This window comes from Cynocephalus volans, chromosome 7 (genome assembly GCF_027409185.1).
Source record: "Cynocephalus volans isolate mCynVol1 chromosome 7, mCynVol1.pri, whole genome shotgun sequence".
Taxonomy (NCBI): Eukaryota; Metazoa; Chordata; class Mammalia; order Dermoptera; family Cynocephalidae; genus Cynocephalus; species Cynocephalus volans.
The window spans coordinates 132,690,129-132,833,234 of record NC_084466.1 but is presented as its reverse complement, the minus strand read 5'-3'; the positions used below and the strand labels follow the sequence as shown (position 1 = coordinate 132,833,234).

General features: G+C 44.2%; 3 protein-coding genes and 1 non-coding gene across 8 annotated transcripts; 2 read left to right on the top strand and 2 right to left on the bottom strand.

Annotated features, from left to right (window-relative positions):
• Positions 1 to 20,633: 20,633 nt before the first annotated feature.
• LOC134382869 (small nucleolar RNA SNORA5) lies at positions 20,634 to 20,741 on the bottom strand. Its single transcript, XR_010024131.1, has one exon. It is a non-coding gene; the product is annotated as a small nucleolar RNA SNORA5 (small nucleolar RNA).
• A 7,592-nt stretch (positions 20,742 to 28,333) lies between these two features.
• On the top strand, positions 28,334 to 125,572 carry FBXW4 (F-box and WD repeat domain containing 4). Of its 2 annotated transcripts, none has more exons than XM_063101852.1 (9): positions 28,334 to 29,070; positions 44,976 to 45,071; positions 54,567 to 54,752; positions 55,200 to 55,332; positions 60,287 to 60,381; positions 98,587 to 98,652; positions 108,044 to 108,184; positions 109,052 to 109,193; positions 124,829 to 125,572. In XM_063101852.1, the coding sequence occupies exons 1-9, from the start codon at positions 28,370 to 28,372 to the stop codon at positions 124,931 to 124,933; spliced, it is 1,665 nt and encodes a 554-aa protein (XP_062957922.1). In that variant the 5' UTR covers positions 28,334 to 28,369; the 3' UTR covers positions 124,934 to 125,572. The 2 variants fall into 2 exon arrangements, with proteins under 2 accessions (XP_062957922.1, XP_062957921.1); XM_063101851.1 differs by lacking the exon at positions 124,829 to 125,572 and adding an exon at positions 109,361 to 117,119.
• DPCD (deleted in primary ciliary dyskinesia homolog (mouse)) lies at positions 110,811 to 129,437 on the bottom strand. 2 transcript variants are annotated; one of them, XM_063101854.1, is made up of 6 exons: positions 129,337 to 129,437; positions 124,689 to 124,769; positions 118,818 to 118,942; positions 118,332 to 118,465; positions 111,511 to 111,613; positions 110,811 to 111,089 (listed from the first exon to the last, which is right to left on the bottom strand). In XM_063101854.1, exons 1-6 carry the CDS (start codon positions 129,398 to 129,400, stop codon positions 110,985 to 110,987), a joined length of 612 nt encoding a protein of 203 aa, XP_062957924.1. In that variant the 5' UTR covers positions 129,401 to 129,437; the 3' UTR covers positions 110,811 to 110,984. The 2 variants fall into 2 exon arrangements, with proteins under 2 accessions (XP_062957924.1, XP_062957925.1); XM_063101855.1 differs by lacking the exon at positions 124,689 to 124,769.
• Positions 129,438 to 129,510: 73 nt separating this feature from the next.
• On the top strand, positions 129,511 to 138,289 carry POLL (DNA polymerase lambda). Of its 3 annotated transcripts, none has more exons than XM_063102128.1 (9): positions 129,511 to 129,547; positions 130,365 to 130,529; positions 131,484 to 131,778; positions 131,967 to 132,129; positions 132,521 to 132,838; positions 133,625 to 133,798; positions 134,394 to 134,522; positions 136,765 to 136,933; positions 137,362 to 138,289. In XM_063102128.1, the coding sequence occupies exons 2-9, from the start codon at positions 130,415 to 130,417 to the stop codon at positions 137,724 to 137,726; spliced, it is 1,728 nt and encodes a 575-aa protein (XP_062958198.1). In that variant the 5' UTR covers positions 129,511 to 129,547; positions 130,365 to 130,414; the 3' UTR covers positions 137,727 to 138,289. The 3 variants fall into 3 exon arrangements, with proteins under 3 accessions (XP_062958198.1, XP_062958199.1, XP_062958197.1); XM_063102129.1 differs by lacking the exon at positions 129,511 to 129,547 and adding an exon at positions 129,613 to 130,000; XM_063102127.1 differs by lacking the exon at positions 129,511 to 129,547 and having other exon boundaries at positions 130,021 to 130,529.
• The last annotated feature ends 4,817 nt before the right edge of the window (positions 138,290 to 143,106 follow it).

The following is a 143,106-nucleotide window of genomic DNA, read 5'->3' as shown; positions in this document are numbered from 1 at the left end:
GGAGCCAGGATCTGAATCTGAGTCTGCCCCCGTGCATCCTCTCCCTTGTATGAAGTAAGATTTTTACATGCAGTGTCTATTCTCCCTCTGCCTTGGGAACAGTTACCCTAGACATTAATTCTCCTATCATTTATGGCCTCTGTGCAGTATCCCCTGTTGGTGGTTATTTAGGAGATGAGAAACCTCAAGTGAGGACTGGAAAAGGCCTTTTTAAGGCCTGACTGAGAGCTAGACATCCGAACCTGTCTCCAGGGACCAAGGGCTAGACCCCAAAGAGGCTGCCCCTGGGATGAGGGGTTCCCCTGGGAATTAGTGATCCTGCAGCCCCAGATGCAGATGCTAATAGTAACAATGACCATCTGTAGGGCACAGGTATAGATGCCAGGCAATTTATAGACATTATTTCAATGAGCTGTCACAATGAGTCTACAAACTCGGTGCAGTGATTTATTCAAAGCTAGTGTTATTAGGATTCAAACTCAGGCCTGTCCGATGCTGGAAGCTGTAGTATTTCTACCTTGTTCTTTGCTTTTCTATAGAAATGTAACAGTCACTAAGACTGACAGCCTCTATTATGTGCCAGGCACTCTACTGGGTTCTTACATATATTATTATCTCATTGAATCTGTGCATAATAACAGAAGGATATTATGATTTCGCTTTTACAAATGGAGAAGCTGAGGTGAGGTTCAGAAAAGTTCAGTAACTTACCAAAGATTACACAGTCTGTAAGAAGGAGAAACGATATTCACACCCCAATTTATTCACTCCTAAACTCATGCCTTGTTTGCTGCCCCATGCCAGGGAACTAAGTTTTTTGATCTGGATTGAGAATTTGGACCAGAACTGGGTTCAGCCTGGCAGGCACTTGTTTAGGGTACAGGTAAGAGCTCAGATCTGTCTGAAATTTCTCTAGGGCCCCAGGTTCTTCTTGCTTTGACACCCACTATGGGGTGAGCCAGAGCAAAGTCCTGAGAGGAGGCAGCTGTTCCTCTTTCTGCAAATGGGGTCACAAGAAAACTCTGTGATGTTTCCATTGTTGTGCTTTAGTCCCCCCATCCTGTGCATCTAGGTCCTGTTGAGCCTTTGGCTGTCTTGATTTTGTTTCAAAGAAAAATACCCCATGCCACAGACTCAGAGAGATGGAAAGGACTTTGATGGAGTTATTAGTATAACCTTCCATCTGATGCTTCTCTGTGTCCCAGTTTCTTTCTCTGTCTCTGAAGGTTTCACAATGTTTTGGGTAGGAGAAATAAAATAATGGGGGTGGTAACATAAGAACTGGAGTAAATAGTTTATAGTTCTGAATACTTTAGATCAGCAGTTCTCAAAGTGTGGTCTAGGGACCACTGTGAGTCCCCAAGGTCCTTTGAAGGGTCTGCAAGGTCAAAACTATTTTCAAAATAATACTGTTATTTGCCCTTTTTACGCTCATTCTCTAACAAGTATGTGGTGTTTTCCAGAATCTACAGAATATGTGATATTGTAACAGATTGAATGAAGAAGTAAATGTGAGAAGCACATCTTCTTTGAAGTCAGAAATTAAATATATTTGCAAAATTCAAAACAATTCTATTCTTACCAAGTCTTTTGGAAAATATCACTCTGTATAATAAAAAATATTATTTATGTCATTTGTAATGGGTTTATTATTTTTGAAAATGAATTATCTTCAAAAGTTCTCAGTTTTAATTTCTAACATGATAAATATTGATGGACATTACTCACATAAAAGCTCTCTGGGGTCCCCAGTACTTTTGAAGAGTGTGAAAGGGCCCTGAGACCAAAAAGTTTGAGAACTGCTGTTTTAGATCATTATTAGCATCACATTGACATCAGGCCTAACTGTGAGTGGTACAAAAGAATTTCTAGAATCACAGTTCTGACTACCTGGAGTTTCTAGTGAGAAGAGCCAGTAACAACTATGTCCTTTCACCCCAGCAGAACCCAGAAGCAATGGCATGAAAATTGGAACCAAAATCCAGCTAAGTAAGCCCTACAATATCAATGATAGCAGAGTGTAAATGCATTTGTGGAAATGATTAGAGATAGAATACTTTTAGTACTTTTTTTCAACCTTATAGAGATATACTTGAGGTGCACTGTCTTGGACATATTTAAAGTGTGCAATGTGATCAGTTTTAACATATGTCTACACCTGCAAAACCATCCCAACAATCAAGATTACAAGCATTTCCATTACCCCCTAAAGTTTCTTTGTGCCCCTTTGTAATCCTCTGATCTTTCTATCACTAAAGATTAACTTGCACTTATATAATTTTACATACATGAAATCATGCAGTAATTACTTCTTTTTTTTTTTTGCTTTGCATGATTTTATTTTGCTCTACATTTTTTTTCTTTTGCTTGGCATGATGTTTTTGAGATTCATTCATGTTATTGTGTTGGGGGTGAGATTTGAACCCCAGTTCTGCCACTTATTAAAGTGGGTGACTTTGGGGAAATTGCTTAACCTGTTTGTGCCTCAGAGAGAAAACAATAAATATTCCTACCTTGCATATTTGTGAAGATAAAACGAGTCAATGTAAGTAAATAAAACATGGAGTTCAGTTCTTGGTACTTAGTGAGTGTTTGATAAAAAGTAGTTATTTTTGAATATATGCTTAGAGTAGGAATTAAGGAGGGTAACTAGTACATCATGGGGATGGGGGGAATCTTGTTTAGACTAATTTGACTCAGAGCTCAGGTTTAACTATTTCTTAAACATTTCTCACTTGCACACCCGAAGTCTCCACACATGCCAACCTAACCAGGAAATTTTTCTTCAGTGAAGGCTGGGGACATGGAAATTTGTAGCTCTGAAAGCCCTGCCAATTTGGAGTTACCCTATTGGAAAAAAACAAAATCCCACTAGGCTGCTTTGAAAATGGAAAAGGTGTATTCCTACTTCACCCTTGTTGATTTCAAGTCCAACTGGCCGGGCTTGCTCCAACTTGGAATGAAAACTCCTTGCCTGGGGATGGGGTGGACTTCAGAAAGTTCCTGGCCAGAGGAAGTCAGAGAGTGAGGTTTTCTGTGTGACTCCTTGCAGCTGAGCCTAGGCTGGGACAGACATGGTGGAGCTGAGTAGTTTTTCAGGGAATCTGAGTAGGATCCCGTGCGTCTCAGCCTTTCCAAGTGCCAAGGGCCATGGGGACCTGTTACGATCATGTTGTGTTTGCTACTGGCAACTGCAGCTTCTTGTATCTTCATGTTGCTGGGAGGTAACTGCTTCTTCCTAAGCCTGAAGACACAGACTGAGAGGAAAAAAAACAAAGAGGACATGAGAGAAGAGAGGTGGGAGGGTGAGAGAGGGCTGAATTGATCGCTGTCTGTTCAGGTCTAGCTGGAAAACACAATGAAGTGAAAGGGCTTCTTGGTTGGTGCGCTTCTCTTCATTTTTTTCCCAGGGTTTGAAGTGGGGAGGGAGGGATGGGAAAAAGAAAGGAAGAGAAGGATTGGCACGGCCTGAGCAGAAGTGGCATGAAGCCCTCAGGGTTAGGACGGGAAAGTCACTTGGGGATTCTGGGACCCCCTTGGGTCAGCCTCTTACTGACCAATCCCTTCCTTCCACAAGAGACTGTGACGGAGGATGATGCAGCCAATAATGCATTTTGAAGGAAGAAAAACCAAGTAGCTGAAGCCTGCCCATCCCTGCCCTAGAAAAAAACACCATACAATTTTCCTTCCAGTGGGTATTGATGTTGGTTTTATTTTTTTCCAGCATAAGGTATTTGCCAACTTTTATTGGTTCTTACTTTGTGCCAAGCACTATCCTAAGTGCTTTACATGTGTTATCTCAATTAATCCTTACAACAACCTGGTGAGGTGTGGGTTCTATTATTATTCCCATTTTACAGATAACAAAACAAAGGCTTAGAAAGGTTAAGTAAAGAACCCAAGTCATACAACTAGTAAGCGACAAAACAGACTTCTACCCCAGGTCTGTCTGGTCTCTGAGCCTGCATTCTTAAGTGCTGTACTGTGCTTATATTTAGATACAGTTTCTTAAATAGCTCATGGTTTACTATTACTGGGAGTCAGGGCGTAGAGGGAAGGGTGTTGGAGCTGGGGAGGAGGGATATGGAGGATAATTGCCTATGAAAGCGACTACAATACAAGGCGTTATGGGCCATACTAGTGAGTTGAAATAGATGCTTGAAATAAAGACCAAAGAAGAGAATGATTATTTCCAGAGGCCTGAGATAATGGGATAAAGGAAGTCTTTTTACTCTTTTTTAAAATTTAATATGTGACTTTAAAAGGTTAAAAGCTCAAGCTATAGAGCTTACTGCCTGGCATTGAACCCAGCTCTGCCTCTTAGGAGCTCTGTGACCTTGGTCAAGTTACTTACCCTTTCTAAGATTCAAGTTCCTCATCTATAAAGTGAGGATATATTATTCATCCAGCAAATGTTTATGGTGAGCTATTCTATGTCAGTCACTGTTGCAGGCAACAGAGATTTATTGAACAAGTCAGACAGGTCCCTGCACTCACAGAACTCACATCCCAGTGGGGATATTACTTGCACCTATCTCATGGGGCTAATGTGTCTGGAACAGTCTCCCCAAGCTCTTCGCTCCTATCCTTTTTTTCCCTCAGCTTGGGCTCCATTTCCTTAGAGAAGTCTCCTCTGATATGTCAATTTCCACAGGACCATGGACCTACCCCTTATACCATCTGGCACCACTGTCACTTGATTCTTTGACCAATGTCTGTAAACTCCTCGAGGACAGGCACAAAGTCTGATTCTTTGTTTTGATTTGAGCTCACTATGACTGGCTTTCATTAAATACTTGTTGAATAGGCAAATGAGATGGTGCATGTAAAGGACTTGGCGTGGCCTTGGCACAGTCAGTACTCAATGAACTGCTGTCTCCTATTATTACCTGACATTTATGCTTCCTGACTTGATAACTGCAATACGCCCTGTCTGCACTCCTGCGCTTACCTGCCTTTGACATCTAGTATTGTCAGGTAATGGACTGGGCCGGTTTCCTGCTTAACTGCCCTTGCTCCTTTCTTCCTTTTTGGCAGATCCTGGATTTTGTGCACTTGTTCTCCCTCTCCTCCAGACTAGTAAGTGGTAGAATTGGGATTCGAATCCAAGCAGTAAGTTCCACAGCCTGAGCTTCTAACCTTTTAAAAAGTCACATGCATCTGACAAGGAGTTAATATCTAGACTATATACAGAACTTGCTTAACTTAATGATAAAAAACAAACAACCCAATTAAGAAATGGGCAAAGGACTTGAATAGATATTTTTCCAAAGAAGATGTACAAATGGCCAATAAGCACATAAAAAGATGCTCAACATCACTAATTATTAGGGAACCGTAAATCAAAACCACAGTGAGATAACACCTCACACCCATTAGGATGGCTACTATCAAAAAGCCAAAAAATAACAAGTGCTGGAGAAAATGTGGAGAAATCAGAACACTTGTGCACTGTTGGTGGAAATATAAAATGGAGTAGCTGCCATGGAAAACAGTATGGTGGTTCCTCAAAAAACTAAAAACAGAATTATCATATGACTTAGCAATTTTACTTCTGAGTATATGCACAAATTGAAAGCAGTCTGAACAGCTATTTGTACACCCATCGTTATAGCACCATTATTAGCAATAGTTAAAAGATGAAAGCAAACCAAGTGTTCATGCACAGATGAATGGATAAATAAAATGTGGTACAGTGTATACATACAATGGAATGTTATTCAGCATTTAAAAGGCAGGAGATTTTGATACATGCTACAACATCACGGTCTAAGACTTTTTCTGCCTAATTCTGCTTCCTGCCTCTTTTATCTTTCACAGGCATTACCCCCCCTCCAAAGCTGCTTGTACACCTCACTGTGTCTCACAGTCATTTCCCAGAGGATCCAACTGACACAGAGTTGAAGATCAGTAAAGATTTCTTTTGAGAGATTTGTCCAGGCAGTCTGAAAATAGAAGGCCTACTTTCTCCTTCTTGTCATTACATATCTTTCTGAACATATTCCTAATATCTTGAATGACATTTCAGTAGAGACTCAACTATTTAGCAATTGTTAAATATTCACTATTTAACACTATTCATGCTAGCAGGGTGCTGATGGCCTTACATTCCTTATTTCATTTAATCCTCAGGGAAGTTTTGTGAGATGGGTATAACCATCCTTATTTACCATGAGGAAACAGAGTCTTGAAATCTTAGATGATATATCCAAGGTTACATCAGCAGAGAGCGGCAGGTATTTTATTCAGATCTCATGTCACCCCCTCAGGGAGCCCCACCTTCCAGTCTAGAACACCTCCCCCACCTCCACTATTCTCTAGTCCTCCACCCCACTTTATTTTTCACCATAGCATTTACCGCTCACTGAAATTAGTTTTGTTTTGGGTGGCTGGCCAGTACAGGGATCGAATGCTGGATCTTGGTGTTATCAGCACCGTGCTCTACCAACTGAGCTAACTGGCCAGCCTGTTCTGAAATTACAGTTTCATGTGTTGATGGGGTCTCCCTCTCTGAAAGGGAAACTTTTGAGGGCAGCAGTCCTACCTTAGTGATTACTCTGTCCCCAGAACCTAGAAAAGTATCTGGCAAACAGTCATTGAATGGATGCTTAAAGGAAACTAAGGCATATTTAAAGCATGTTTATATTCGTTGTTTGAAATAATAATATGTTACATTTGAGTAACACTCTACAGTTTACAAAACTTTTCACTGTCATCTCATTTGGTCCTCACAGAAATCCTTGAGGTAGGTTTGATGTGGTTACTCATTCTTCAGGGTCTTTTCACACTTGCTGGGCCTTCTGCCTGGATTATTTCTCCCAGTTCTTTGCCCATATCACTCTATGCCTCCTTCTATGTCAGTTCCTTAGAAGAGGTTGGAGCTGGTCTGGCAGCCCAGGTTAGGAACCCTGTTACACGCTTTCTTCACACTTTGTAATTCTCTTTGTTGCCCTTATCACAATGGTAGTTAAATAATTATGTAATGTTTTTATGACTGGCTCCCCGACTATCTGATGCTCCATGAGGGCAGGGCCCTGTCATGCCTGTATACCTCATATACCACTGTGCCTGACCCACAGTGGGTGCTCATTATATGTATATGTACACATATGTATATTCATGTATATGTATAAAATGAGTTATTTTCACTTAGCAGAGGAGGAAGCCAAAACCTATTGTCTAAGCTGCTGCCTTGAAAACTGTTTTGTTTGTTATCCATAGTAAGAACCTTATTGCTCATCGTGACCCCGGGACACACACATACACACACTTACCTACCCTTATTGTGGACTAAGCACTCATGTTTTCTATCCTACTCAACTTATTTCATTAAAATTTTTTTAGTTCCAACCCATTTCATTGATTTCACGGCCAACTAATATCTGAACAAGCTTGGGCTTTGTGACTTCTTCAAGCCACGTAACTAGTATAGCGGTGGAATCCAGTATTTTCCTGCCTACTACGCTCTGGTGGGTTTCTTGCCCCAAGGCAAAACTATCACAAAAGCTTTGTGTCAGTTATTGTCTCAGCCACAGTTAAGGCAAGGCCGGTATTTCCATCTGCAGGCATTTCAACTTGGTTCATCCAGATACCTTGGCTCTCTGCAATGCAGCTGTCCAGAAGTTTCCTCCTAGAAGCTCCAAAGGGAAAGATTTAGCCTAACGGGTGGCACACCCAGACTTGCTGGAATTCTCATCCGGATTACACCAAACATTAACATATGGACAAAGGCACATGGCGTATTAAATGATTTACTGGGGTCAGAGATCAAGTCAATGGCAGGCCTAAAATTAACCTGCCACACATCCTCAGAGTCTGTCAGGCAAAGTCACAAGGAAGACTCAACTAGGCCTGGCCCAGCAGCCTGGACCTAGTCAGCCGTCAGCCAGTTAATCTACAACGGCACCTTCTTTTCCTACCAGACGGAGGCTTTGACTTGAACTCCTGGGAGACCTGCCTTCTTGGAATCCAGATTTCTCTGCTTCAGAGTCTAATTTAGCTGGTGTTGGACGCAGAAGCCTAGAGAAAGCCGAAACTTGTTTATTTGTTCTTTTATTCCTGGATTTATAATTTGACCTAATATACTGTATGTCTGTACATGTGTTGATCTCAAAAAATGTTTGAGCTTGCCTGCTTCTTGGGCCATGTTGGCAGGCAGCTGTTAAAGCCATCAGTGATGTTTGCTTCCAGTTACAAAAGAAAACATTCTCTATTTGGGATTATGTTGTTGTTTTTTTTCTTTTCTGATTTAAAAGGGGGAATATGTTTCCCAGTAGAGATGTGGGTTTGCCCCTATCCCTTCCTACGGCTAAGAGTGACTAAGAAAACTTTTCAGCACACCTGGCTCATCATCTTTCTAATATTCATATTCTTTTTCTCTCCCTGTGGAAGTATTCATAGGGGCTTTGGTTCGAAATTATTTGAGCAACTGGGCAGGTTTCTCGCCCTTCCCTGGGGATACCAGTTTATGGTTCAACATCCTCCTCAAACTCTGGTGTGTTTTTAGCTAAGAAAGAGCCAAGTTGTGTCCCATTATCAGGTGCACTGACAAAATAACTGCTGATGGGAACAAGAAAACATGAGTAATTCCAACCTATGCCCAGGACCTTTGAAGGAATGCACAAACCCTGACCGTGCTTTGGTGCTTTGGGGAGACCATCTGGGGAAAACTTCATTTCCCAAAATGTATATGGATTTGAGAGTTCCTCTGTCTGGGAAGTAGGAAAAGCCATATGGCAAATGTGGAGCTTACATATGCAAATATTTGTTTCAGAGAAAATGATTTAAACAAGAATTGTCCTGGTAAGTATGCTGTTGAAGGCATGACCTGTGCACTGGGGAGGAGGGGCGGTAAAGGAGATGAAGAGCAGAGAAGCCAGACATTAGCTGGGAATCAGGCCACAAAGGCAGGAGGACTTGCTGTAGGTTAGAGGTGCCTTTGGAGATGTTAGACCAAAGTTCAAGAACCAGCTGGAAGCAAGGGAGGCAGGAAGGTTTGAAAATGAGGAATGGAAGCCTCTGAGGAAAATGTGGCTGTCTAAATGAAAGAGTCTTATAGAAAAAAAAAAGACTTGACAAATAGTACCTATGAGGAAACCAGAAACAATTGGAACCACTCAAAGAACCATTTTGACTCAAGATAGAAGATGAGATCTGGTCTACTGCATGGAAAGGTCTCAACAACTCCAGGATTTATTCCTAAAGGACATAGTCAAGTTGAAACGGCTAATTACCAAGATAAGGTGTTCACTTGAATGTACGAGTCTAAGAAATAAGACTTATAAATGGTATCTTTTTTCAAATTCAAATTCCAATTGCTCATTGCTGGTATATAGGAAAGCAATCAATTTTTTTTTTTTTTTTAAAGATGACCGGTAAGGGGATCTTAACCCTTGGCTTGGTGTTGTCAGCACCACGCTCAGCCAGTGAGCGAACCGGCCATCCGTATATGGGATCCGAACCCGGGGCCTTGGTGTTATCAGCACCGCACTCTCCCGAGTGAGCCACGGGCCGGCCCCTTTGTTAGATTTATACCTAATTTTTTTTTTTTTTTTTTATGTTATTGTAAATGGTATTGTTTTTCAAATTTCAATTGTTCATTGCTGGCCTTTAGGAAAGCATAAGAAACAAGACATTTCTTTTCTTAAAGGCCATTATGAGCTTGTACCCAAATCCCCTCTTAGTGAAGGAAAGCGGGAGCAAGATGGGTCAGTAATCACAGATGTCCTCCTCCCCATCTTTCCCTTCTTTCTCACTCTGTAAATATTTGTTTATTTCATTTGACTGAGTTGATGCTATGCTAAAGAACAGCCAGGGAGGAGGGGTACTGTTGAGAAATAAGGGATAATGTCTAAGTCCCAACGTTAAGATCTTTGGAGGAGAGATGTTTGAACTCAGTGTTTGAGACAGAATGGTGGGCGTGGGAAAATTAGGGGGAACAGCATAGTGAATACGGGAGAGAGGGCTTTACCAAATGAGGGGAGGAAGTTAGAGACTTGGTAAAGATGAAGGTATATTATGCCTGGGCTTACAGATAACAATCTACTAACATATATGTGAATAGAGATCAAACTCCCATTTTTGGCCTAGAATAATTAGAGTATAATTAAGTCCTTGCTATCTTAACGTTTATGCTAATGCTGATGAGATTGCAGATGTGACAGTCTCTGTGCAACTTAGGGTTTGTTGCTGACATGAGGCTTCTCGTTGTGAGAAAGTAGGGCTTTCAGTAGAAACTGGACTGAGAAAAAATAAGATTTGATACCCCACCCTTTTGCCACCCAGTGCCTGGCAAGTTACCTGGGAAGTAGTTCTTAATAAATGTATATTGAATGAATCTGGAAGCAACTCTGCAAAGTTGACCTTAGTGCCCAAGTGCCAGGGTTGGGGCATGGTGAGGTGGAGGTAGGAGGTAACAGAGATGAGTCAAAGTAACTGTTATCAACAGAATCTAGGGTGACAGCTATGTCAAGATTCATTCGGTTTCAGGAGTTTTCACTGGGACAAAGGGTAGACCTCCACTATGGACAAAAAGCTGTTGCTTACTCAGTGACCAGGGTAGCTGAGAGAGGCGGCTCTACCTTGGATTACAGGTAAACTGTCTGTGGATTCATCCCTTCCCTAATCTGAAGAATGTCTTCTGAGCTGTCAGGATGAAATGTGTAGCTGGGAGGTTTGCTGGCATGCTGGTGATCCAGGTGGTGAGAGGATGCCCCTTAGAATCTCTTCTAATCAGGATCACCTATGATTCTTTTGTATTGTGGACAGCCCTACTCCAAGATGCCTTGAGCTGTGGTCAGAGCTGTGCCCTTTGCTAGAGGAACTGTAGTTCATGGAGGGGAACACCTCTTGGGAGCCAGAGCCAAGGCCTTGGAGAAGAAGTCCCTGAGCCTTGAGGGGTGGGGGTGGAAGGTCACCTAAGCAGTAACAAGGCAGTGGGGAACCATTTCTAAGAGGATTGCTGTGGGTTACAATTAATTAAGGTAGAAGAGAAAAGACACCTTCCCACCAAAGGCCCAGGTTTCATCCTGGACCCCAAGGAAATAATTTATACCAAATATTCACCTGTAGCTTATCCCCAAGAATTGGCATATCATGTATACTTCTTTCATGCCTCCATAAACACCAAAGAGGTTTCTTTCAGTGGTTACTATGCCTAAGAACACCAACATTTTCTTCTCAGGCAAGGACCTTGATTTCAACAATTATATTACTTTATAGAAGAAAAAACGCTCATTAACAGTTAAATATGGGAGATTTTATGATGTGAGGCCAAGAGCATGAGCTTTGCAACCAGTAGATTCAAGTTTGATTTCCAGTTCTGCCATACATTAGTCTTGTGACTTTGGACAAATCACTTGATCTCTTTGAGTCTCCAAGAAATAGGGATGATAATGCTAATAATAATAATAATAACATTAAAAATATCCATTCTGTTAACTTATAGGCTACTGTTGTAAGCTAAGAACGGCTATACATTATTACTGGGACAAAATTGATATTAGGGAATCTTGAAAATTACTCTAGGAGAGAGTCAACTTAGGAGTGACTTGGACCTATTGATACAGGCAGGTCATGAAGCACAGGGGGCATAAAAAGGGTCACTCACAAATATTTATTTAGCGCCTACCATGTATAAAACATTCTTGAAGAAGGAGAAAAGTGTCATAAGCGAAAGAAGTATTAGATATGGTTTTGATCCTTTGACAGTCTCCCTGGAGAAGACAAATATACATTCCCACATTTGTCTATAGTATAGACAAATTTTGTTCTCACCTGTTCTCTTTCTGAAAAAGTCTGCTCTTAACTGAATCCTACCCATCTATCAAAGGAGAAGACTTCCAGAACAGGTGGGAGTAAAGTCTCAGAGGCCAGGGCAAGCAAGATCTTTGTGTTACCTATCAAACACTCACTATACACTCTGCATTGTGCTAACTTCTTTTACATACTGGTGTCTAATTTAACAAATACACAATAATACAGTGAATTAGGCTTTGTTAAACCTATTTTACAGATGAGAAAACTGAGGTTCAGCAAGATTAAGTATTTTGCCCTCAAGGTCACCTGTTAAAGCAATGGCAGACCCAGGATTCAAATCCAGATAGTCTGACTCCAACTCCAAAGGTCTTTCCATAATATTCCTGCTTGTTTGGGATATAGGAAATAGGTCAGTTTGAATGGAATGGAAGGTTTCATTCTGTGGCAATAGAATAAACAGAGGTCAGGGGAAACCAGAATATTGAGTGCTAGGCAAAGGGATCTGGACTGACCAGGAAGCCCATGGGTGGCTAAAGGTCTCTGAGTCACAGAGTGACATAATTAAAGTTTGTCCAGGATTTCCAAGTCTAAGGCTCTGTGGGGGCATGGGCTATACCAATTAGTAATTATGCAGTTTGGGAGGAAGAAAGCTACCACCTGGTCATTTATTCCTGGATGTTTCCTCCTCTTGATCTTATTTTTCAGTTTATTTTCTCAATTGTGCTACTCTTGGGTACTTCTAAATACTTTTGCAACTTCCAGAAGAATATTTAATGGCATAGAAAACTGTTCAAGCTATACTAAGCTACTGTTGAGACCATTTTTTAATCTTTAAAAATATATAGCCACTTCACTTCCATTAGGATGGCTACTGTTAAACAAACAAACAGAAAACAAGTGTTGACATGGAGATGGAGAAATTTGAACCCTTGCATATTGCTGGCAGTAATGTAAAATGGTGTACCAGCTATGGAAAATAGCATGGTAGTTTTTCAGAAAATTAAACATGTAGTTACTATATGATTCAGCAATTCCACTTCTCGGTATATACACAAAAGAACTGAAAGCAGGGACTTGAACAGCTATTTGTACACTGATGTTCAAAACAGCATTCTTCACAATAACCAAAAGGTAAAAACAACCCAACTGTCCATTGACAAATAAATGGATAAACAAAATGTGGTATACACATATAATGGAGTGTCAATCAACCTTTAAAAGGAATAAAATACAGATACATGCTACCACATGGATGAACCTTGAAGACATTATGCTAAATGAAATAAGCCAGACACAAAAGGACAAATATTGTATGATTCCACTTAAATGACATACCTAGAATAGTCAAATACATAGATACAGAAAGTACAACAGTGATTATCAGGGGAAGGGGGAGGGGGAATAGGAAGTTATTGTTTAATGGACATAGAATTTTAGTTTGGGAAGATGAAAAAATTCTAGAGATGAATAGTGGTGATAGTTGTACAACAATGTGAATGTACTTAATGCCACTGAACTCTCCACTTAAAAATGGTTAGAATGTAAATTTTATGTTATCTATGCTTTACCACAATAAAAAAAATTATGGTATATATAATACACTGAAAACTATAAAACATTGATGAAAGATATTGAAGAAGACTCAAATAAATGGAAAGTATCCTATGTTTATAGATTGGAAGAATTAATATTGTTAAAATGTTAATACTACCCAAAGTAATCTACATATTTAATGTAATCCCTATCAAAAGCCATATGACATTTTTCACAGAAATAGAAAAAACAATCCTAAAATTTGTATGAAATCTCAAAAGACCCTAAATAGCCAAAGCAATCTTGAACAAAAAGAACAAAGACAGAAGCATCACACTACCTGACTTCAAAATCTACTACAAAGTTATAGTAATCAAAACAGCATGGTATCAGCACAAAAACAGACACTTAGACCAATGGATAGAACAGAGAGCCCACAAATAAATCCGTACATTTTGGTCAATTTGTTTTTGACATAGATGCTAAGAACACACAATGGTGAAGAACAATCTCTTCAATATGGGGTGCTGGAAAAACTGGATATCTATATGCAGAAGAATGAAATCAGACCCTCATCTCACAATATACAAAAGTCAACTCAAAATGGATTAAATACTTAAACATAAGACCTGAAACTGTAAAACTACTAGAAGAAAACAGAGGGGAAAAGCTCCATGACATTGGTCTGGGCAATGATTTTTTGGATATGACCCCAAAAGCACAGGTAACAGAAGCACAAATAGATAAATGGATTACATCAAACTGAAAAGCTTCTGTAGAGCAAAGGAAACAATCAACAGAATGATGAGACGACCTATGGATTGGGATAATATATTTGCAAACTATACATCTGATAAGGGATTAATATCCAAAATATATAAAGAACTCACATAACTCAATAGTAAGAAAACAAATAACCCAATCAAAAATGGGCAAAAGAACCTGAATAGACATTTCTTAACAGAAGACATACAAATGGCCAACAGGTAAATAAATGAAAAAATGCTCAACATTGCTAATCATCAGGGGAATGCAAATTAAAATCACAATGAGATATCACTTCACACACATCAGAATGGCCATTATCAAAAAAACAAAAGATAACAAGTATTATTGAGGATATGGAAAAGGGAACCATTGTACACTGCCAGTGGGAATGTAAATTAGTATAGCCATTATGGAAAACAGTCTGGAGATTCCTCAAAAATTTAAAAATAGAACTACAATATGGTTCAGCAATCCCGCTACTGGATAATCCAAAGGATGTAAAATCAGTATGTCAAAGAGACATCTGCACCCCCATGTTCATTGCAGCACTATTCACAATAGCCAAGATATGGAATCAACCTAAGTGTCCATCAGCAAATGAATGGATAAAGAAAACATGGTATATATACACAATGAGGTACTACTCAGCCTTAAAAAAAGAAGGAAATCCTGTCATTTACAACAACATGGGTGAACCTGGAGGACACTGTTAAGTGAAATAAGCCAGGCAAAGAAAGACAAATAACCTGTGATCTCATTTATGTGTGGAATCTAAAAAAGTGTAACTTAAAAATGGAGAGTAAAATGGTAGTTACCAGAGGCTGAGGGGTAGAGGGACTGGGAAAATGTTGGTCAAAAGACACAAAATTTCAGTTAGACAGGAGGAATAAGTTCAAGAGATCTATTGTACATTGTGGTGACTACAGTTAATAATATACTGTAGACCTGAAAATTGCTAAGACAGTAAATTTTAAGTGTTTTCTATACAAAAAAAAAAGTATGTGAGGTGAGGCATATGTTAAACAGCTTGATTTAGTCATTCTATAATGTGGACATGTATCAAAACATCATGTTGTACATCATAAATATATACAATTTTTATTTGTCAATTTAAAAATAAAAGTATATATACAAAAGATTATATGTAAAGCTGGGTAGTAGATTATAGGTGATTTTTTTTTTAGTTATCTATTATTTGGTTATTTTTAGTTACCTATCATTTGGTTTTTAAAAATAATTTTTAATTAATTTAATTTAATTATTTAATTATTACTTTTTTTGAATTTAAAAATTATTTTTAAATTCAAGAGAATTATATAAATACATTTTCTTTGTAAAAAAGTAAAACATTACGATAAAATTAAAGTCCCCTTAGAACACCTCCTGCAGTCCTGTATGTCCCAATATGTACGTATACTTATACCCGAACCCACTAAAATTATAAAGGATATAATTTATAGGATATAATACAATAAATATACAGGATATAACATTATTTTTCAATTTTTGTTTCAGTCAACACTATTTCTTAGACATGTTTCCACGTCACTGCTTTCCAGTTTTATGTCCTCTTTTTAATTATTACACTCTTTTCAATTATTACATATTATTCCATAGATAGATACATTATCATTTATTTAGCCAGTTCCCCACTGATGGACATTTAGTTGTTTGCAGTTTTTTGCTATTATAAATAATGCTACATGAACACCATTTATGTTTTTTACATTTATTCTAATAAAGTGTGTTACATTTATAAAGAGAAAAAGCATTTAAAATATTAAAAGTATTTTTGATTTAAGCTGGAACAAAGGCAGTGACTTGTTGGTATTAATTCAGCGTGTGCTCCCCTCACACACATAATGCCTTAACACTGCTGATGTGTCAGGAACTAGGTGATAACACTGGGCCTTCGTCTATTATTTTTTTCTCCCAGAATTCACAGCAGTGTAAATCCATCAACTCCCCAACTTGCAGAATCCATATCAGACCTGGAAAGACCAATGTCTGTAACAGATAAGGGACTGAATCCCACTCCCTCTAAAACCTCAAATCAAAGGAACTGAGACCTGGAGAGAGATTTTTTCAACCCACACAGGGGACAGCAGGTGATAAGACAGATATCTGAACATCCACTGCACATCAGAATTCTTAGCTAGAATTTATATGACTTGATCCCTTGGATGTGCTCCTGTTACTACCTGACCTTCAACTCTTAACCTTATGCTTGGGATGCTGGAGAGGGAATTAATGAGGAAATCAGTAAATTCCCAGCATCTTCTACTTGATGCGATGTCATCCTTAACCAAAGGTGCAACTGAGTGTAAAATAAGTAAAGTTCTTGCTTTTGCTAAAATGAGTTACAACACAAAGGCTCTCCAGTTAAAAAAAGAAAGAGAAAAAGAAAAAAGTAAAAGAAAACACTCCCCTCCCTTCAGTCTCCCCTCAGGCCTCTAATCTCATCTGTGAAAAAGAACTGTACTTTACTGTCCACAAAACAGTCTATTTTCAAAGTGAGAGGAGAATGACCCTGTGAGGAAAGCCATCAGTAACTGCAGTTCACGAATTCCTGCTTGTTTATAGAAAGCAGTGGCTGAGGATAGACACTTTGAAACCACCTGTGAAAGAATTAAAGACCGAGGGGGGCAAAACCCCCATCACAAACAGAATCTCACTGATCAAGTGTGAAAGAAAAGGAAGAAAGAAAAAGCCAAGTAGATCTTTGCAGGCAACCACTAGATGGACATAGAATTCAAAAACATTCTTTAGTGAGATCAAGGATGGCAGGCTTTGAAGCCTGAAGGGCTGGCGTGTCTCAGAAACGGCCTGGCGGTGGTGAGCCCCACACCGAAGCGCCCACAGTTTTGCACTTGCTGGAGTAAAGCATTTAAATCGGAACAATGTCAAATTTCACAGCTATCTTATGTCCAGTGACCTTACGGGACCCCAAGTCAAAGACAGATAAAAAAATGATTGTTCCCGACAAGTTCTGAAAGCAAAGAAGTCAAATAGGCAATGTTTCAAAAGGAAAACACCCACAAACTATCGCATGCAGGGCGCTAGCAAAAAGTGCTTATTTATTTATTCATCTATTTTTTTCTTTTTCAAGGACTCACAGGGTGTCTCATTCCTTATAGAACACACACAAAGATAAAGTTCCATCATGACAGTTCATTAATTTAGGAGGATAATGTTACTGTGGGAAAAGAGGAGGTAATAATGATTTTGAATTATTTAATCAATTTGAAACAGGTTTTACTGTTGTTTAAAGAAAATGAATCATAACTATAGTGTATGACAAAAAATGTATACATTACATGAAAGAACAATTTATGAAGACAAAGGTGAGATCTCAAACTTCTGTTGTGTTTTTCAATGACACTTCACATCCCCTAGCTATGCCTAAGTGAATCATCTTTGCTTAACGGCTTTTTGCCTTTTTTAAAAGAAATGAACATTATAGATGTAGCTAAAATTCCCCCTCACCTCTACCCCAATCTCATTTCCCACCCTTCTTCCCAGAGGCAGCCACAATCGTGAGTTTGAGGTGTATAATTCTGTTCTATGTTTTGTGCTTTTATGTATACATATATATGATCCTTAAAGAATTATTATAGTTTTGTGTTAAATTTTTTCATAAATGGTATCATACTGTATATATTGCCCTGAATCTATTTTGCTTATTTCAGTCAACTTTATGTTTTTGCCACCTATCCACTTATGTGTCATTCCTCTTTTAAACTTAATGTTTTCAAGGGAGAAACCAAGGAGGAAAAAGTTTATTCACACAAGAACAGTTATATGAACTATATGTTTCCATCTGTCTGATTGGGAGACTAAAATCAGGAGGACTTCTTGGAAGAAGCAAGGACCTGAATTTGGTTTTTGAAAGAGAGTGAAAAAATGCTGAGTGACAGAGAATGTCATGGGGCATTTCAGAGACATTCCTTAAAATAATTTCCTAAACTAAAAATTATGACGTTTGCTGTATTATCTTTCCTTCACTATTTAGAATATAGGTTCTATGGCTTTTTTAACATTTAGGCTAGAGGAAGGTTTTATCTGTGAAAGATACACTTAAAAAGGGATGCTAGACTAATCAAGATTTACTAAAACAGAACCATCACCTGAAAAGTTCTATAAAGCACTATCATTTAAACCCAAAGGGTGGACACACAAACCAATTACAAATGAAAGAGACTTTGATCAATGGAGTCACTGGTGTGTGCTAAATAAAACGCATTCAGAATGTATTTGTAGTGTGAGATAAAGATATGAAGGTCACTTAGTGAGTGCTACTTATGTTAGTAGTTTTAATTTTACCTTGTCAGTGACCCTGTGTACAAAACTTGAGAAAGCAAGACTTTGATTTGTTCAGGTTTCTTTAAGGAGGGGCCACAGAATCCTTGAAGCATGATTTGTAAAAGATGGATAAGATATTCTACCCAAAATTCAACATCACCTTTAATCTTGCCCTCTCCTTCTCTAATCCCTAGGTAATGTTTTGTGCTTCTTTTGCAGAAAAGCAATTTTGTTAATCACTTTAGCACCAATTCTTGCATCCCTGGCAATACTCAGAACTGCTTCCATCCAAGTCTTTGATGTGGGAAAGAAACACACACACACACTCTTTCGCATGTAATCTGAAAACAATTCACCTCTTGCCAATGAATGCACAGCACTCCACTTTAATAGAGAGCAAGTTCTGTGGAGGTTTCTAATCCTTTCTGCCAAAGAAGAGAAGAGAGAGAATCACTCAGGTAGCCCAACCTCATTCAGGAGTTAAAATCACTTGGAATGTTTTGTAGTGTGTTTGGGGCTTTTTAAAAATATCACTTGCTGAAGATTACTGCGCTCAGGGGAAATCAAAACAACTCAAGATCAAAAATAAAATAAAATAAAAAATAAAAATAAAAAAAAGATTCTTCATCCCCAACTCAAACAAGATATTCTTCTCAAGTCAGATAACTCTTGATCTAACTGTAATACAAAAAATCTGCTTTAATCCCTCAAAGCAACGGTGTTATAGATAAGTAGTGGTAACTGAGGTGGCTTAAATTCCAGAAATGTACAAAAGACTTGGTTGGAAACAAAACTAAAAATGAAAAAAGCTCAATCAGCATTGCTGTAACTTGAAGAGGTAAATTTAGGGCAGTAAAAATGCAAAGAATGACCCCTAGAAAAGAAATAGCCATAAAAGTCCAGAAGTTTCTTAATGGTCTCATAGGTTGTCTACAACATGTGTCTGTATGTGTGGATGTTTGGGCGTGGGTGGGTATCAGAGTTTTAAGAAATTGAAATTGTTTTACTGATTTCTAGATATGACTGAGTTCATTTTAAATTTTATTGTTTCACTGTGATATTACAACATTCTGAAGCTTTATTCCACAAATGATTTTCTTTCTCTTTTTATAATTTTTAGTTGAGTTCCAGTATTTTCTCCATGTTTAGCCCTTTTTCCTTACATACTATTGCTTATGTAAATGCAGTGGGATGAACTTTATTCTTTTTCCTTCTGTCAATAATGATCATATTTTCACAATCTGGGTATTAATTTTGGTCTACCTTCTGACATCCCAGTTAACGCATTGCAAATTCCCACTCTCCCTTCTCCACTGTAGTTCTCTATTGCAAATGGCAATTTCATTCATCATGGACTGTTCCATTTACTCAAAACACGCTTGAATAATGCCCTTTCACTTTTTAGAGAATCCCCTCTCTTAGAGATAAAACTTATTTTTTGATAGGTAATACATGCAAATAGTTAATAACTGAAAATTCAAAAGGTATAAAATGGTATATAGTGAAAGGAAACTGTCCCCCATCTACCTAATTCCCCTTCTTAGAGGCAAAAATTTATACTAGGTTTTTGTGTATCTTTCCAGATATTAGGTGTACACAAGACAAAGCACACAAATATAGTCCCTCTCTTCCACAAATGGCAACATATCATACATGCTGTTCTGCATTTTGCTTTTGTTCACTTAATGCATATTAGAAATCCTTCTATAATGATATGTAAGATCTTCCTCATTCTTTTTCACAGCTGCTTATTATTCTATTTTATGGATGTTCCATCATATATTTATAGAGTTTGGGAGACATTTGTTCTAAACACTTCTATTCTCTGTCAGTGGCTTGTTTCTTCTCAGATTGTTTCTATGATTCTACCTTGGGTAAAGTCAAATAAGTGATTTCAAATGTAACATGGAAGGCTCTTGAAATAATTTTAAACTTTTAAAAAAAATGTTTTGAAACTTTAAAAAATTACCAAAAGTGATATGGCTTTACAGTTTTTTAAAAACTCAGCATTGTGGGGGATGTATGACGTAAAGACCTGCAATTACTTCCTCTCAGTCTCCTCATAGATCCTACCTGGATTGTGTCATGATGTAATTGCTTAAACACTTAAAATTCCATTTTTCATTTACTTCCTATGTGGACTAACATAGGACACTGAATTGAGAATTTCCTTCTAATAACTGATATTAATTTTAATTCTCTGAACCCTACAAAATATTATTAAATATTTTTGCTTTGCACACTTTTTTTTTAAGTGAACATTTGTTTTGGCACAATGTCCACAGTCAAACTTATCCCCAGGTCTCAGGGTAGGCAATCTGGGGCTCATGAGCTGCAAGGCTTGCTGTGGCAGTACACACCTTTAATTAAACAAGTCAACATACTATCTCATATGTGACTAAAGTCTCAACTCAGGAAATTGGAATTTCTGGTTGACCTCGACTCTTTTGTAAGAGTTAGGCAAGCTGTGGGGCCTAACCATTGTGGTTCCTCTGCTATTGATGAGTGGTCCAAGAGATGGAGATCTTGAGAAATCAGAGATTAAACCTCCTGAGTTGTGTCACACATACCCTAAGTGTGGTCATGTGTAAGCAGTGCATGGGCACCTGGGCAAAAGTTCCTCTCTACTTTTTGGTGGCTTCATAGCACTTGGAGGTCCACTCCTTTACCAAGTGTGAATTTGAAATCAACTCTGCTTTGCCAGGGCTGATATCTATATGATTATTGTTTGATTTTATTATCAGACTTACTTCAGTTTAAGCTTTTTAATTGGTCCACTTCACTCCTAATCTGTAAACTTCTATTGCAGATATGAAGTTTAGCATTTCTTTTCTCACTCTTTTACTAAGAAACTCTTGTAGTGGAAAGCCTTTCCTCTGTTCTGATGGAGAGCTGTTGTTGACCTGAAGCAACAGAGTTGGTGGTCTAGTGGCCATTGTCCTGTGTTAGGAGCAGGTGGTCTCGCTAAGCTCCATGTGTTTGGAAACTTCTCTGACCAGTGCTTGCACTGCTAAAGGAAGAAGAGCTCAAGCTTCACTCCTTGTTTCCAGGTCAATCTACTGAACCTGGGTAAATCCCCAGGGGCTAGCTTGGACTCCTCTTGCTTTTCTCTCCATGGTGGATTTTAAACATAGATTTTTTTTTCTCATTCATCTATTTGAATTTGAAACAGCTGCTATAAGAAAGGGGAAAAGCACATTAAATAGAATATGTAATTTTTTTAGAAGCAGTGACAGTTTCTCAAAGGCTAACAGTTAAATTTTGGTCCAAAGGCCATAACTGCTCTTTACTAAGTATGTGTATGTGTGTGTGTATATAGCATAGCTAAAGTAATAAACAAAATATTAAACAAGACTTATCCTTATTCCATTCACAAACTTGTGTTTATATTTAACAATGGAACACAACCCACCATCTGTTGAAGATAGCGTAATCGAATGATACTTCAGACAAGTTCTTCTTTGTGTTTTTCCTATTTTTAACGGGACCTGAAACCGAGGACAAGATAAATAAATGATATCCTGTACTTTCATTCAGCGTAATGAATGTCTTAAATTAAAAAAACAAAACTTACTTGAAGTTAGGTATTATTAAGTAGTATTAATAATAATTATAGAATCAGAAATAAGAATTTAATATTTAGCCTGGCATTTGTCTTCCAGAAAAGCTAAAGATGCTTAAGAGCAAGTTATTCTCACTGTTTTCTTGGAAAAGAACTTATATCATTATTATTATTATTATTATTACTATTTGGCAGCTGGCCAGTATGGGGATCTGAATCCTTGACCTTGGTTGTTATAACACCCCACTCTAACCAACTGAGTTAACCAGCCAGCCTAGAACTTGTAGGATTATATTTGTACATATTCTATCTTAGCATGACTGACTGATTTATTTATCCTTTTTAAAAGAGCCAGAATCTGAAAGCAAGGTAAGAAATCCCCGGTGATCATGAAAATTTCACAAGATTTTGTGGTACCTTTCATGTTCAAGTTTTATATATTCCATCATCTGTTCCCAAATGACTCAGTCTTTGACTGTCAGAAATAAGAAAAATCACAAAGTCTGATGCCATATGGCAAAACTGGAATTTATCTTAGATCCTAAATGCTGATGGTATGCTCTACATTTTGAACATCACCTACTGACACAAAGACTATTGCAGACTAATAATAACATTACTTAACTGGCAAATCTCCAGGAAATTTTTTTTTTCCCCACAAAGTAATTTTTTGTATCTCTATCCTGTCCACCCCCTTACTTGCTGTTCTGTTCATTATAGACATATGGACCTTAACTTTTGTATACATGTATGTATTTACATAATATATATATTTAAGTACATACACATATACATCATATAAAAATTAGTGATTGGAAATGTCTGCTTTCTCACAGTTGTAAACGGACGGTGTCTTGGAATGTTATTTTCTGTTGGAAAATAAATCTTTTTAGTACAGCTCTTAATTATCACATCTTACATTAGTATAATGCATTTGTTACAATCAATGAACTGATCATATTTCCTTACTTTTTACCTAATGTCCTTTTTCTTTTCTGGTCCAGGATCCCATCCAGGATACCACATTACATTTAGTTGTCCTGTCTCCTTTGGCTCCACTTGGTTGTGACAGTTTCTCGGACTTTTTTTTTGATGATCTTGACATTTTTGAGGAGTACTACATTTGTAGAATGTCCTCAATTAGGATTTGTGTGATGTTTTTCTCATTATCAGACTGGGATTATGAGTTTTGGGGAGGAAGACCACAGAGGTAAAGTGCCATTTTCATCACATTATACCTAGGGTATCTACTATGAACACAACTTATCACTGTTGATGTTGACCTTGATTACCTGGCTGAAGTAGTGATTGACAGGCTTCTCGCTGTAAAGTTACGGCTCCCCCCGCCGCCCTATGTTGCACTCTTTGGAAGGAAGTCACTATGTGTAGCCCTCACTTAAGGAGTGGGGAGTCATGCTCCACCTTCTTGAAGTGAAGTATCTACATAAATTATTTGGAATTCTTTTGCATGGGAGATCTGTAAAATGAACTTTTAAAATATTAAAATCAACTAGCTTAATTAAATTAAATTATTTCTTACATTTAGGTGTAAATACTTTTTAGGATTTTCCTTTAAAAAAAATGATTATGTAATAAATGCTCATTGCAGAAAACTTAGAAAATGCAGAAAAGTATAAAGTGTCAGCAAATAAACCTACCCATAATTCCACCTCTCATAAATAACCATTTGTAGCGTTTTGTCGTTTTCTTTCCAGTCTTTTTTTCTTCTACATAAAGTAACTATTTTTAAATAGCACTTGCTTGAGACTGTTTTACATGAAATAAAAATATTTTATCTTTGAATATGGCAAAGACCTAAGTTCATATTAAAACAGAGCAGATCTTGGTGGTATTTTTAACAGGATTTCAGAATACAAACTCCCAACCTGATAGATAATTTCTGAAAACAATATGTTAGACTTTATCCCTCTATTTATGAGAAGCTCAAATGTTTACAAATATAGCATTCACTGTGAGGCCTCTTATTTCTTCTCCTTTCTGATACTCTAAACTTGTTATTTATTTTGCAATTACATGATACACATTTTAAATGGAATAAATAAAGTTTGAAGAAACTTGGAGGGCTAGTTAAAAACTCTGGCAATGATCTAGGCTTCAAATCTCAAACTTCCTTGTCACATGGTGTGCTTGGACACATGACAACTTTGTTTTTCTTTTTGAAAGACTTTATTAAATTTGTAAAGGTGATACATGATTCTTATTTTTAAAAAAAATCAAACAGTACAGAAAGGTACAAAGTAAAATCCCCAAATTCTATCACCTATAAATAACCATTATTAACATCACTCCATAAAATCTCCCTCTGCATATATACAGAGATAAATTTACAAAAGTCTCATATATGAGGGTACTTTAAAAAATTTGTGGAAAAATAGAATAAAAAGATAATACAAATCCTTCAATGAACTTTTTGAAGTGCCCTCATACATACCATACAGTTACTAAATTTAATACAAGAAAATGAAGCTGAAACAAAATGATGGAATTTCCAAACTTTAGTTATATGTTCTTTTGCAAGATATATTAGTTCCTATGAATCTCTTCAAAGTTTTGTCCAAAGATTATGAAAAGCATTAAGAGGTTGATTAACTCTTAAAAAGTAATTGAGACAAGGAACTACTTTAGTTGCTCAGAAGCAATGTTTTGGCTGGTAGGTTAACAGTTAACTCAGTTGGTTACAGTGTGGTGTTACAACACCAAGGTCAAGGGTTTGGATCCCCTTACCAGCCAGCCACCAAGAAAAAAACAAATAAACAAACAAAAAACCCTCCAGCAGCTTTTATTTGGATACCAGAACTACTTGATGCTCAGAGGTAAGGTATAATATTAGGTGTGTCTTTATTACTTGTAAGGGATCTTAGAACACCCTGAATTCAATGCTTTATTCCATTTTCTGCTGTCTATGGCAAAGGCATGGCTTAAAGCACAAGCTTTGGGATCAGACTGTCTGGATTTGATACCCTCTCTGCCACTTAGTAAAGATGTGACAACAAGCCTCAGTTTCATCTTCTGCAAAGAACTGATCAATAGTATCTGCTTTATGTGGCTGTTGAAAGGAGTGAGTAAGACAATACATGGAAATCTCTTATGATAGTGGTTGAAACACAAGTGTTCAATAAATATAAGCTATTATTACTATAGAGAAATAATGATGAGCATCTGAGCCAATGTATGATATTGAAAACTGTCACTCATGAACTGATCTCTCTCATTCATCACAGAATAATTTCCCTGTTAAGTTTGCCTACTCCTAAACTTAAAGACTGGAGCCTTAAGCTTTTAACCAATGGGTATGTGGTCACAAGTGTACTGGATGTGGGAAAAGGCTCCTTTCTGAGATTCTGTCACCTATAAGAACTGACAGAAAACAAAATTCTAGCCTTTTTACAATCTTAAACATATATTATGTACTACTTATAACAATTACGACTATGCATATTACTTACACGGACATACTAACACAAAGAACTTTATACTGTATCTGTACTTTAAAACCCTCTTTAAAAGTAAACTAATATTAGCATTTCTAAATACCAAGTATAAAATTCATATTGAGTCTTAAGTTTCAATATTTTATGAATTCCATGTTTTTGGTGTTCTAAGTTAAAAGCAGTCCAATGTTTTCACCTTGCTTGTTAAGCTGAAAATTAAAAGTTTAAATAAAATGCTTTATAAAAACAAAAGTAAATTTTATCCCCTACTTTATTTCAATATGATACCTGGATGTGAACTACAAGGGAGTTGATAACTTTTCTTAAAGATGTTCTGAAGTCCACTGTGCTCTACCTTCCTCTTTTCTGACTATTAGTATATTTATTTTCTTTGATAGTAAAATGCTATTAAGGTCCTACATGAAGATACGCATTTACTTTTGTTACAAAACTATCTTTTCAGTCACAGTTGATTTTTTAACACCCTGTCCAAAAAAATGAATTTTAATAGTGATTTTCATGATGCCTGTTTTAAAAGTTTGGTTTATATCCCGAATTGGATTTTCTGTTGTAGGGCTGGGGAAGGGAAGGTTGATGAAAAATTCTAGCTGCTTCTCTGAGCTAAGGCTTGTTATGTTTTTGTTTTAAATGACTGGGAATTTAGGGACAAACATCATTGCCACATAGCAGAATATATGTCAAATTTCCATTTTGGCTTTGCCTTTCTTCTTGCCTAGTGAGTACTTTGGCTTCTTTTGAAATCATTAAACCATAAACTTTAGTATAAGCAGTTCACCTGATCTCAGTTTGGGTGTGAAAGAGGATGATTTGATGTTTTTAAATGATGGTTTAATTTCTCCACTTATGAAGGTGACATGGGGTAAAGGGAAAATTGCACTTGTGCAACTGTGGATTTTAATCCTGATGATTTACACTGGGTTAATTAAATAATTTTTTATGACTTCAAGTCGGATGAACTACTCAGCTTTACTATGCATAAAGGGTTAAAAAAGTCAAACAGTAAGAAATTACAAATGTGTCTAACACAAATCTGAACCAAAATGCAGGAACCACATCTCTGTATTCTTTTCAGAGTGACTCACAGTACACAAATGTAGCAAGATTAATAAATGTTGAATTGATGATAACATCACCTCAATTTGCAGTGTTCCTACCTCAGTAATTTTCTAACAGTATGATACTGGTGATTAAGTAAATTTCCTTATAATGATCTCTAAGAGATGATCTAAATTATTCTTTGGTTGTACTGAAATGTATCAAATATTGATTTTAATAAACACTGCCTGGAGTTTGGAAATAGTATTCTATACTTAAAGCCTTTGTTGTACTTTTTCTTTTTTTGGAGGGGAGATGGGAGGGTATTTTTTGTAACAGGATTTGACCTGTAAGTATTATTGAGAATTTTCTTAGAGAAGTTCAAAGCATTTTACAGGGATCATCTCATCTATCCCTCAAAAGTAAGGCAGAGGCATTATCTCCACTACAGACTGAGAACACTAAAAGGCCAAGATAGGTGGGGGTGTTTGTTGTTGTTTTGCTAAGATCAAAAAGTAATTCTAGGGCAAAGCCAGATTCTGGTCTGACCTTGTTACATGATGCTTCTGCAGCACCATAATACAATGTAGTTGCTTTTCTAGGTCTCTCCCTGGCTATGCTAGGTGTAGATTTTTAATTTTCAGAGTTGATTTCTCATTCATCCCTGCTCCCTGAAAATGGGTATTAAGATGTAGATAAATCCAAAAGAAAAACCCCAAATCCTTCCTATCTGAATTTGGGGTACAGAATACACAGACAGGCATAAACATCTTCCTCCCCTCCTCCAAATCTTACTGCCTAGTTGAGTGCTGTCTAACAGAAAAATAAAGCAAACCACAAATAAAAGTCATATGCATAATTTAAAATTTTCTAATAGTTACATTAAAATAGGTTGTATTCAGTCCATTCAAAATATTCAGTTGTATTCAAAATATTATCACTTCAACATGTAATCAATTATAAAATTATTGAGATGTTTCACATTATTTTTCTTGTATAAGTCTTCAAAATCTGGTGTGTACTTCACACTTTACAGCACACTTCAGTGTGAACTAGCTACATTTCAAATGCTCAATAGCCACGTGTGACTGGGGGGACAGTGTTGGATAGCACAGGTCTAGGCCTCAGTAGGTCTCCCTTCAGACTGGTGCCATTTGAATCGAATGGGTGGTGTGGGGAAGGGATCCTGGGTGACACTGGAGAATCAACTTGCACCGGGATGGGGACTAAAAAGAGGCCCTAGCTTTGCCATTTCCTCATGCGTGACTGTTTTGTGAGTTAGGGACTCAGGATCTGGAAGACTGCAACCTCCCAAAATACCAGGGTACTTCAAAAAGTTCATGGAAAGACCGGGATTATCTTTTAGTTCTATTTTTCCCACGAAATTATGAAGTACCCTCCTATGTCTAATATGCAAGCTCACTGCCAAACCGTAGTTCATACCCCACGTGAGGTCTGGGGCTATGGAACCTGTCACCTTTTAGGGCTGCAGTTTCATGGGGTCCTGGGGAAATGAGGAATCACCTGAGGAAGAGGAAGCCTCCTGGAGGGACAAGGTCACCCAAGTAGGCGCTTCTTGAGGGCAGGAGCTCTAAATAGACGATTCTTGAAGGCGGTGGCTCCTCTGTGGCCTTAGGCGGGGACCACTGAGTAGCCTCAAGAGGGGCCCTTTAGTGGCCTCACAACACGATTGATGGCTGAATACGTGTGCTTACACCTAACGCTCCCGGAGGCCCAGGGCATGAGGATGGGGTCTGCGCCCCGTACCCGGCCCACACCCCAAAGTGGCTCCAAGGCTGCAGGTGTGAGGGGCGGGCCCAGGCCTCGCCCCGCGCCGCCCCATGTGACCCGGTCCGACATGGTGTCACCTCCTCCCGGGTTGGCGGCGGCGGCGGCGGCTCGGGCTCGGCTCCGTGTCGGGCCGGCCCCGCGGCCGCTCATGGGCAGCCTGGGCCGCTCGGGCCCCCCCGGGAACGGCGGGCCCGGCGAGGGCGAGGGCGGGGACGAGAGGAAACTTCAAAATGGGAGGGTCCCCAGGGGGAAGCGAAGGAAAGGGAAGTGGAAAAGGAAAGCGGGCGCAGGGCAAGGCGGAAGAGGAAGCGGGACGGAAGGGAAGCCGGGGTCGCAGAAGGCGAAGGAGGCAGCGGAGCCGGGGGCTGAGGCGGGGGCGAGGGCAGGCCCGGGGGAGGAAGGAGAGGGAGGCGGAAGCGTGGACGAAGGGGCGAGAGGCATCGTAAAGGGTGCTAAGGGGAGCGCGGGGGCCAAGAAGGAGGCACAAGGAGGAGATGGTGGGAAGGAGGAGGAATGGAGGGTCAGGACTGGGCGGCGGGAGGACGCCAAGCCAGGGAGGGCACAGGGACGAAGGGCTCAGGCTTGGGGCGGCATCGCCGGTACAAGTGCAGCCATGGAGGCGGCGGTGGCTGAGGAAGAGGCGGCCGCCCGGCCGGCTGCGGGGCCTGCGCTTTGGCGCCTGCCGGAGGAGCTGCTGCTGCTCATCTGCTCCTACCTGGACATGCGGGCCCTCGGCCGCCTGGCCCAGGTGTGCCGCTGGCTGCGGCGCTTCACCAGCTGCGACCTGCTCTGGCGCCGGATTGCCCGGGCCTCGCTCAACTCCGGCTTCACGCGGCTCGGCACCGACCTGTAAGCGCCCGCTAGCCGCGCCCGCTCCCCGCCCCTGGCCGGCCTGCATCCTGGGAAAGGGCGGGGCGCCGCGGCCTGGTCGGTCCTCGGCTGTGTCGCATCCCGAATTCCGAGGCCCAGACCTGGCCTCCGCCGAGACCCTTGCCCGAGCACCCTCGGGGATCCCAGTGCCTTTCCTTTCTAAGGCCCCCATCTGAGGAAGCTTCCCGAGAGCATCCCTCGGTCAGCACCCTCCCCCGTTGGTGGCTCCTCACAATTAGCCATCTTAAGCACTCCCTTCAGCTTTTAATTGCGCCTTTTCGCAGACCTTTGACTGCCCGGGTTCCTTCATGCTGTGGACGACTGCTCCAGTCCAGGTCTAAGACACAGGTCCACTAAGGGGTCTATCAGAACGTTTTTGTGGACATTCAGCCTTCCCACCCTCTTCTAAAGGTTGTTAGGCTTCAGGGCTCAAATAAAATTGAATATGGTGAAAAGGGCTCAGATCCCAAATAAGGCCCTTGGTCCCAGTGTCGGTCATAGTCTATTACTTGATAGAGGCACGAAAAAGGGTACCTCTTGAGGCAGGAGGCTAGATTAGGTCTAGGTTGTGTACAAGACATGGTATTGCAATTTGGCCTGTTTTTATATGGTCTGAAACGTGTGAATAAAGAACTTTCCTGAACCACTTAAACTGTTAAATAGGAAGGAAAAAATTGTATGGAATTGGGGGAGTAAAAGCTTTCAGATTACACCCTAGTCCATCCAGTTGTTTTTATTAGAAGGTAGTTTTTTTTATGTAGGATCCGAACCCGCGGCCTCGGCGCTGCACCCTCCCGAGTGAGCCACCGGGCCGGCCCTAAAAGGTAGTTCTAATACAGTATAACAACATTAAAGAAATTTTTTTTAAGACAAAGAGCCATGATACCATCACCTCTAGACAACTGTTTTCATTTTTTAAAATTTTCAGTTGCACACTTTCCCCCACCTCATAGTTGCTGTCTTAATTGGTCCTAACAGAATAGGTGCATAATAAATGTTTGGGGGCTATACCATAATGAGATTGTAAAAAATCTCTTAATATTAAACATGTTGTGTTCAGTTTTTTGCTGTTACAACAATTAAATGAATAATGTATTTTTGGGTAACAGCTTTATTGAGATATGTCACATACCATACCATACATATATGTCTTTTTGAGTTCCTTAGGATAAAATTTTAGGATGAGCATTATGGTCAAGGTAATGGTTTACAAAGGTGTTATAGCAAGTTAAAGTGGCACCAGCAAAGAGTGATTGAACCAATATCTTGTGAGAATTTTAAAAATCTTTGCTAGTTTAGTATAATCTCACAGTTGTGTTATTTTACATCTCTTCTTACTGGCCAGGATAAATATTTTTCCATTTGTTTGTTTCGCCTGTGAGATTGTTCGTACTCTGCCTTTTTATTATTGGGATTTTGATGTTTTTCTTATAAATTTTGAATCCCTGTGGGCCCTAGATGTTGGACTCTAGTCTGTCATCTTTGATACAAATATTTTTCCCAGTTAATTATTTTCACTTTACTGTTTTTATCCTATAAAAGTTTTACACTTTAATCTATTAGAATTTGCCAGTCTTTTGTGATTTTTTTTCTCTTTTTTTCCTAAAGCTGAGAAATTTATAATTCCTCCACAGACTTGATAAGTCTTCTCTTCAGTTTCCTACTGATTTTCTTATAATTTGACTTATTAATCGTTAGCACTTTCTTCCATATCACTTTTGTTTTGGTACAAGACGTGAATTCAACTTACCATTTTTTTTTTTTTCCCCTAAATGGCTACCTAGTTATCACTACACCTTTTGTTAAATAATACTTCTCTTTCCCTTTGTTTAGGACAACTTACTTTGCCATATATTAAGTTTATATATATATACACATATAGATGTATGTATGTATGTATTGGATCTATATCTGAACTCTTCATTTGTTCTCTGGTGTATTTTTCCATTTCCATACTATTTTAAATATTGTTGCTTTTTGGTAGTCTAATATCTTTTAGGGTTAGATTATCCTAGTTGGATTTATGTGTGCATGTAATGTCTTCACTTCTACTTAACTCCCCATCAAAAAAAATTCTGTGCCTTTTCAAGGATTTTTGTGGTTTTCACTATAAAGTTCTCACATATCTGTTGTTACACTTATTCCTATGTATTTCTAAATGTGTTATACATTTTGTTTTTATTGCAAATGCAATCTCTTTTTCAGTATGTTTTCCAGCTGGGTATTATTGATGTTCAAGATTACTATAATCTTTTGTAAATTTTGAATCTGATCATTTTGCTTAACTCTTTTTTATTCTAGTATGATTTTGTTGATGATAATGATTCCTAGGGATTTTCTGGATGTGCAGTCTTGTCACTTGCAAAAATAGCATTTTTTTTCTCTTCCTTTCCTATAAATAACTCTTTCAAAGAATATTATCAGTTAACCTATAAGAGAAGGTTAAAATGACTAGAACCCAAGCCAGCCAAGGCAAAGTTGGGCTTTCTGTCTGTCCTTATAGAGACTGAATGACCAAAAGAATTTGTTTATTTTTCTTTTCCAATGCTCCCAAAGAGAGATAGTGGGAATCAGTCTACGTTCTATAGCAGTAATAACAACAAAATGAAAACTATAGCGTAAAGTGCTTTGAGACTGCCAAATGATGTTATGGCTTTATTGTTTATTAGATACACGTGGTTTGATTTCTTTCCTTTGTCCTAGGGTGAGGTGACTCTGGCCTTCTAGGAAAGTTGTTTCACCACAGCACTTGATAAAGAGCAGGGACACTGCTCAGGTTTTCTGGGTTGAGGGGAGAAGTTATGCATGTTACAGCAGGTGGAGAGAGTGTCTACCAGCGTAGTCTGTTTCTGGACAGCTACAGAAACTTAATAAGCCACTAAGAAAGGTGATTGTCATCCCTGGAGGGAGAAGGCATGCACCCCAGTCCTCTTAGGGTGTCAGGGAGCCTGGACCCAAACTACAGCAAGAATATGGCTGCTTGGATAGTGGCAGAGCTGTTGATCATGCTTTGGGCTAATTAACTGCAGACTAGATAAGTTTTGATAAACACAATACAAAACTTGGTTTTATCAGGAGCTACATACCTCACTGGCCCTGAGTTGTATCATCTGTAAGGAATGGGAATAACATTGCCCACTAAAATGAGGCTTAAATGTATAGTGCTAGCTAGCACAATGTCAAGCACATAGTAGGCACTTAATAAGTTGTAAAATGGGACCTTTTAATTTTTTGGCTTCTCTTCTAGTCAGTTTGTATATGGTAAAAATGGGAATGGTTTGACTTGGAGGTACTGCCTAAAGACAGGAGTGAGGAACCCTCTCTTTCCCTCTCTGCTGAGTTTCTCTCACCTGCTCTGAATGTTTTTGGAAACATGACAGCAGAACTATGAGCTTAGGGCTTGTGCTCACTGCTGAAGAGCCTCTGGATTCTCAGAAACACAAACTGCTAAGGTTTACTGACCTTCCGGGCCCAGGGCAAGCCCTGTTCAGTCTGGCTGTTCCTAACTGATCATAGCTTTGTTGAGTAAGATGAACTGCTTTGGTTCCTTGTGATTTGTTAATGGTCTTATACTTGTGCTTGAAGGCATTTCGGCCACTTTAAAACCACAAACAAATAATTTGCTTCCCTTTAGGCCTCTTGCTCAAACAGTGAACACTAGTAGGTATCTTGAGCTTTTTTTTTTTTAAAGGGGACACAAAGATAGTTTGAGTCAGTCATCTGATTTAAACAGTTTTGTTTGAAGGCTTTAAGAAGCCTGGGGGAATAGAAATATCTTGAATATAATAGTAAAAATCAGGGAATTGTTTCATATAGGAATCTTCCCTAGGGAGTAGGGGGAAAAACCAACCTAGTTCAGGCTATACAAGAACAAAACAGTGAAATTCAGCTGTCAGTTTATAATGTATGCTGAATGACAAAGTAGAAAGTATAATGGAAAAGAAAAGTGGTGCTGTCTTCAAATTCTGATACTGAAAATTAACGAGAGCAGCGAATAGAAAGAAAAAAGTATTCTGTGCATGTAAACCTATTTTTTAAAATATTTTTGTCAGTCATGTTAAAGCTTACTTGATTCCCTTCCTCCCAAATTAAGTGCTACATATTTTCAAACAGGAATTTTATTTTAAATATCCTTTAAGCGGTACCTGGGTGCTTTCTTGCATTTGCCTGTGATAGATTTGCCTGGAATTAACAATAGGTGTTTAGGGCGTGAGGCTCGAGGTGTTTGCCCTGGCCTGTACATTCATTCCTCTGGCGGGGTCCTGTAGCCTTGGAGCTCTTTGAGGCTGGGGGACTGGGATATCTATTTCAGTGATGATTAACATCCAGAGTGGTGAGATAGACACAGATAAGCAAAGTGTGTTTGTTTGTTTTAAGATGATTGTGCCTAAGAGCATTTTTTTGGCCCAGAAAGCATAGTTTCCTATCCTAACTCTGAATGGAGAAGGCATTGCTGACTGGTTACATTTAAGGCATAAACTGATTTTCAGAAAACATTTAGCAACTTAAAGTAGCATAGGCTTTCTCATTTACCTGTCTTACCTAGGGAGAAGAGTCACTTAACTTGTTCTCCAATTCATTGAAAGGTTTCATATATGGATGTGCTTATTGTCTTCAGCCGTATTGTGGAAAGGCCTTAGTTTAATGATTTGTGTGAGTTAATGAGTTTAGTTTACATGTTCAATATAAATAAAGCAATACACCTATAAAAACAGGAAATAGTCTAGTATGGTCATTACCTCCAAATGCAAACTGGAAGAATGGAAGAGGCCTTCTCTTCGAACACTGCGAGAATATAGAAGCTGCTTATATCCTTTCCAGTCTTGTAAACTTGAATGGTAAGGGATGAATCTCGTAACTTTAAAGGCAGAAACATGGAGGAACCCAAGATCTTCACAGTCTGCATGATGAGAAATCTGCAATATGAATTCATACTGGAATGAGACCTCTGAAAATATTTCAATACTCCCTACTTTCCATTTTCTGTGTCTAGAACCTTCATCTTAAGTAAAGATTGCACTTGGGCTGCTGTGCAGCTGACAGTGATGTTACCGAGGAAGCATACAGATTTTGACATAGAAAAGAGTCACCTTTGTGTGACAACTTAACCTTAACTCTGGGTTGATTCTGCTATTGGATTAGTTTCTGGTCCTGACTCATAAACATGGAGCAGGGAGAAATTCAGGTAGACTCTTCTTGAGGCCAGGCTCCAGTATATTTTGAGAATTAAAATGAGATCAGCTGTTTGAAAGAAGGACAAAACTGAGTTTTGAATTTTCAGTGACAGTTGGCCTCACCCCACACCCCCCTTGATCTACAGAGACTAATTTTTGCTAAGCTTCAGAATTTATCTCAGGTGTGTCAACCATCAGAAGAAGTTGAGAATCCAAAGACTTGGTTTACTGTTGAAGAAAGACCTTTCTATTCAGCAGTCTTGCTCAGATTTAAACAGGATTCATATGGAACTCTGGTGGTAATCAATAGAAGCGAGATAGTTGTGCTGATTAAGAACATGTTTATGAATAATGAATCATGTGAATACTGGATTTTCATACACTAAGATTGTGTCTGAAACTATCTGGAGAAAGAATTTACCTGTTTGACTCTAGAAGACTGGCTGCCTGTCTCAACTTTGAGTCAGTTCTTCATTTTATTCAAACTGTCCACATTGCCCTCCCTGGAAGTCTGGGCCACCCAATGGGCCCCTGTGCCTGCCCCTCGTTAGACCACAATTAATTGCCAGCACATTCTTTCTTCTTCTTCTTTTTGGTATTTGACATGAGCTCAAGTTGCTGAGAAAGGTGACAACTGTGAAATGAAGACAGGGCTTGGAGACACCTTAAAAAATACATGCAAAGGCCAGTAAATGACAAGAGCAGACTGCCAGGCTCTTTCAAAACATCACCATGTCTGTTGACTTTCCATTCCTTGTCCGCAGCACAAAATTGGAGGTCAAAGAATCATAGGAGTTAGAGATGGAAAAGACATTTGGGGTCAGCCAGTTCATCCCTCCTCCTTCTCTTGCCCCTGATTCCAAATCATTCCTTACATTATATTTTCTCTCCCAGCTCTTGTACAGTTTTCACGGTCTTCACTCAACCCTAGCTGTCCCCTTGGGGAATGATGCTGGAGGTTCTGTCCAGTTTCTCCTTGGCAAAGAAAGATATTGCCTGTGCCCCCAGTTGACATTCATGAACTTCTTTGTTGGTGGTCTTAGCTGAGAAGCTGAAGGCTAACTGGGTGTCTCTTTGTTGCCCAGTTATGGTGCTTTTCTAGACAGAGTTGAGAAGCGTTTGGTGTATGATGATGTTGGCAAGGAATAAAGGGCTGGGGTTCATGGTAGCCATTGTTGGATTTGTTCCTAGACTTTTGTTTTTCAAGTCTGTTGACCAGAAAGGGGATTTGTGTGTGTATGAGGTTATGTGGTATTGGGACAGATGGGCAGAGATAAGTAAATTACATTGAATAGGAGTTTGATAAGAACGTAAGAACCCTAAATTGGAAATTGGTAGATTAAACAAAAAAGCAAACAAATAAAAAATGCTAGTCCTGTGAAGTAGTAAAGGATTGTTTCAAGAAATACATATTAAGGAAGAAATAGAGTATGGCTTACTATATAGAAACTTCACCTTAGGGTGAAATTGAGGAGAACAGATGAGCTGGAGGCAAGTATTTTGGTTTAGGGGACACTTGATTTTGTGGTCTCCCATTGCTTTAAGAAAGGAGAGAAAGAGAAGTCTTATGCTTACTGGCTGTGTGGTTTAGAAGGGGGAATGGTCATTTTTAGAGGCAGCTTTGGAGGTATAACCCCAGCTCCCCCGCCTTGTTCCAGCAGCTGTTGGGAACAGTCCGAAGGGGGTATTATATTTCTTCTGGTAACTTTGCCAAGAATGAGAGGAAATCCACAATCTGTGGGGTTTTTTTGGGGGATGGGGTGGCAGGTGATGAGACAGGGAAATTAAATTGTTTTATAGTAAATATGTTGAGATGCTTTTCCTGGAAAGCTGTTTCACCAAAAGAAATGATATTTCCCTAGCTCACTAACTCTGTAATGAGTTCGTTCTCTTTAGAGAAAGGGAAATAATCTTTGAGTACCTCTTTTTCTTTATTCTCTAGTTATAGCTTTTACTTCCCATGTTTCTTTGAATTTTCTTTTAGAAAGTCCATACTGAAAAGGTGAGTCAAGATTCAAATACGGGTGGTGTATGTGTTTAAAGGGGGACATCCTCCAGAAGTGAGTTGCTAAGGGAGAATCTCTCATTCATCCCTTATCTTGGCTGCAGTTTGACTTTATCAGAGTGGCATAGAAACTGGAGATGTAAAAACTTTCTGGATGGCATCTGGTTCATGTTCTTTCCATCCCTTCATCCAGGCTGGGAAGACACCAGGGATTTTGAAGTCTTGCCACTTGGGTTGAAAACCCATTTTAGTGACTTATATGGAACACATTTCAAGATTTAAAATAATAATAATAATAAAAACCCCAACTGTAGGAAGCACAGCAGTGTAATTATTCCTCATCTTTCAGATGGGTAGTCTAGGGAAAAGTCATTTTGAAAGTATGAGAACAAAATCCACCTCTGAGTCTGCTAGTGCCTAATTCATGACTCACTTAGAGGAAGGCCTGTTCAGAAAAAAATAGTGGTATCTTTCTTGCTGTTGTTTATTCTCAGAAAGTGCTAGATCAGGCTTCCCAAAGATGTATTGTGGGATTCTTGAAAAACTAGTTCTATGATCAAATGAGTATGGGAAATGTAGTGTATCACATCCCCTCACTTGGGGATCACAGTGCCATTGGCAAATTAAAGGTACTGAGAAGTCCTGTGATAGAGGGACTGGTTTAATTTTGTTTCAGCCAGCATTGTCCAAATGTTTTGAACATGAAATTCTATTTTTCCCTGCTTAATATCTCTTAACATCTTGTAGAACGCACACACTGGTCAAGTGCCCTGCAAATACAGAATTTGACCAATGGCCGGAGGAAATAGATGTGAACACAACCTGACTCTAATCCTAAACACACATGTAAAGGACCAGGTTTATACCCAGTGTTTCTGAAACTGCTTTGGACAGCTTTGACATGTGGGTGCCAGTTAAGATACTTTATCTGCTCAGATTCCTTCCCTGAGCCCCTCTCTAGCATAAGAATTTAGAGGCTTTGGTTGAATTCTTGAAGATTTGGTGTATTACACAGTTTCAGAAAGGGCCTTTGATTGTTGAAAGTGTGACTTGTGAAAGGGAGAACGATGGTTTTGAGAACTCTTCCTTAAGCAGTGTCTATCAAAATACAGTACCTATTGCCAGGACCGTCATTCTCACTTTTTGTGGTTAAGACATACTTTTGTATGATGTCAGAGTTTTTGATAGTACATTAAAGAATTAAAGGTGAATGTCCTTTTTAAAAAAGAAAGATTCAGAAAATCAAAAAACATGTCCATGATTATTTATCTCTGGTGTGTTACTGTTTGAATAGAACTATTTACTGCCCTGACCTTGTTCTCATATCCTTTGAGGTAAAGTTCATATGTGTTCCTCTGAACATTGAATTTTCCTGTCATTTGTAGCAGATTATATCATGGACTACATTGTGGCTTCGTGCGTAACAGTAATCCCTGTAAAAGTATGAATCGTTAGTTGTGTGAAAATACATTCTATAAAGTGTTTAAAATTTGGCACATTTACTCAGGGTTCCTGGAATACCACTGGTCTGCAGAATGCTGATTGAAAGCCACTTTTAGAAGCACTAAGAGGTTTAAGACTTGATCCTGTGGAATTTTTGAATAAATTGGATAAACAAGATGTATAGCTGTGGAAAACTAGCAATGCCTGGGTTTATGGGAGGTTCGGTCTAAGAGCTCAGATGACATGGAGATGAATGTTTGGAAGAGTCAGGGAAGTAGAGGCTTCAGTTGGATCTTGAAGAATGCGTAAATTGACTAGTCCACAGAAGAGAGAAGCAAGCATTTGTCAGGGACAAAGGTAGGCAGGTGCTGGCAATATAGGTGAAAGTATGGGTATAGGAATGAATGTAGAAGAAATAGGCTTGGCTGGAGTCCAGTTGCATAGTGTGGAGAATGGAAGGTGAGCTTGAATAGGTAAAGTGGGTTGACATTTGGGGGCCTTGTGGTTCAGCTCAGTTAGCTCTAGGCCTTCCTTGTGCATAGTCCTGTCCTCATGCTGGCCTATTCCCTACAATCTCACTTAACCCTGGGTATTGGGGCTATTCTGTGTTCCTGGCCAGAAGAGTAAGCGATTTAACACTGTATAATGATTTTTCATGAGTTTTTTTGGACCCTTAATTAGAGACTTCTGCTGCTGGCTGCTGGAGGATTTAGTCTAATGCAAGTATAAATGAAGAATTAGAAGTTTCTTATCTTGGGCTGCTTAAATACTTGTACACTAAAGCCAAATTCAGTATTGATGGAAGAACTGGTGGGTATAGGCAATATGGGGGAAACTCTGCTTTCTGGAGAGGAAGAAGATCAGAGAAATCAAGAGACAGTATTAAGTTAAAATTCTAAGCCCCCAAGCATCATTTTTTACAGCCATGTCCCCCGCTCCTTGGTCCAGTGTCCCTTGACATGGCCTTGTTCTACATTTGTGGACAGATACCCTCCTTTCCTGAGTTCTCAAGTCAGCAGGAAGTTATGCTTATGGAAATCATGCCAGTCATGCAGTTAGGCAGCATCAGTGGCATCAAGGGGAATCAAACTTCAAGATGGGGCACGGAGGGAAATTGATCTGTATTCCAGGGTTTTTCTCATCTTAGACATTAAGTTGGTTTAAGACCTCTCTGATGTACCCATACTTCCCCCTCTTGGCCCTCAGCCATTTTTCTTCAAACTAGGTTTATTTATTTGCTTTTGGTTTTGGGGTGTGAGCAAGGAGATGGGAAATGAATGCGCATTCTAGATAACTGCTTAGATTAATTTCTGTCCTTTTGGATTCACTTGCCAACATTTTAAGCGGCCAGATAACTTACCATGGGTACGTGTTGTGTTGTTTTTGTTTAAAATAGGTCATGTGCCCAGGAATGCAGTCAAACTCTAATGGTGACTAAGTGCCGGAAAGCTGAGAGGGAGGGGGCCAAGTGGAAAAATGAGCCTGAGGCAAGAGAAGGAGGGCTGGGAAAATGGCAGTTCAGCCAGGCCCTTCCTCCATGCATTAATAGCCATGAGAGATTTATTTACAGGGCACTAATCATTCTTTTGAGGGGAGCACCCTCACTTTACATTAATAACTGGGTGGGAGAAATGGCAGGCCTGAGACCATTTTAAGGGTGGGAGAAAGGATTCTTATGGAATTCCAAGTGGTATCTGCTCCTGTCTTCTCAGGCACTTTTATTCTGCTGCCTTGTTCTGTGGACCCCCTTTGACTTGACAGTGACAGGTTCTCACAGGGAGTGAGGAATACCTGCTTTCAGAGAAAGGGGATTTTTTTTTTTTTAATTCCTCATGATTTTTCAGGTGCTGAAGCCAGTAAAAATATAGATACAATTTGGCCACCAGCTGGGGAAACTGTAGCCATCAAAGATAATTGGACAAAATGGATGAAAAAGATGAGTTAAGTTGCTTTTAACAAAGTAGTAGTTTGTCAAGTCAAAGCCAAATGGAATAGTTTCAAAAAATTTCGATGTTTGATTTGAAGGACCACAGCCAAGTATTTTGATTATGGTGTTCACCTTCAGAGAGGATGCCTGCACCTGCCGTTTGGTAGCAGCTTCTAAAGTTCAACTTTGAAAGTTTCTTGCCGCTGTGATCAAGCCCTCAGGGGAGTGCTTTGACCCTTAGTAAAGTGTCACTAAATGGCGGTTAAGTGACCAGGGAGATGAGAGAAATATTGTCCTTATCCCAATTCAGGAAATATGTCAGTTCTTTCCCCGTTGCTTGCTTTCTGCAGTAATCCAGAATATTCCATTTTTAGTTTCACCTCTACCCATTTAGACCTAACTCAAGAGGAGAGGTGTGACTACAAACAATTTCTTCTTTTATATCTGGGAGGGATTTACAGATAAGAGTTGGCAGGGAAATCTATTCTTTTTAATTTAGAGTTCAGCTTTTTTGGTCCATCCTGTTAGCTGTTATTTACTGTACTCTATTTTCTATCCCTCTGGAGGTTGCTCATTAGTAATGTGAAACCAGGAGCCTCATTCACCCAATAGAAGAATTCAGTAAAAGATTTTAGCCTTAACGTGTAATGGTTTTAGCCAAACCCTAACCATTCAGCCTGAAAAGATGACAGATGTTTGATATTGGAGGAGCAATTTTTTATAGTTATAACTGAGTTAATTAGATGAAAAAGAAATGATTATTGCATTTGCTTTAGTAATGACACTATTAGTAGATATTAACTACTACATATATTTATATTTATTTAAAAATTAATTTTTTTGTATTGACTTATAACTTAGGCTGTATTTTGTCTTAGGTGTCATCTTTAAAACACCCCAATAGTGTGAAATATTATTCTCACTTTATAGGTGAGGAAATAGACAATTAGAGAAGTTAGTTACCTGGGGATGTATAATTAGTAGGAGGCAGAACTGGGATATAAATCCCACTTTCCTGAGTCTGCCTTCTGTGCTTTTTCTATAACTTTATTTAATCTACTAGAAAGATATAACTATCAACAATTATGTGATATATTTTTTAAAATTCTCACTTCCAAACCACCATTTATCTTCTGACCTGTTATTTATGGAGACATTTTATATAGTGTCTCCCCACCTCTACCTTTATAAATTTGATTTAGTTTTTAAATTACCATTACTTGCTATAGTTGTTTCCAAAATGTTTTGCAGTCCTCACATTTGTCATTTCTGTGGCAATGCAATATATTCCATTGCATTAGTATACCATTCTCCCCCACAGACAGACATTTGGTCTGTTTCCATATTTTAGCACTAATATATAGTTGTAGCTATAAATATCTTTCTAAAAATATGGTTTTTGTTTTGAATTTTTTTGTACGATATAGTGTTCAAAGTGGGGATAGCTAGATCAGAAGCTATCATACAGTGCTGTCAGAAGCTATCATTTATCTTTTGTCTTAACAGAGAGAATTCTTTTTTGAAAGTATGTACCAGTTGGACATACTACCAGCAATGTGTAACCAAACCCAAACCCTTTTGTCAAACCAAAAGCTAGTGTTGGGTTTTTCCACTTAATAGATGTCAGGTACTACTTTAATAATTTTTTTAGGCACATGTCTGTAAACCATGTTGTGGGATGTTTCCCCTAGTGTTTTATTGTGTGAACACTGTGTGACTCTTTTTATCCTCTGTTGGACATGGATGACAGAGTATTGGAGACAGGGTGTTATCTTGATAGATTTTTATCAGTTCCCTAAAAGTTTTAGAGATAAAACTTTTATGGTGTTAATTTTTCCCTTCTCTGTTGCTTTTATTTTAATCTCTTTTTTCCTCCATGTAGTATTTCAAATTTAATAGAATCAAACTCGACTGCTTTATAATTGATAGATTTCTATTGTTTCTGTAATCAAGAAATTATCTCAGCTCTTTATTGGAATATGTATAGATTCTTTTTTTTTAGTTAAACTGTTTTAAATTCACCTACATTTTTTGGAATTTATTATATTGTGGTATGAGATGGCAATCTAAATCGGTTTTTTGCTCTATTGATATCCATTTATGATTATTATTTTATGATGATTAAAAAAAGCATTTATGATTATTTAAATGAGTATTTTCTCTTTACCAAAATATTACAGTATAGAAAACTACACAAAGAAGAAAATAAAAACACTCAAAGTTGGCTATCCACAGTTAACTATTACTGTTTTAGAGAACTTCCTTCCAGTGTTCTTTCTAGGCACGTATTTTCTTTTTCCCTCTCTCACTTCCTTCTAATAAAGTCAGGAACATGCTATACAAACCCAACAGCACTAATTAAGTAGTGTTTTCTTTTCTTAGTTTAAAATTTTACTTTGTGATATATTGAATTCATATCAGTTTGGGTCATTTCTGTCTTTCTTTTTTAAAATCAAAGACAGTTTGCATATTGTGTATATTCATTGTCTTCTAATTGCACAAAAGTCTGGAAACTGATTAAATGTCAGTATATAGGAGAAGGATTAACTAAATTATGATAGAGTCACACAATGAGAATTCTGTGCAGCTGTTAGAGGATGAGATTGATCTAAATTAATTAATATGGAATGATTTCCAAGATATACATAGACACACACACACACACACACACACACACTTTTTTTTTTTTAAGCTTGCCAGTGGCCAGCCAGTACAGGGATCTGAACCCTTGACCTTCATGTTTCAAGGCTGAGCTCTAACCATGTTTTTAAAAATTAATTAATTAATTTCTTTGGCAGCTATCTGGTATGGGGATCTGAACCCTTGACCCAAGTATATTGTTAAGTGAAGAAAGCAATGACTAGAATAGTATGCTACTATTTTTTTAATTAAGAGGGGCTATATATAGGAATACACACACACCAATATGTATGCATTTACAGTGTATATATAGTGGCCTCCAGGGAGGGAGTGTCTTGGTTAGGGGTTAGGCGAAGGACTCACTTTTGTGTTGTTAACCTTTCATACTACCTTTGTTTTTTTAATCTGTGCATTTATTACTTTATTAACCAAAAATGATAATATAAATAAATAAGGCTAGGAGGCAGAGTATTACTTATTACAAATGGATTAAATATTTCTCTTTCTGCCTGCCAAAACCATCCTTTTCTAACCTGTGTCCGTTTTTCTCTTGAAAGTGGGACTTACTTGCTTGGCTTTTAGTAAAGGGTGGTAAAAGTGAAGGTGTAAGTAGAGGCTGGAAGAAACTTGTGTCTTTTCAGCCAATGAATGTCTAGACAGACCTAGCAGTTATTACTCTGTGTTCCAAGCAGTGTTCTTTGTGTATGTATGTGTGTGTATATATGTTGTCCAATGGAGCAAGCCAAGGGGAGATGTGGGAGCTTGAAAAGGAATTTTCACATTCTTGCCCTTGATTTCAAAATTCTATCCAAAGGAGGGGTTTTGAGCTCTTCTCCCTATCCCCTACCAATCTTCCCCCAAACTATGCCTTTCCTACTGCTGGTGTGCTCCCTTACCGCTTAACTGATGTTACCTCCCCCATCCAGAAAGTTGACACTCCTCTTCCAACATTTTTTAAATGAAAAATTTAAAACATATAGAAGAGTTGAATGCATTGTACAGTAAACACCACAAGTCTGCAATTCACATTTGGCTGTATTTGCTTTATCATGCATTTCAAAGTATTTTACAGATATCAATACACTTTACCCTTAAACACTTCAGCATGCATACATATTATTGACTAGAATATATTAGTTTATGAGGTTTTTTTTTTTTTTTTTGGTGGCTGGCTGGTACAAGGATTGAACACTGGACCTTGGTGTTATCAGCACCTTGCTCTAAACAATTGAGCTAACTGGCCAGCCCAAGTTTACAGTTTTCAGGGGTTTTTTTTCTTTTTTTTTTTTTTTTGGTGGCTGGCCGTATGGTGTTCTGAACCCTTTGATCTTGGTTTTATAACACTGTGCTCTAACTAACTGAGCCAACTGGAAAACCTGCACGCAGGGTTTTTTTTAAAGGAAAAATTTATGTACATTGTATTTATATTTAAGTAAAATTTATATTTGAGTGAAATGCTCAAATGTTAAGTGTATCATTTGATGCATTTTTGACAAATGCTTACACACTTGTATAACCCAACCCACTTTGAGATTTAGATATAGAACATTACCCCAGAAAGAACATTACCCACCTGTTCCTTCCCAGTCAGTCCCCCTCCCCACCCCTAGGGTAATCATTGTTCAGATTTTTTTTTTTTTTACCATAGATTAGTTATCCCTCTTCTCAAACTTCATGTAAATGAAATCATACAATGTGAACTCTCTTGTGTAAGGTTTCTATCATTCAGCATAATGTTTTTGTGTTTCATTTGCATTACTGTGTGTATCAGTACTTTTTTCCTTTTTATTGCTGAGTAGTATTCAATTGTGTGAACATAACATAGTGTGTTTATCCATTCTCCTGTAGATGGATGCTTGGGCTGTTTACAGTTTTTGGCTATTATGACTAAAATTACTATGAACATTCTTGTGTCTTTTTTTTTGTGGACATACATTTTTATTTCTCTTGGGTAATTTCTAAATCACAGAGTAGGTGTATGTTTAGATTTATAATAAATTGTCAGACCTTTTCCCAAAATGGTTGTACCATTTTGCTTTCCTGTTAACAATGTAGGAGAGTTTCTTATTGGTCTTCAAAAAATATATGAAGATATACAGGGAGGATTTCTTCATCTGATTAAAAGCCCTTGATAAGGTATACATTTTTTTGAATATTTTCTCCTGGACTGTGGCTTGCGTATCATTTTGTTGAACAGAAGTTTTTAATTTTGATAGTCTAATTTACTGGATTTTTGTTTTGTTATTGCTTTCCGTGTCCAAAGAAACCTTTGCCTGCTCCCCTAGCCAGAGAGATGTTTTCATATATTTTCTTCTAACAGCTTTATAGTTTTAGATTTTATATTTAGGTTTCTGATCTGTTTTTGAATGACTTTTCCTGTATGATGTGAGATAGGGGTCAAAGCTCTTTATTTCCCCATATATATATATCCAGTAGTTCCAGCACTGTCATCGTTCTCCACTGGCATCTTTGGACATTTTTCATAGTGTAAAGGATGGGCTTTTCTCATTTGCTTTCTTGTTTATCCAAATATGGAGAGAAAAAAGTTACTTCTTCCTGGTACTTGATCTCTTTACTTATGCTGTATTTATTTATATTCTGGATGTTCCTGAACTCTGACTCAGTAAGCCCATGGAATTTTCTCTGGTTGGCAGTGAGTTATAGTGACTGGATTATCTGTTGTATCTGGATATAGGATGACCAGTGTCCCAGTGAAGGAACGGGTGAAGGTATCACAGAACTGGAGGCTGGGGCGTTGCCGAGAGAGGATTCTGCTGAAGTGGAGATGCAGGCAAGTAGCCTCTTGACTCTATTAAAGCTACCTATGACAGAAAAGCACAATGGAAAGTGAAAAATCTGGTCCTAGCTAGAGCATAACTGGGGATTTCTTGAGTGAGATGGAACTGGTGATCTTTTAAATACCAGAAAGGGGGCATCAGAGGGACAACTTTTTTTCACATTTAAGAAAAGGATTACAAGAAATGAACAGTGTTTTAACAAATTCCATATTATTTATGATTATGAAAAATAAGTAATTGTAGAAATTTGAAAAAAATAGAAAAGTCTGAAGAAGAAAATAGAATATAATTCCACCACTCAGAGGTAATACCTCTGTTAACTTACTTCATCACAGTAAATAAATGAAGCCAATGTCTTAACCCATCTAGTTTTACAAATATTTTTCTTTGGCCGCTCCGCCGGGATGGCAGAATAGATGGTCCCTAGTGTCACTCTCTCCCACAAATCAACCGATTTAAACTATAAAAACATAACATCAAATGCATACAGAAGGCGGAGACGTCCAGCGGGGGAGGCAGAAGCTCTACAGAGACCACATGCCCTGCGGGGCCGCCATCACAGGATCGGGCAGATAGGCTTCACCGCCGCCACCTGGCTCCATTCCCAGCCCAGCCCAGTGTGCACAGAGTGGGGAGACGTCAGGCAGGGGAGGCGGAGGCTCCGCAGAAACCACACACCCTGTGGGGCTGCAAATGCGTGATCCAGCAGGTAGGCTTCACCGCAGGCATCCAGCTCCATTCCCAGCCTGGCTTAGTGTGCTTGGAGCAGGGAGACGTCCGGCAGGGGAGGCGGGAACTACACGGGGACCACACCACTGCTGCATGATCCAGCAGCCCGGCCCAATGCGTGAGGAGCACAGAGACGTCCAGCAGGGGAGACAGAAGCAGATAGAAGCTCCGTAGAGTCCACACACCCTGTGGGGAGGCCGCCACCACGTGATCCAACAGCAGGTAGGCTTCACTGCTGCCACCACCTGGCTCCATCCCAAGCCCGGCCTAGCGCATGGAGCAGGGAGAAGTCCAGCACGGGAGGTGGAAGCTCAGCAGAGACCACACACCCTGCGGTACCGCCCCGTGATCCAGCAGCCCAGCGGAGTCCAAGCTGACCAGAGAGGTGGCTCCCCAGAGAGGCCCAAGACCCAAGGCACCCACACACGCAAGGCACTAGTGGCCAACTGAGCAGTCAGAGGTAGCCATACCAAATTGGCAACCACAGCAACATCTTAGTCAATAGTGTCAAACCTGTGGACTGTGAAACCCCCTGCCACAATGAGTAAACATCAAAGAAAAGATACCAGAAACATGAAAAATCAAGAAAGTACACCACCAAAGGATAATAACTCTCAAGCTCTCGATCCTATAGAACAAGAAGCCCTTGAAATGACAGACAAGGAATTTCAAGTGATAATTCTAAGGAAACTGAATGAGATACAAGAAAACTAAGCTAGACATCATGATGAGACGAGGAAAAGTATACAGGACCTGAAAGAAGAAATGTACAAGGAAATCAATGCCCTGAAAAAAAATGTAGCAGAACTTGCCGAACTGAAAAAGTTATTCAGCGAAATAAAAAACACAATGGAGAGTTTAACCAGCAGGCTTGCGGAAGTTGAAGAGAGAACCTCTGAACTTGAAGATGGGCTGTTTGAAATAACACAAGCAGACAAAAAAAAAGAAAAAAGAATCAAAGGCATTGAAGAAAATCTGAGAGAGATATCAGACAACCTTAAGCACTCAAATATCTGAGTCATGGGTATTCCAGAAGGGGAGGAAAAAGGAGATTGCATTGAAAACATATTCAACAAAATAGTGGCAGAAAACTTCCCAGGTATAGGAAAAATCACAGATCTTCAGATCCAGGAAGCTCAATGATCTCCAAACGTATTCAACCCAAAAAGGTCTTCTCCAAGACATGTTATAGTCAAATTGGCAAAGTTCAAAGACAAAGAGAGAATCTTAAAAGCTGCAAGAGAGAAGCGTCAAATCACCTATAAGGGAGCCCCAATCAGGCTAACATCAGACTTTTCATCACAAACCCTAAAAACCAGAAAGGAATGGGATGATATATTCAAAATACTAAAAGACAGAGATTGCCAGCCAAGAATACTCTACCCTGCAAGGCTATCCTTCCAAAATGAAGGGCAAATAGTATATTTCTCAGACAAACAAAAACTGCGGGAGTTCACCACCACACGACCACCCTTACAAGAAATTCTCAAGGGAGTACTGGGTTTGGCTCCTGAAAAATAACTACCACTGCCATAAAAACCCAAGAAAAATCAAAACCCACTAGTATAATAAAAATGGCATTCATGAAGAGAAAACAGACAAAAAGGCTATCTACAACCCAAGGAACCAACAAACACAGAAAACAAACAGTAAATCAGAAAGCAAGGAACAAAAGACACCTAAGACAACCAAACAATAATCAATAAAATGCTAGGAATAAATCAACACTTTTCAATAACAACTCTTAATGTAAAAGGCTTAAATTCCCCAATCAAAAGACACAGACTAGCTGACTGGATTAAAAAGGAGGACCCAACTATATGCTGCCTTCAAGAGACCCACCTCACCCATAAAGACTCACATAGACTAAGAGTGAAAGGATGGAGAAATATTTACCATGCAAACAGAAAAGAAAAACGAGCTGGAGTAGCTATTCTTATATCTGATAAAATAGACTTTAAACTAAAAACCATAAAAAGAGACAATGAGGGACACTACGTAATGATAAAAGGATTGATCCATCAAGAAGACATAACAATCATAAATATATACGCACCCAATGTTGGAGCAGCCAGATTTATAAAACAAACTCTATTAGACCTAAAGAAGGAAATAGACACTAATACCATAATAGCAGGGGACCTGAACACCCCACTGTCAATATTGGACAGATCATCTAGGCAAAGAATCAGTAGAGAAACACAAGATCTAAACAATACTCTAGACCAATTGGACTTGGCAGATATCTACAGAACATTCCATCCAACAACCTCAGAATATTCATTCTTCTCATCAGCACATGGATCATTCTCCAGGATAGATCACATATTAAGTCACAAATCAAGTCTCAACAAATTCAAAAAAATTGGAATTATCCCATGTATTTTCTCAGACCACAATGGATTAAAATTAGAAATCAATAACAAATGAAATTCTGGAAACTATACAAACACATGGAAATTAAACAGCATTCTACTTAATGACATATAGGTCCAAGAAGAAATCAAGCAGGAAATCAAAAAATTTATTGAAACTAATGAAAATAATGATACATCATACCAAAACCTGTGGGATACTGCAAAAGCAGTATTGAGGGGGAAATTTATTGCATTAAATGCTCACCTCAGAAGAATGGAAAGATGGCAAGTGAACAACCTAACACTTCACCTTAAAGAACTAGAAAAACAAGAACAATCCAAACCTAAAGTTAGCAGACGGAAAGAAATCATTAAGATCAGAGCAGAACTTAATGAAATTGAAACCCAAAAAGCAATACAAAAGATCAATGAATCAAAAAGTTGGTTTTTTGAAAAGATAAATAAAATTGACAAACCATTAGCATGGCTAACAAAAAAAAAGAAGAAGATTCAAATAACAAAAATTAGAAATGAAAAAGGTGATATTACAACTGATTCATCTGAAATACAAGGAATCATTCGAGACTACTATAAACAACTATATGCCAACAAATTTGAAAATCTGGAGGAAATGGATACATTTCTGGACACACACATGCTCCCAAAACTGAGCCATGAAGACATAGAAAATCTGAACAGACCAATAACAATAAAGGAGATTGAAGCTGTTATCAGAAGGCTCCCAACAAAGAAAAGCCCAGGAGCAGATGGATTCACAGCAGAATTTTACCAAACATTCAAAGAGGAATTGACACCTATTCTTTACAAACTATTCCAAAAGATTGAAACGGACGCAAATCTCCCAAACTCATTCTATGAAGCAAACATCATCCTGATACCAAAACCAGGTAAAGATATAACCCAAAAAGAAAACTACAGGCCGATATCCTTGATGAATATAGATGCAAAAATCCTCAATAAAATACTAGCAAACAGAATACAGCAACACATATGTAAAATTATTCACCACGATCAAGTGGGATTCATCCCAGAGATGCAAAGTTGGTTCAACATACGCAAATCAATAAATGTGATACACCATATTAATAAAATCAAACACAAGGATCATATGATCATCTCTATAGATGCTGAAAAAGCATTTGATAGAATTCAACACTCATTCATGATAAAGACCCTCTATAAGTTAGGTATAGATGGAAAGTATCTCAACATAATTAAAGCCATATATGATAAACCCACTGCCAATATCATCCTGAATGGGGAAAAGCTGAAAGTTTTTCCTTTAAGAACAGGAACTAGACAAGGATGCCCACTCTCACCACTCCTATTCAACATAGTGTTGAAGTACTAGCCAGAGCAATCAGAGAAATGAAGGAAATAAAGGGCATCCAGATTGGAAAAGGTGAAGTCAAACTGTCCCTGTTTGCAGATGACATGATCCTATATATTGAACAGCCTAAAGCCTCTACAAAAAAACTCTTGGAGTTGATAAATGATTTCAGCACAGTAGCAGGATACAAAATCAACACACAAAAATCAGTAGCATTTCTATTCTCCAATAGTGAACATGCAGAAAGAGAAATCAAGAAAGCCTGCCCATTTACAATAGCCACCAAAAAAAAAAAAAATTACTTAGGAATTGAGTTAACCAAGGATGTGAAAAATCTCTATAATGAGAACAACAAACCACTGCTGAGAGAAATTAGAGAGGATACAAGAAGATGGAAAGATATCCCATGCTCTTGGATTGGAAGAATTAACATAGTGAAAATGTACATATTACCCAAAGTGATATACAAATTCAATGCAATCCCCATCAAAATTCCAAAGACATTTTTCTCAGAAATGGAAAGAACTATCCAGACATTTATATGGAATAACAAAAGACCACGCATAGCTAAAGCAACGCTGAGCAAAAGAAATAAAGCTGGAGGCATAACACTACCTGACTTTAAACTATACTACAAAGCTATAATAACCAAAACAGTATGGTACTGGCATAAAAACAGACACACTGACCAATGGAATAGAATAGAGAATCCAGAAATCAACCCACACACCTACAGCCATCTGATCTTTGACAAAGGCACCAAGCCTATACACTGGGGAAGAGACTGCCTCTTTAGCAAATGGTGCTGGGAGAACTGGATATCAATATGCAGGAGAATGAAACTGGACCCATACCTTTCACCATACACTAAAGTCAACTCAAAGTGGATTAAAGAATTAAATATACACCCTGAAACAATAAAACTTCTTAAAACATAGGAGAAACACTTCAGGAAGTAGGACTGGACCCAGACTTCATGAATACGACCCCAAAAGCACGGGCAACCAAAGGAAAAATAAACAAATGGGATTATATCAAACTAAAGAGCTTCTGCACAGCAAAAGAAACAACAGAGTTAAAAGACAACCAACAGAGGGGGAGAAAATATTTGCAAAATATACATCTGACAAAGGATTAATATCCAGAATATACAAGGAACTCAAACAACTTTACAAGAAAAAAACAGGCAACCCAATTAAGAAATGGGCAAAGAGCTAAGTAGGCATTTCTCTAAGGAAGGTATACGAATTGCCAACAGACATATGAAAAAATGCTCAACATCACTCAGCATCCGGGAAATGCAAATCAAAACCACATTGAGATACCATCTAACCCCAGTTAGGATGGCTAAAATCCAAAAGACTATGAACGATAAATGCTGGCGAGGCTGCGGAGAAAAAGGAACTCTCATACATTGTTGGTGGGACTGCAAAATGGTGCACCCTCTATGGAAAATGGTATGGAGGTTCCTTAAACAATTGCCAATAGATCTACCATACGACCCAGCCATCCCACTGTTGGGAATATACCCAGAGGAATGGAAATCATCAAGTCGAAGGTATACCTGTTCCCCAATGTTCATCGCAGCACTCTTTACAATAGCCATGAGTTGGAACCAGCCCAAATGCCCATCATCAGATGAGTGGATACGGAAAATGTGGTACATCTACACAATGGAATACTACTCAGCTATAAAAACGAATGAAATACTGCCATTTGCAACAACATGGATGGACCTTGAGAGAATTATATTAAGTGAAACAAGTCAGGCACAGAAAGAGAAATACCACATGTTCTCACTTATTGGAGGGAGCTAAAAATTAATATATAAATTCACACACACACATACACACATACACACACAAACCGGGGGGGGGGGGAGGAAGAAGATATAACAACCACAATTATTTGAAGTTGATACAACAAACAGAAAGGACATTGTTGGGGGGGAGGGGGGGAGGGAGAAGGGAGGGAGGTTTTGGTGATGGGGAGCATTAATCAGCTACAATGTATATCGACAAAATAAAATTTAAAGAAAAAAAAAAGAAAAAAAGAAAATAAAGTGAGCTCTTTCTGAGATAAAAAAAAAAAAAAAAAAAAAAAAATATACATCTGACAAAGGATTAATATCCAGAATATACAAGGAACTCAAACAACTTTACAAGAAAAAAACAGGCAACCCAATTAAGAAATGGGCAAAGAGCTAAGTAGGCATTTCTCTAAGGAAGGTATACGAATTGCCAACAGACATATGAAAAAATGCTCAACATCACTCAGCATCCGGGAAATGCAAATCAAAACCACACTGAGATATCATCTCACCCCAGTTAGGATGGCTAAAATCCAAAAGACTCTGAATGATAAATGCTGGTGAGGTTGCGGAGAAAAAGGAACTCTCATACATTGTTGGTGGGACTGCAAAATGGTGCACCCTCTATGGAAAATGGTATGGAGGTTCCTCAAACAATTGCAGATAGATCTACCATGTGACCCAGCTATCCCACTGCTGGGAATATACCCAGAGGAATGGAAATCATCAAGTCGAAGGTATACCTGTTCCCCAATGTTCATCGCAGCACTCTTTACAATAGCCAAGAATTGGAACCAGCCCAAATGTCCATCATTGGATGAGTGGATATGGAAAATGTGGGATATCTACACAATGGAATACTACTCAGCTATAAAAAAGAATGAAATACTGCCATTTGCAACAACATGGATGGACCTAAAGAGAATTATATTAAGTGAAACAAGTCAGGCACAGAAAGAGAAATGCCACATTCTCACTTATTGGTGGGAGATAAAAATAAATAAATAAATACACACAGACACACACACAGACACACACACAGACACACACACACACACACACAAAAAAAAAAAACCAGGGGGGAGAAGACATAACAATTACAATTCCTTGAAGTTGACAAGCATACAGAAAGGACATTGTTGGGTGGGAGGGGGGAGAGGGAGGAGGGAGGGAGGTTTCAGTAATGGGCCACAATAATCAACCACATTGTATATCGACAAAATAAAATTTAAAAAGATATATATTTTTCTTTAAGTCTTGTACTCAAGGGAGTTAATTCTTCACTCTTGGCTTCCTTTAGCCTCTCCTCTACTTTATTAAAAGGCAAAATAGGATCTAATGTTTTAGATATATATGTTACAGGAGGGAGAGCTTAGAAAACATGCCAGAAAAGTTAGATAATGGCTGTGGCACTGCTAATGCCATGAATTTTATGCTTCAATGATGCTAAATTATTTCATAGTTATTATTTGACTCCTTACCAAAAAAGTGCTCTGTGTTGATTGGCTGCAATGGATAGGGAATATCATGATTCCTCATTCCAGGATGACACCCATACCTGTGCTGATAGACACAGGCAGGCTTCTTCATCTGATGAATGTTTCTCTTTTGCTTGTGTCCAGTTTCCACTGGTTTCACTGACTATGAATGATGTGGTGCTGGCAGTGGTGATGGTGATGGTAGAAAAAGTACAAGAGAGAAAGATGGATTTTTTATGATGAGGGACGTTACCCTCTTCTTCCTTTTGCCTTTTAATACCAGAGTTTATTTCTCTGTCAAGGTTTTCTCCCTGATGTTTCAAGCAGTTTGGTAAATAAACACATGGAACAGTTACCAGGCTGCCCCGGGATTCTCCACTGTTCACCTGGCATGAACCTGGTTTCTTGTCCTAGGCAAATGGCTGTTTACCAGATGGCTCTAAACACATGAATTCCAACTGCCTCTGTTTGCTGCCGACTTGAGTGTGCCACACACTCATGCAAGGGGATGTTGAAGAGGAATGTGCACAATGAGTGAGAATGCAGGCATCTATACACAGTCTACACATGTTCCAATAATATATGCACACACTTGTAAAAACCTCATGAGCAGTTACTACAAAGTCCAAGCTGCATTTAATGGCCCGTCAAGTCAATTTGCAGAACTTTTCCACATTCCCATGACGCTTGCATTAAAGAGTCTGGGGAAGAAACACAGCCTAGTTTGCTCAAGCAGGCTTGGCATTGGGAGATGGAGTCTCTGTACATGGGGATGAATCAGCTGTCCTTAAGCTTTTGTTGGGATCTGGCTGCTCCAGGACTCCTACATAGAGTAGGACAGGTGGGATTGTCAACCTTGGGAAAGGCAAGAGGATTAATCCCCACCAGGGAGCCTAGTGTCTGGCAGAGTCTTCTTTCTTCCTAAGGCTCACTCCATGCCATGAGTCTGGCCTGCGGCTTCTAACCTTTCCTCCTCCTGCAAGATTGTAGAGGGAATCTTTAACTATTTGTGGATTTCTATTATCAGTTGTCTGTGAGAGCTGACTCTCTAGCTCCTGAACTGTAGCAGACTGCTCTGGAGCTGTTTTACCATTTCCACACTTAGCCTCTAACAGTACAGAAATGTAGACATCCTTGTGAGGATCTAGATATTTAATCAGTGAATTAGCATCTTTTCATAAATGGCTTTATTCCTTTCACTTATAAATGGCTCCTTTGCTCCAGTAGAACAAGAGAATGGGGCTTCCCAGGGCTCACTCTTCTCTGCTCCCTCATATTCTAACTGATCTATTGAGAAAGAGGTGTGAATGGGAGACTTGGAACCTTGAAACTTATCATTTACACTTCAAATCAATGAGAATGCAGAATGAAAGTTACTTCACCTGGCTGGAGGATTTCTTTGTGTCCTTCTCCACCCCTTAACCATTGAATTTTGAAAGATTCACCTACCTACAAGAGTCCAGGTAGCCAGTAATTCCAATATTAAGCATTCTCCAATTAAAAGTGATATTTAGTTGGTCTTTTAATTCTGACTCTCTTTTAGAAAATTCAGAGAAGATGAGGTCACTACAAAGCTTAATTGCTCTAGTTTTCTGAGGGTAGTCGAGGTGTAGGTAATTTTGAAGGAGGGGATTAAGGTATAGACTGTTAGCCTTGCAGGCTATCCTTGCTAAGTTGGGGATTGATCAGCCTCTTCAAAGATTGGAGTTGGGTTTTCATGCTGTATCTTGATGATCCTTAAATTTTCTTTTCCATCTCTTTAGTCAGATGCCCTGGATGCAGCTAGAGGATGACTCTTTGTACATATCACAGGCTAATTTCATCCTAGCCTACCAGTTCCGCCCAGATGGTGCCAGCTTGAACCGTCGGCCCCTGGGGGTCTTTGCTGGGCATGATGAGGATGTTTGCCACTTCGTGCTGGCCAACTCACATATTATCAGTGCAGGAGGGTAAGTGCTGTAGGTTTCTCCTTCCACCCTCTTTTTTCGTGTTCTTCAGGGACCTTCTGCCTGCCTTTGACTTTTCTGTCTCAACTCCAAAGGATGAGGAGGGAGACGAGAAGAAGGGGTAGTGGTTTTTTTCCATTTAAAGTGGAGAGATTTACCAAAAGCAGTTAATAGGGTTAGCTGGAGAAGGAAAACAGGAAGAGCCTTTAATAAAAAGTGAAGCTGTTTTTGATACTCTCCAGGGGAAAATTTATTTTGTCTCAGTTCTGTTCAGCTCCAAGTATGCCGAAGAGGTAAAGAGATCTAGAAGCTCAGCTCTTTATTGGGCTGAATTGTCTAAAATTTAGCAAACATGGATGTCATTGGAGACTTGGGCTTTTTCTGTAGACTTGTCTTCTTCCCATAGAGAGTAATTGGTTCTTGGGGGTGTGCTTCTTCTTTCTCTTCTAGAGATGGGAAGATTGGCATTCATAAGGTTCATAGCACCTTCACTGCCAAGTACTCAGCTCATGAACAGGAGGTGAACTGTGTGGATTGTAAAGGGGGCATCATTGTGAGTGGCTCCAGAGACAGGACGGCCAAGGTGAGATGGTCTCCCCCTTATATACTGTTATTCTTTCCTGTCTATAGGGAGTGGGGTGGGAGAGGGTGGATAGGACCTTGAGTCCCAGGATTGGCTGAGAGCATTGGGTGGGGGTTGGGGGGGGAAATGGCACAATAAAGGACTCACTTATGTGCCTCTGGCATTCAGCTTGCCATGTCAGTCTGTATTCCTGCCAGCTGGACTGGCAAAGAAGTGGACAGTGGCTGGGAAGCTTGCCACTCACTTGAAATGTGGCGTGAACTCAAAAACAGAAGGCCTGGCCAGCTTTTCCTCCCTGAGCTGAGTTTCCTCAAGTTTGTGGGTTGAGTTCTGACCCCAATATTTTATTTTAAAATCTGCCTCCTTTTGCTTGCTCTCTATTTAAAGAGGTTAATTTTTCACCACCTTGTTTATAAGCAGTCAGGTTGATAATTAAAATGTGTTTTTACTGCTTCTCTGGAGAGTGATGTGGTCAGTAAGCAATAGAGATGATGAGAGAAGGGCGTTGTTTGTTGTGTTATTGCCAAATTGCCTGGTCCACAGACATCCACCAAGGCATAAAAGAATGAAGCTGATAAATAGTGTGACCCTTGCTTTATGGACTCAGCTTGTTCATGCCTGGGTCAAATAGGCTCCACCCATGAGATGGAGAAGAAATTCTTTCTCCATGCTTGTGTCCAGCAGCCCTAGCCAGGGCATACGTAGGCCTGGTCCTTTGGGGCTGCTGTGGGAACTTTGCTGACAATTCAGTTGGTGGTGCAGCAGGCCCAGTAGTGTCTTGCTTTCCTATTTCCAGCATCTGGAGGCTCCATAGTGCCAACCGGAGCAAAATGCTTGTTGGTGTCAGCATATGGACCTCTAAGACACATAGGAAGAAAGGATTCAGGAGAGAAAAGTTAGTCTTTACTCAGAACTTTTCTGACTCCATGTACTTTCTGGTGATACTCCTTCATGTAGAAATGTTGCTAATTTATGTAAAAAATAGGACTAAATATGTTCCCTTCTACTTATGGATGTCTCTCTTCCCTTTGCTGTTTTCTGCTTTACACTTTTTATTCTATCAGAGAGAATGCCCACCCGTGCTAGGAAGCCTGAGAAAAGTCCAGCAAATTTTTTGAACCAAGATGGAAACTGAATTTCCTGTCACTTGCTTCCCATTTCCCTACCTCACACTTACTTCAGGTTTCTGATTGGTCACTGCCTTTGTACTATTCCTAGCAAAGATACTGGCCTTAACTTGCTGTATTGCTCAAAAGTCAATTTGCATAGAAAGCTTTGGTGGGTGTGTGACCTAGATATTCCTGTCTCATTCTGGCATCTTCCTGTTGTGACTTCAGTCTTCCCCTTGTTCCTCCTTTTTAGTGACATCTCTTTCTTTTATCCCTTTCTCTGTGGTCTGACACCCAGAGCAGTATAAAACTAAGCTTTATGACCACAGATCAGGGGTATCGACTGCTTACAGTTGAAGAATAACAGTAATTTTACTTGAGGTATTGGGTGAGTTTCATGTTTAAGTACAGATTCATCCCTATTTAGTGGCTTAGATTTTTTTTTTTTTTAAGATTTAAGATAGATAACTTTTTATTTCTAAAGTTGTTGTCACAGTTCACCCTCTTTTTTTTGATGATTTCTTTTAGGTAAGTGCCAGAACTCTCCTCTCTGGTTCTTCTTCAACTCCTGAAAACTGTTCTGCTGTTTTGAGGCTGCCTGATGATCTCCCTGCCAACTCATCTTTTCTGGCTTTCTGGTTGCAATCTTGGATTTCCCTTCTTTCTGTTATTGTCTTTGCATCCAAATACCATCATCTTCCTGGCCCATTTCCACATTTCTCACAGTTTGTCTTTTATAACCAACTCTCCATTTCTTTTGGGGGGCATCTGCAATTCTACAGCTGCTACCACATGCTTCTAATACACCTGAACCTGCGTAAGAACTTACAGTGATGTTTGCCTGTAAACACCTTTAGCCAGTTTTTTTGGGAGTTCCCTAAATGTGCACTGTTTTAAGAAAGAGATTTACTTTATGGCGTGAAGGGAACCAAAACGTTCTCTTTGCAAGACTTCTGAGCTAGGATCTTCCCGAGAGCCCTCTTCTGTTCCCTCCCCCCCAACCCCAGTTTCAGATTTACTGTGATTTGGCTTGGATTGCCTCTCTGGGCTTTAGTGGGGCTGGCCTCATCCTGAGATGTGAACGGATGGTAGCTTATGTTCTTGGTGGACCTGGGATGGTACTGACCATTCTTCCATTTCCTCCTTTATTGCTCTGTTTTTTTATTCATTCTTACAAGTACCTACAGTAGCACTTGGGCTCTTCAAAGGTGAGGAAGATACAGCCTCTATCCTTAAGACATATGTGCACCTGGCTATGAAGCTGATCAGAAGTAGCCAGGAGTGTGAAGTATAAGGCTCTAGGGAGAGGGCCAGAAAGTTCAGAGGATGGAGAGATCACATTTGGCTTGGAAGGGTAGACTTTACTAAGGAGAGAATATTTGAGCTGGTTGTTTTTTATTCCTTTTAGTCATTTTTTAAAGCATAGGTTTATTTGTTTTATAAAAATATGGAATGTACCCAGGCACTGTGCTAAGCACTTTATATTTATTCATATTCTCATTTTATCCTTTAGGGTAAATTTTTGCCCGCATAGTTTTACTTTCAATGTATTTTGGATACCCAGTATACACTCTTTATCTACTTTATTTTATAAGGTTTTCCATTATATTATTGACTATTCATGTAGTTTTTAATGGCTTACCATAACTTACCATTTTTCCTTTTGGTGGATGTTTCTATACAGTTTTTTCCTGTAGCAATAAGAACCTTTATTATGGAATGCCTAATACCTGCCAAATACTCTAATTATGCCAGGTGCTTTACAGTTATCTTCACTTTTTCACACTACAACCCTGAGAGAGAGGCATTATTTCCCATTTGATGTATGAGGAAACTAAAGCTAAGGAGTTATGAAACATCCCTAAGGTCAAAGAGAATAAGTAACAACTAGGATTCAAACCCAGATTGGTTAGACTCCAAAGCCTATGCATGCTTTTTTTTTTGCAACTGAAGGCTGTAGGGGATATTTTACCATTTAGGCTTTTCTTTGTTTTATGATTATTTTCTTAGGATAGATTGTCAGCAGTAGAATTACTGAGTCAAAACCTTTGGTCATTTTAAGGGTCTTGATACATATCACCAATCTGCTTTTTAAAAGGACTGTGTAAATGTCCACTTCCACTGAGTCTTTTCCAGGGATGAGTCTGTTTTGAATCTGGCCATCAAGGGTAAAATAAGAGCATATCGTTGCCAACTACTGTCCCTCAGGTACCAGGATACTCATGTATCTGGAGGATAGTGTGTTGCTGGGGCAGGCCAGGAGGGCTACTTTCCCAAGATCATGCTCAGAATTGGCTGCATGCTTCCTGAGCCAGTCCTGGAGATCAGGAACCTTGTTCTGTGGTTTGCAAAATCTAGGAATCCACCAGCTCTTTTCATGGAGGGCACTAGTGAATTCAGGCCAAGGTTGTCCCCATAGATTTTGTAATCAGAGTCCTTAGTGTCTCCCCACCTCCCAAGCAAGAACCTGCCTCCCAAGGAATTTACATCAGGAATAAGGCAAAGCTCTCTTCCAAACCGGGCCTGTCTAAAAGAGGGCATTAGAAGTGTATCTAGTTACTGCCAAAGGGGGCTGACTCTAGAGCCCAAGGAGTGAGCCAGAATCATGACACTCCAGGAAAAGTTGTGGTATGTACTTTTGTTTTCTGCCATTTTCAGGATCTTCTTTTTAAATTTATTTTCTTTTCCCTGTACTGGGAAAAGTTACTCACACAGTAACCCCAACCCCCTCTCTCATCACACACACAAAAACTCTAAGAAACACTTTCTCCTTTTTTAGGGAAGAGATATCATGTGACCCTAAAGGCAGGACCACCCCCACTCCATCATCTACCCTTTAAACTCAAGGAATGTTTCCTTAAAGTTCTTCCATCTAAGGTCCTGCCTGAGTTTTGTGTGTTCCCCTTATAGCACTTCAGGGACCTTGAGAGGTCATTGATCCATCTGGCTGCCTAGGGATCCCTCCATGGCTGCTCTCTAGGGACAGCTCTCTACATCTGAGGTTTCCTTTCTGTTTGGTTAGAAGCTTACGTCCCTGTGTGTGTCATGTGGGGTAGGGTAAGATGAGGGGGGAGCCTTGTGCTTAATGGGAGATTTCTAAATGCACTGCTGAGAGGGCTCGGTGAGTGTTGATTAGAGTTAAGCCCAGAGTGGCTGCTAATGTACATTCCTGACTGATAGGGACCAGATAATGTGCTCCAAGCAATATTTTTAACCTGTAGGAGATATGGAGGCTTAAAAGAGTTAAGCTTTTCTGCTTCTTTTGGTGACACTAGGTGCTAAATTCCCTGCTGACATGAATAGGATTGGACCCTGGGCATTATCAACAAACAAACAACAACACACCACCTTCCTGCTTTGAAGTCTCTTTTCTGCCATTCTTTCCTTCCCTTGCATCTTTCTTATTACTCCTTTCTCTAATTCTATTGCTGTACCCCCACACTGTACCTTGGTCTTCCTCTTCCTCCTTTCCCAAAGTAAAATCTTGGTGAGAGATAGGAGAAAGGAAAATCCACAAACATAGGGCGTGCTAGAGAGGCAAGCCCTATCTACCCACTTCTCAGTCAAGGAATGTGAAACTTCTGACTCCTGTTATAAAATTGGCTGGTTAAGTAAGAACTCTTGAGTAGAAGTAAAAGAGGGTGGTTAGGACTGGGAGCTAGGGTCTAGCTGGGTGGTAGGTGAGCCAGAAGCTAGAGGCCCCTGCTGATACCCTGAGTTCTATGTATGCAGGACAGAAAGGATTCTCCATTTCCCCATCCCCTAGGAACACCCAACCTCTTGTACCTTTGCTCCCCTCTAATCCCAGTCAATGCCAATGAGAGCATCTCCTCTCCTGTTTCTAGGTATGGCCTTTGGCCTCAGGCCGGCTGGGGCAGTGCTTACACACCATCCAGACTGAAGACCGAGTCTGGTCCATTGCTATCAGCCCATTACTCAGGTAAGGGAGATGTTTTTAGATATAGTTTTGTCCAGTATAATAATGCTTTTATTTTACTAGGTGAGGTCAGCTAGAAAATATTCCACCTGTATATTCTAGATTGCTTTGAGCCACTCTCTTAGAGATTTTAAAATCCTGCAGAGACTTAAGGTTTTTAGGCATTTAATATGTGCATGGGGTTGAGATCTAGGGGCTAATTTCCTAAGCATCTAACCCGAGAAATGTTAAGGAAAAGATACTATATTAAAATGTAACTAAGAGTCCAGCTGTTACCAGGGGCATCCCATCTGGAGCAGATGCTCTCTGGGGTTGAACCTAAAGCAGAGGCCTCTCCACTTCCCTGGGAGGTGACAGCACCAGCCAGCCTCCTCTCACAACTCACATCTCTCACTTGTTCCCCTTCGAAAATGTCCTCTGGAGTATCCCTTACAGACTTGAGTCAGACTTGAGGAGAGTCTTGAGGCCTGTATCCAACTGGGCCTCATCTAAAGACACTGGATGAGTAGTGGAGACATTGACTATTGTAGCAAAATCGTGAAATTTTTGATGATAGCTTTACACTAACCTTTGGCCTGACTTGTATTTTTCTAGCTTTGCCTGTGCACAAGTGGGCTTTGCGCACTACTGCTTTCTAGGCCCTCTTGAACTGAGGCAGAGCCTCTCTCCTCTCTAGCAGGGTACACGGACTCTCCTATATCTGTTCTATCATAATGTTTATACCTCAGGGCTTTTCCACTTCCTTCTCCCTCACTCCCCACCCAAATGGAAACGGGAAAGCTGTAGGGCTGCTACCCTCCAATGCTGGCTTTAAGTCAGCCACTTGTTTTATGAGAGAGTTGATCCCCCTTTTGCTTCACCCCTTTCAGCCTCTTTCTCCTCACCCCACGGAGTCTGCACCCCTCCTCCTGCTCCCTTCCACAGTTCCCTTTCAAATTTTTTTCTCCCTAAGAATTAGAGCCGATTAGCCACGTCATTAATTCTTCAATTTGACGGCTGATATAGCAGGACCTGAAACACATTGCTGACCCTAGAGAATGGAGACCCCGTTCTTTAGCATATTGACGATGGAAGAAGTTAATTAAAATTCCACAGAGCAGAGGTGTCGGCTAACCTATAAACCTGTCGCTGTTCAGAACAAATCATTCTAGCAATCCTAGGAAAGAGGGAAGGAAAGACCAGCAGGGAGTGGAGAGACTAAGTGCGTGGGAGTGGAGGGTGGAAAATGGAGCCATTGAGCTTTGTCTCCTCCTTAGTTTCTTCCTAATGCTGCCCTTTTGAAAACCAATTAGCTAGGCTTGGGGGGATGTGGGCTAGATATGTGTAAGGATTGAAGGAAGGTGGGACAGCCTGTGGGAAGTGACAGGTGTGATGGTGACTCTGTCTTAGTGGTTTGTTGTGGACTTCTGCTGGCTTCAGGAGACTGGGCTGGGGTTGGTGGTAGAGGGAAGCTTTTTAGAGCTGGAAATGGTCCATATGGACCATGCTTCTGGCATATGGACCATGCTTCCGGCATATGGACCATACTTCCAGCATATGGACCAAGGCCAAAGAGCACAGGCAGGCTCTCCTTCACACCCCATCCCTGCATTCGTCTACTCCAGCCACTTCCTCTGGAATGTGTTAGGCTACCTCTTAACAGAGTGGAGCACAGCACCTATTGAAGATGTTGTCAATAAAAGAGGTTGAAAACAGAGTCTGCCCTCATCATTAAGAAGCATTTGAGATCATAGTAAAATGAGTTTGGGGTTTTGGACCACAGCTTGAGAGACTGGCTTTGGGGAAGGACCTGGCTTTCTAGTATTACTACAGCTCCATGACTGCCACTACTCTAGCAGCTGACATTTATTAGTCCTTTGCTCTGTGCCAGACCCACAGTTACACTGCTCTTCTGCTGTCTTTGTGACGTGGAGACTCAGTAGGAATCTCTCGTCCTCTTCTTTTCCCCCTGTAATGTCTCTGTCCTTAGTGGCTGCCTTCTGTTCCCCTTCCTGCCACCATAACTGTTGAGTGTGGTTGTCAGTGTCACTAATGTGCGGTGACGCTGGACCCCTCATGAAGAACATGAGGGGATGTGGGCAGTAGCTGTCCTCTAGGGCAGGTCCTCCTGGTTTACCTGACAATATCTCACCCCTTGTTGCTCCCTTATATGTTTAGAAGGAACCTGGACAGTTAGGAGATGTAGCACAGCTCTTTTCTCAATTAATCTTTCTTCTTTTTAAAATAATGTCAGATCTATCCATCTTATTTATCTTTGATGCTGGGGCTTTTCTACCTCCTTTTCTTCTGTGTATACTCAGGCACTTAGAGTAGGAAACATGAAACCTCAAGCCCCAGGCTTAAATTTGTGGTGTTCATGACTGAGAGAAAGCAGGTATTCTGTGCTGTGTCCAAATATGCCCTTTCCTTCCTTCCATGACTTTAAGTTCTTCATTCATGAATGGTCATGGAGTATGATGTTTAATACCAGTTATGTGCTTAGAGCCATATTTGGATACTCAAAAAACAGGGAAAACCAGTAGGCTCGAAAGGGAAGTGGCAGGAAGGACCTTTCCCTCTGGCTCCTGTGTACCCCCTACCCATCTTCTTATCTTGACATCAACAATCCTGCTTTTAAGATTCATGACTTACAAATGAAGCTCTCCTCCTGTAGAGGAGTTCCCCACTGGAGCTGTTGGATGAGTGAAAAGACAGGTTGAGATGGCACAGGAAAGGCATGCACCTAAGTGTAACTGTGGGCAGGAAGGCGTTCAGCCCAGCTGGTCTCAGAGGTATAGCTCCCTGATGTCACACTGAATTCTGAGCCCTTTCCCAGCATTAACACAGAAAAGCAGATTTAAAAAAAATACATAGTATGTTTTATTGCCATTTAAAAATTATTTCCAGCTGAATGAAGTTGGAAAATACTCAAGAGCAAGGAAATGCAGTACTGTTAAAGACTTACCTTCATTCCCTTCTACTTTCTGTCTCTTCCTTCCTCATTCCCTTCTCACCTCACTCTCTATGTATTTACTGAATACTTGCTATGTTGCAGCTTCCCCAAGGATCTTATTCAGGGGTGGGATAAGATAGGTACATAACTGTAATGGTTGCCAGACTATACTAAGTGCCTTAAACTAGGCTGTCTCTGATTGGGGGTTTGGGGTGGGGGGGGGAAGTGGGAGTGTCATTCTCTTCCAGGCAGAGGGAGAAATTGAGGCCCAGGGAAGATCAGTGCAGGGCCACATGTGGGATGGGGCGGAAGAGGCAGCAGTTTGTGCTCAGGTCTATAGCCTATTATCATGTCCTGTGTACTGAGGGAGGGCCACAAGGTAGGCTTCTAGGTCATTTCCAGGCCTTATTCATCAGCATCTGGGATGGTAGCTGTGGCTCTTGAAAGGTTCTGTGGGGACCTAGGAGTGTTCTCTTACTGGAGGCCAGAGTTGAGATAGGGAGGGCTGGGGGAAGGCAGCATATGATAGAGGCCTGGGCTCACTCAGGCGGCTGTGAATGCTTGTGCCATTCTGGGAGTGCGAATGCATATGGAGCTTCAGTTTTCAGGTCCTCTCCAAGCCAGCAATGATGAAATGAGTATGTAGACCTTCCTGCCCTGTTTGCCTGGATAGGGAAAGGAGAGGAGCCCACCACTCCTCCCTCCTCTGCAGATGCTATATTTTTTGCCCTCCAAGAAAAAGAAGGTGCTCAACAAAACTCTTTCTCCATCTCTGAACAACACTTGCTATCGTGTGAGTGAGTGTGGTCAGGAAGGCTTCCCAGGACACTTGGGTTTTAATCCCTTCTCTCCTGCCTCTGTCATTAGGGAAATATATGAGTGGTATAGGTGTAGAAACTTGACTTAGCTGTGTTATTAAATACACAATATAATTTTGTGTAACTTTGCTCGCTGTGTTTGTTTTTGGGGGTATTAGTCCAAGTCTGCACGAAGTGTACCAATTCAAATTTGTAAAGTGAGTTGTGGCCTCTGGGGGTTTTGATGCAGGAGCTGCCCCTTCTTGCTTCATTTCCTCCAAAGGTGAGGGAGAGTCTGGAAGGAAAGCAGTCACTGTGTACTGTTTGGTAAGGGGGTCGGTTTCTGGGAGAGCAGGGTGTTTGTTCCCAGTGGCTACTGGGTTTACTGTGTGTTGTGTGTATGGTAGACGCATATTCACCAGTCTGTTGAAATACATCTTTCTTTAGTGAGAGGTAATTGCATCTGGAGTTTTCTCTGACAGAGAGGTTTGAAAAATTGGAAAAAAGAGGCAGCCAACTTTCAACTTGGATTCTTTTGGTTCCCAGCGGTGCAGCAATCCTTTGGCCCTGGGCTTCATAATTCACTCATGCTTTTAGGGGAAGAAGAATCAAAAGTAAAGATTGTGCCTCTGAGTTTTTCCTTTTTCTGGTTGGCAATAGATATCTGGGTGTGAAGGGGATCAATAACCTTGATAACCTGAAGAAAGACTCAGATGGATGACTTTGTAGAGCTTCACATTGTGTCTGCTCCTCCTCATGGTGTAGACCATGGCTGACTTGGGAATCTCTCTGTTCTCCCTTCCCAGGGTCAGGGGCACAGTTCGGGAAGCCTTCTCAGGGGTCTGTCTAGGAGAAGGAAATCTGAAGAGCTAGGCAAAGAGTGGCTCAGTGTCTTCCTTTGCCACACTGCAGAGAATAGGAGGGAGCTTCCTACACGTGGTGCCCCTGCATGAAAGAATCAGAGGCAAAAAGACACCATGGTTGGGCCAGGGACTAGCATGGCTGGAAGGGGCGTCATGACACCTGGAGAAAGATGGAAGCTCTGGGTAATGCTAGGTGGGCCTAGCATTACCTAGCAATTTTAGCTCAAAATGAGCTAAAATTGGAAAGGGATCAGTGTGAGGATGCCATTGAATTAGAGTCAGGTCCTGGTAAATTTCAGTGCAGTGCCCTCCATCCTAGAGTTCATTGCCGGTACAAATCCAAGCCTCTCAGGTGATCATATCCATCAGGAGCAAAGACCAAATACCACAGGGGTGGGTTTCAATTCTTCAAGACCCTGGATTTCTGCCATTACTCAGGGCAGGATGGGCACAGGGAGGCTCATGTGCTGAGCTGCTGGCCTGAGACCAGCACCCTCCCAGCCCTGGCTGGCCCAGAACCCATTTGTGAGAGCGCCTCTTTCCCTGGCCAGCATGGTTGGCTCACTTGTTAAGAACCAACTTAAATAAAACATTACAAATAGAAACAGAGATTGCTGCAGAAAGCCAGATGCTGTGGATACAGAGTTGATGCATGAGGTCTCTGCCCCCTCAGATGCATTTCCATTCCTCAGTCTCAGTATTTAAATTCTTTTTTTCTCTGTCTCTGTCTCTCTTTCTTTCTCCTTTCCTTCCTCCTCTACTCCCTCCTCCCTCTCTCTCTACTCCTCAATCTCTTTCTCTCTCCAGATAGTGCTTAAGCATTACTGTGTTCTAGTCACTAGGGAGGCAGCAGTGAACTAGGTGGCATATCCTGATGGGAGAGATGAACAAGTGGAAAGGGTAGTACAGTGTGGTAAGAGAGGGCTGGAGAGAGCCATGGGAGCACACTGGAGGGATCAGGCTTCTTCTTCTTCCTCCCACTATTTCTTCTCCTCACTCATCAGGGAGAGAAAAGGGAATTTTCCTGCCTTAGCTGCTGCTGACTTTCCTGGGTTGTGTGTGCAATGTGCCTGTGTTTTTCCACCTTTGATCATTGTTCTGCCGACAGATAATTTAGCAATCACATCCCAAGGTGGAAGCATGGAGTTAATGTTAAAATTAGTTGGTTTTTTTTTTTTTTTTTTTTTTTTTTTACTCTTTAAACTTCAGTGGGTGATGAGGCAGAGAGGAAGGCGGGAGGGTGAAGGGGAGCCATAAATTCTGTGGCTGGTGTAGCTGTTCTCTGAGCAGCCGGGAAGCCTCTGATGTCTCCACAGCACTTTCATTAACATTTAAATTAAGGGTTTGTTTTCCAGTCAGTTTTATAGGCAGAGACCTTTCATGGCCTGTCACATGCAGCACCTGCCCCCCTCCTCAAGCAAGTGTGTAATTGTAGCCACTGCTCTATCCTAACTCTGGATTGTAGCCGGAGGTTCAAAGGGAATTCCTGGAGATGGAGCTTTGGAGGTATGAGATGTAACAGTCAGGATGTGGGTGTTACTCCTCAAATGAAGGTGCTGTGTAGGAGCTCTTTCTCCTCTTATCTGACCTGTGCTTTTCTCTGCCCTTCAAGGAACACACACTTCAATCTGACTCTGACCCCTACCACCCTTCCCACCCTTCCTTCCCTTGGGCCATGGGGCATGTGGGAAAGGGTGCAGTCCATCCTAGTGGCTTCTCATATCATGTTAAGGCCTGGGACAGTTTTTATGCTTATCTATCTCCTTTTGATTATTGTTTTTTTAGCCTCATGAATACTTCCTTCTACTCCATTCACTTTTGGAGAAGTAACAAATAAAAGAGATTGCCATCTGAGAAGAATTTATAATATAATAGGGTCCTTGGGTCCTAAAGTGCATATACACGCCATACACCATACTTGTAGGTGGCTAGCTCTAAGCGTGCCGGTGTTTGAAATAGCTTGCTGATTTAGGAGATTATTTGAGGAAACTGTTCTCCCAGGTCTTGGCATTAAGAGGAAGCTACCCAGGCCGAGCCCGTGGCACACTCGGGAGAGTGCAGCGCTGGGAGCGCAGCGACGCTCCCCGCCGCAGGTTCGGATCCTATATAGGAATGGCCGGTGCACTCACTGGCTGAGTGCTGGTCGCGAAAAAGACAAAAAAAAAAAAAAAAAAAAAAAAGAGGAAGCTACCCTATACCTTCAAGGAGTGAACTTGTTTCCAGGCTTCCTATCATACAGGAATATCTGACAGTACTTGGGGATGTTTTGAAAAGACATCCCTGCTCTGGTCTCTCTCCTCATCAGCAGCCTGTTGATCTGTAGATGACAAGAATGTGTGCCAAACACACATGAAGTATCTCATTAGTTCACAACTTCTGAGGGCTTAGTTCACCTACTGCTGGTCTCTAGTGAGATTTCTTGTATAGGCAATGATGAGGGGGGCATTAGGACCTTTTTCTCTTTCAGTTCAGAGACTGAGAATTTTCCTTCTCTTCGAGCCTTGACTTCGTTACCTAGCTATCACATCTTTCCTCCTTCCTTCACTGAGCCATTCAAACCATCCATGACTTATCTACAGGGGTGAAGATGGCTGAATGTCTTGTCCTTTGTGCCAGGTAACCTTGTCAACAGGTGGATACCCTCATGCCCTGGGGTCCTGCTCATGGGGAGTGAGGGAGGTGCCAGGGTGACCCCTCTCTGCAGGTGCTGCTCAGGCTCAGATTGCAGGCTGGTGTCCAGGCCCTGCCTGGTGGTGATTAATCTGGGACACGGGCTGGCTGAGGCCCAGCCAGGGCAGCTTTGGTCCCTCACTGTGAAGACCTTTGGCTCAGAGACTGAACTGATCTCTGTAGCTTGCTTCGGCTTGGGGTTTGATCTGTCAAGGCTAAAGAGGAACCTGATGGTAAAGCGGAAACTTCTAGCCCTGTCTGACTTATGGCACTGATCCATTCCAGTGGCCTTGTCATGATAATTCTTGTATATTTAAGAAGATTTCCCCACCTGTTAGCTGTAACACTCAGATCAGTCAAAAGAGGGATCTTCATGAAAGCTCTGTGCTTTTTTGAGCCACTGGAGCTTACCCTTGTAAGTAAACTGGGGCTAGGGTGGAGTTTGTAGTGGGAATGAGTGAAAAAGGCAAAAATGGGGGTGTGGCTGAATCAGTATGTTTGTGTTGGGGGATCATGTCAGAGGTAGAAGAATCACTCCATAGGTGGCTCTCAGGCCATGTGAGGCAGATGTCAGTATCTCAGTCTGGAGTCAAGTCTTAAGTTCCTTGCTTTGCTTTTCCTTTCGAACCAATTTGTTTTTGAAAATGCTCCCTCTCTCCCTCCCCTCTTCCATTTGCCAGAGTCCTGGGTTCCTGGGACCTCCAGGTTGTAATCCATGATGGCAATTATACTGCTTCCTTTCTCTGAGTTCAGGACAGACACACATGGCTCTACTTGGTCATGGGCTTAAGGCCCAAGAAAGGGAATTTTGCTGCCCATGACAGTTTCTCTGTATCAGTGAGTCTCAGTGAGTTTCACCATTGTAGTAGTTCCATTTGGCAGTTAGGAGCTTGGTACCCAAGAGCTAGAACATTTTCCTCACACCATCAAGAAAGAGAATAGGCATCCATTTGTACCACCAGCAGTGGAATATTTTGACACTATTGATATGGGAAACTGGCTGTAAAGATGCTATGAATCATAAAGGTTTGCTTTGATTCTGAATTTTGCTGTGCTGACTAGAATTCCTGTGTATGATGACTATAAAAGATACATTTATGCTTCAGCAAACCAACAAATATATTTGGCTCTTCCTTCAGACCAGTACTAAAAGAGCTCTAACTGGATTGGATATCTGCTAATCCCTGTGCCTCTCTAGCAGTTTCTAGAACAGGTCTCTTTAGAAGTTTCAGATTGTGAGCTTTTGGGAGCAGGGGTTTTATTTCCTGTCTTGTATAAGAGTTTGTACCTGTATGCTGTGCTGCAGAAGAAACTCCTTTGCCTCTGGGGTGCCCTATTAAGCTAATTACCCAAGATCCTTGCCTCCTTTCTAAGCTTACTCCTTTCTCTGGCTAGGACATTTTCATAGGGGATAGTGCATAACTTGGTTCGTGGTACCCTGCCAGATAGGCTTGGCTCAGGCCTGAGGTGCTGACAAGGGCAGGAGGAGTCGGGAGGAGGGAGGTGAATACGTGCCTGCAGAAGCTGTGGTAATTGTAAAGGGAATATTAGTCCAGGAGTTGCTGGCCCAGGAAATTGCTTTCTGCAGAAGCTTTCCTTTTTCATAGTTTGCAATGCAAATTAAAAACATGAATGGGCACAAAAAAGTATAGGGGGGACAGGTGGGGTGCCAGTTGGGATGTGATAACATCACAAATCTTCAGCAAGGTCTTAATTTGCAGAAGAGAATTTCAAGTAACAACAGAGAATCTTTTAGGAGATTAAAATAATGTATATCATATTTTGCTGTGGCCCTCCCCTACCATCTTATCCATGTACTCATGTTCAGACCTGTCTCTGGCCGTGCTCAGCTTGCCCTGCTGCCTCCTCCTCTGCTTCTTCCTGCAGCAAAGCCATAATTTGGCTTTTAGAACAATGGCCATGATGGTCATGGCGTAGTATTTTGAGTTTCACAGCAGGCTGGAAAATAGACCCATCTAAAGTCGGTGTGCTTTAGAAAATGTGTACACTTGTCCTGTGGACTGGAGCCTCCATGTTCAGACTGAAGGGCATGTATCTTGAAGGCAGGAGCTTTTAGGAGGTGTTAAAGCCAAGGCTCTTTATCTTATGCTTTCTCTGATCCTCTTGACATCAGTGGGTAGGCTTGATGAAGCAGAATGCGAAGCCACCAGGCCTTTTTCCTCTCTTGATTTGCCATGCTTCATTTGCCCCATCTAGAGAGGTGTGACTTTCTGTTTCCAGGATGGAGACACTTGTCTATGTTGCTTCTGGGTGCTTTGGTGAGGCTGGAGGTGAGGATAGGCAGGGTATGGCCACCACTTTCATTATGCTGGCATAGCAAGTGATCAGCAGGTGGGAAGCTTCAGACTGGCTTCTTTCTAGCTGCTGAGCTAGACAGGAAAACAAAAAAGGAGGTTAGAAGGCAGTGTGGAGGGAGAGCTTTTTGAGTATAAACATGCCCAAGTAGTAGAGACCACTGTGTAATTGTGGGGCTTCTTTTCCTCTCTTATGTGGGGCTTCATTACTCATGTTATGTGTATTGGGAGAAGGAAAAGCTGAGATGTATGGGGTAAAGTGAAATGTACCCCTTTTGCCTGTGGCCACTAAGAGTGTCCCTCCCTCCCTTCATTACTGATTGAGGAATTTTGAAAGAGAAATTAGCTCGAATCTTGCCCAGGGTCAGTCCTGTAGTGCTTGGTCAGAACTCTGGAGTCTCAGGAGCGCAGTGTCCCTGTAGGATGCCGTCCAGACTTAATCAGCCATTGCTCAGCACATGCTCCTCACCCCACCCTTGCTGCACCATGGCCTAGGGGCTACAGAGGGACTAGTCAGAGCACATGACCCACTGTCTCACTTTCTCCTGAGGACTTGACTCTTGCATGATGTTGTTCTTTCTCCTGTTATTTTCTGCCTTGCTGCAGCTGAAGCAATCATCCTGGCCAAGCCTGGGTCTCTTTCCTCCTGTGCCTAAATGGGAGGAGACCAAATGAGTGATTGGGGTGGGGTCCTATGGTACATGATCCAAGAGAGGGGTCAGCTGGGCATGATGGTGAGATTTATAACATTTGGCAAAGAGAGAGGGACAAATGGGTTAATGCATTTGAAGCATTCTCCTTTCCCTGCCAGTTTGACTCTGACTACTACCCAGGTGGTTGAGAATTTTTTAAAAAATTAATAGAAAAAAATACAGATTGTCTGGAGGATTCTCCCACTTGTTATAAGTCTGTGGCCAGGAAAATTCTTCTTTGCAGGCTGATAAGGATGGGTCCAAGAATAAGGAGAGGAAAAGTTAAAGTTTTAAAATTGCATTAGTGAGTATCAAAATAAAAACATGAAAATCTTTTGACACATAAATTTCACTTCTAGGGATTTATCCTAAGGCAATAACCAGACAAGTATTGCAAGATATATGTACAAAGACTTAACAATAAAAGACAAATATTCATTACTAGGGGTCTGGTTATACAGTACATTCACTCAATAGAATACTATGTAGCCATTAAAAGGATGATATAGCTGTGTATTTATTGACCCCAGAAGATGTCATAACATTGTTCAATGGAAAATGGTCACAAAATAGTATGATAGTTTATTTGAATATCTCCTCAGGGTTATTTCTTATATGGTGGATTTCTGCTGACATTTATTTTCTATTACTTTTTTGTATTTTAATTTTTTATGAGTTTATTTGATAATTTGAAAAAATATAAATTACATTTAAATGTCTATTTTGATATTAGGTTTTGGGGAAATAAAATAATTTAATCAGGCTCCCATCACCTCAGGGCTGGCTGGGGGTGGTTCAGTAAACAAATTGTGTGTGTGTGTGGGTGGAGTTGGTATGCATGCGCGGTGCCGCAGTTTTGCTGGCAACTGCCTCGGGTGGATGCCACTCTGCCCAACCACGCTTTCCAACCTATGGCTTCCAAGGACCTGTTTGCCAGTTACCTAGCTCATAGACCTGCATGTGGAGGGTCTGGGGACGCAGCTTGGCATGTGAAGGGTCTGTGAATGGGCTTGAGGGGTCTGTGAGCTCCAGCCCCAGCCCTAGCACCACAATTGGCCCAGTCAGCAGGATTACGGGCAGGTAAAAGAGCTCGAATTGTGGCGTAGTTGGCAGGATTCCGACATTTGCCATAGGGCAGCATTAGGCAACTATGGAGAGAATATCTCCTTTTTTTCTTACCTAATTATTTAAATTAATGATGTATTGACTTACATTTACTATTTCATTTTATTATTTTTGTTTGGTTTTGCAGCTGGCTTTATTTTTAAATTTTAAACAGCTTTGTTGAAGTATGATTTACATACCATAAAATTCACCTATTTTAAATGTACAATTCCTTGATTTTTAGCAAATTTCCAGAGTTGTGCAACCATGACCACAATGTAGCTATAGAACATTTCCATCACCCCCAAACGATCCTTTCTTACATTTACTTTTGCAACATTAAACATGTTTTCATGGTTGGGACCTTTTTTGGGGAAAGAAATAAGTAAAAATACTGGAATTAAAAAAAAAGAAAATATGAACTCAGAAACATTTCTCTTTATAATGTATATCTCTGAGTGCCTGTCTTACAGATGCATTGAATGCTGCTGTGTGCAAGATCACATGGGGAGGATGAGGCACAGGAGATAATTTTTACCATCCAGGAGCTTATAGTACAGTTGGGGAAACAATGCATGCACTCAAACAACAGTTTATTCCAGTATATATGCAGTGTGAGTTCTATCAACTGTTGGCGTTAGTGACAGGAAATTGGAGGAAAGCAGTAGCCTTCTTGTCAAATCAGGGTGACGTGGAATTTGAAGTGAAACTTACATAATGTCCCTATTTAAACTGCAGAAGGGAACTTCAGGCAAAGGGACTGGTGTGAGCAAAGGTGTAAAAAGGGATGAGGAAACACAAGTTATGTTTGGGGGTTCAGAGTAGACAAGTTTGGCTGGCTGGAGGGGGAGTTTGGTGCCCAGTTTTAGAGGGTTTTGAAGCATAGAGTTTGACTTTAACCTGAGGAAAATAGGGAGCCGTGGCTGGTTTTTGACCAGGTTAAAGCAATTTAAAGAATGTTTTGGTGGCATAGTGCATAGGATACTTTGAGGGGGAGAGACTGAGGTAGTTTGGATACTTTTCCATGATTACACTTTGTTAGCACTCCTAGGGACAGTGGGAAGATGGCCTTGGATTCTGGAGAACCATGTAGGAAAAAATCAGTAGGCAGTTACGACTGCATGTGGAGGAGAGAGGGAAGAGAGCAGGATGGGTACCTTTATGAGCCTGATGATGGAGGGGGCCCTGGTTTTGAGAAGACTGAGTTGTTTTCTATGGGATAGTCAGGTGGCAATGGCCAGAGGCAGCCATGATTGGTGGCCTGGAGCTCAGATATGGGGTTGAGACGTGGAAGGCATTGGCATGGAGACAACAGTTGAAATAATGTGAGGGATTAGCACCAAAGGAAAACTCAGAGAGAAATAAAAAGAGTAGGACAGGAGAAGCAGAGAGGCAAAGGTACAATCCAAGAGGAAAGAGGAAAACTAGGAGCCAAGAGAAGAGTGGAGCACCAGCCAGAATGAGTATTTTGGGGGCAATTTACATAAATTAATTTATCACAGCCTTGGTTGTTATGCCTCCTCACTATTGTAATTGATAAATGCTGAAGATAAGGTGACAGTGCATAGCCTTGATGTGCATGCGTGGAGATTTGCAAGCATTTATTCTCCTTGCTTGATTTAAACATTTTGTTTTCAAACTGTAACAAACTTGCTTTTTCTCAAGTTCTTTCCTCTGGCTCTTGTTCTGTTCTCTATTGTTCTACCCTATGGTAATTAATTTCTTTCCTTGAGGGTTGCCTACTTTGGCTTTGGTAACTTTTTCCCCCTCAGCTCACAAAACCACTCATTATCAGAAGGATTTGGAGCGTCAGCAACTGAGCTAGAGATGCTAAGTAAGAAAGTGAGGGAATATCATGAATCCCAGTTGTTTAATCCATGTATAGTGCTATCCAGGGTAAAGCAAGAGAGAATGACTTAGGAGTGAGAAAAAAGCCACTGGCTGCATTGCCATTTGGGGAGATTTGGCATTAGAGCCAGAGGGGCTGCCCAGGTTCTGGGCTTGCTGGGGCAGCTATGCCTGTCTGAAAACCTTTTCTTTAGAGAGAATTAAATAAAAACTTCTGATTTTGGGGGGTAATAATTCCACAGGGTTTGTCATTTGTGTTTGAAGCTAGTGGTGAGGAGGGCGGAGTGAGGAGAAGCGAGGGGGTGGAGATGGGAAGCAAAGAAGGAATCAGAGAGAGAAATTTTATTGACGGAGAGTTTTCTGGGTTTATGGGAGGGAATCTCTCCCCTCCTCCTCATTCGGATTTGAAAGGGCCGGTGAATCTTTGATTAGGTGCAGGTCAAAAGAATTTACACATTGTGACCTTAATAACTAGAGGTGATTGGCAGGCGGGCTGTGGGGAGGGGGCTGCAGGCCCCTTTCATCTCACTTAGCACAGAGGGGAGACAATGGGCTAGCCGATTTTCCTTGTTGTCCCTTGTTTGAAAAGGTCTGGTGTCTCTACTAGGTACCTGTGACATGGGGGTCTTGATTGGGGTCTCATAAAGGCCTGTCAGTATGTCCAAAGGCCAAGAGTACAAAAGCAAGCAGTGGGTGGGGGTCTCAGCTGACCACTGAAGAAGGGAGGGGAGGGCCTGGGAGGCAGTGGAGGGAGAAGCAACCCCCGATGGGAGCCCTTATAGAGGGAGGGGAGGAGGGGGGCAGAGAAGGGCCATTTTTGTCCCTAACTCATCAAGCACATCTGCAGAATTGTCCAAGCTGCTGCCTCCCAGTTTCAAAAGAAAAAAATGATCGTTTGATAAACCGTCCCTGATTCACCACTTTCTCACAAGGGTGGGAGACCCAGCCCTGACCTCTGTATGATTTCACGTCAGGACCAGGCTTTCTTTCCCCACCCCCAAATTGCTAGAGAAACTTTGAAATGTATCCTGTGGCTTTCTCTCTCCCTTCTTTCACTGCCTGTGCCCCCCCCCCCCAATTTCCCACCCTCTCCACCCCACTGGCCTCTGTTTTCTCCCTGGGCGCTCCAGAGTGTAGGCTAGTAATTAGTCCCCTCTTTCTGGGGCACAATGAAGCCAGGGTGTTTGGCGGGCCCCTTCCCACCGCTCACAGAGTTGGGGGCCTGGGGGAAAGGGCCAGGTGGCATGTGCAGTGTGTTCCAGGCCTGTACAATCACTGGGGGCTCAGGGACTGGTGTGCTCCTGCTTCTCGAAGGAATGTGCAGAGGCGCATGCATTAATGGTCCCCACACAATGCTTGCATTTTTTTCCAGGCAGAGGCATCTTCCCCTTGAAAAGGCTGCCGAACCCGGAGCTCAGGCGGGAGCTTTTGCCACCGCAGTGGCATTATTTCCCACCCTGCGCTTAGTCGCTTGGAGCTAACATGGGAGACCAACAAGCCGCGTCTCCTGAGAGCCTGATCTTTGTATCTGATGTGTGCTCCCCCTCTGCCTTGTCAGTTTTGTGTGTTCACGGAGTGTTGATTTTAATGTGGGTCTGTGTTGGTCTGGGAGGCCAGGCTGGGGGGCCTCAGGTCTTTGTCTTGCAGGGCCTCTTCTTCTTGGAGGGTCTTCGGCCCTAGAGGCTGGTGGCAGATTTCAGAGGTAGAGTGAGATGCCAACTCTGGCTGGCAAAGGATTCCGCTATCCCTGCGTCTGTCACAGACCACCGTGGGGTGCCTAGAAAACAAGAGCACCTTGGGATGCTCAAGCACACACTCGCTTGGCACCCAACCACCCCCTGAGGGGGGCAGTTAGTTCTACTCTGTAGGGCTGCCAGCTTGACGTGAGTTAAGCCCCCCTTGTGACTGACTCTGGCAGGAGCACAGATTGTGAGCCTCAGGGAGGCAGGGCAGGGGCTTGTTTACAGGGGTTTGGAGGAGGTGGGGCTGGCAGGAGGGGCACTGGGAGAGCACAAGTCAGCTGCAGAGACTACTTAGCAACTATAAAGGTCAGGAGGAAATAGGACCAGACAGAAAAGAGGCAAAGGGTCTTGCAGAGCTTCAGGAAAATCACATATGCTCATCTTTGGCAGTTGAGGGGAGAGTCCATAGAAGTTAGGGGCTGACTGGGAGGCATTTTCCCCAATGAGGAGACCCGGGCACAGTCATAGAAACTGGAGGACAGGCTCTGTACCCTGTCTGAGCCCTGAGTCTTGCTAAAAGAGAAGATGCACTTGTGTGACTTGAGGATGGGGGACTCTGGGGAACCTTAGCCTGGGTGTGGCCAGTTCTGCTTCTCAAGAGAGTGAAACCTCTGAGTACCTGGGAGTCAGGGAGTCAGGGAGTCAGTGGATGAGGGCCTGCCCAACCTTCCCCAACCATGGCTAGGCCATAGTTGTGGTCCTGGGGGTGGGGGCCTTCATCTGAGGAATCAGGTTTTTAGAAAGGGGCTGTGTCCTCACTTTCCATATAGATCAGAAGGCAGAGATGTGGGCTGGCCACTGAGTTGAGGTTGCCCTGAGGAGGCATCCTGCCAAAGTTCACTGAGCACAGTGGCTCCTCTGTGCTGCTGTTGGCACCCTTCAGACTGTCTCGAGAATTGGTGCCAGTCACACTGTCAGTCCTGACAAAGGGAAAGAAGCCAGAGCTCCAAGGCCTTTGAGGGTCCTAAGTCCCAAAGGGGCCCACCAGTAAGAAGTTCCTGCTTTGGGTCACTCTGTTTCAGAGAACATTTCTTTCGTTGAGGAATAGGCAATACCCATCCCCTCATTTTTTCTTTCACTATTGTTCTTTTTCATTAATTTTTCTAAGTGCCATTTCTCTCTTCCCTTTTCTTCCATGTTGCAGACAGTTCATAAAAAGCCTGGGAGAGACAGCATATGTGTATAGTTGTGAGTGTGTGTGTGTGTGTGTGTGTGTGTGTGTGTGTGTGTGTGTGTGTGTGTGTGTGTGTGTGTGTGTGTGTGTGTGTGTGTGTGTGTGTGTGTGTGTGTGTGTGTGTGTGTGTGTGTGTGTGTGTGTGTGTGTGTGTGTGTGTGTGTGTGTGTGTGTGTGTGTCAGGGAAGGTCAGGCTGACTATTACCACCCGCAGGCTCTCCTGCCAGGACCTGACCAGGAAGGCATCAACACATCATAACCTTTAGAGGCAAACTTGATGGAGGAGAGACATGAGAACATGGAAACAAATTAGATATATCTATAGTGGGTGTTCAACTGGAGAAAATGAGCATTTCTTACTAATTGGAGTGCAGGGCATTTCATTATTAAGCTTCATTACAAGGGGAAGAGTGCAGCAATCCTCTTTGGGGATTCCCTGGGCTGTTTTTTCCTTTTAGAAGTATAATTGTATTTAGGGTGGAAGAAAAAGCAAGAATTGCTCTTAGTAACTTTGCAGAGCACCCAGGGATTTAAAGCAGTTTGGAGCAAGGTAGAGGAGAGGGAGAGATGGACCTGTAAGAGGGTGCTTAGAGGCCTCATTCCATGATGATAAAAAGTAGGTGGGAAAAGCTGTGGTGGGGGTGGGAAGCTCACTTCTGAAACCAAGATTGAGGAATTTGAAAAGACAGGAACAATGTTGGTCAAAACCTGACTTCCTGGGAGACTTGATATTTGACTATTTTAACTTTTGTATGAAAAGGACAAAATGGTAGAATGCAGATGCAGTGTGAAGGTCTAACAAAACTATTGTTGCCCAAAGTACACCAGGTCCTTCTCTTTACAGGCCAGGGAGGAGACGCGTTGGGTGTGGCCTTTAACTGGGCCTGGCTGAATGCATATGAGCTTCCATACAGGCAGGGATGGCCTGGTCCTAACTGTGGAAGATGATCTGCGTCAGATAATGAGCTTGACTTTACAGCTCTGACTCCTTTTCCTGCTACTGCTGCTGCTACTGCTGCTGCCACCCCAGGGCTCATGTCCAGAATATAATCAGTACCCCAAAAACTCTGATCCAGTGTGCCTGCTCAAAGAAGTGACTTGTCTAAGGTTCTGTCTAGTCAGATTATCTGGTGTTCAGTGTTCTCAGGAAGGCTGAGAAAAGGTATCATTTTGTAATGGGAGAGTTTGTACCCAAAAGCAGTTGTACAAAATCTCAGTCATTTCAACAGTGCTTGTTGTGACTTCATCACAGGCCCAGAGTTTTTGCTTTTTTCCCACCCAAACCATTCTGGGCCTTTACCACAAGTCTATGCTTAGTTCAACCTCTCTGAGTCACCTGGGACTTAAATATAACTTAAATACACAAAATATCTTCCTGTGGTTGGTAGAACTCATCCCTAATGTAGGCCTAATCCCTTTCTTCAGTGGACAGGGACCTCCCTGGTGATTGGGTAGGAGCCAACTCATTTCTAGCTCCTTCTTTTCCTCTTTTTTCCCTTTCCTCTCCCACAAAGAGGGAAAAAATCCTCCGTGCACTTTCTACTTCCTACTTCCCCAAAGAAAAGGAAAAGAGATGATCAGAGGAAGCAGTTAGCACCTCATGAAAATTAACCAAGAGATAGCCAGTGCTGTTACTTAATTTACAGGCACAGGTCCTATAGCCTTCTCCTTGCAGCTCTGTGCGTATGCATGTCTGTCATCCACCTCTGAGCCTGTGCATGTTAGTCTCTGGTGTTCTCCCACCAAGCTAGAGCAGCCTCTCTAGAGATGAGCCACATGCAGTCCTCCGCTTTCATCTTTACCACTTTGTGTTGGTGGCACTGCTTCTTCTGGGTCAGAGTCATCTCCAGAAGATGCCTTGAAGTGAGTGTGTGCCTGTACATGGATTCTACTGTTTCCTTTTTTATGGAGCATGGAGAAGGAGCTATGTATTTACTTATTGAGTTCTTGGCGATTACTATTTCCTGAAGTTCTTTTATTCTTCTCTAGGTTAACTTTTACCCCTTCTTCTCCTTGGGGCTCCCTTCCCTGTGAATTCTCCTTCTCTTGGTGGCGGAATGCATAGAAATGTTGTTTCTGGAAGAAGTCATGTGCCTTTGAGCAAGTCATAAGGGGAGATTGTGGTTGTGTGGGAGGATGTAGAACCTGAGCATAGAAGAGGACAGGCGGCGCTATGAAGCTGTCAGAGAGCCCAGCATTGCTGGCGGCACCTGCCCTGCAGATTCTGAGCAGGTTATCATCAGGATGTAAACTCCTTGACTTTTCCACAGATGGTTAGGAGCATATTGGGAGGGGAATGGGAAGTTAGTTTTCTCTAGAAACTTTATACTTGAAGGTACCTTGAGTCAGCAGCTAGTATTGTCCAACACCTGGCATGGTTACTATGTAGAAGTGAAAGCCTGAAGTGAGGTGGGTCACTCATCCTGTAAATCAGGAACCCACACCACTGTTCAGTGTATTTTCACAATTGTGCCGTTTCTTTTCATGCTTCTGAAAAGTTTGTGTCTCATCCCAAGTGGCTTAGTGGGAAGGAAAGGAAGCTTCCAATCAAATGACCTTTCTGGTGTCTTGCTGTTTTTGCAAAGATAAAAACTAATAGTTTTATAGTTTGTGATTTCAGAAATGCATGGCAAAAACATGCCACCAGAAAAAAATCTATTCCAAAGCAAGTGCTGCTATGAGTGGGTTGAATTAAACTTGAGGAATTGGAAGGGATGGCAGGCAGTTGCTTAGGGAAGGGATTCCCAGGCCCAGCAACTCCTTGAATATCTGTGTGAAAACCTTTCCTACTTCAAATACCCAGTAAGAATAGTTTCTCCCTCATCCTCTCTAAGGTGGTAGTCCCCAAGGAAGGTACAGAGAGCAACCCAAGGCCCGGGGGAGAGGAGCTGACCCAGGCAGAATGACCTGTAGGTGAGAGCTCCATTTGTAGTAATGAGGGGGACAGAAAAGGTAACCATTGGAATCTCTTCCTCACATTGTAGGAGTCCCTGCCTGAGCCCTGAGCCAGGAGGACATGATCTTGGGAATAAGTGGGCTCTGGCAGGCCCTGGGTGTGAGGCTTCCATTTGGAAAGCCATGCATACCCATGACTAGCAATACTGCATGGGTATGTATGGACTTGAGGTCCCAAAATTTTGTGTTAGGGCTGACCGAAGCCATGCTTGTGCCCCATCCCTAACCACCACCACCGCACCAGGAGATAGAAGACTTCCCACCAGGCCTCTTGGACTAACTCTGGCTCTACCAGAAGTTTAAATCTCAGAAGAGGGATGATATGCATTAGGTGCTGTGGGATCACTGTTGGCTATTTATGATCTAAGTCCTCAATTTGAAATTAATTGGACTGTAGAAACAACTTCCTTTTATTATTTTTAAAACCAACTAAATACTCCAAAATCAAATTTTAAAACCCCCAAACCTTTCATCTTTCTCACTCTCCCTGTGGCTTTATTTGCTGGGTAGTGAAAAGTGTTTTCCCCAGCCTCCTTTAGGTGGCCATGCTGAACAAAGTGAGAAACCCAGGGAAGAAGGAAGCTGGTGCCAAAAGGGCTGGCCACTGCCCCTCCCAGCTCTGCGTCCTCTAGCTTGCCCCAGCCGCCTAAAAGCCTGGGCCACAGCCCAAGCAAGCAAAGGCGCCTTGACCAGCAACAAGCCCCATCTTTGTTGCGCCTGTGGGGGAAATGCTTTCTGAGAACCACCTGTGCCTCCCAGCCTCCTGCCTAGCCCGGGCCTCCTGGCACAGGGGCCCCTGCATTCCAGCCAGAAGGCTGATGGTAGGGAGTGAATGGCAGGAGATGGCTAGGGGCTGTAGTCAGCTTCAGGGGGTCCAATTCTAGTCTTCCTCTTTAAGGTGCCTCATTGGCTCAAGATCTCCTGAGGCCCTGGCCAGGTTAAATTTGTTCTGTCTGTCATCAGCATTGACAGTGGCTTTTTGATGTGGTCCACAGTATAGAGACAGGGAACTCGAGGTCTCACTTACCCCAGTTCTTGGTTCTTCAGGAGGGAAACTATACAGGCTTCCTTTACTAGGCCACTTCCTTGATCAAGAATCCCAACTGACACTATTGCCTCGCCAGTGATAACGATGATAATGATGAGACTGACTGGCACTTTATGGAGTGCCAACTAAATGCCAAGTGCTATGCCAAACACTTTATATTTCATTTGATCCTCCCAGATAGGTACTGTCAGCATCCTCAGTTTATAGGTAAGGAATCTGAGGCCTAAGCGAGGTTCATTAACATGCCCAGGGTCACATCTCTTATAACTGATATACCCAGCAGTTTGAGCTCTGGCATCTGCTTCATGATTTTTAACTGCTGTGCTATCCCATTGCTAAGCTCTCTAATTTGGGATTAGAACTTGTTGATTATCTTGAATTGTTTCTAGTTTTAAAAGGAAAAAAAAAAAAATTCAAGACTTGATTCTCTGGCTGGACTTTAAGCTGCCTAAGGGCAAACCTATAGGAATTTTGTTTTTCTTGAACACCCCAGCACCTAGTACAGGGCTAGCTTGGAGAGCCTCAGATGCTTGTTAAAGGAATGAAACCCCTGTCTTTGACTGCTTCTAGCTCAGGAGTTGCCCAGATAAGGCCTTGTTCTCTGAGTGGGGTGGTAGTCCCGGATCAGGGAACCATTTGTCTCAGGGTGGCAGCCTCTGAATGTGTCTGAGGAAATGGATGGGGGATGATGAGGGAGAGACAGTGTCCTGTACAGATGGGACACAAGGTGGATGCAGAAACAACAGGAAGATGGAAAGACAGAATCTAGTGCATATGTGACTAGGAATCCAAGCCAGTTGTTCGAGCAACCCGGTTCATGAATGTATCTCCATGAGCCTCCTGTCTTGCAGGCCTGCTGTCTCCTGCAGGGTGTTGGACTGTGCTGCCCCCAGAAGGAAGGAGGTTGTTCCATGAGTGGCCAGGGTATAAAGTCGGTCTGGTTTCACATCTCTGAACTGTGGGGGTTGGGACTAGCTACCCTTTACTTTGTAGATTCTTCTATAGAGAATAACTTTGAAACTCAGGGCTCTCGGTGGGGGTGAGGGTGGGAACAGTAGTTCATCATATGCAGCCCAGGCCAGTGAAGGAGTAGGGTGAGGGTAGCACATCATGGTGCAGTTGGTTTCATTTTCTAGATCTCAATGTTGGATGAAAGACAAAAAGTTTGGCCTGACCACCACCTACAACCATATGCCAAACCACTGCAACTACCCATGGCCATAATTGCCCCTGAATATACTTCATCTAGGCTCTCAGACACTCCACTGTGTGTGGTGAAGTTTTTGGTGGCAAATGGGGGTGTGATCCCATTTCACTTGGTAGGATTGGAGGGCAGCCTGGGAGGCAGGGCTATAGAGAAGTGACCTGTGCTATGGGTTCTGGTGGGTCATAACGTTTTTAATGGAGTAACCGTGGAGATTATCTGGTTCTGGGGTTTCCAGACAGGGATCTGAAGGTCTGTGTCAAAGGCGGGAAGGTCAAAGTCACATAGGTGAGGCTTGTCCCACTCCTCCCGAACCTCTGCTAAACTGGTACAGCTTCCCTGGTACTTATTTTATCAGTCTATTGTAGATGCTAGCTCACAAAGTGCTCTGTTGTTTTTTTAAAAAGTTGAAAAACATTGTTCCAGTGTAACTGTTTCCCATTTTACAGACAATAAATTTGAGGCCCCAGGAGGCTACAGGCTTGCTCAAGGTTAGGCAGCTTGTGAAGAGCTGAGCTGACACTAAACGCTAGCCTGTGGAGTCCCAGCTCTGTGCCCTTTCCAGTATGCCACAGTCCTGCTTGCCTTGGGCTTGCCCTAGCCTGGGTCCTGGGCATTTTCAATTGGCAGTTATTCCGAGTCTTCATTCTCTACCCAGGCACAGCTCATTTGTTTTCCAGCTCTTGTTTCTCTGTCCTGGGTCTGGGGTTGGGGCTGTCTTCTAGGGCTGGTGCTGGAGCCCACGTTCCTGCCTTTTCACACCTCAGCACTGACCCCAGATAAGCCATGCGCTGCTCCCACCCTGCACCTCCCTATCCTTGAAGCCATGTCTAAGTGGAGGACTCTCTTTCCTCTGCTTGGTACTGGGCAGTAGGCTGCTGGTGGCAAGAGTTAAGTGTCACAGGAGTCTCCGGTGTCTCCTAGGAGAATCTATTTCCATGAAGCTTTCTGACGCTGGGGCGTCTGTGAAGGCCCAAAACATGATGTGAGCTCCAGCCGCAGACCCTCTGGGGAGAGCCGAGCAGATACAGCACTGTGACCACTCTGCTGCATGGTCACCTACCCTGTCCCACCCTGGTTCAGGCTCCATCTATCATCCTTTCCCTAACCTTTCCCTCATAAATGTAGGGCTGTGATGCTAAATACAAGTCACCTGTCTTGAGTGCCTCCACTTCCCAGAAAGCTATCTGGGGTACCGACCCTAATTAGAAGACACAGATTGGGGTGGTGACAACATAGGTAATGGATGGCAGCACCTTCTTTCCCTCATCAAGTCCCCAGTCCTAGGGCCCCCACCAGCCCTGATCTGGCTTACCATGGGGCCCAATTGAGAGGCCTCTTTTGTTTGGCTTGCACAGAGCAGCCCCAGATCACCATTCCCACATGCCAAAGTTTCCCCGCCATTCACTGGGAAGGCTGAAAAGCCCTCAGCTAATTGCGTTGGGCTGAAAATTACCACTTCCCTGTGTTCCCCTGCTGCTGAGGACATTTGTGTCACTGCTGTATTTAGGGGGAACAAAAGCCCCCTGTGGGGAGAGCCCAGGTACGAATGTGGGATGGGGGGAATAATTGCTGTCTCTCCAGGTGAAAGCCTCTGTTAAACTTCAGTAAGTCAATTAGGCTTGTGGGGGAGGGCAGAGACCCCCACAATAAACTGTTCCTACCAAGCAATTAAAATCATTTTAGCTTTGAGGAGAAAGACTGCTTATTAGAAATTTTGTGGGCTCCCCTTCCTCTCCTCCCCATCCCCCACCTGGGGATGAAACAACAAAACGCCTTCCTCAATAGAAATGTTTCTCCTCCTTCTACTCATTTTGTGGCCTGAAAGCACTTACCATGGGAGGGCAGAGGGAGGGACAGAGACAGGCCGAAGGGAGAGTCACAGGGGCGCAACACCTGGGCTGGTGCAAAATCACAGCTGCCCAGTGAGGTTGGGTGGGCACAGCGTGTCCACAGGGTGTGTGTGAAATATGCTTGTGTGGGACATGCGCGTACCCATGGGCCGCTATCTGCTCTTCAGCATCAGTGGAGACACTAAGCAGTGTGTATGTATGTGTGAGCATCTTGGGTGTCCCCGTACCAAAGGGAGCAAACACAAGGCTCTGTGTGTGTGTGCACGCACACGCGCACTTACATGTACCTTTTCAGCAAAGGATGGCAAGGCCAAGACAACCCAGCAGGGCATGCACCTCTTCCCAAGGCTGTGACTGGGCCCATGTTCTTTCTCCTCCCAGGAGCCAAATACCAGCATCTGGGAGCTGAGCCACAGCATAGCTTTCTGCCTTGCACAGTCAGCAACTCAGGGCTGAATGGCCAGCAGCCACTGACTGGCCATGGGTTAGGAGTGGTTTGTGGGGAGTACAGGGTGGACATGCTAATCTCCACAGTCTTGTCCCCTGTGGTGCTCGGGTTGGGGTGAGGTGTGGAGACTCAGCAGGAAAATCAGTGGCCTGGTATCTAGCTTGGCTGATATGGCTTATGGGGGTCTCCAATTACAAAGTCCTGCTCTCCCCGGATTCTGAGAATTGGGAAAAATGAGGTGATCTTACTTTATTTTATCTGGGGAGGACAGCAGGGAGGGAGGTAGACTTGTGCATCAACAGTCTATAGTTTGGTAACTTATAGGGCCATATGTATGTGTGTGCCCAGAGATTACAGGTACATAGGCACTAGACCCTATCCTGCCCTAAATCTTGGCACGTCGGGGGAGAGCCTGGTGGCGCTGATGGTGGGCATGGCATGGAGTCAGGCACTGCCCTGGCCCTAGTACTTCCCTGTGGCTCATGATGTGTTTGGCCTTTATTCCAATGTTCCAAAAAGGTGAAATTTAACATAGAGGGGTAGACTTTTCCCAGAAATCAAATACGCCAAGTTATTTGCCTACCAAGTGGCCTTAGGAGGTAGAATTGGTGTTTGCAGGCTGGCAGTGGGGAGGTGAGGGCTGTTGACAAAGTTCTGAACAGGAGTGTGGTGGTGAGATTTCATTAAGCACTGGGGCTGGTTGGAATTTGGAGGTCTTGCAGGGGTGGCGTGGCCTGGAGAGGAGCAAGAAGGGGCTGCTCACTGTGCCAGCCTCTACATGGCAGCTACCTGTAGGAGATGGGTCTTCAGAGGAACCTTAAGAACAAATACTTGTCATATTTTGCTTCAGTTTTTTAATGTGTGTATGTAAGTGTGTATATATACACACACGCACATACCACCTAACACATACACACATGCATCTATTTATGTACTATGTAGTGATATATTTATAGAGTTTTTATTTGACATATGATATCATTATTTTTATTCTCCAGAATGTGATTTTCTACAAATGGGCTTTGGTTTTCTCATACCTAGTTTCTCACTTAGGACTTAAAATGTCTTTCTGATCTGGGGCCAGGTTCATTAAAAAAAGAGTCAGGGGGTTTGGGGGACTACTTTAGGGGTGTGTTTTGTTTTATTTTTGTTTTTTAAGAAAAAACAAAATTTTATGTGCATTGTGTGAGTTTTCTGCTTGGTTCCTCTTGCATTTCGTGTGTGTGTTTATGTCACTTAGAGGGATTCAGAAGTAGAATACTTGAGGCTGTTCGTATAGTCAGATTTATTTTTTCCTTGTATTTTGGGTCATTAGTATTAGGTCAGGGTGGGGAAGAGGTTGCAAGGAATGAGTTGCTTGGGGTTACAAAGATCACAGTCAGTTGGTTTTAAATGTGTACGTGTACTTTTTAACTTTCATTCTAAAAAATTTTAAACATACACAAAGAGAAAATAGTAAAATTAACCCCTATGTTTTCCATCACCATCTTATTTTGTGCATGCCTTTAATTCAAGTCACATGCATACCTGGCACATATCTTTAAATTGTCTATCTCTTAGATGTCTGGCACTGTAGTTGTTGAAAATTGAAGGGTCTGGGAGTGAACCAAACTCTGTCCCATCAAAGTGAGCTCTGTGCTTTCCAGTAGCATTTTCAGTCTTATCAGTCTATTAAAAGGGATCCAAGGGGCCAAATCTCTGAAGATCAGGGCTTTGTCCTTTGGAAAGTATACTCCCATCCCTCAAGCAGCTCCTTGTTATCTGCTATTGTCCAGACTGCCTCTCCACTCTCTACTGGGAATGGGAGGATTGATATCTTTTGGCACTCTTCTGGGCCTCGGTCTAAGAGAACACCTCATCTCCTTTCTGAAGTCCCAGGCCAGCCTGTGCTGCTCTGTTTTGGGTGCTCACCTAGCAGACCCATCAGCTATTGATTTCATGGTTAAAGCTGTCTGTTTTTAGTTAGGCCTCAAGGTGTCCACTAGAAGCCTTTTGCTCATCTCTGTATTAGTGCTCTGTATTAGTCAGGACAAATCTGTTGTAAATGACAGAAACCAAATTCAAATTAACATAAGTAGGTCTGACCATTTAGCTCAGTTGGTTAGTGTGTGGTGCTAATAACATCAAAGTCCAGCGTTTGATCCCTGTACTGGCCATCTGCCGAAAAAACCCCAAAACCAAAACAAATTAGCATAAACAAAAATGGGAATATTTGGCTCATGAAATCCAAGAGAAAAGCTGAACAACCAAGCCAAAGGAAGAACTCAAATACAGCAGTCTTCAGGAATAGCTGGACGCAGAGGCCACAGTGCTGCCAGGACTTATGCTTCTGGGGTGCTCATCTGTTTCTTCCTAGATCTCATCTCTTTCATTTCCTCTAGCTGACCAGCTTATTCCACAAGGCTGCCAACAGCTCCCAAGTTTGGCAACTCATTTCTTAAGTCATAGAGAGCAACTGGCTTCCAAAAATCTCAGAGCAGAGACTCACTTGCGCAGCTTGAGTCAGCTGCCCACCCCTTGATCAATTAACTGTGGCCAGGGAGAGAGAGTTATGTAAGAATGTGGCATATCTCTTAGGAATTACATGTATGGAGGGAGAGTGTAGGCCAAATTACTCCATGATGTGCAGTCCCAAAGTGTCTGCGCTCAGAGACCTTAGCTACCAGCTGTCAAACAAAGTAAGAGTCTGGAAGGAACTGTCATACTACAGCCTTTATCCTCCTCTTCCTAACTTCATTACTAGTCAGCCAATTAGGGATTCCTCCTTTGTAAGATGTTGATGGTGCTCTTAGAAAAATCTGCCATCTGCCCTCTTCCAATGTACATACACAGGGGGAAGAACCTGGCTGCAAACATATGAGGTTGGATGAATGTGCAGTGGCCTAGCGCCCTTCTCAGTGGGGCAGAGAGACGGGAGCCAAGTCTAGACCTGGGCTGGCCTGCTCCAGAGGAAAATGACTAGCAGGCTACGTGATTTAGAATTAGACTCCAGGAATACAGCTTACCTCCCAGAACAGGACAGAAAACAGGGACTCTTGCCTTTCCCCTCCCTAGTGCTATTGTCAAGAGGGCAGGAAGTCTTGGGGGAGAAACAAAGTTCAAGGTCAAGATTCTGGATGCTGCTAACTAATCTGAAATAAGGATGTTCTTCAAGGAAATTCACCTTCCCGAAAAGTTGTGTGATGGAAGTCTTGCAGAAAAGGACTGCTTCTGCTACCTTTAGTCTTATGATTTTTCTGCTTCCCCTGTGATGATGAAGCTTCAGTCTATGTGGCCAGTGTGAAGACTGGGGACCTTGTTGTCTCCCATCACAGAGAAGGAGTTAGTACATGCATATTGGTTGGATTTGTACACAAGGGTTTGCTTCTGGCACTCCTCTACAAGTGGAGCTCTCCTCTGCAAATGGAGCACTCCTTTCTTGAGGAATAGGATCGACCTACTGTGTACGTACCATACAGTATGTTCTTATTGTCATAGATTCTACTTCTATAGCCTTGCCGTGCATAATTTATGATGCAAAGCAGGTCCTGCTGACCTGTCAACCTCCATGAGACCCCCTCCCCTTTCATGTGTCTCCCCCACCCCCAGCCACCTGTAATAGCCTTCAAGGTAAGGGTGGGAAAATGCCTCAGCAATCAGACCAGGTTGAGGAGTATACTGCTTCACCTCCCCTCCCACTCCCTCTGTCTTGATGGAAGGGAAGTGGTTCAATGATGAAGACTATGGGGTGAATCCGTAGGCTGACACTTATACCCTCTGCCTCCCTTTTTCCAGCTTGCTGGATGTCACTGTGGGACTCTTTTTCATTGGCTGGTCATCAGGGCCTCTATTATTTTAAGCCCTATTTTAGTTTTAAGGCCTCTGGGTGAAGGAGGCCATGCAGTCATGTGGGGGATAGTGTGGAAGGGTTCTTCTGTCCTTTGTTTCCTCCAAGAGAATCTTTTTCTAGAAGCTCTTGATTGTTATGTGAAAATGGATGCCCCAGGTCAGTGCTTATGGAATATTGAGAATGCAAATAAGAACTGGCTAATTTCTGAGGGACTTCATTGGCTCTGGGCCTAAAAGTTACACTGGGTCAGGGATGTAGAGCCTTGGGATCATAGGTCACACAGATTGATCTTTGACCTGTCCTCATCTCTCTTCTCTATTGGCCTTATAAACAATGCTCTTAACCAAATCTGGATCAAGTCTGGGTCTCAAGGTCCCTTTGTGGTTTGTTAATGTGGGCATGTTTAGAAAGAATTAAATTTTAAAATAAACTTTCTGAGTTTGTGTCTGGCTTATCTGTGCAGCTCACCAGTCAAGCTCAGCTTTCCTCTCTGTTTGTGGAGCCACAGTTGACCCTTACAGTTCTCATCATCCTCCCATTCCATGTCCCTATTCAAATGCCAGCCATTTATGTTTATCAGCAAACCTGAAAAAACACCAGAGCTTTTCTGGCTTCAGTCTTCCCAGTAATCACCAGATTGTGTGGGCCACCCATGCCTAGGAGAAGATGTTCGTGGCCTAGTGGCCCAGGCTTTTGGCTGACCACTACCATGATGCCAAAGTGGACCTGCCTAAGAGGACTGAAGTTAGAAATGTATTTTGTGCTTCTGTGCTACAGGCTTAGCTAGCCATAGCAGTAGCACTCATTTTGAATACCAGTATGTACAGGGCACAGTTGTGGGGTAAGCCATGGTCTCAGCTTTCAATGTGCTCACAGTGGAGTTGAGAGACCGTGATTGAAGAGGCTTTTTCTTTACCTCCTTACAGAAAGTGGTCATGAAGCAGAAGTGTGGGGGGAAGCACTGTCAGAGCAGCAGTGGAGCTGTGCATTTCTCACATGCAACTGTTCCCAGGCCTTCACCACTCAGAAGCCATCTAGGCAAGGAGTTACTGTCAGATCCAGGACACAGCCAAGAGACTGTGTGGTTCATGTGATATTCAGAATCACATAAATTCAGTGTGCCACCAATATGTGAGCCATCTTTCAGGCAACTTCAAGAGGAATATTTTTATTGCAATCCCCTTTTTAATTTCTGTTTCTGTTTCATAGATAATATATGAATATGTTCTAATTATAAAAAATTCAAGCAGTGTAAAATTCATAGAATATAAAGTAAAAATCTCCTTCCTGTGGTCCCTCTCCCATCCTATTCCTTTTTTGTAGGAAGTCTGGTATGTGTCACTCCAGATCTTTTCATTCGTAGCAAATAGTAGACATCATATAATTTCATAAATATGTATACATGTACAAATATATAATTTTGCTTTGTCTTAGGCTCACTTTTTGCATTTGTTCTGCAACTTGAATTCCTCTTCTCCTGGTATGGCTCAGAGGTTCTTTCGTGTCAGAACACCTAGCTCTACTGCATTCTTTCCAGCTGCTGCATTCTAGTTCAGAGAAGTATAGATACACCATCGTTTATAATCATCCTTCTGTTGATGGACACTTAGGTTGTTTCCAGTGTTTGGCTATTATAAGCAGTCCTTTGGGAAACATCTGTGTACTTGCCTATTTGTGCATATAGTCAGGTATTTTTCTAGGAAAGATACTTAGAAAGAACATGCTGGATTGAGAAGAAAGTGCACTTAAAAATTTCTAGACGCTGCCAAATTGCCCGCCAGTTAGACTGTGTCAGATTATACTCGTATACCTACGGTGTGTACAGTTACCTATTTCCTTTTACACTTATTGCTACTGGGTAATAATCAGTTTTTTGAAAAATTTTGCCACTCTGATGGGTAAAAAAAAATCTTATTTGGGAAGTACAGAGTACTGGTTAAGAGATGGACTTTGCAGCCTCACTGGATGAGGTCAACTCATGAGTGCCCCTCCGACTAGCTGTGTGATCTTGGTGAGTTACTTAAACTTTCTTTTTTTTTTTTATTTTGTGGGAAAATTTTTAAAAATTGAAACATAATTGATTGTACTAATCCTCAATTTTCTCATCTGTGAAAGGGGGATAGTATTGGTAGCACATACTTCATAGTGACTATTAAAAAACTTCTTTATTATGGAAAATTTCAAAATATACAAAAGTAGAATAATTACAAACTCTTGGCTGATCTTGCTTCATCGGTACTCCCCCCACACTTTCTCTTTCCATATTATTTTGAAGCAAATATCTGACATATAATTTCATCCATGTATATTTCAGTATGTACTCAAAAAGGTAATGGTGCTTTTAAAATGTAATTATAATACCATTATCATACCTAGAAAAATATTATCAAATATATAGGAATGTTTTGAGGGTTAAATGAACAGTACCTGGAATGAAGTAAAAACTGTACAAGTGTTTGTAATTATTTTTGTTGTTTTTTAAATTTACAGTTCTTTGATTACTAGAGGTTTAACGTTATTTCATTATTATTATTTTTTGGGGGGTAGCTGGCTGGTAAGGGGATCTGAACCCTTGACCTTAGTGTTACAACAGTGGGGTCTAACCTTTCAGCTTGTTATGTATGATGTCTTCTGTTTTGTAGAAGTTTTGTTATTTGTAGATTAATTCTGCCATCTTTATCTTTATGGCTTTAGAGTTTTGTTTTTGTCTTAAGAATGTCTTTCAAAGATTATAAAACTGTTTTCCTGTATTTTCTTCTTATACTTTTATGGTTTTTCATGTAGTTTTAAAAATTATTATCTCCTTAATCCATTTGGAATTGATGTCTGCTTGGAGGCAGGGCTCTAATTTGTGTAGCTGATGGTCTGTATACCATTTATTGATTAGTTCATTCTTTATCCACTCTCGTTAAAGGCCACACTTTAGGATCTACTGATTCTCTGTGAATATATGGGTGTGGCTTTGGATACTTCATTCTGATCCATTGATCTGTTTGTCTGTTCTAGCATGAATATCATAATATAGCTCTATAGTATGTTTTGATATGGTAGAGTAACTTCTTTCTCATTGTTCTTTTTTAGATATTTCTGGATTATTCTTGTGAATTTCCTCTTCCTGATGAATTTTAGAAACAAATGATTAAGTAAAAAATCTGTTTGGATAGGACTGTGTTGCATTTATAGATTAAAAAGGGGAGGACTGACAGTTTTATAATCTTGAGACCTTCCTTCCAGGAACATATATTTCTCCACTTATTCAGCAATTCTGTCCTTTAGTAAAGTTTTATATTTTTTTCATATGGATGTTTTCTGGTTTTTTGTTTGTTCTCTCTCTCTCTCTCTCATTAGGTTCATTCTTAGATATTGTACAGTTTTAAAGCCTTTTTGTGAGTGGATTTTTAATTGCATTTTCAATTGGTTATTGCTGGTATATAGTAATAGCTAACATCTGTGGGTTTTTGCTACGTGCCATATACTGTTCTAAGCATCTTATCCCATCTAATTTTTACAACATACCTATGCCTAAGTATTATTTCTATTTAACAAATGAAGAAACTGGGTTTAAGAGAGGTTAAATAACTGTTCAAGATCACATGGTTACTGGAGGCAGAGCCAGGAGTTCGTGTCTATACTCCTTTCTGCTGTTGTTTGCAGCATGCTAACTACCTCATCCAACCCTGGTGTTAGTTGTCATAGTTTTTCAGTTGAGTCTTTTGGATTTTCTATGTAGACAATTATATTGTCTGCAAATAATGACCATGTATATAGCTCATCTTTTTTCATGCCTCTTGTTGGGCATCTAGTTTTGTGAACATTATATCATCATTTCTCAGAAAGTCTGACCCTGTTAGTTTTTCTATTAGCACTGTATCATATTGCCATTTCTTTCTTTTAGGAGCATTCGGAGGAGTTGTTTGTGTTTGGGGGCCATGCAGATGGGAAGTATAGTTTAGAAACTGCTCTTTCTGCAGCTCCCAACACATCTTATTAAATTCAATAGATTGAATGAACGTCCGTTATTCCATTGTACTGTTTTTGTTTTTGTTTTTTATTTCTTTAATTTTTTCCCCTCCCTGTGGATTCTCTTTCCATTGCTCAAGTTTTCCAAGTTTCTGATTCTTGAGTGGAGTGAGTATATTTGGGAAGAGCAGCCTCTACTTCAAGCCTCCTCTTGTCTTGCCTGGGCCAGTTCTTATAATCATGGTCAGGCTGACCTTTTACCATTAGTTAAAATGGAAATAACCATTTTGTGTCCTACTTTCTTGGCCCTTGTTTGTTGGAATTGCAGTAGGGGTTGGGGAGGGTGTAAGCAGTAGAAGCTCTAGCTTCTGGACACTTTATACAGAGCCTGATCTTATAGGTGCCTACTTGTATCATCTTGTTCTCATGTGCTTTGGCTGAGAGAGATCTGGGGTGTGTGTGAGAAAAAGTGTGGTGTATGTAACTGTAAAGGTATTCCAGACCTCTGCTAGCTGTGGAATTCAGGAGTCAGTCTTGATCCCTACTGGCCAGTGCTTGGTTGGGAGAAAGAGGCCAGTGAGGAGCACCTCCCATCCAATTTGGCCTTGGGTTACTAGCCAGTCCCAACACTTCAGCCCAAGGTGTGCCAGGGCCACTATTGCTGACACTGGCTCTAGCAGACAGCTCACTATCAGGTCCCCCTGATCTTGGCCATGAGTCATGGAAAGGAGTGTCTAGTTATGTTGTGTTTTCTCTTATAAAATGTAAATAATGTTTTTCCGTTTCAAATGTAGCAAACAGTCATTTAAAAAGATTTGGAAAATAAAGAAAATTTAAAAGAAGAAAAAATTGTTTATCACTCTACTGCCCAAACACAATCACATTTAGCATTTTAGTATGTTTTCTTCCACTCTTTCATTTTCTATGCACAGTCTGGTTTTTAAATAGTTGTCATAATACTGTTTATACTCTTATTTTTTTCTCATATAATAATTCTTTGGGAACATCATTTTAAAAGAGTGTGAATATTCCATCAAGTAGATGGACCATAATTTATTTAACATGTTTTTGGTCTTGACTCCTTGAAGGCAAGGGATGTTCTCCTTTCCCTGTTAACTCATTGTGGTTTAGTCATCCATGAAGGTGGCCAAACTTCTGAATTTATATTTCTGTCTGCACCATCTCTTTGAGGTAATGGTATGCCAGTTGCTGTGTGAAATGGAACTTCTCTTTATTTGCCTTAAGCTTTACTCTTTCAAGCTTCAAATAGGCCTCTTGGTCTTATTATCCTTTAGTTTGATGAACAAGATTGTATTTACCTTCCCCTCCCTGGTCTTACAGCTTTAGTTCTAGGAACTCCTCCCTTCTTTTCTACACCGATGCTACTGTGGATGGTGGGCCCCACAAGCATGCTCCTGTCCCCCCATCACAGTTGTGATTCGCAGTCTTCTAGTTCTGTGCACATCATTCAGGTAGATGTTTCCCCAGCTGCAAGGTGTAATGTGTGCTGTAGGGAGAACAAGATTTGTCTCCTTTTTCCTCTTCCCAGACACATCTCTTTCTCTATCCCTCTGCTGACCCAGGGTGTCCTGCTGGCTGGATCTTAGGAACTGGCTCCCTCACACTTTCACCTGCCCCCTGCCTGTGTCTTTTCCTTTCCTGACTTCTGTTGACCTCCTGTTCCCACTCCACTTGTCCCTCCCTCACAGCGCTGTCACTGCAGCTACTGCCCCTCGCTCCCCTCACCGAGTGAGTTTGTGTGACCTTCGCACTGTATTCATGCTTCGGGACTTACTGGTTGTAATGATGTCAGTGGCGGAGGTTAGCAGATGGCAGCAGCAGCAATGAGACCTGACATGTTCTAATGACTCCCTCCTTCCCAGCCTGGCTGGCTGAGCCAATGTAGGGGCAGGGGTTTCCTTGAGGTATTTAAGGAGGGGTCCAAGGAAATCGGGGGGCCCCCAGGTGCCGATGAAGCCTGTGACCTTTGCTGCTATAATATCAGTGTTTCACAAGCAGGGCGGTTCGGGAGCCCACTTGCAGCCCATCAAAAATTGATTTAATTGCAATTTTTCCTCCAATTAGGAGCACTGGAGCCTGACTAATTGGAGTAATAGAGAGTAATAAGGCTCAGATAAAAAGCCTTCCTCGGCTGCCTTTGTATCTCGTGTCAGTGCCTGTCAGAGGTCAGAGAGCTTGCATATTCTATTAGGCAGCCTGGCCTTCATTTGTACAAATTAGTTTACCCAACAGTAATTAAAATGCCAATGCGGGTTGAAGAGAACTGAATACACTTGATGGGCATGTTGGTGAATGATGTGACAGCTCTGGTGGCCTCCCTTGCCAAAGTGTGTCAGCCTGGGCTCAGAGGCTGCTGGGGCCTGGGCCAGCTGGGCGGCTCAAGGCCAGCCACGGGGCACAGCTGCTGAGCACACCACTTCTGCTGTCCTGCCTCAGAGCTACTCAGTCTCTTTTTTCTTCTTTCAGGTTGAGCCATTCATTCACTCATTCAATAAGCATTTAAGTTTTCAATACATGTTAGGCATGATACTAGGTGCTGAGAGCAAATAAGACTAACTCTTGAAATGTAGCCAAGATGAGAGTTTATAGGGTGAGGGGTGATGTCATAACTTGGTTCTGGAATCAGGACTGACTGGGTTTCAGTTTCAGTTCTACTAGTTGCTACCTGTGTGAGCTACAGCAAGTTACGTTACCTTTCTGAGTCTCAGTTTCCTCATCTGTAAAAGAGGGAAAGTGGTACCGACTGCATTGTGTTATAAGGATTAGGTGGGATGCTTTTGAAACACTTGCACCTGGCACATAGTAAGTGCTCAATAAATTACTAGTGTTATTAAAAGGGCCTAAACTAATATAGAAGCAGCAAGAATCTACCTTCCTCTCAGCCTGCCCATGCCCAACTAATTTTCCTTCTCACCTTCCTCTTCTCCTTTCTATGTCTTATTATTTTCTGTTCTTCAACTTGAGTACAGAACCCCTCATTCTCCTGGTGTGTTCTCAGATGTGAGGGCTCCTGTGTCTACTTCTTGGGCTTGATGATGGGCTCTGTGACACCGGGTTTGCCTGAGCTAGGACTAAGGGGCAAGTAAGGTAGGTTGAGGGTCTGGGCAAGGTCTGGGACAGGATGAGAAATTGTAGAAGGCTGGCATCTGGTAAGGGCTTTCTGGTCCAAAAAGAATGGAGTTTATGGAGTCAGAATGACTTTTAGACCCTCTAGCTAAGAGAGAAAGTGTGTGTGTACTTGTGTGAGTGTGCATGAGCATGAGAGAGTGCGTATGTGTGTGTGTGTTTGGACATTAATTTTTAGGTACTGTTGGTACTTCTCATCTATTATCTGGTTGTAGTGCTTATGAGGGACTTCTCATCCCCCTAACAATGTATGACTGTGTCATGTGTCATTCAGGTGAGTCTTTGGTGATCTGAGAATTGTTCCTTTCAGAAGCACAGGGACCACCTTTCCAGCCCACATGACTAGCTTCCACAGCTGTGTTGGCTGTGGGCTCTGGAAAGTCCTTTCAGTTAAGTTGCACAGGTTTGTGTGAGTGCCTCCTCTGGGCCAGGCACTGTGCTAGGCACTGGAGGACACAGGAGCCACCAGCTGGTTCATAATCTCACAGGGGAGATGGGAAGATACACCAAAAAATGCCATTTGTCCCATGAGTATGCTAGGGACTCAAAGGAAGGATGGTCAACCTATCTGGGGAGCCACCAGCTTCTGCCTCTGCCCGTTCAACTTGGTTTTGACATCCTTGTTCCTGGGATATCCCTGAGGAAAGAGGTGGGATTGAGGGCAAAAGCTATTTGAATTTTCTTTCTTTTCTCATGGGAGCTGATTTTTCAGTAATTTCAAACCCTAAATTAAGGTTATGGTAAAAGCTTTCTAATGAGGACAATTCTTTGAGTATTCCCCTAGGAGGAGCCATAGAAGGAATGGTACATACTTTCATTTGGTTGTTCTCCAAGTATTTATTGATAAACTTTGACATGCTTAGCATCAAACCCAGCATGGTGAGGGATGTAGGATCTGGATGAAGAATCAGGCTGATACAGGTGCAGCAGGAGGTCAGCACATGGCACGATTTTGGGGATAACTCGACCAACAGTTAGGTCAGAGAACTGAGGATGGTGGAGCTGCCTGTGATGCTCAAATCCCATCCACTGACCACTTTTCAAAGCACTCTTATGTGGCGAGTCTAGAAGGAGGGGTCTGAGTGTGTGAACAACAGGTCCTATGTGTGGCTGTCATTTAATTTTTTTTCCCTTTCTGTACAATGGGAATAATAATTTCTGTTTTGTGGACTCATTGTGGGATGTGACCTATCCTTTGAGTGTTCCAGAGTGGTGACTTCCTTCTCTTCCTCTGCTCCATGTGTCTGTCGTACACTCTGGGGAGACTGCATTTGGGCACACTCTTTTAAATCTTCTCATTTTGAATGTGGCTGTTCTGTAGTTTTGCCTTATTCTTCCTAAGGACAGTGGGAACTGGGGACTGGAATGGGGGGCAAGTATGGCTGCAAATAGTGGGGAGTAGTTTGAGGTATGCAGACTGTGTCTGCAGCCAGCCCCCATGGTTTGGATGTGAATCCTGGTGAGTGCTCCTCCAGCAAGACCTGGCTTAAAATCTGCTTGACTGTTGCTCAGATGGTTTTTTACTGAGTGTTAAATTTGATTAAACTCTTAGGTCCTTGTAAGTGCCAGGAAGACACCCTGTTTTCCCTCCCTCTCTTCCTCCCTGCTTCAAAGTAGTTAGTTAGGCAAGGGAAAAGGGCAGCTTGTGGAAAGAAACATTTATAGGTGTTATGTCCAGGCGATTAAGAAAGCCCTTCATAGGGTATGAAGGTGAGGAGCTTTCCTCGTGGTGGCAGATGGTCAGGGCCAGGCATGGGTAGGCTGGAACAGAGGAGGGTAGGAGTCCCTGGGAAGGGTGTTTACGTCCCCCACCCCCACCACACCCTCACCATCCCTGCTGGGAGGTCAGAGCTGTGGAAGTGGCAGGGATTAAAGTTCCAGTTTCCTCCCCTCTCTCTCTATTGACTTACCTTGATGCTAATTTAGGCCTGTGGCCAGTCAGAAGCCTGCCACAGGCCTCCTTAAGAGATGTCTGTTTGTCTGTGCTGGCGCCCTTCACCTGGCCCCCACTCCTCAAAAATATGGAGAGCCCAATTACCTGCTCGAATGATTTCCAAGTGGCTATTATGTTTCCAATCCAAGGTAATTGGCTTTGCCAGTTATTAATGGATTACCCTAAAGAGAAAAATGATGGGGGGAGGGAGATGAGGGCAATACCTCCTGACTTTGTAGTTTGATTCTTCACTGTCCAGTGGCTATTTCCCAGGCTGGGAGTAACTTGAGGCATGCCAGAAGTAGCTGTTTTGGCACTACCACTCAGTAGTTTAGTGGCTGCTTGCAATCCCATGTGTCAAGAGAAAGCTGGGATGATGGGGCATGTCCCTGGAGGAAGTCTTAGCTTGAGGCATGAGAGCCCCAGGGTGGCTCATATGGCTTTTTTTTATCAGCTTGGGGTTGAAAAGCAGACACCTGCACTCCAATTTTGATTGTAAAACAGTGGCTTGGCCAATGCCTGCTCTAATATCTCCCCATCAGCAACTGGCAGGCCAACTACCCATTCTAGCCAAAGCCACTGGCTTCTTCAGAGTCCTCTCTGTGGATATCCATCTCCCAACTGACACGCTTGGGATCAGAGAGCCACAGGTGCTGGGCAGGGCCAGGACAGATGGGCCGCACATTTTTAATATGTCATTAATATGTCCAGTCTCCTTTACCCCCAGGCAAGACATGTAGGGACATGGCCAATCCCTGCCCCAGGGCTCCTGTGTGACACAGCTGCTTTCAACTTTCCTGCTTGCTATGTAGGATTGCAAGCCTAGGTTTCCTGAAGGCTTTCCCTCTCCACCCTGCCAGATCCTCTAACAAAGGAGCTATCTGGCTCATGAGTTCAAGTTCTAGTCCTAGCACTACAGCCAACCTGGCTCATTGCACTGATCCTTCACACTAGGCTTGTGCTTCCACTTAAAATGAAGCTATGCAGGTTATATATGTTGACTTTTTTATATGTTGAAGAGATACTCTGGCAAATATGATCAGTGTGCTGCTTCCTGCCTACCTCTTGGCAGTGTCTGTCATTTCCTTAGAGGATTCTGCCTATTAGCAGAATACTAGCATATAGTGTCATATAACCTTCCATGGGACTTGCTCGCCTTTCATATTTTTCCTTTTCTCAGTTTGGTACCTTTACACTTACCCAGTGCTTGTGCCACATTACCAGATTCCCCCAACTCTTAAAATCTTTAGTAATGCCCCCCCAGCCACTCCTACCTCTGACCTGGGCATCACATGATCTTCCAGCCCCTAACGACCTAGTCCCAGGAGACCTTTTCTGTGCCATGGCATTGTGCTCTCAAGGTTCATACAGCTGAAGTCCATCAGGTTTGCTCTCCTTTGGACTCAGAGTTGCACATCTAGAAATGTGTTTTCTTGGTGGGCAGAGACCATGCAATCCAATCTGAGCAGCCGGCGTTGAGCCTGTGGGTCCTCTGGCCAGTGAGCTCTGGGAGGCTACAGCCCTCGCCAAATTGTCTTCCTACAACTCTTTTGATGGCTCTCTTGGCTGCTTCTCTCATTCTGGCTTAACCCCATGATCCCTGGAGAATGAGCATGGTATTTCCAATTGTGTAGCCACTTCCGTCACAAGTTCTGACAAGTCAGATCTAACTCTGCTCTTCTTTTGTTTGGCAGCTCTTTTGTAACAGGGACGGCTTGTTGTGGGCACTTCTCACCCCTGAGAATCTGGGACCTCAACAGGTAAGAGATTTCCTGAGCCTACTGTGGCTTCAAGTGGAGGTAGGGGCAGAGCAGCTGGGGAGACAAAGGAAAGAACTAGCTGAGCCAAACCCCTGCCTTGGTTGGCCCAGTGGTCAAGGAGAAGGCTGGGAAGGACCCTTGTTCCACAACCCACAGTGAGCCTCTGCTGCGGAGCCTTCTCACATGGAATCATTTGGGGTTAGCTTGAGGAGACTATTGATGTAATTTATAATAGGTAATAATTTCACGTAGAATTTATAACAACAACAATTTGGATTTATGGTACTCTTTCTCTGAGAAATGCCTGACTGTGGAAAGGAATAGCCAGTCAGGATTCCACTCCTGAGCCTGAGGAAGAGCCCAGCTTTCTCCGCATTCACACTGGCAGTGGCAGGGAGGGGTTCGGGGTGGCACAGAATCAGGGTTTGGTCAACAAGAAAGAATGTGAGGAGGAATGGCTGGATGGGTGACCTACAGTCGTTGGTCTCACACTGGTTTTAGGACCAGTCTCACCTGAAAGTTTCTCTAATTCATCTGGTTTTATCCCCCTTGAAATTGTGTGTTCATACATGAGTAGTGAACAGACCAGGTGTGGTCTGATGAGTGGCAGGTGCTATCACCTCCCTCGTTCTAGATCTACTTTTGTTAATGTGGCCAGTGGTCACATCACACTGTTGCCAGCCCAGCTAAAACTTCCCAAAGCTTCTTTGTTCTTCAGCCCCTGGGATGCTGGAATTCTTACAGGCTATGAAACTTGTTCCCATAAACTCACACTGCCAAACTCCTGCCACTGGCCCTTCTTCCATTTGAACGGGGCTGGGGCAGGAGGGGCCCCTCCCTTGGTGGAGGAGGCAGCTGCCCACCCATGTGTGACTGGAGGCTGTGAGGAGAGGCAGAGTGAGCACCGGCCATGTGGCAGACGACCTGAGTTCCACAATTACTCTGCTGCTTATTAGCTCCGTAACTCGGGGTCTCTCTGGGCTTCAGTTTCCACACTTGTAAAGTGGGAGTTAATCATCCCTACCTAACAGAACTAGTATGAACAAAATTATCGTGGAAAAGTTCTCCACATAGCGCCTGCCACCTTGGGGGCATCCATCCAATGCAGTCTGTCTCCTCCTCTTCTCTCTTCCTCCCCACCCACAGTTGTTTCCACACTAGTATCTTGTAGTTTGCGGAGGCTCAGCCTTTTAATCCTCAAAATGTCTGTGGCTTTGTGACTAGTGGAGGTGGAGGTGAACCTGCTGACCTCATGGCACAGAGAAGGCTCTTGACAGATGGGCATTTCTGCTGAAATTCAGTTTTATTTAGTCATGTAGCTGAGTCTTGTCCTTGGCACCATCACCTGCATGGGCCCAGGATGGCACGCAAGGCAGGGGGTGATCTGGGTGCACCACCATGGTCCAGCTTCATCTCAAAGGTTGGGTGATGTTTGAGTGGCCTCTTCTGCCTGTGGTTGCCTTGGTGGAGGGGTACTCCTGGGCACAGATGTTCAGGATGGAGTTCTAAGGCACCAATTCTTTGCCATTCTCGTATGAAATCCCCAGACTTCACTAACCACAAACACTGAGTCTTTACTGAACCTAGAATGAACCCAAATGAAAATGGGCACAAGCCAGCTATTGATTCTCACTGGAGCCAGTGAGAAACAGCCACTGCATCCTCTAGCTGGCCTGTGGGCTCTACTGCTTGTAGCAGGGCTACCCTGGGCATCACTTGGCATTGCCTTCTGTCTATCCCCCAGACTCTCCAGTCACTACTGGGAGGAACCAGGCCTTGTTTAAATATCTGTCCTGTCCCTAGGAAAGCTTCGAGGACTAAGCAGTACAGGGATTGAGGAAAGATGCTCTGGTGCAGGCATCTGCTTTTGGTGGGAGGAAATGGATGGACAGGACGACTCTCTGGAGCTGTCTTTCCCAGAGAAGCCCAAGCAGATAATAAAGCCATGTGGAAAATAGGATTAAGGTAATGAACAGGCAGGACAGAGTTTGATCTTTCAATAACACCAAAGCCTGACTGACAGGCCAATATGCAAGGGGGAGCAGCATCACCGGCAGGACTCAGGACTGGGCGGTGTGCAGTGCAGGATGGATTCTTTGCTTTTAACCTGTCACTACTGAAATTTGAGGAGCGCCTGGATTTTTTCTTTTATGTATGTGCTATGACTTGGGTGGAGGGGAGCTCTGGAGGGGCAGTTTTGCTCTGGTATCACTCCTCTGGGGGTGCTCCTAGGATGATGGTGGGGGCTGGGACACACTTGGATGTGTAGGCTCCCCACTGGGCACCAGCGCTGCTGTCATCGGTGGAGCCATCCTCATGTCTGTCTGTGTGTCTCTTAGACACCTGCCCTCAGGCAGCCTACACTACTCAGAATGCCTGGGGAGCCCTTTCAGGTTCACTGTGGTTCCCTCAACACCTCATCAAGACCTCTAGAGACCATGTTCTCCCTATGGGCTAGGCTGGGGTGGCAGTAGAAGGGAGGTGCTGGCTGGAGCACACAGGTCAGAGGGCTACCATGGGCACACAGCCATTGCCTAGGAGGCAAGGATCTTGGCTGTCTCCCTCTCCCTTCCTCCCTTCTCTCTCCTGAAGCTGGACACCATGGGCTTGGGTCCAAGGACAGGCGATCTCTAATCTGTCTAAATGAGAAAGATGGAGTCTTTCATCCAGCCTCAGGGTGCCAGAGTATTCCTGCTTCCACAGTTAGTGGTCATCAGGCCCAGCCCTCAAACATCAAGTGCCAGGAACTCCTGTACCTCCATCATGACAGACTCTGCTGATAGCCTACCACTGAAGTGTTCCTAGCTAGGCCCTGTTGTCCTGTCAGGCCCCAAGGAACCATGCCAAAGTCATCCTGCTCCTGAGCCTAGGGTCTGGGGGAATCAAGGCTCATCCTGTGTTCTCTCCCTGCATTTTAGCAGGGCCCTTGGCTAGGCCCTAGTGAAGGTGCCAAGTGTTGGCTGTGTAGGGCACACCTCCCAGCCACTGGAAGGCTCAGGTGGGTCTAACTGCCCTGATACAACACACACCCCCATCCTACATGGGCTTGTTCTTGCTGTGGGTTTTACTTTTCCTGCCCAGGGGCATTTGAGCTGGATCTAGCCTTGGTGCCCTGAGATAGGACACAACTAGGGCCCCTGGTGGCTGTGGGCAGGTGGGCTCCAGGGTGGAGAGGCCTGTGATTCCATACCTGAACATGTCACAGCAGGTCCAGCAACAGCCTTAAGCCATCCTGGGGACTGGGGTAGAGAAGGGAGTAGGGGGTGCTTTGGTGACCTGGCTGCTCCTAGGGCATTGAGGCACTGTGCTGCCTTGTATATGTGACCATGTGCATGCCCCTGCACAAATCCCTTTATCTCCCCTTCCCCTTGGGACCAGGGTTATCCCCAATTCCCCATTACACTTCCATTTCTCTCAAAGCCCCTAAGTTTCTGCTTTTTCAGCAAAAGCAGGTGCAGGATAGGTTTCTCACCCATTCTGACAGGTGTCCTATATTTTTCTCCACTGAGCCTTTGCTTAAGACAACCCCCCATGCCTGGTATACCCCATCTCTGCCTAATGAAACTCTGCCCACTTTTCAGCATAAACAGCACCTCCACCATGAATCCCTCCCTGATCCTGATCTCTGTGGCTGGAGTTGGTGGCCCTTCCCACTGAATACTGTGTTAGAGCACTCATAAGGGCCACCTGGTCAGCCGCACATGTGGACTGGTATAGCTCCCCCTCTGAGCTGGGAACTTATCTTGGTATTCCTGCACTGAGTACAGGATATAAATGTTAGGGCATTTAATGGTATTTGGAATGGCAAGGGGCATCTGGCTAGAGCCCTTTTTAACTATCTGGAGAAGGCAGTGGTGTCCTGAGTGCAGGCTGGGCCAACGTGAGGGCACCATTAGTGCCCATCCCACCCAGGTGTGGCTTTGTCTCTGCCCCTGGCCCGCCGCCCCCACCCCATGCAGGAGGCCTGGCCCTCAGTCAGGGTGATTACAGAAATTGCCCCTCTTTAATGTACCTGCCTTGTCCTTTGAAAGTATTACTGACAGCTTTTTTCATTCTCTTTTTTCTTTACCTCTTTAAGGAACCCTGTAATTTCTTTTTCTTTCTTTCTCCCCCCTTTCCTTTTTCTTTCTTGTCCCCTCTGTCCCACTGAACTCTTTGAAATTGGCTCTCTGCCTGCTGACACCAAACTGATACTTTGCGTCTCACTTCTCCTTATCCCTTTATGGCAACAGATGTTGAAATTTTGTATCCTTTTATCTGCCCGGCTGCCCCTTCCTGTAATTACGGTCCCCTTGTTAGCAGTACAAAGTGGGCTGCCCGGCTGCTTGGCCTTTGAGCCATTGTGTCTGAACACGTGTGCGAGGGTGGGTGCTGGGGGCTGTGTACGCGTACACACACATGCATGTGAGAGGCTGTGTGTTTGGGAAGGGCCCTCTCACCTAATGGGGCTGAGACAAGAGAAGCTTCCATGGGCTTCTCCTCATCTCCACTCCTCTGTTACATTTGGGGCCTATCTGTCCCCTAGTAGCTATGTTGTCTGTAAAGGCCAGGAGTGCCACCACAAGAGTGTGTACTCTGGAGCATACACACCTGACTTTAACACTTAAGAGGAGTGCAACCTCTAAACCTTAGTTTTCTCATCTGTAAAATGGGGCTGAGAAACTTACCTCATGGGTCTGTTGTGAGGATTAAATGAGCTAATATGTGTAAAGCACTCAGCACAGTGGCAGGCACATGGTATGGACTCAATATATGTGAGCTGCTGTGGCAGCAGCTACTCTGCCCCCAGTAACCTGCACAGCAGTCTCATCTGGCCCCAGCAGACACATAAAACAGACCCTTCAGGTTACTTCCCTATGTGCCTGTCAGTCTGAATGCCACTACCAGACTGGTTTTCTAGAAGCCCAGCGCTTATCATGGATCCAGGCTCTGCCCTTTTTTGCTATATGATGTTAAGAAAGTCACTTTTCCTCTGTGGCCCTTGGCTTCCTTATCTGCAGTCAGGGGACTAGGCTAGGAAAATCACTCCCTGCTCAAGAGCCTTACTGCAACGTGCCACTCAAGAAGTCCGTGCCAGGTGAGGATTGTACACCCTGAGGCCTGCCATGGTCTGGAGGTCCTGACACTTGTACCCTCACACCTCCAAGCCAGAACACAGCCTGGTAGCCTTAGCTCTGCACCTTTGTTGTTGCTATTACTTCTGCCTAAGCCAGCCCCCTCTTCTGTCATTGCCTGTCACTCACTGGAGAGTTAGTCAATACCCCCAGCCAGAAATGTTGTCGTTTCTTATCTGTCCCCTCATAGAACTTTCCTTTATCTCTGTATGGTACCCATCAAGTCACATTTTGTATTGTTAGTTGGATACATGATTCAGACTTTCTCTCCCTCACTGGATTGAAAACTCCTTGAAGGCAGGGACAGTTTCTTTCACTGTCACAGCTCACATCTCCCTGTAGTTTCTATTAAGCACAATGACTTATATACAGAAAGTGCTCGATTGATGGTTGATGGAAGGAAGAGAGGGAAGGATGGGGTGGAAGGAAAGGAGGAAAAACCTCTCATTCTCTTAGAGATCATGTTGGGCCCACCTTATAACTTCAGGACATCTGTCACCCAGGGAGCAGAGATGTAAGAAGATAAGCTGTTTGTCACCTTTCCATCCTTTTCTCCCCAAAAGCCATTGTTGCATTTCAGGGTAGTACATGCCAGACAGGTAGAACTCAAACAGATGCAGGAATGAGCACCCATAGGGTCTCCAGGAGCATCATCAGGAACCCAGTACACTAAAAATGGCCGGAAAATGGTGTGGGAACCACAGGCATCCTGAAATGTGGGCTGGGAGGCAGGAGCCAGTGGTGTCTCGGGAACACTCTAGTACAAGCTGGGGGAGGCATGTGGAGGCTGTGAGAGGAGGGAAGTGGGCACCAGGCTTGGGGGGCAGGGGTGGGCTGCCAGGGACTGCCCTTCTGGGCCTGACTGTAGCTTGGCATTCGGGGCCTCTCCCAGATGGGCCATCCAGGTCTTCATAGCCAGCACCTACCTGCAGTTAGTTGTTCCCACAAAGATGGTGATGGGGTGTCTGTCAGGGTTTATTTAAATTTCCCTCCTCCCTGACTAGAAGGAAGTTCCTCTCTCTTCTCCCTCCAGCTGCAGTAGAATCCTCTGGGCGGCAGGGTAGGTTGGGCCAGGGGGACCAGATTCTCTTTTCAAGGGACCACTCAGGGATATGGCCCCACTCTGCTTTTTTCTGCTCAGGTACCAGGGCCTCCCAGAAGCCTGCACACAGCCAGGGCCCCTTCCTAGCCTGTGTCTCATTCATCAGACTCACACAGGCAGCCCCATCTGTCTTTATCTTTCCCTGGGTTGAGACAGAATTGCTGGAGTCAGGCTTGGGGGAGGCTGGGGTGTGCGGAGGCCCCCCAGCTCTCAGCGGCTCCTGGAGGCTCGGGCTTTGTCCACAGGAGTTAGAAGGGAATGGACTTTTTGTCTGGCCCTCTATATTGACAGACCTGGCCCTTGCTCCCGTCTTGGCCCAGGGCTCTGAGCGGCAGCCCCGTTCCCACACAAGTTGTGCAACAGCCAAGGCTCTGCACCCTCCTCTTACCCCCCACAGAGAGAGGCCGAGAAGCATTCTTAACATTCTTTCCAGAGAAAAGGGGTGAAACGTCTGAATTTGGGGGTCACCATGTTATACAAATTGCAATCTAATCATTTTTACAAGAACACACTTGCAGTAAGAAAAGGAGCCCAGGAGGAGGGTTTGAGGAGACAGACAGCTTGTTCTGTCCCCCATGCCCCCAAAGTTTGGGCCTATTGTTGGGCCAATCTCTCCCTCCACCAGACCAGTTGAGCTAGAGGTTTTTAGTTAAATTGGGCCTGGAGTGGAGGCCTGCGAAGGGTCCATGGTGCCATTTCTGTTTGTTTTCCCAAATCAAAGCCCCAGCAGGGCTCCTATGGCACCGCTGGGCCGCTATTTGAAGAGAAGGGCCATTTCCCAGAGCCTGGTGTGTCAGTTTATGCTCTGAACTTAACCTCACAGGCACTACACAACAGAGCCTTGAGGGTCCTGGTTCCAGAGGCAAAATAAATTGTATCTTTTTATTGGCCCATTTAAAGTGTGTGTGGCCATTTCAGAGAACAGCACAGCAGAGAGGAACTCCTCCAACCCTGGCCAGGCTGGGCTGGCAGGACTTGCTGTGGCTCCCAAGAGGTGGTGCTTACTGGGTTCTTGGGTCTCTCCCAGAGGGTAGGGGCCCCTGGGGCTGTTCTGTATTTCTTATTGCAGGTACTTATGGCCATGGCATTTTCCAGTGGTGGCTTGGATGCTGGGGAAGGAGCCCAGGTTGGCAGCTCAGTCTGGGTGTGCCCCTTATGCTGCTGTCCCTGCCCAGCTCCATGGGTGCCCAGTTCTCCTTCCTGCTGAACCCTGGAACCAGGGGTGGGCAGGTAGAGCCATGCTGGGCGTCACTGTCCCCAACCCCCCACTGCCTTTCATCTTCTATTTCAAACAAACATGAAATTACTTCTATAGATTAAAGGGGAAGGCTCCTCAATCATCCCTTAAGTCCTCACTAATGGAGAGGGGCAGGGCCCCCAAATCTGGAAGAAGAGGGAGAAAAATAGCCCCTACCCAGTGTACACAAATGACATGTGTACCTGTGGAGAAGAGAGACTGACATCCCTACAGGCCCTGGGCAGGGTGGCTGAATCATGGCTGGTGGCCAATCTGGGAAGGAGGGCTCCTCTCAGAGCTGTGGTCAGTGGTCTCTAGGGGACACTGATCTGGGGAGAAAGCCTTCTGCCTGATCCCTCTCAGGAGCCCCCTAACAGACAGAGGCTTGTCATCTTCTTCCCCAGCCCACCACTGGGCCACTGGAAGGAAGGCAAGAACTTCCCTGGAGAGGAGGCTGGGGGCAGGGATGCTGACTTGGGGCCTAACCCCCCACTGGACCACAGCTGTGCTCCTTGCTGGGGCTCACTGCCCAGGGCTCAAAGGGAAAGGCAGAGTGGGTGGAAAGGAACCTCTAGCCTCCTCCTTTGATTCCTTCATTCAGCCTGAAGGGAAGACGGTGGCTCTGCTGGGGAGAAGGGAGCTTGAGGATCAGAATCTGAGTGAGGTGGAAGGATTGGAGCCTTATCTGTCTCAAGCCCTTTGCTGATGAAATGCTGCTTGGACCAAAGCTTGGGCTGGTGGGGCCGTGAAGTCCTCTCCACCCCATGCCAGGGCCTCTTACCTGGGTGTCCCTGTGAAGTGTCCATGGCCTTGTTTCTCCTGTTATGCCATGGGAAGAGAGCCCAGCAACTCATGGGTGAAGGAAGCTGAGGCATCAGGTCCGGAGGGTGCCCCTTCTCCTTCATTCCCCCCAGTCATTCTGTAGAAACTCAATACTTCCTCCTGTCCCTTAGCCACAGGGATTAGCGGGTGCACTTGATGTTGAGGGGTAGTTGCTAGGGTCAGGAGGCCCCCCTACGTGGTTGCTAGGGGTCTGGCATCAGGGCAGGGGGTCTGCCCACTGCCGCGGTCACGGAGGGAATTACACAGCCACAAAGAAATTGTTCTTCTCAGTAATCTGCTCTTGGCCACCGGGTGGGGTGAGGGTGGGGGGAGCCGGCTGGAGCCCAGCAGGCTGGGGGCTGTGATCACAGAGGCGTGCTAGCCCCGGGCTGGGGGCCAACAGGGCCAGGAACACCAGGGACCAGCCTGCTAAGCTGCTTTCTCAGCGATTTCTCTCCCCAGACACAAAGGTGTTTACTTGTTTTAACATCTCCTGGGACTCCCCTTCTCCCTTTGTGTGGTCTTTATCCCCAATGAGGTTTGAGCTCCAGATTACAGGCAGGAATTAAGGCATTGGGCTCAGGCAGCTCAGAACTGCATGACCTGCAGGATCAAGGAGTATAAAGTAACAGAGAGAGAGAGAGAGAGGGAGAGGGAGGGAGAGGGAGGGAGAGAGGGGAGAGAGAGAGAGAGAGAGAGAGAGAGAGAGAGAGAGAGAGAGAGAGAGAGAGAGAGAGAGAGAGAGAGCGTGCGCGCGCATGCGTGTGTGTCTGTGTCCAATCCCTTCAGCAAGGCCCATTCATTGTCTTGAGAAGGAGTGGCTGGGTGGCATGCAAGTGTGATGGAGGGGCTGCTGGCATCTGACTGAGGCCTTTAGCTGGGGGCTGGGACACTGGGAGGAGAGGGGGGCTGGTCATGGTTGGAGAGGCCTCATGGCTAGGATGAGAGGGGTAGGAGTCTAGGGCTCCTCCTCCCTCAGCTCCCTTCCTCAGGGAGTCTAATTCTAGCTGAGTAAGGAGAGCTGTATTCCCTAAGGTCTGATGCCACTGAAGGTTAAAAGAATGTGTAGGGGCCAAGGTGAGGTAGCCTTTAACCCTCTGCCCTTCCTCTCCCCAGTGGGCAGCTGATGACACACCTGGGCAGTGACTTTCCCCCAGGAGCTGGGGTGCTGGATGTAATGTATGAGTCCCCTTCCACACTGCTGTCCTGTGGCTATGACACCTACGTTCGCTACTGGGACCTCCGCGCCAGTGTCCGGTGAGTGCAGGGTGGGGAGGACAGGTGGTGGGAGCCCCATCCCATTCCCAGTATTCCCTCCTGTTCTGGGTCAGCCAATGGGAGAGGGTACAGAGACTCTAGTCGGGCTTGGAAGAAAGGGGCGGCAAGGTCATATCAAGCTTTGACTCCCTACCCTTGGGCAGCCCTGGTCCCTGTGGGCTGGGAGAGTGTAGCCAACAGGCGCTGATAAGAGCAGGTATTTCTCTGGGCCTCTGGAGCTGTCAGGGTACTGTCCCACAGCAATCTGTCCCAGCCTTTCTTGAGGCCTTTATTATTTCTCCCCCTCAAGTCGTATGGCAAGTAACCAAACATGTGAAAATACCAATGAAAGTATAATCTGTTCTGTGCTCTGGGGCTTGGCGAGAGTCCTTTACAGAGGATGCCTTCTCCCATTAAATTTGGTTTTTAAAGAATCTGGTGATTGGGCTGGTTGGTTAGCTCAGCTGGTGAGAGCATGGCCTCGTAACACCAAGGTCAGGGATTCAGATCCCTGTACTGGCTAGCCACCAAAAAAATAATAATCTGGTGATTCAGATCCCTGTACCAGCCAGCTGCATAAATAAATAAGGTAACCAACAATGATAGAAGCCACCTATTAAAAAAGGGGGATGGCCAGTTACTCAGTTGGTTAGAGCATAGCCTTGTAACATCAAGGTCAAAGGTTCAGATCCCCATACCGTCCAGCTGCCAAAAAAAAAAATGGTGATTCAGGCTTTTCTCTCCCAGCCCAGAATGGCTCCCTAACCCTTCCCTCAGTTCCTCTAGTCCCCTGAGGAAGCTGGGGCGGAGGTGAAGGGGACCCTGAACCTCCCCTGCATCTCCCCTGCATCTCCTCTGCCTGGACAGGAAATGTGTCATGGAGTGGGAGGAGCCCCATGACAGCACCCTGTACTGCCTGCAGACAGATGGCAACCACCTCCTGGCCACAGGTTCCTCTTACTACGGTGTTGTGCGGCTGTGGGATCGGCGCCAAAGGGCCTGCCTGCATGTAAGTGTCCTGCCTACCTCACACCTCAGCATGCCAGGACTCATTATGGGTTGCACGAAGCCTTCAGTGGCACATGTCCCTGTTTCTTGGGCCTGGGGATCCTGGCTTAGGGCACCCCTGTTTCCCACTCGGAAAGCTCTTACCACTTCTTGTGCCCTCCTTTCCAGGCTTTCCCACTGACATCAACCCCCCTCAGCAGTCCTGTGTACTGCCTGCGTTTTACCACCAAGCATCTCTATGCTGCATTGTCTTACAACCTCCACGTCCTGGACTTTGAAAACTTGTGACAGGGCCACCCCTGCTTGTGGGCCAGGAAAACCAGCTACTCAGGGACCTCTCTTGCCCAGAGGGTGTGGTGATTCCTCCTCCCCACTTGCCCCCTGTGCTCCTGGACTCGTGACCACAGTGCTTGGGCAGCTTAAGCTAGAGGCCACTGATTCCTGGGGTTTTGGGGTTTACCCAGAGATGCAGCCCCTTCCAGGAGCCTGCTGGAGAGACACAACCTGCTGCTTTAAGAGAGCACAGCTAAACCCAGGCCTTGCGTTCCTGTTTGGCCAGAGCAAGGATCTGGCCTGGAGAGGCCCAGCCTGCCCCCAACTCTCTGTTAGAGCCATGATAGCCTATAGAGTGAGGTGAAGTGTTCCCACCTTCCCAGTTGGTCCCTTTCTTCCCCTTCTCTGGAAGGAGAGGTAAGGCTGCCAATACCCCTGCTGGCACCAGCCACCTCCCTCAGTCAGACCCCACCCTTGACCAACCTCTTGGGGCTGGGGGTTCATTCCCAGGGCACTGTGGCCTAGTTTCACTTTGAAACCAAGGAGGGACAAAAGGGAACCCATGAGTTTTGAGTGAGTTCTGAGCCAGCCCTACCTCAGGCCGGCTGCTGAAACATACTACAATTTTCATTTTTGTAAAAGTAAAGCTTGATTGTTTACAGGTCTAGTTCTTCACTGGTCAGGCAGTTCTGGGAGGCCTCAGGGAGAGGGAACAACAGATTCAGGGATGTGTATGCCGAGGAAAGGACAAGACCAGCCTCATGGCTCTGTGTCCCAAAGAACAAGGTTTCTTTTCTTTGGGAGAACCTTCCATTGATCACCTACCCCTTTGGCCTTGGTGACGGGATGGGTGTACCTACGGGGTATGGAGCAGGGTCTGTGGAAGGGCTCCAGGCTGCTGGGGAGCTTGGCTGCTATCATCTGTGGTGATCCTTCTTCACTCTACCCCAACACACACACACCCTGCTCGACACTGTGACTCTTCTTTGGCTTGGCCCCCACAATGTCTTAACATCCTGCATTCTATTTCCAAGGTTTCTGCATTTTTAAAAGTTCTCACTTGCCCACACTTATCTTAGGGAGTTTCCTCTGAACCACTTCTGCAAGAAGCTAAGGTAGCACAGGGTCCCTTATGGCCTAGTCTTCCTCTGAGTTTATGCAAACAGGTTGGGGGAGATGCCCAGCCCTGCCAGAATCACATGCTCCTACCCTCTTCTCCCTTTCTGGGGAAGGCTTTTTATCAAAGGTCCTCAGGAGTGAGGAGAAGGGAATGTCATACCAGCACCCTCCCTAGGAAGGCCAATGGGGCCTGGGAGCAGGCAGCATACAGGGGACAAGAGAGCAGTCCATGTGCAGGAACTCAATGACTTTACTCAGGAAAGAAGATCAGGACACAGGGACTAGGAGTGCTCCACGGTCTAGTTCTTATAGAGAGAGAAGGCTGCCTTGTGCCAGAAAGGACCAAGTCTTGAAGTCTCACAGCACTCTCCATGGTGGAGGTGCAAGGCTCAGGGGCCAACTACTGGGTCTTGCAGTCCCCATCACTGCTGTGGGCTGTCTTTACCTTCTTTAGCTCCTTCTGTAGCTCTGATTCGGCCACCACAACCTCTTTTGGCTTCTGGTACTGTGGATAGAGCCAGGAAGGGGACATAATTCAGTCACTGCCCGCTCCCTCCACACACTCACACTTGGGGCCCCTTTTCATCCCCTTATTTGCACATGAGGAAATTGAGACCTACGGGTTGAATGACTTGCTCAAGGTCACATGGCTGGGTGGGAGCAGACTTTGGATCAGAACCCAAGTCCTGTGATTTCTACTTCTTCCCCATCATCCTCTACCTTCTTCCAGCTGTGAATTATACAATCAGGCTCCTGTCTGAGCCCCCACCCTGCTCTCCCCCTTGCTGAATTAGAGATGCCTATTCTCTAGCAAGCACACCTCAGGGGTAGGGGCCAGGACTGGGGACTCCTATGGGATGGGATGTGGGCAGGAAAAAAGGAAGCTACCCCTGATGCAGTGGCCAACAAGTCTGGGTGAATCTTACAGAGATTATCAGGGTGCAGTTGGCATGAGCAAAGCTCAGCAAGGAATCATCCAGAGGTAGCTGGTATCTGTCTAGGTCAGGAATGGAGAACTTCTTGTAGTACCTGTGGGGACACAGAGGCCATTGAGGCACCCAGCAAGGTGACCCCAACAGTTGGGCATTATGCCCTCTACTGCCAAGCTTCTACACAGTTCTCCCACACCGCCAGAGAGGAAGAAGGGAAACCAGTTAGAACACCAGCATTTTAGAGCTCAGTGGCCCTGGAAAGAAAAGGATGCAAGCCTTATGGCCAGTCCAACGGTGGAAGCACAACCAGTCATAATTCCGTGATTAGATCAGGGGTTAGAGTGACTCACACTTCACGGTTGGGACTCCCAAAGACAGGTAGAAGAAGCCTTGTGAAATACACAAATAATTCAGGCAGCTTGGGCCTCCTCTGCACTCAAAGCCTCATGAGGACACCAGAAAATGGGACACGTGTTCTAGCAAGAGACAGAATAAGGCCATCTAGGATTGTCCTCCAAAGCTGGGGCCCTAGTTGCCATTTGACATGGCACTTCTACTGAAGACCTCAGCAACTTTTTCATCTTTTGGGGTCTTTCAAGGCCTTATTATCCTGACTCTCCTTGTAGGCCAGAGAGAAAAGTACATCCACAGGAGAAATCTCACTGAGAGGACAAACCATGTGACTCATCACAGAAGCTGGAAAGCTGGATCTCTGGGGCTCTGGACTCCATTTCTGGCCTCAAGACCCCACTCCTCCATTTTCACACACCACACATGGTCCCTATCATCTGCAGGTGCCAGTCCAGAGATTAATGATCTCTTTTAGTTAAAAACAAAACAAAAACCAGCAACACCCAGCCTGTAATGTATAGAACTGGACTTTGTTTTGCAGGAAATTTGACCCCTTTTTACCAAAGAGGAAACTCAGGCTCAGAGAGATGAAATGTCTTGCCTGCTTTCACAGCCAATTATCACTGGAGTTGGGAGTCTTGATTAAAAGTTCCTTGCTCCTGGTTGATGCTTATTACACCAGAGCATAAAGAATGGCCTCCTGGCTCTAACAATAGGCCCATTTGGCATTTCCTTGGTGGAAGTGAGGCCTGGGCTCTGGCCAGGGGCTGCCAGACCTGTCACCTGGGCAGAGCATCACTTTCTGCTGCAGAGGTTGTGTGGGCTGTGAAGGAAAATGCCTCAGGCAGGTACAAACAACTCAAGTGAGGGGCCTGGAGAAGATGGGGCTTTTAATACATCAGAGGGGCCTGGTCCTGTGGTGACAGCTACCCCAAGTCCACTTCAAAAGCCCCGATGCCCTGGGGACTCAGAGAGTTGACATCAATGCAGCACTCTGCCCCCCGTCCTCCCAGCCCAAATCCCTCAGTTCAGCAGAGGCTCTCAGGGCCCCTCTCTGCCCAGGTTCCCTGCTCCCCACCAAGGTACTGGGACCTATGGTAGGAAAAGAATGTTTACATAAAGGCTGACAGTTCAAAAGGAGTGGGGGTTGGGGGATCCTAATGGCACTGCAAGTTGTTTTATTTTCCAAAGCTCTGCCCCAGGGAAAGGCGATCCATCTGCCTGCAGCCCAGGTGGAATGCCTGCCTCATCCTCTTCCTAGCCAGCTCAGGCTGAGGGCTCTTCTTGGAGCCCTTAGTCTGGCCAGCAAAGGTGGCAGACACTGATAATAGGGGGAAGTCAAAGGTTAAATAGTAGAGATTAGATGAACACAAAGGCTTGTTAGGAAGTGTTAACATCTTCCCTGCAAATATACACAAAAAGCAGAACCAGGAGAGAAGCAGCACAGCTGAACTATTCCTCAGGCTGGGGCAGTGGGACTGGAAAAAGCCTAGAGCTTGGACTCAGTGGCAATGACAGGATCAGAGGGAATGTGAGGTACATGGCTTGACCCGTCCCTGTGTCCCCTGCTCCTTGTCCTATACTCCTACCACCAGGCTAGGGGAATGGAGGCAGAGCAGTTCCAGAGGCTCAGCTTTGTTTTGAGTTTATTGCAATGGATTTGGTTTATTGGTTAAGGTTAAACAACTTCTCCTTAGAGGCTTCTGACAGGCAGCATTCAGGGGAATATGGGATACTTACTTTCTCTCCTCAGGGCCAACCCGCCCCCTTCTCATCCCTGTGCTCTCAGCCTTTGGGTTTTTCCAGTGATGGGGAACTGCACTTGACTTTCTCATCAGCACTTGGACATGCAAGGGACCCACTGTGTTTCTGGAAAGGTTAGAATGCTCAGCCTCAGGCAGCTGTAGGTAGGCAGCAAACATTTATTGGGTATCAGTGTGTCCTAGGCCTTGAGCTGTGAGCTGTGAGCTGTGGATTTAAGAAAGAAGAAACAAGAAACAGGCCATATCCCTGCCTGAGTAGACCTTGTTTTGTTTCTGCTAAAAGCTAAACTCTGGGCCGACCCCGTGGCGCACTCAGGAGAGTGCCGCGCTGGGAGCGCAGCAGCGCTCCCGCCACATGTTTGGATCCTATATAGGGATGGCCGGTGCACTCACTGGCTGAGCGCGGTGCGGTCGGTCACAAAACGAGACCAAAAAAAAAAAAAAAAAAAAAAAAAAAAAAAAAAGCTGACCTCTTACAGCGGGGTAGTTCCCTGGCTTCCTGCAGATGTGCCCAACTTTCCTCCATTCCCAGCTCCCTTCCTTCACTGTTCTCAGTGTCAGTCATGAAATGAGAGATGAAATTTTTTTTAAATCAATGCTTATTCTGTGCCAGGCACTGTTTTAAACACATTTAATCCTCAAAACAACCCTCTCAGATTGGCTACTTCTATTATCCTCTTTTACAGAAGAGGAAATTGAGGCACAGAACGCTTAGGTATATTGCCCAAGCCAAAAACCTGATAAATGGAGAAGCCCCTATTACAAGTGATAATTCCCCAAATCTGATCCCTCCATCTCTCTACATTCTCACCACAAAGTAACAGACCACTGCATCTAGATTTCGTGCATCTGCCTGAGGATGAGGCAGATACAGGAGTGGGGGTAGGGGTTTTCAGCAATAAACAGGTTGTCTCCCCTGGGATCCAACCACCTGCAGGTCCCCTTGGTACTCTCTCCCACACATCAGTAGCCTTCCTTTCTGAATGTCAGAAGCCTTCAAAAGACTTATGTAGAAGTAAATGCTCACGGTAGGACTTCTGGCCCTACCTTGTGACTCTGGACAGGCCACTTAACTTCTGGGTCTTAGTTTCCTCCTCCAAATTCCTTCCTCAAATAAAGGATCTGCACTAGATGAACTTTAATTCACTATCAAAGGGCCTAGAACAGGGCAACGCCATGCCTCTCTTCCTGTGCCAAACAGACAACTCCTTTATTTTGGCTATCTCAGAGATGACCTACTGCCTCCCTTCACTCTCTACTGTATACCCTCCCCAATTCCCAGTTCCTCCCCAACCCATTCTCCCTTGCCGTGGACTGAGAAAGGGCATCAGAGGCCAGGCCTTCAGAGAGAGGTTCTCGAGGAAAGGCTGACAGCATAAGCAGGGCCACTATAGACAGTCCCTTGGGCCATGCCCCATACACCTCTACGGGGTGCCCTGCACACCAGCTTGGCCAGAGGGGTCCAGAGAAGCCTCCAGCCAGACCTGCCCTTCGAAAACCATTTGGCATATCTTCTGAAACATCAGGACTCTGGACAAACTGGTCACCCCCACCCACAGTAGCCCTGGCTAGAGAGTTACAAAGCACAAGCACAGACTAAAGGCTCTCAGACTCCTAACAGAGAGAAGCCTGTTTAATCCAGAGTTTCCTAAATGTATTTGACCAGAGAATCCTTTTTCTAGCAATGCCTCTTAACACTCCCACAGTGTTAATATCACCAACATCAAATCAGCCAAGCTCTCTTCAGGTTCCAATTTCCAAAAAACTGTTAAGGACCTACTTCAGGCCAGCCACTGTGCTGGGTACGTGTACATATATGATTTCATCAAATTCTCCAGTCTGTGAGGTAGGTATGAGTCTCCTGTGATGAATGAGGAAACCTTGCCCAAAATACTACAGCCAGTATTTGGCAGGGGCCAGATTTAACCCAATATCTTCCCACTCCATCACCCTGGTCCTTCCACTTACAGTTGCCAGCTTCTAGGCTGAGGCTAAGAACCTTCTTTCTGCACAAACATTCTTATCAGGAGCCGATGGTGCCACACTAGGATCCTGGAAATGCACTTTCTTCCTTGCCTGATTCATCCCTCACTAATACCTGAGGCCAAGGATATGATACACTAGAATCAATTCCTTCAAGAAAAGTGGCCAACCCAGTTCTTAGGGACAAGACAAGTATGGACAAAAGAACTCTGGTTTTGGTTAGTAACCACATTCTAGAATATTAGAACTGGGGCAGGCATGGAACCTCCAGGTGAAAGAAAAGGTCAAATCAGAGAGAAATGCCACAGTGTGGTGGAAACTGCAGATGCCTTGGCATCAAGAGAGAAGGTCACTAACTTTCCTTCTGGCAGGTCAGTTCATCATTCTGGCTTTATATATACATTTATGTAATCATTAATATATAAGACAAGAGTAAAAATATGTATCCTGCCCATCTCTGGATGGTGTGATGATCAGAAAACAGATATTAAAAGTATTCTGAAGGCCGGCCCGTGGCTCACTCGGTAGAGTGCGGTGCTGATAACACCAAGGCCCCGGGTTCGGATCCTATATAGGGATGGCCGGTTTGCTCACTGGCTGAGCGTGGTGCTGACAACACCAAGCCAAGGGTTGAGATCCCCTTACCGGTCATCTTTTTAAAAAAAAAAAAAAAAAAAAAGTATTCTGAAAAAGTTAACACTACTCAAAGGAATAGCCTTGAGTTCTGTTTAATTAATGGGAGTAAAGGTATAGAACACATTACTCCAGGTAGAAGGTGAAAATGCCAGTAGACTCAGGAAAGATCTGGTTAAGGGTTTAGCAGCTTCTCTAGTTTATCTCCCAGCAAAGGGACCTGAGGAGGGTGGGCCTGAGCCAGGCTGGGACGCAGGACCTGAGGCTCAGTGTGGGCTCCGAAATGGGCCCTGAAACACTTCTCTCTCCTCTTTGGGAATCCAGCCCCTAGTCCTGCCCCTCTGGGAGCATCACTCCTATCCCATCTGGTCTCACCCATCATTTCAAAAATGTATCCTCCTCTGCTGACACCACACGGGAGTGGGCCTCTAGCCATGGAGCTCCTGGCCAACAGCGCCACCTATGGCTGGATGCACGCAGGAGATGGGACCCAGAGGATCTGTCCGCAGATGAATTTTTTGGTGAGCTAGCTAGTCTCTCTTCTCTCACTCCCTGGTAATCACATTTCTGCCTGATATCTGTATTCGACAGTGACCTCTGGGGGACAAAAAGGAGGCAGCAGCCAGCTCCACAAAGTGCTAGGCTGCAGATTCAAGTGCTATCAGAAGCACTTTTGTTCCCAGTTTGGACCCTGGGCATCTTACACCAGGGAATGCTTGCTGAAGTATGGGGTTTGTTTTCCTACAGGCAATTTCTCTGTTGTCTGAAATTGCTAAATTCCACTTTAGGCACTGACTCCTGTTAATGATGATAACAATAACTGGAATAAACTGCCTTTTATCTGAGGGCTTCAGAGTGCTTTATAAACGCAAACCCTTATTACTATGACTTTATATTTATAGACGAGGTCCACGGCAGGGGCTGCTGGCTGCATGTACAGCAATAATCCTGAAATTAATTCATTCATCTCTACCCCTGTCCCCTTAACCCTGCCAAAGTGATGGGGTATAGTGGTCATAACAGGAGGGCAGAACCCAGGGCTGCACTGGGGAAACCTGGGAGCCTCCCTGCTTCCCTGTGGGCCTCATGGATTTGAGGGAGATGGAAGGGGAGACTCGCACCACACTGTGTGAGGGGCTGGGTCCTCCTTACTGCATGTAAAGAAGTGGCTAGGTGGTAGCACCTATGGGTTAGGCTTAGCACCCCATGAAGCATGTTGGGTGGCTTCACAGCTTGTGGACAGGTAACTCATAAAATCTCCCATCTCAGTACCCAAGTCTATTTCATGGGAGCTGGCCCTATACTATAATCCCTCTGGCCCAGGTCAAGACCAATTCGTTTCAGGGTTATTGTCTTCAGGCTCAAACAGGGCTCTTTTCTTCTCTTGTGATCAGTCAGAGCTCTAAAACCCATGATGGAATTGCACCTCAGCCACCTTCTGTCCTTTCAACCCCCCCAGTTTGCCTCCCCCCTAGCAGACCACAAAGGGAAGTTGATTATCCCATTTGAAATATAATGCAAGAGACTTCCAAGAGACAAAAGCACCTGCTCATGTCACTCATTCCAGGGGGGAATTAGGTTTATTGCTGCCCAGTCCAGTACTTTAAAGTCCTGTAACTGCCACCTCAGGCGTGCCTTTCAGGCCATGGCTCCCTGCCAGCTCTGACAGTGATGTCTCCAGTCCAAGTTCACCATGGACTGGATCCACCAGGAGGTCAAGGTCATAATAACCTCACAGCAGAACCGTCTGAGATAACAAGTTAGTGGCCATGTGATTCCCTCATCCCCTCATTTATTCAATAAATGTGTATGAGCCCTGGTATGTGCCAGGTACTGTACCAGACTCTTGTTCAAGTTTCCTGACCCTGATGGAGCTGATTACATTATTCATGCTGGTCCTGCAGAGAGGAAGCCCTTCCACTTTCAGTGCCTCCTGAATAGCTCTGCCTTCCTTCCTCCCTCAGAGTTAGAGGGAGGCTTCTCTGCCTTCTGGGGTAAGGAACAGTCTGAGACCTATCCCCAGATCAAATCCCACCCTATATGCTGCTCATACACAAGCAGACAGGTGCCAGCCACACTACTCACTTTTTGTTGGTCGTCCTGACAATGATGCAGCGCTCCTCGTGGTCCACGCAGACACTGTAGACATCCTTAGGATAGGGGAGCTTTCGAATCCGCCACTGGAAACTCATCTTGGTGTCCTTACGCATGAAGATAGGCTACAGAAGGCAAATCAAACTCAAGTGCTGTTCTTGGGAAAGGATGGGAAAGGATGGCTCCCACCCTCTTCAGAGCTCTACCCAGGGGAACAGTGGGAGACTCTCATCAGCCCTCCTCCACAGGTACCCTCTGATAATGCTATTGCTGTGACATTCCAAGCCTAAAGCCCTCACCCTGGGATGATCAAGCCAAAATGCTTTGCATATTCATTCAGCCTAACACTTACAGGGTGCTGTGTCCAGATGGGCATACTGGAGATGAGGAAGTGAACAAGACATTGTCTCTGCCCTCAAGGGCCAGCAGCCCACCCCTACCTCAGACCCCGCAAGACACCTGGACAGGTAGACGTACATTGGCATTGCTTTCCTTGATGAGTTCAGGCCCCAGGCTCCCTCCTCCTGGGGGTGCTGGCTCTCCCACTTCAAGCTGCCATGGCCCCAAGCCTCCCAGGGTACTTTTCATACGCCACTTTCTCTCTGGGGAGAGAAGCAGAGAAGCAAGCAATGGGATTATAGGGAAGAAAGGGTCTGTCTTTTCTGCTGAATTTTCTGACATCATATTAGGTAACTAGAGCAGGATAAAAGGGGGAGCTTTGGGCCTTACACTGAACTTTGTTCATCTGAACAGAGACCTCACAACCTCTGAGATCTCAGTAGAACATTTCAATATTAGACAACCTGTAAAGCCTATCTCATGGATGTACAGACAAAAGAAATGGGAATGAAGCTCTGAGGAGCCAAGTGGAGTTAAAAAACCCTCAGGTGTGGCTTTCAAGCAAGGAGAAGAGGCAAGGATTAGGAAAGGGGTAATTTCTAGTAATGGGGAAAATTTGGACCCCAAAAAGGGAGGTGAGATGCACTTATTCCCTCTAAGAAACGTGCAAAGGAAAAATGAATTAGGAAGGTGAAAGCTGTTGGGCAGGTTTGTCTCGATTCAGAAAGTCTAAATATAGAAATACACTCATTTCAGGTATATCTGGTCTTAAAAAACCCCCCAAATTAGATACTTTATTTAAAGAAAATCTTAGGTATACATCATATTTTAAATGCACTATTTATAGATCTAATGTGAATTTTGTAAAATGGAATCATCCTTTTATAATGCAAATAATCATCTCTATTTTACCACCCAGATGTTTGCATAAGATTTTTTTTTAAGTAAGGCACATACATTATGGAAACTATAAGTCAAGAAACTAGTTCAATGGTCATTACCTGGAAATCCCTGCCAGGATTTTCAGGAAGCCCCCTCAGCCACCTCAGTGGCTGACAGTGTGCAGTCCATCATTGCAGGGGGACCTTTTCCGAGCCAGAACCCCCTTGTCCTTTCCTGCTGCATTTGGAGTCACTGGGGCTACCATCTCTGGGTGTCCTCTAGCTGAAGCAGCCCAGTCACTGCTGAAGACCAGCAGCCTTCTGTAGCTGTTGTAGGAAGCTAAACAACTCAAAAAGTACATGGGATCCTGCTGCAGTTGTTTCTGCTTGTTTGCTCCTTTTCCCGGGTGGGGACATGATAGCTACAATCTGATCTCCAGCAGCGGACAAGCACATGGCTTTAGACCTTTGGGCAGCTGTGCCAAACCCAAACACCCTCACTGCTATCAATAAGGCACGTAAGCTGAACACAAAAGTATGCTGTAAAATTAGAATTTTCCCTTGAATATGTGCTTTTATAAGGTCTGCTGCCTTCTGCAGTGTGATTTTATTACATCTTAGGGCCAAAAATTCTCCCTAGAAACACATTTCCAAGTTTATAATGAAAATTAATAAGGAAGAATAAAACTCGGAAATATGCTTTATAGGCAACTTTTTTTTTTCTCACAAATCCTTTCTTAAGTGAATGGACTGTGACCAGGAGTATATCCAACAGGAGTATATCCAAATCTATTCACTGAAATACCTCACTTATCTGGAAACCAGCCATCTGGGGGCCTCTGTCACAGTTGCAAACTCAGAAGTGACAAATGCCTCTGAGCAGCAGCTTATTGTGACAAGTTCCACGTACCCTACTCTACATTATAGGAAAGATCATTCCCAGATTCTCAATCAATCTATGTATAAAATACTATGTATAGAATAAAGCAGAAAATTACTTTTTTCCTAGGCATATTGACAACAGTATCAGGGGACAGCTCACATCGGAGGGCAGTGTCAGAACTACACAAGCACTACCATTTAGTGCAAGGGCAAACAAGCACCCTTAGACCCCGATGGTATCACTGTATAACAGAACACAATCATCACAGATTTTAAAAGTGGAAGTTCCTTTAAAAAGCATCAGTCCAATACCTATATTTTTAAAATGAGAAATAGCATTTCTTCCCTGCCTGCTCTCCCTTGACCCTTGCCATTACTCTTCAGGGGACAGAATATGAAGAATTATTGAGGCTCAGAGAGACAAACTAACCTGCAAAAGCACAGCTAAAATTCAGGTCTCCTAACTCCAAATCTAGAATTTGAATCATTAACAAAAGGCTAAATTAAGTTCAATAAATACATATAATATTTAGAAAGGTTTCTATTTTTTTCTAAGTAGCTCTATCTCTTTTTTACATTTTGGCCTCTACAGGTTAAGGTTTGATTATCTGAAAAAGTAAATTATGAGGAACATCTAATTACCTGGGGCTGGATGAGTGAGGTGTCCCTGTAGTCATGGGCCTTGTAAAACTGTGTGTCCTGAGGTACAATACCAGTGTGGCCCAGAGAGGCAAAACCACCCCAGGAATTTCCAACCACTCTTTTAGTCCAAGGAATGTTGGTTTTCCACAGAAACTTTCCCAAGAAGTACTCGAAGAAGGAAGAAAGTCGGCTGCTGGTTTCCTTTCTTCTGACTTTAAAAGCCACTCAGGTCATAGGAACTTGGCACCCTTAACTGCTTCACCTTTTTTTTTTTTTTTTTTTTTGCACACCTTGGAAATTAAATTCTTTGTTAGAATGCAGAAGAAAGTTTCCTTTCTCATTCCCTCAAGAGTTAAGATCCAGGTCTGGCCAGTTAGCTCCGTTGTTCAGAGGGCAGCCTTATAACACCATGGTCATGGGTTTGGATCCACATGCCAGCCACCAAAAAAAAAAAGAAAGATCCAATACAGGATTTTGGTGAAATACTTATTTTTCCTATGCACGTGGGCATGAACGCACATGTGCAAAATATATACTGTCTTGTCTTTCTTGTCCCTGTCTTTGTTCCTGAACTCAAGGACAGCTCCTGCGGCAACAGAAGACTGCTTCCACCTGCTGTCACTCTGATTTGATTATATGTGATACCCAAACTGGTGTGTGCAAGGCAGCTCCCCGGGATTCTGTCATATGTTCCCGGCTGAGCCAGGGCCAGTCCTTGGACTCTCAATGACCTTGCAAAGGGCCTGAGGGGAATATATGAAGGAGGCAGCGCCTGGGGGCTTTTTCCTAAGTCAGCAGGAAACAGGCTGATGTCCCAGACCACTGAAAGGAAGCCCCATCTTTCAGGTGGGCTGGAAAGTAGAGGTCCTAAAGGCCTCTTTCCCCAAAGCTCCAAGCCCTGGCCTACTTCCAGCATGGATAATTACATTCCCATTTCCTAAATACTCCCTGCAGCTTAAACTGGATGCAGGATTCTGCTTTTCTGCCCTAAAACACTGCAACATGGCTATGTGGCTATTAAACAGCTGCCACGACCCATCCCTGAGGAGGCTGAAGGGAATCGAGTGGGTCATTTATAAAGCCGGTGAAGTGCTTGGGGATGAAAGTGCTCAATATCCTCCAAATGCAGCCGGGGGTGGTTAGGCTGGCGGTCAAATACCAAAGCAGATTAAGCCGGTAATCCGAATGTAATCGCAGGGGATGGCCTGCCCTTCAGCCTCGGCCCCCTGGACATGCTGTGTTCTCTCAGGCTGGTTTGATGTTCCGATCATTGTTATGGGGCCCTTCAGTTTTTTCCTCTATGAATACATACAGCATTCATTGTGGGGGGTGGGAATGAATAGCACTGAGAGGGTAGGGAAAAAATATGACACTAACATGCTTATTAACACTGACTAGAACTTTGTCCTAGACAAATGTACACCTATTGGCAATTTGTCCTCTGTAAATTCTTTTCTGAGCTTTTCTTACCAGTTTGGCCAATTATCAAACTTGTATAATTAGCTGGAAAAATGGAAACTATTTCCTGTTTACTGCCACAAAAACCATGTTCATATTTTACTTTATAGAATGTACAAGCAAAAGCCAGCTAAGGCTCTAGGATTATTTATACCTAAAAATCAATAGTGAACAGTATTTTACAAGGGGAACTGGGGGGGGGGGGTAGTGTGTGGAGCAGAGTAAGAAAAAGATCTGCTGTTCTAGGGGCTGGGGCTCAGTGCTTTGAGTGGGGCATTCCTCTCTGCCTATCAGTCCCCACTCAGTTTGTTCTGGGGAAAGAAAAATTTGGTAAGAAGAAAAAAAAGTTGGATTTAAATATTCTCAATTCCCAGCACTATGACGCTGTGGATTAGAGCATGGGCTCTTAGACAGAGCTAGGCTTAAATCCTGGCCCAGAAACTAACCAGCTATGTGATTCTGAACAAGGTGCTTAATCTCTTTGAGCTAGTTTTCCTCGACTGTAAAATGGGGACAATAGTACCTATCTCATACTGCTTTAATGAGGATGAGTAAATAATTCATGTAAAGCACTTAGTGTGGTGCCCAATAAAAGTTACGGTATAATATCATTATTAGGTAAACTTCAGACAGTGCTCTCCTACAAACAACGTTCTCCATTTCTGCTTTTAAGAAAAAGGAGTTTGGAGGCCATGGTCTATTCCCCATCTGCCACTAGGAGAACTGACAGGTTAATGTGGGATGATGGGGCATGGAGTGCTACAAATGAAGGAACCTGGACTTGTTTTTAACTTTAATTTCATGTCCAAGCACAACAAAGAGGATTGGGTTTCATTTGTTTGTTTTTATAGCCACAGCAACTATAGGCTGTTTTATTTGCTCTGTGTGGAGGAAAAGAGAGGGGACGCTGGGGGCTGGGGGCAAGGAGCTGCAGCTAGTCTCTGGTCTGGTTATGGTGATGGTTAGGCCACGTGACCTCTGCTTTCATAAGTTCTCTCCTGTTAGGCATTCCAAGGCTGTCACCCCCTGGGAGCACTATAAATTACAATGCATTGTGAGGATATTACTACTGTATTGGTTTCCACCGAATCAGTGTCATATGCTAAACACATCAAGATTTTTAATAGCACCAGACTAAACCAATTGGGACTAGAGCCCAAGCAGCTCATAATAAGGAGGGATCAACACTTCGCTCTGTGACTGAACATGCGCAGGACCCACATTTTAAGACTGGAGACTAAAAATGCAAACCAGTGTAATCTGTGTTGTCGGTTCTAGACATTTATGAGCTGTCAGAAAAAGGGAAAAAGAAATTCTCTCACCAATATTACCTGTCGATCAGGCCCAGGAAGAAATTAAAGTCAAGAATAATGACAAGAAAATAACCCAGCCCATGATTCCATCATTGGTTGTAGCATTTCAGGTGGAACTTAATAAAGAGACCAACTCCCACTGCTGACAGCCCTAGGCCCTGGGTCAAAGAGCCAGACACCTAGCTCTGGGAAGTCAGTTAATGCTGATGTGTATATCTAGGAAGAGAGAATGGACAAATCAAGCAATTCCCAGGAACCCAAGCTGGAACCCCATCCATGAGCCCATTGTTAGAGGAAAGGAGTTGCAGGAATGAAAATGACAATGCTGCAAAATCACCGTTTCTATCCCCTTTGATAGACATTTGTAAAGATGAGATAGTATTTAATAGTATTGCCTTGGAGGCAAGATCAGAAGCTGCTGCCTCTCTTGCTTGCTCCTGGTGTGGCTTCCGAAAATAAAACAAAAAAACAAGTGAAAAAATTGTGGTGAAAGCCTGCCCTTACCACTATTCAGCCTACAAGGCTCACTTCCAGTACCACCTTCTCTGTAAATTTTCTTCCAACTGTTTCTCTACATCCCCATTCCCATCTTAGAAGAATTACTCTCTCGTTTGCTTGGGGGTAGCTGTAGGGATAGGGTTTACTGGTCCAAAAGACTCACTTCTGCTGTCCAGATTATTCTCAGGAACAATCTTACCTCAAGGGCCTCAGTCTCCCCTAGCTTCTACATTGGTGCTGGACTCGTCCCTTAAGCCTAAGTCTATGAGTGCTCACCTGTGCTCTGGTCAGCCCCTAGTGTTCCTAAAGGCCCACGGGGAGCCTCTGTCACTTACCAAGTAGTTCACTTGTCTTCTCATCATATTCTTCAGCCATTTCCTTCCCGTCTGGGAACAAATAATGCACCTTCCTTCTCCCTATGCACAAAGCAGAGAGCGCCTTAACTCAAAAGCTCCTCTTGCCTTGCCCCTTGCAGATCCAGGAGCCTTCCTGGGAAACAACAACAACCTTGGGAGTGTTCAGAATTCCTTCTGGAGCTTCCCATAGACTACTTGCCAGCCAGCATCCACCATTACTTTAAGACCTGTCCTGGGACTTACTTCCTTTCTGAAGCTTTCTCTGCTGTTTCCTGTACCAGCAATGATACTTCTTCCCATCTGTGGAATTCTTCCTCGCCCTTCAAAATACAGCTCAAATGTCACTTCCACAGGGAAGTCTTCCTTAACTATCACTTCCAGCCACCTTCGTAGAATTAATCACTTCCTTCCTCATTTGTGCCTAATTATTCATATCCATAATGGAGCATTTATCACATATTATGATACTTTCAAAAGCACGTGTCTCCATGAATGACATATTTATCTTTCTCTCCCCAATTCCTTTTTTTTGAAATGAGAGCTCCATGTATTTTTCCAACTGGCAGCTGTGACAGGAAGGTGCCAAGGATGACCAGTGAGAGATGCAGACAGGTCCAGAGTGCTCCCAGTTCCTAAAACCAAGCCTATGTGCTTAGGATATCGAACTGGGTTTCCTGACCAAGCACTTGCTCCAGCCATGCCATTGCTCCGCCTTCTTCTGCACATCTCTAGGCCATTCCTATCACATAGCTACATGATGGTTAGTCCCCATGTATTTTCTGCATGGTACTATCTTAGGTTATGATTTTACACCCATTTGTGTGATTCTTTGATTACTTCCTGTCTCTTCTTCTAGATAGGAGGGGTTTTATCCCCCATGCCTATGGTTTCCCTATAGTTACTAAATGTACCTGGCATATATTAGGAGATCACCTAAATACTGATTGAAAGAATGAATAAATATTGATATGCTATGCACTGAAAGAAACAGAAGAACCCAAGGGAGTCTCTCAGCCCAACTCCTCTACCTAGGTAGTATAATCGTAAGTATTTGCTTAAGAGTAGCTCTGTAACTTCCTCTTTCTTTTTATACATAGGTAAGTGGATATAGGTCAGCTCTTCAGTAAGACTTAATAGCAGGGCACTAAAGCCCAGTAAAGAGGTACCCTACATATGTTTGATGAATAAGAGCCCCAAGGTGACTTTTTCCTGTCCAGTTCACTCCTCTGGGACACAGTTTCCTTGCATCATCCCTAATTTGTATTCCAGGAATACTCACCCCCAAATTTGCAGGGCCTCTCGGCAGGCCCCTAGATTATACCACCCTTAATCATTTAGGTGGCTCACAGGAGCTGGAAGTTTTCCTGTCAGGAGCGGGTACAAGGTGCTGCCTGTGAGTAGCTAAGAGTGTTTGGCCTGACTATCTTCTCCCCTTGGTTTGAGTCCAGGCAGGATGCAGTGTCTACTATCAGTTAGGCACTTTCTGTGTTTTATCAACTTTTATTCTCACAATAATCCTATGAGTCTCCATTACCTGTATTTCACAGATGAGGAAAATTGAGGCTTAAAGGTCATGCTACTTGTTCAAGATCATAAAGCTAGGAAACGACAGCTCTAGGTTTAAACTTACTTGAGGCCAAAATCCATGCTCTAATAACTATATTAAGATAATTTATGTGGCTTTAAATATTTGTAAGGTTCAACATTGTTCTAAGTGTTTACTGGCCATTTCTCTAATGACTTACCTTTTTATGCATTAGCCTATTTTATTTGAGTATTCCTCTTTGTCTTATTGATCTGATTGAGCTTTGCATACACTAACCATGTGTCACACATGTTGCCAACATTCTCAATTTCAATTGCCTTTCAACTCTGTTTAAAGTGGGTTTTTCTTAAACAAGTATTTAGCTTTTATACAGTCAACTATCCCCTATTGTCCCCCACACACACCGGGAGGGTAAATCTACAGGAGGTTTGACAAAGCATATCCATATATTCAACACTGTATTATTTTTTTGGTTTGGGAAAAAAAACCCTAACGACATCATTTTGTGATGTTACTAACAAAATAACTTAACAAAATCCTGGCTAATAAAATATTTGTTTAGGGCCGGCCTGTGGCTCACTTGGGAGAGTGTGGTGCTGATAACACCGAGACCATGAGTTCGGATCCCACATATGGATGGCTGGTTAGGTCACTGGGTGAGCGTGGTGCTGACAACACCAAGTCAAGGGTTAAGATCCCCTTACCGGTCATCTTTAAAAAAAAAATTTTTTTTTGTTTAAACATGATATGACCAAAAGAAGTGAAGGCAGGGATTCTAACTAATATTTGTACACTCATATTCAGAGCATTATTCACAGTAGCCAAAAGGTAGAAGCAACCCAAGTGCCCATCATCAGATGAATGGATAAACAAAATGTGGTATATTCTGCAATAGGATATTACTCAGCCTTAAAAGGGAAATTTTGACACATGCCAAAACAGGGATGAAACTTGAAGATATTAAATGAAATAAACTCGTCACTAAAGGATAACTATTGTATGATTCCATTTATATGAGGTTCCTAAGGTAATCAAATTAATAGGGATAGAAAGTAGAACAGTGGTTGCCATGACTGCAGGGGAGGGAGTGGGGAGTTAGTGCTAAATGAGCACATGGTTTTAGTTGAGGAAAATGGAAAAGTTCTAGAGATGGATGGTGATGATGGTAGCACGATAGTGTGAACATACTTAACGCCACAGAACTGTACACTTAAAAATGGCTAAAATGGTACACTTTATGCTATGTACTTTTTACCACAATAAAAACAAACAAAAAAACTACTGTCCTGTGAGATAGTGTCCAAAATCTTCAGGATAGCATAAGAGATCACAATATGCCCCAATTTATGTCATCTCTCTTTATTTTCCATCATTTATCCTCACTGCTCCTTGACAAAAGGGACTCTTTTATTCACACTTGTATCCCAGCACCTAATATAGTACCTGACAGTGTAGGTTGTTTGTTCTAACTGACTGGGTAACTGCTTTAGCATCACTAAATATTTTGTTATTCCTCTAATAATCAGTCACATACCTTCACACCTCCATGCCCTGATATGTGAGTCGTTCTTCCTTGAATAGCCACCCCGCCATCTGCACTTAGCAAACAGCTATTAGTTCTTTAGGATCCAGAAATATCACCAGTTCTGTTGGATCTTCCTCTCAAGGGAGCTCTCATAGCATTTTATACACAATTCCAACTTCTATTTAACACATACTATTAAAGTCACATGTCACTTAATGATAGGGATACATTCTGAGAAATGTGTCATTAGGCGATTTCATCATTGTGCGAACATCATCCAGTGTACTTACACAAACCTACATGGTATGTATACCTTACTACAAACCTAGACTACATGGTACAGCCATTATAATCTCATGGGACCATCGTGATAAATGTGGTCTGTCGTTGACTGAAACATCATTATGAGGTGCATGACTGTATTTTCTTCTCCTTTTTTGGTGGGGGGAGGCTGGTCAGTGAGGGCATCCGAACTCTTGCCCTGGTGTAATCAGCACTGCACTCTAACCAACTGGGCTAACCCACCAGCTGGCATGACTGTATTTTTCTTACATATTTTTCCTGACTACTCTGTGAACTCCTGGGAAAATATGTCTTTTTCCATCTGATCTAGTATAGAGCTTAACACATAGTAAAATCCTGTATAAATGTTGCGTGAATGAATGAGCAAATGAGCAGCTGATTTTAATTTCCACAAACTCCAGGTTTCCCTGATTGGCCTCTGCCCCTGAATGTAGGTTCCCACCTGTTACCTTGAAAGTCTCAGGAATTCAGATCTAATTTATCCTGGCTGCCAAGTGGGCTCCGGAACGGCCCCTGAAGCACAAGGGACCCTACATCAGCCAATCCTAGAGTGGGGAAAAACCAGGATTCCATACCCGTGTTCCCACCTCTTCCAGGCACAGCCGTTGGCCCTTGCTCTTTCTCCCCTAAAGACCCAGGGAACGTTTGGAGATTCACTTTACAAACATTACAGCTGGAAAGGACCTCAGAGATAACAGTGGTAGCCCACCCACTTCATTTTACAGATGAGGAAAGTGAGGCCCAAACAAGTAAAGGGGCGGACTGGAGAGCCCATGGTAGAGTCGGAGCTAGAGCTCACGCCTCCCGCTTCTCTATGACCAGGCTGCCTTCAGCAATAGAAGCCCCAGACTGAGGTTCACGGGATTCCAGGTCAAGACTCAGTTGTACCACTGACTGCCTGGGCGAGCTGGGGCTAGTCTAAAACCTTGGATTTCAGTTTCTTCTGTAAAACGGGATGGAAAACTATCAGCCTCTCGGGACAGCGGTGAGGAGCAAATGAGAGAGTGAGATATTTATTAGCAACAGAACGAGAAGGTGTAGGGAAAACTAGTGGGTGTCCAGAGACGTATGTTCCAGTCACGTCATTTCTCTGGGCCTCAGTTTCCTCACCTGCAAATGCAGGACCTAGTCTGGCTGATGGCCGCAGCCCTCCCAGCTCTGCCCAGGTTATGAGGCCCTTCCCGGAGGCGACAGCGCCGCGGGCCGGACCCTGGGGGAAAGCACGAGAGAGCCCGCGGGGGGCCTCGAGTTACCGTTCTGCAGCAGCGCGGTTTTCTCGGCCGCCCGCAGACTCTCCAACCAGCCCATCACCGCCATCTTCCCTCCGCCCAGCAGCGCGCCCGGCCACCACCATGGCAACCGTTCCGCGAAGGGTCACTTCCGGCTGACTCGGAAGCTATTCTGGGCATTTGCCCTTCCTCCCCCCACCCCCACCTCGTTCGTCCGCTTTCATTGGCTCCCCCGGTAAGTAGGTTACTCCTGCCCACTCCCGGGTGGCCAGGTCTGCCAGTTGTTGACCCCACCGAGGGACCGCATCTGGAGGGTGGGGAGGGGCTCTTAGGGCCGGGACGGGCACTCGATCTCTCCTCCAGCCCCCAGCTGGGCGTCCGTGGCCCGCAACAGCTGCGCCCGCGGCGGGTGCACCACACCTGCCTTCTCCACCCCCAGCTGTGTGGCCCAAACTCCCCCAGTCCTGGAGGGTGCTGCACACCTGCTGCGGCCTTGCTCCATCTCCCCGCAGCCGCGGGGCTGAGCACGCCCAGGCCGAGAGGCCCGGGACCGAAGCAGGTGCAGGGCTTTCCCACTGCTCCCGTCCCCCGTTCCCAGGTTTTCCCCTGCGAGTCTGTATTGGAGGTAGAGAAAGGTTATACGGGGTTTACGCGCAGGTTTCCCCCAGTCTCCAGTCCTTTTGGGAAGGTAAGACCTTCCTAAATATGTATCTCCATTTCCTAGCCTAGCATCCCCTTTTGATCAAGCCCTTTGGAGGTGGGACGCAGCAGGGACAGACACTGCCCTGAATCCCTAGAGCAATCCCTTTAGGAAAAGATATCGTGTCCTTCCCCTCAAAAGGCCCCCCAGTAGTCCCAGTATTACCTTCATTTCCCTAATACTCTAACTTTGGAAGGCTGGTGAGTTAGAACTAGGCTAAACCACTGAAGTTTAACTGAGTTTTGTGAGACCTCTGGGAACTGGCTGCCGCCGCCAAGGCCTAATCCATAGAGACCCTGCCTCCATAGGCAAAGGGGCTGGGGAGCTTCAATTCTGGATTTCCACATGACAGCTGCTCTGACCAGTTCTCAAACAGAAAGGCCAGGATCGAGCCATACTTCAATGGACCCCAGAGGCATCTTGAAGGCATTTCCCAAGCGGAAGAAAATTCTTGCCAATCCATCATCAAAAGCACTTGCAAAGATTCCCAAGAGGGAAGCAGGAGAAGAAGCAGGAGGTGAGCCAACCCATTCTCAGAACCTTCATGTGCTTGAACCCATGGTGTTGTTCAGCCCTACATTGTTCATGTCCAGAATCAGATATTGGAGCTCACTCTGCCTGTCCAGGGCCTGCAGGTCTGTTTGCCTGCCTTGTATTAGGCTTGGTCTCCTGTCTTTGACAGGTCACTTGCTGCATTTTCTTCTTCCCCACTCCAAGAACCCCCATCAATCAGAAAATACTTCCTGGTCCCTCAGGAAATGACCAGAATCCTTTGCTCTCCAGGAGGCTGTACCCAGTGGATGGGATGAGGGAAGGGCAGGACAGAAATCCCCCTTGCATCCCCAGGCTTGTTTTGCAGCCAAATTGACATATAGGTGGCAGAGGCTTTTGGGGGTGGGGATGGAGGGATGGGAGGAATAAGGTCTCCTAGACTGTGAGGGCAAGAAACATGTGATGGCAGGAAACATTTGTACTTTGTTTAAAGAATAAGTGATAAAGTGATTCAGAGCAGAGAGGGGGTCCGTCCCGTGGCTCACTCGGGAGAGTGTGGTGCTGATAACACCAAGGCCACGGGTTCAGATCACATATAGGGATGGCTGGTTAGCTCACTGGGTGAGCATGGTGCTGACAGCACCAAGTCAAGGGTTAAGATCCGCTTACTGGTCATCCTTTTTAAAAAACAAAAACAGAGAGGGAGGAGGCATTCATTTAACAGATATTTATAAGTTACTTACAATGTGTCAGACACTGTTCTAGGTTACACCAGGAAACAGGACATATAAAAATCCTTGCCCCTTATGTTCTAGTGGTGGCCATGAGGAAATTTGCTGTATGCTTATGGTAGAATCCCTAAAAGGCAGCTGTGTGGATGGAAGAAAAATGATTGTTATGGCAGGAGGGTACTATAAGTGGTTCATTCAGATCATATCTGAAAGTTATAACAATAAACATCTGGCTGTCCCCTCCACAGAGTGGCTGAACTCTCTGCGAGCCCACATTGTGCCCACTGGCATTGGACGAGCGCGGGCAGAACTGTTTGAGAAGCAGATTGTCCAGCATGGTGGCCAGATATGCTCTGCCCAGGCCCCAGGTGTCACTCACATTGTGGTGGATGAAGGCATAGATTGTGAGCGGGCCCTCCGCCTCCTTAGACGGCCCCGGCTCCCTGTGGGTGCTCAGCTGGTGAAGTCAGCCTGGCTGAGCTTGTGCCTGCAGAAGAGAAGGCTAATGGATACAGCTGGATTCAGCATCTTCATCCCTAACAGGTGGGCAGGTCCTAGTCTTTTCTCAAATGTTTTCTGGCAGCATCTTGAGCTTTCTCCTTGTTGTTAAAAGTAACCATCATTTTCTTAACTGGACACATTGAGAAACTAAGGTTTCAAAGCAGAGAAGTATTGGGGTAGAGATGGGGTGAGGCCTTTGTTGTCTTAACCTCCTATCACCATCCCCACAGGTACTTGGACCCACCACAGCCTAGCGAAATGGACCAAGACTCTTCTACTCCTCCTGGCACCCACAAGGCCCTGCTTGGGACTGCCCTCTCTCCTCCCCCTTCTCCCACCAAACCTGTATCTCCTCCCCAAAGAGCAGAAGAGGCATCAAGTACCCAAGCCCAGGTCAGGAGCCTCCCCGCCCCCATAGCTCCCTTTCCCCTGGGAACCAGATCATAGAAATAGAGAGGACCTGCTGGTTGTTCAGAAAGTCCCAGTCCCCTGAGAAAGGAGGGCTGTCTTTATTGTGAAGTCATTTAGCTCTTCCTAACACCCATCACCCTATATTCACCTAGGCCTTATCTACCCCATACCAGTGGGGATCTTAGAGCTGAGCACTAGGAGAAGCCAAGTGGAACATGGCCCCATATTTAAGGAGACCCAAATCTGATACAGAAGACCCAGCCTCACTCTTGGGTCTGATTAGGAGACTCCCATCCCTATAGACAACCCCCACCTTCAAGAAGCCCTCCTCATGGAGAGCAAGAATTTATTGTTTCTTCTTCCCTACGACAAGACCACCTCTGATGATGAAACCAGTGATGGGGAAGAGACCCGGGTTAGTGCAGCTGATCTGGAAGCCCTGATCAGTGGCCACTACCCCACCTGCCTTGATGGAGACTATGAGCCTAGCCCAGCTCCTGAAGGACTGGATAAGTGGGTCTGTGCACAGCCTTCGAGCCAGAAGGTGACCAACCACAACTCCCACATCACAGAGAAGCTGGAAGTGCTGGCCAAAGCCTACGGTGTTCAGGGAGACAAGTGGAGGGCCCTGGGCTATGCTAAGGCCATCAATGCCCTCAAGAGCTTCCACAAGCCTGTCACCTCCTACAAGGTACCTTGAGGCTAGTGTGGTTGGGAGGGCAGGGGTTAGTGGAGGCACTAGTCACCCATGGGGATCAGGTATAGTAGTTAAGAATTTAAGATGTCTGGGATTTGCATAAAAGAAAAAAAATTGGAGATTGATGAAAGCAGATTGACAAAATCTCAATAATTGTTGAAGCTGGGTGGTCGGTAGATACTTGGGAGTTCGTGATACTGTTCTCTCTACTTTTGAATTTTTTACATGATAAAAACTTTTCTTTAAAGGAAGTTTAGACTCTGGAGCCCAACAGACCAGGGTTTGAATTCTGGTTCCCACCATGCACTTAAGTGTGTGACTCTAGGCAAGTTACTTAAACTCTCTGAGCATCAGTTTTCTCATCAGTAAAAAAGGACTAATAATAGTAACCCGTTCACAGTGTTCTTATGAAAATGAAATGCGATGGTCCCTGTAGCACAGGCCCTGATATACACAAGCCCTCAGTAGATGTGAGATCTCACTGTTGCGATGATGATGATGGTGAGGGTGATGGTGACAGTGACTAGTGTCCTCATTGTTCCCTACTTCTTATTGCTGGTCTCCATCCCTCTAGGAACCAGAAGATAAATTACCCAGCCCCCATTTCATCCAAACTTGTCATCTTCAACTGTGCCTGAGCTTCACACAGCCGTTTAGTTACCATCCTGCCAGGCTGGCTTTTACTCAGACATCTGCTGAAGAAGTCAGCTTCCCTACTGCTGGTTCTACCCTGCCCTTCTTCTCACTATTATTTCTTGCCTATGCCTTCTCCTCCTCTAGGAGGCCTGCAGCATCCCAGGGATTGGGAAGCGGATGGCCGAGAAGATCATAGAGATTCTGGAGAGCGGGCATCTGCGGAAGCTGGATCATATCAGCGAGAGTGTGCCTGTTTTGGAACTCTTCTCCAACATTTGGGGTGCTGGGACCAAGACTGCCCAGATGTGGTACCATCAGGTCACACCCTGGCCCAGATCCCACTTCAGTTTTGCTGTGTTTCAGAGCTCCTGCCCCGCAGTTCTCTTACCCTGTGCTCTGATGAGAATGGACCCTGACTATAGGCAAACCACTTTTCAAGGGGACCAGGGCACACATATACCTCTCTCCCAGCTCCCAGAACAGCCCTGTTGCTTGGTATCCTTGAGATGGAGGCAGGGACAAGAACTATGGTTTTCTGTCCCCCAGATCAGCAAGGGTCTTCCTGAGGAGACCAGGCCTTGGTGCTGCATGTGCAGAGCAGTAGTTCCCAAACTTGGCTGTGCCCAGAATCAGCTAGGGATCTTGGTAACAATGAAGATGCCCAGACCTATCCCCAGACTCCTGGGATCATAAGCCACTATTTTAGGATTGTACAAGGGCTGGATTGTGGCATGTCTTCCATGCCCCCTCCTTTCCTTCGTTCCACTGAGTACAGACCAAACCACCCCTGGGGTTGGTCCTGCCTCAGGTCTCCCCTAGAGTCTGGGGTAATGACGCTTATGTGTGTGCTCATTCATACCTCTTCACTGGTCCTGGATCCTCATAGCCTCCCCATCTGGCTGCTTTTTTCCAGGGCTTCCGAAGTCTGGAAGACATCCGCAGTCAGGCCTCCCTGACTACCCAGCAGGCCATCGGCCTGAAGTATTATGATGACTTTCTGGAACGCATGCCTAGGGAAGAGGCTACAGAGATCGAGCAGACAGTAAGCAGGTGTCCCAGGGCAGTGAAGAGAGCTAAGACCTGCTCTGAGGGTCTGGCTCAAAGCCAGGAACCCCTGATCCCTTACCTGGGGAGCCCAGCAGGCAGAGGAAGCTGTGGGTCACCAGAGGTTTGGGAAAGAACAAGCTGAGACCAAAGCCATAGGCCCAGGGAAGGGGTTGGGTGGCTTTAGGAGGAAAAGCTGCAACACCAGCTTTCTGGATTAGAGTTCTCAGTGGTCAGGTAGAGTTCAGATTGGATTAGGTGTTAGAATAGCATTAGGACTGGCTTAATGTTAGGGCTAGATTAGAGGCGGAGTATGGTCTGAATTACTTAAGGATATTGGAGTTTGAATTGGGCTAGATTAGTTAGGGTGGGTCAGGGCAGGGGTTCTTAATGTGTTTTTGATTCACAACCTTCTTTAAGAACCTGATAAAAACTATGGTCTCTTTCCCCGCAAAATGCATAAATGTGCAGTTTTATATCTCTCTCGAGTTGTGTGGACCTTCTGAAGCCCACTCAAAGCTGGTTCAGGGTTTGGGTTAGAGTTGGTATGAGAGCACAGTGCCAGTAAGATCAGGACTGGGGTTGGAAGAAAGCTTGATCAGGATTGAGTTAAGGTTAGGCCTCAGGAGCAGGTTTTTCTTAGTGTTGGTTGCTTTTTTTTTTTCTTTTCATTTTAAAGCAGCTGATGGGTATGGGAATCCGAACCCTTGACTTGGTGTTATAACACTGTGCTCTAACCAGCTGAGCTAACCAGCTGGCCCAGTGTTGGTTGCTTTTGATTTAAGATTTGTAGTTGCCTAAGAAATAAGTTCTGGCCCAGATTAGGGTTTGGTTTACAGTTGGGTTAGAGATTAGGCCTCTAACCCCATCACTGGTTTCATCATCAGAGCTGGGCTTATAGTAGGGAAGTGGAAGATAAAATACATTCCCGCTCTCCATAAGGAGGGCTCCTTAAAGGTAGGGGTTGTCTTTGTGGGAGGGGGTCTTCTAGTCAGGCCCAAGAATGAGTCTGGATCTTCTGCAAAAGACTTGGGTCTCCTTAAGTACATTTAGGGCCGGGTGTGGCATTAGGATTAGCTGCTGCGGGTCATGAGCAGGGCTTGCTTACTTTGCTCAAGGATTCTGATAAGGTGGGACTCCATGGTGACTCTGGCCCAACCTAGTTGAAATCAGCCTCCAGCTCAACTCCAGGCCCTGGGTATGAGGCCGGCACAGGATGGATGGACAGGCCACTTTGTCCACCCATCACCAGGCCTTGATGCTAGTGATCACAACGTTACTCAGCCACGGTATCCAGACACAGAGAATGCCCCAGCCCACTGGAACAGAAGAGGCTTCCCACCTGGCCTCCTGTGGCCCCCGTTTAAGGGCTCCAGCCTTACCAGTTTTGATGGGATTACTCACCTGGACCTCCTCCTCCCATTCTCTTGGGAGGCTCAAGAAGGGAATGAGGGGATTAACAGAGCTGCCTGTCAGGAGAATTGAGGTGTCCTGGCTGAGGGTATCCAGGGCCTAGAAATCTCAGTGTCCTGGGGAGGAGGTGGGAGGCCATCTACATATCAAAGGCCTCAGTGTCTCTGGGGTGGAGGCTAATAGGTTTATTTCCCCTCAGTGAGGGATGATCCTTCAGCTGACAGTCCCCTCTGTCTTAGCTCCCTCCCCACCAAGAAAGACTGGGTATTGGCTCAGAATTGCCCCCCTCTTTGCATCCTTTCCTTTCCCACAGGTGCAGTTATATTTCTGTGTTTTTTTCTCCCAGGCCTGGGCCCAGGGCACGCTGCCAGCCACCTGCTCAGGCCTGAAGCCCCAACTCACACACTGCCTTTAGCTCCAAATCCATAGTTACATGGGGCTATGGAGACCTGGCTGAGGGCTTCCAGGCACATGGAAACTCCTAAGTGGAGTTTCACAGGCGTGGATTGGGGCAGGAGCAAAGAGAAAATGTGTCTCTTTGCTCTTAAAGAGCTCTAGAGGGCAAGTTCTCTTCAGAAGCTGAGTGAGCATCTCCTGTCTCTCCTCAGGTTTGCTACCTGCCATGTGGGCTGTTTCTTCTGTCCTAGTGAAGCTGGAGAACAGCTCCTCGGGGTAGATTCCCTCAGGCTGGCAGCAGGCGCCTGGGGCCTGCCTTGAGGCATAAGCTGGGAGTGTGGGCCCCTGGGTCAGGGAAGGCCCTCACACTGCATCGGAGAGGAGCTCCCCACAGAGCTAGAGGCCCATAGCCCCTTGCTGCTCTTTCCCAGGTCCGGGAAGCAGCCCAGGACTTAAGCCCTGGGCTGCTGTGTGTGGCATGTGGTTCGTACCGGCGGGGGAAGGCAACCTGCGGTGATGTGGACGTGCTCATCACTCACCCGGATGGCCGCTCCCACCAGCGCATCTTCAGTCGCCTCCTCAACAGCCTCCGGCAGCAAGGTATAAGCTCTATCTCTGGGTGAGCAGATTGACAGGGCAGGACAGGGCTGGGGGCCTCAAGGAGGGAGAGCCTTAAAGTTGCCCTCTCTAGGCAGGAAGCACTGGAAAGGTGCTTTGTAAGAATGCCAACTCTGTCTTGTGGCCAGAGTCCTTTCAAGGGAGAGATGAACCACTTCCCTGACACCTGCACGGAGGTGCTTAATATCTGCAGGTCGAGTGTTTCATCTGATCTTTCTGTGATACTCGGGAAATGGGGAAGAATTGCTCTCCATGTTTTAGTGATAAGGAGATGGGCCCAGAGAGGGGTCACACAGCAACTGAAAGGGCAAGCTGGGAGCAGAGAACCCAGATTAGGAGAGACCTGGGAGGGTGGGTTGGTGCTGGGTCTGGCTCTCTGACTTCCCATCGGTCCTTCTGTGTTGGACCAGGCTTCCTCACAGATGACTTGGTGAGCCAGGAGGAGAATGGCCAGCAACAGAAGTACCTGGGTGTGTGTCAGCTCCTGGGTCCGGGGTCGCGCCACCGGCGATTGGACATCATCGTTGTGCCCTACAGCGAGTTTGCCTGTGCCCTGCTCTACTTCACCGGCTCTGCCCACTTCAACCGGTCCATGCGGGCTCTGGCCAAGACCAAGGGCATGAGCTTGTCAGAGCGTGCCCTCACCACAGCTGTGGTCCGGAACAGCCAAGGCATCAAGGTGGGGCCTGGCCGAGTGCTGCCCACTCCCACTGAGAAGGATGTCTTCAGGCTCTTAGGCCTACCCTACCGAGAACCAGCCGAGCGGGACTGGTGACCCATGCTGCAGGGAGGGGTGCCGAGCTGGTCTGGCCGCCCACCTATCCATCTGGCACTCCCCTGTGCCTCAGCTGACCCAGCCTCACTGCCTCAACCACCAGCTGTCTTCAGTGAGCCCGAGCTGGAGGCTATGGGCCTGAGCGAAAGAGCCAGCCTGGCTCCCAGGGTCTGCCCAGTTCTCTCCCAGACAAGACCAGGCTACTATCCCTCCTATCTCACCACTGCCGCTGGCAGAGTTTTGCACATAGCCTCTTACCCATTTTAGACAGGAATGGGTGGCTGATTTGAAGTCAGCTTCCTGTACCAAAGGCCCAGGCATCTCCCTTCCCACCCTGAGAAAAGTCTAGTTGCTGGGGTGGGAGATTAGCTGCAGGGAGAGAGGAAAAGCAGCTGCGGTCTCAGCATCATCCAAGACCCTTTGGAGCAGGAGGAAGAGCCAGTCCACATGTGTTCCCTCCACCCACCCCACTTCCTGTGCAGCTGGGAAGAGGGCATCCCAGGCTCAGCATGGAGAGCATTTGAAGGCCCAGGGGTCCATTAAAGCGCATTTGCCCTTCAACATGCCTGGTGTGATGAGGTCTGCAGCCCTGTGTGCCTTCTTCCACCCAGGGAGGGGTGGGATGGGAAGGGAATTGGGGGGCAAGGCAGAAAGGCTGCATTAACTGCCCTCCAGGCAGGCCTGGCCCGTGAGCTCCTGAACTCCAAATGGGGGCAGGGGTGGCTGTTAAAAGAGAGAATCATGGAGTCAGCATGAGGAGCACCTTTCTATCCACCCATCAGTGTCTCCTGTGGGTTTTGTCATAGACCAGGCTATTGGGGGACACAAACAAAGATGATGAGGCTCATAGGAAAGAGGAGCAACTAAATGGTGATCTGAGCACTGCTGACAGGTAGGGGCAGTCAGGGAAGGCTGCCTGGAGGAAGAGAGGGAAATAGCCTGTTTGAGAGGGGTTTGCAGGCTCTGTCTGGGGACGAGTAAGGACCAGCTTTAGGGAGGATGCTGGGTGCTGGGACTCAGGAGAAGGCTGGGTTGGTAGGGGGTTGCCAGTCGAGCCTCAGGGCTTAGTTTGATAGAGCAGAAAGGAGCAAGTCCTGCTAGTGGGCTCAGGATGGTTTCCTGAGGCTGGGCCTTGCAGGGCAGAGGATCGGTGGGGGAGGGGGAGTATGCTAGAAAATTTGGGCATCCCAAGGATGAGGAGTAACAGATACAGGGGTGGGAGAAGGAGGCTGGATTGGAGGAGCAGCAAGGAGCCTGGAGAGGCCCCAGACGTGGGAGGTGTTGAGGCGGGGCATGAGGGGATTTTAGGCCCCAGACATGGGCTGCAACTTCAAGTGTGTTGGGTCTGAGGTGGGTGTGTGTGTGTGTCGAGTCCTGGGTCTCTGGCAGTAACTTGCAGAGTGTCCCAGAGCTGGCCTTTGTCTGCCTGGTCTCAATTATGGGATCCCAGTATCTGAGAGTGGGCCCTCCACCTCAAATTCAGACCCCCTGAAGTCCAAGCCGTGGGGCCTTGGCTGCATGAGTCATGTTGGGGAAGAAACCAGAATCCCTGGGGCCTGGAGGGCCCTTCCACAGTTCAGTGTCAACCCGAGACGTTGGCCACATCAGAGGCCCAGAAGCCTTTGTGAGGGGCAAGCCTCTCCCACCCAGAGCTGCTACTCTCAGGGAGGCGTGGCTGCCAAGAGCTGCGGTGGGCCTGAGGTAGACAGGAGGGGCTGGGGAAATCCCTGGGCCCCCCAGGTGTTAGGGCTGCTTTTGGCCCCTCCTTATGAGCTCTGCTAGTCCTACTCTGGACTGGCCCCTTAGTGCCTGCCACTGTCCCCAGCAAGGATCAGAGTTGGCAGAAGCCCACAGACTGGGGTGTCTGGATCCAAATATAGGAGTTGCTTCTCTCCTTTTGCTTCCCACTTTGGTGCCCCAGCCTGCTCCAGGCCCAAGGAACAGGCCTCCAGGGCGAGGAGCAGAGGGAACCAGTGGGCAGTGGGTCATGGGGTAATTGGCCCCTTCCTCACACAGACCCTTCCCAGAACCACAGGGAGAGATAGTGCTGACCTCTTCTTTGTCTGAAATCAGGGGTCTGATTCCCCTCCCTATTTGCCTTAATCCCTTCCTCCAGGAGACTCAGAATTCGGGGACCAACTTCAAGCCATATAGACTCCTGGTCCCCAAGCCTGGCAAGGGCAACAGGAAATCATGGGCTGAAGAGGGAGAGTGTCCAACCCTCCAAAGGCCCATCCTGGGGGTGATATCTTCTTGGCTGCTCGGTCTGACACAGGAGCCCAGAAGAAAAGCCACTGAGACAAAGGAGCCATTGAAGGGATTTTTGTGTCTTGAGAAAGGCTGCCCAGTTTGGGGGAAGAGGTGGTTCCCTGAGTCCAGACTAAGCAAGGAATGTGAGTGCTGGGGGTTTCCCTAGTCACTGCAGAGCCTGGACCTGGTTCAGGCTTTCAGACCAGTCCCCCATCCTGCCAGTAAGGGAGACTGAATTCCAGAGCCCTAATGGGGACTGAGATCCTGTCCAGCAACAGCACTCCACACACCCACCACCCAATCACCACCTGGTCCTGAGGAGAAAGAGAAGGACCCCATAAGCCTGCCTTCTGCCCCAGCCTAGTCCCTCTTCACTCTATCCCTGAGCCAGGGTTGTCCTGGGCCACACCAGTAGTAGGCAGAATAATGGTCCCCCAAAGATGTCCATGTCCTAATCCCTGGAACCTATGAATATGTTATTTTACTTGGCTAAAGGAACTTGGCAGATGTGATTAAAGTTAAGCATTTTGAAATGAGGTGTTATCTTGGATAATACAGTTGGCCCAATGTAAAAACGAATCCTTAAAGGCAGAGAACCTTTCCTGGCTGCAATCAGAGAAACATGACTACAGAAGAAGTGTCAGAGAGATATGATGTTTCTGGCTTCAAAGATGGAGAAGGGGCCACTAGCCAAGGAATGCAGGAAGGCTCTAGAAGCTGGAAAAGGCAGGAAACAGTTTCTACTCTAGAGCCTCCAGAAAAGAATGCAGTCCTGCTGACACCTGGATATTTTGTTCCTATGAGACCTGTGTCGGCTTTTAAGCCCAGAACTGTGAGATAAGTTGTTTTAAGCCACTAAGTTTATCATTTTTACTGCAATAATAGAAATTCAATAGACAGTGTGGGTCTTGGTCTCTCCCTGTACAAAGTAGGCAGAGGGCCTGTGGGTGTGAGCAGGCCCTGCTGCGAGGTGGGGGAAGTCCTCTGAAGTGCGATGGGAGTGTGTGGAAGGGGGGCGAGCCTCACATGCCGGGAGTAGGGGAGAGTCTGGTGATGGGCAAAGCCCTAAGCCCCAGCCCTGTCATATCAGCACCACATGCTCTGTCTGAGCCTCCCTTAATTTCAGATCTTCTCAGATACTTTGTGCCAAGATACAAGTCCTCTCTGGGCTGCTCTGCCCCAAACCTGCCAAGCTGGGTGCCTCATCTTTTCCCAGGGCCTGGATGATGACACTGGTCTTGGCCATAAAATTGCTCCGAAAGGGGAGCAAGATAAGCCCAACTTGCCTCCTGGCTTCTGGGTGCTCGTGGGGAGCAGGTGGGGGCACAGGGCCAGGGACCACCCAGCCAGCACCTAGAGTGGGCATGGCAAAGTGGTCAAGCCCAGTGGTCCTGTCCTGCATTTCCAAGGGCTGGCAATGGAAAACCCAGACCCTTTGTCCTGTGTCTTTAAGAGAATTAGGGAACTCCTGCCCCTTTAAAAGGAATGAGATGCCTCTTGCCAGGACCAAGGACTACAACTTGCAGAAGACTTTGACCTCACTCCCCATCTTCACTCCTTCAACAGGAGCCCCCAAAGGAGCCCTTTCTGAGCCCTCCCAAATCATCTCAGAGATCAACTTCACATGGAAGATATAGCTATTGGGGAGACCTGCTGTTACCCTGACTCTGCAGACACATCGGGAGCTGCCCCAGGACTAGGATGGGCTCAGCCCCAAGGCCTGTGGCCCTATGTCCACTCTGCCCTTCAGTCTGAGCACCAGCCAGCTAGTTTTCCAGAACTCTGAAGCTACCGGGCAGCCCTGCTTCTGAACTCTGGAACTGAGGACCCCTCAGGGCTGCTGCTCCAAACTGGCTTGACTCTGGGCCAGGTCTCATCCCCATCGTCCTCTCAAAGGGCTCAACAAGCCCTGGTCCTCTTATTGGAGGTCAGCATGGAAGCCAAGCCCCAGTAAAAAATCTAAAGGTAACATCCCTGAAGAAGGCCCCTAGGCCCAGAGATGAGGAGAGGCCCAAGGGTTGAGTGACTGTGGGAGCTTTGATGGTGCCACTGTAGGACAGTACAGACACCAGGCAAGGGAGGCCACTGCTTGCTGCTTGAGTGGCTGTGGAACCTCTTTCTGGACAGCGACAGTGCCACCTTTACCCTGCTGGACTTGGGCCTGGCACTGACCAAACAGGCCCACAGCCCCAGACACAGTGTGCCTCGCTTCCCTTACTGAGATGCCCTCGGCCATGTGGTTCTAGTCCCCTCAGCTCATCTGTCACTGTACATGTGCAGGTGCCCTGGGTATATGTGTCTGTGTTTGACTGCGTGATCGTTGTGTGCCTAATGGACATTCCTGGGCCCAGTGTTTTTGTGCTGCGTGTTCATAATTTTGTATCTGAGTACGTGTGTGCACAGCCCTGAGCATGTGTCCTTGTGTGCCTGTCTGTCTAGGCCTCTCTGTGCAGGCCCCTGTGTGGTCAAGGCCCAGGCAGGGCCCATGGGCTGGAGGCAGGGAGGGGTCCCCGGAAGTCCCTGGTAGCGCTAGGCAGGGACCATGGAAGGTGGTAAAGCCCCGGCTGAGCCCTGGACTCTGGGTCCTCGTGTCCATGGAGGAGGCTGCAGGGCGGGCCGTCCGCGTCAGCCTTGAGCGGCCATCAATAGCGTGCGGTTAATTAATTTGATGGGAACAGCAGGGACCGCCGTTTGCATTTAGCGAAGTTCCAGGAACTTCCAACCTCATCTTCATAATTGGCCTCATAAATTGCAAAAAAGAGAGAGATCAGCAAAGCGGGAGGGAGGAGAGGCTGCCCGTCTGTCCTTATTTAATTTTATTGCTGAAATTCATCTTTTTAGCCTCCTCCGGAATCGGCTCTCCCTGCCGGATTTGCCTAATCATGATAAATTAATATTCATTTCCCCGCCTCTTACTCAGCTCCCACGCCTGGATGGATGGGGAGGGTCTCCTTCCAGCCCCTCTGCTGGGCCTTGGTGGGAGCCTGGTTGGTGGGGACCCTTGAAGGGGAGTGTGTTTGCAGAACTGAAAGGGGCACCTGGGGAGGGCTGCAGGGGAGCCTGGGAGAGAAATGGGGCTCTGTTACCCATGGTGGTACAGGGAGTAGAGGCAGGTGAGTGATTGGGGCCC

Coding starts and splice junctions, on each gene's coding strand:
- FBXW4 (XM_063101851.1), top strand. CDS start 28,370: ATGGGCAGCCTGGGCCGCTCGGGCCCCCCCGGGAACGGCGGGCCCGGC. Junction 45,072..54,566: donor CTGCTGAAGTGGAGATGCAG/GCAAGTAGCCTC, acceptor CCATCTCTTTAG/TCAGATGCCCTGGATGCAGC. Junction 108,185..109,051: donor GACCTCCGCGCCAGTGTCCG/GTGAGTGCAGGG, acceptor CTGCCTGGACAG/GAAATGTGTCATGGAGTGGG.
- DPCD (XM_063101854.1), bottom strand. CDS start 129,400: ATGGCGGTGATGGGCTGGTTGGAGAGTCTGCGGGCGGCCGAGAAAACC. Junction 118,466..118,817: donor TCAAGGAAAGCAATGCCAAT/GTACGTCTACCT, acceptor TGCCTTCTGTAG/CCTATCTTCATGCGTAAGGA. Junction 111,090..111,510: donor ACTGCACCCTGATAATCTCT/GTAAGATTCACC, acceptor CTCTATCCACAG/TACCAGAAGCCAAAAGAGGT.
- POLL (XM_063102127.1), top strand. CDS start 130,358: ATGACAGCTGCTCTGACCAGTTCTCAAACAGAAAGGCCAGGATCGAGC. Junction 132,130..132,520: donor CATCAAGTACCCAAGCCCAG/GTCAGGAGCCTC, acceptor CCCTACGACAAG/ACCACCTCTGATGATGAAAC. Junction 136,934..137,361: donor CAACAGCCTCCGGCAGCAAG/GTATAAGCTCTA, acceptor GTGTTGGACCAG/GCTTCCTCACAGATGACTTG.